Genomic DNA, 141970 nt, shown 5'->3' on the forward strand with positions numbered 1-141970 from the left:
AGGGTTAGAGAGACGGTTACGGTTGGGATTGGACCTAGGGTTAGGGTTATGTTGAGGGCTAGGGTTAGAGAGACGGTTAGGGTTGGGATTGGACCTAGGGTTAGGGTTATGTTGAGGGCTAGGGTTAGAGAGACGGTTAGGGTTGGGATTGGACCTAGGGTTAGGGTTATGTTGAGGGCTAGGGTTAGAGAGACGGTTAGGGTTGGAATTGGACCTAGGGTTAGGGTTATGTTGAGCGCTAGGGTTAGAGAGACGGTTAGGGTTGCGATTGGACCTAGGGTTAGGGTTATGTTGAGGGCTAGGGTTAGAGAGACGGTTAGGGTTGGGATTGGACCTAGGGTTAGGGTTATGTTGAGGGCTAGGGTTAGAGGGACGGTTAGGGTTGGGATTGGACCTAGGGTTAGGGTTATGGTGAGGGCTAGGGTTAGAGAGACGGTTTGGGTTGGGATTGGACCTAGGGTTAGGGTTATCTTGAGGGTTAGGGTTAGAGGGACAGTTAGCGTTGGGATTGGACCTAGGGTTAGGGTTATGTTGAGGGTTAGCGTTAGAGAGACGGTTAGGGTTGGGATTGGACCTAGCGTTAGGGTTATTTTGAGGGCTATGGTTAGAGAGACGGTTAGGGTTGGGATTGGACCTAGGGTTAGGGTTATGTTGAGGGCTAGGGTTAGAGAGACGGTTTGGGTTGGGATTGGACCTAGGGTTAGGGTTATCTTGAGGGTTAGGGTTAGAGGGACAGTTAGCGTTGGGATTGGACCTAGGGTTAGGGTTATGTTGAGGGTTAGCGTTAGAGAGACGGTTAGGGTTGGGATTGGACCTAGCGTTAGGGTTATTTTGAGGGCTATGGTTAGAGAGACGGTTAGGGTTGGGATTGGACCTAGGGTTAGGGTTATGTTGAGGGCTAGGGTTAGAGAGACGGTTAGGGTTGGGATTGGACCTAGGGTTAGGGTTATGTTGAGGGTTAGGGTTAGAAGGACGGTTCGGGTTGGGATTGGACCTATGGTTAGGGTTATGTTGAGGGCTAGGGTTAGAGAGACGGTTCGGGTTGGTATTGGACCTAGGGTTAGGGTTATGTTGAGGGCTAGGGTTAGAGAGACTGTTCGGGTTGTGATTGGACCTAGGGTTAGGGTTATGTTGAGGGCTAGGGTAAGAGAGACGGTTAGGGTTGGGATTGGACCTAGGGTTAGGGTTATGTTGAGGGCTAGGGTTAGAGAGACGGTTAGGGTTGGGATTGGACCTAGGGTTAGGGTTATGTTGAGGGCTAGGGTTAGAGAGACGGTTAGGGTTGGGATTGGACCTAGGGTTAGGGTTATGTTGAGGGCTAGGGTTAGGGAGACGTTAGGGTTGGGATTGGACCTACGGTTAGGGTTATGTTGAGGGCTAGGGTTAGATAGACGGTTAGGGTTGGGATTGGACCTAGGGTTAGGGTTATGTAGAGGACAAGGGTTAGGGAGACGGTTAGGCTTGGGATTGGACCTAGGGTTAGTGTTATGTTGAGGGCTAGGTTTAGAGAGATGGTTACGGTTGGGTTTGGACCTAGGGTTAGGCTTATGTTGACGGCTAGGGTTAGGGAGACGGTTAGGGTTGGGATTGGACCTAGGGTTAGGGTTATGTTGAGGGCTAGGGGTAGGGAGACGGTTAGGGTTGGGATTGGACCTAGGGTTAGGGTTATGTTGAGGCCTAGGGTTAGAGAGACGATTAGGGTTGGGATTGGAGCTAGGGTTAGGGTTATGTTGAGCACAAGGGTTAGGGAGACGGTTAGGGTTGGGATTGGACCTAGGGTTAGAGTTATGTTGAGGGCTAGGCTAAGAGAGACGGTTAGGGTTGGAATTGGACCTAGGGTTAGGGTTGTGTTGAGGGCTAGGGTTAGGGAGACGTTTAGGGTTGGGATTGGACCTAGGGTTAGGGTTATGTTGAGGGCTAGGGTTAGGGAGATGGTTAGGGTTGGGATCGGACCTAGGGTTAGGGTTATGTTGAGGGCTAGGGTTAGGGAGACGGTTAGGGTTGGGATTGGACCTAGGGTTAGGGTTATGTTGAGGGCTAGGGTTAGGGAGACTGTTAGGGTTGGGATTGGACCTAGGGTTAGGGTTATGTTGAAGGCTAGGGTTAGAGAGACGTTTAGGGTTGGGATTGGACCTAGGGTTAGGGTTTTGTTGAGGACTAGGGTTAGAGAGACGGTTAGGGTTGGGATTGGACCTAGGTTTAGGGTTATGTTGAGGGCTAGGGTTAGGAAGACGGTTACGGTTGGGACCTAGGGTTAGGGTTATGTTGAGGGCTAGGGTTAGAGAGACGGTTACGGTTGGGACCTAGGGTTAGGGTTATGTTGAGGACTAGGGTTAGACAGACGGTTACGGTTGGGTTTGGACCTAGGGTTTGGGTTATGTTGAGGGCTAGCGTTAGAGAGACGGTTAGGGTTGGGATTGGACCTAGGGTTAGGGTTATGTTGAGGGCTAGGGTTAGAGAGACGGTTAGGGTTGGGATTGACCCAGGGTTATGGTTATGTTGAGGGCTAGGGTTAGAGAGGCGGTTAGGGTTGGGATTGGACCTAGGGTTAGGGTTATGTTGAGGACAAGGGTTAGGGAGACGGTTACGGTTGGGATTGGACCTAGGGTTAGGGTTATGTTGAGGGCTAGGGTTAGAGAGACGGTTAGGGTTGCGATTGGACCTAGGGTTAGGGTTATGTTGAGGGCTACGGTTAGAGAGACGGTTAGGGTTGGGATTGGACCTAGGGTTAGGGTTATGTTGAGGGCTAGGTTTAGAATGACGGTTAGGGTTGGGATTAGACCTAGGGTTAGGGTTATGATGAGGGCTAGGGTTAGTTAGACCGTTACCGTTGGGTTTGGACCTAGAGTTATGGTTATGTTGAAGGCTAGGGTTAGAGAGACGGTTACGGTTGGGTTTGGACCTAGGTTTAGGTTTATGTTGAGGGCTAGGGTTAGAGAGACGGTTAGGGTTATGATTGGTCCAAGGGTTAGGGTTATGTTCAGGGCTAGGGTTAGGGAGACGGTTTTGGGTTGCGATTGGACCTAGGGTTAGGGTTATGTTGAGGGATAGGGTTAGAGAGACGGTTAGGGTTGGGATTGGACCTAGGGTTAGGATTATGTTGAGGGCTAGGGTTAGAGAGACTGTTAGGCTTGGGATTGGACCTAAGGTTAGGGTTATGTTGAGATCAAGGGTTAGGGAGACGGTTAGGGTTGGGATTGGACCTAGGGTTAGTGTTATGTTGAGGGCTAGGGTTAGAGAGACGGTTAGGGTTGGGATTGGACCGAGGGTTAGGGTTATGTTGAGGGCTAGGGTTAGACAGAGGGTTAGGTTTGGGATTGTACCTAGGGTTAGGGTTATGTAGAGAGCTAGGGTTAGAGAGACGGTTAGGTTTGGGATTGGACCTAGGGTTAGGGTTATGTTGAGGGCTAGGGTTAGAGAGACTGTTAGGGTTGGGATTGGACCTAGGGTTGGGGTTCTGTTGAGGGCTAGGGTTAGACAGACGGTTAGGTTTGGGATTGGACCTAGGGTTAGGGTTATGTTGAGGGCTAGGGTTAAAGAGACGGTTAGGGTTGGGATTGGACCTAGGGTTAGGGTTATGTTGAGGGTTAGGGTTAGAGAGACGGTTCGGGTTGGGATTGGACCTATGGTTAGGGTTATGTTGAGGGCTAGGGTTAGAGAGACGGTTCGGGTTGGTATTGGACCTAGGGTTAGGGTTATGTTGAGGGCTAGGGTAAGAGAGACGGTTAGGGTTGGGATTGGACCTAGGGTTAGGGTTATGTTGAGGGCTAGGGTTAGAGAGACGGTTAGGGTTGGGATTGGACCTAGGGTTAGGGTTATGTTGAGGGCTAGGGTTAGAGAGACGGTTAGGGTTGGGATTGGACCTAGGGTTAGGGTTATGTTGAGGGCTAGGGTTAGGGAGACGTTAGGGTTGGGATTGGACCTACGGTTAGGGTTATGTTGAGGGCTAGGGTTAGATAGACGGTTAGGGTTGGGATTGGACCTAGGGTTAGGGTTATGTTGAGGACAAGGGTTAGGGAGACGGTTAGGGTTGGGATTGGACCTAGGGTTAGTGTTATGTTGAGGGCTAGGGTTAGAGAGACGGTTACGGTTGGGTTTGGACCTAGGGTTAGGCTTATGTTGACGGCTAGGGTTAGGGAGACGGTTAGGGTTGGGATTGGACCTAGGGTTAGGGTTATGTTGAGGGCTAGGGTTAGGGAGACGGTTAGGGTTGGGATTGGACCTAGGGTTAGGGTTATGTTGTGGCCTAGGGTTAGAGAGACGATTAGGTTTGGGATTGGAGCTAGGGTTAGGGTTATGTTGAGGACAAGGGTTAGGGAGACGGTTAGGGTTGGGATTGGACCTAGGGTTAGAGTTATGTTGAGGGCTAGGCTAAGAGAGACGGTTAGGGTTGGAATTGGACCTAGGGTTAGGGTTGTGTTGAGGGCTAGGGTTAGGGAGACGTTTAGGGTTGGGATTGGACCTAGGGTTAGGGTTATGTTGAGGGCTAGGGTTAGGGAGATGGTTAGGGTTGGGATCGGACCTAGGGTTAGGGTTATGTTGAGGGCTAGGGTTAGGGAGACGGTTAGGGTTGGGATTGGACCTAGGGTTAGGGTTATGTTGAGGGCTAGGGTTAGGGAGACCGTTAGGGTTGGGATTGGACCTAGGGTTAGGGTTATGTTGAGGGCTAGGGTTAGGGAGACGGTTACGGTTGGGTTTGGACCTAGGGTTAGGGTTATGTTGAGGGCTAGGGTTAGAGAGACGGTTACGGTTGGGTTTGGACCTAGGGTTTGGGTTATGTTGAGGGCTAGGGTTAGAGAGACGGTTAGGGTTGGGATTGGACCTAGGGTTAGGGTTATGTTGAGGGCTAGGGTTAGAGAGACGGTTAGGGTTGGGATTGACCCAGGGTTAGGGTTATGTTGAGGGCTAGGGTTAGAGAGACGGTTAGGGTTGGGATTGGACCTAGGGTTAGGGTTATGTTGAGGACAAGGGTTAGGGAGACGGTTACGGTTGGGATTGGACCTAGGGTTAGGGTTATGTTGAGGGCTAGGGTTAGAGAGACGGTTAGGGTTGCGATTGGACCTAGGGTTAGGGTTATGTTGAGGGCTACGGTTAGAGAGACGGTTAGGGTTGGGATTGGACCTAGGGTTAGGGTTATGTTGAGGGCTAGGTTTAGAATGACGGTTAGGGTTGGGATTAGACCTAGGGTTAGGGTTATGATGAGGGCTAGGGTTAGTTAGACCGTTACCGTTGGGTTTGGACCTAGAGTTATGGTTATGTTGAAGGCTAGGGTTAGAGAGACGGTTACGGTTGGGTTTGGACCTAGGTTTAGGTTTATGTTGAGGGCTAGGGTTAGAGAGACGGTTAGGGTTATGATTGGTCCAAGGGTTAGGGTTATGTTCAGGGCTAGGGTTAGGGAGACGGTTTTGGGTTGCGATTGGACCTAGGGTTAGGGTTATGTTGAGGGATAGGGTTAGAGAGACGGTTAGGGTTGGGATTGGACCTAGGGTTAGGATTATGTTGAGGGCTAGGGTTAGAGAGACTGTTAGGCTTGGGATTGGACCTAAGGTTAGGGTTATGTTGAGGACAAGGGTTAGGGAGCCGGTTAGGGTTGGGATTGGACCTAGGGTTAGTGTTATGTTGAGGGCTAGGGTTAGAGAGACGGTTAGGGTTGGGATTGGACCGAGGGTTAGGGTTATGTTGAGGGCTAGGGTTAGACAGAGGGTTAGGTTTGGGATTGGACCTAGGGTTAGGGTTATGTAGAGAGCTAGGGTTAGAGAGACGGTTAGGGTTGGGATTGGACCTAGGGTTAGGGTTATGTTGAGGGCTAGGGTTAGAGAGACTGTTAGGGTTGGGATTGGACCTAGGGTTGGGGTTCTGTTGAGGGCTAGGGTTAGACAGACGGTTAGGTTTGGGATTGGACCTAGGGTTAGGGTTATGTAGAGAGCTAGGGTTAGAGAGACGGTTAGTTTTGGGATTGGACCTAGGGTTAGGGTTATGTTGAGGCCTAGGGTTAGAGAGACGGTTACGGTTGGGTTGGACCTAGGGTTAGGGTTATGTTGAGGGCTAGGGTTAGAGAGAGGGTTACGGTTGGGATTGGACCTAGGGTTAGGGCTATGTTGAGGGCTAGGGTTAGAGAGACGGTTAGTGTTGGGATTGGACCTAGGGTTAGGGTTATATTGAGGGCTAGGGTTAGAGAGACAGTTATGGTTGGGATTGGACCTAGGGTTAGGGTTATGTTGAGGGCTAGGGTTAGAGAGACGGTTAGCGTTGATATTGGACCTAGGGTTAGGGTTATGTTGAGGGCAAGGTTTACAGAGACGGTTAGGGTTGGGATTGGATCTAGGGTTAGGGTTACGTTGATGGCTACGGTTAGAGTACGGTTACGGTTGGGATCGGACCTAGGGTTAGTGTCATGTTGAGGGCTAGGGTTAGAGAGACGGTTAGGGTTGGGATTGGACCTAGGGTTAGGGTTATGTTGAGGGCTAGGGTTAGAGAGATGGTTATGTTTGGGATTGGACTTAGGGTTAGGGTTATGTTGAGGGCTACAATTGGGGTTATCCTTAGGGATACAGTTAGGTCTAGTGTTAAGCCTAGGGTAATTGTTACGGCTAGTGTTAAGGTTACATTTATTGTTAGTGTTCGAGCGAGGGTTACTACTATGGTTAGGGCTCGTCCTAGGGTTAGGGTTAGTGTTAGGCCTAGGGTGAGGGTTAGGGTTAGGGTTAAGACTAGGGTTAAGGATAGCGTTTAGGTTAGGTTTGGGTCTAGGGTTTGGTTTAGGGTTAGGGTTAGGTTTAGAGTTAGGTTTAGGGTTCGAGTTAGGGTTAGGGTTAGAGTTAGGGTTAGGGTATTTGCTAGGTTTAGTTTTAGTTTTAGGGTTAAGGTTAGGGTTATGGCTAAGGTTAGGTTTATTACTTGGTTTTTGACTAGGGTTACGTTTATCTTTTGGGTTAAGTTTATGTTTATTGCTAAGGTTAGTATTCGGGTTAGGGCTATGGTTAGTGGCAGGTTTATGGCTAAGCATAAGTTTAAGTTTAGGGCTAGTATTGACCCTAGGGTTAGGGTTACTCTTAGGGTGATAATTTGGGTTAGCTTTTGTGTTTGGGGTCTGTGTCGGAGTTAGTTAGCAGCTGATCCTTTTGTAGTCACTGCCTGTTTTGGTTTGTTTCCATTCATTAGGTTAGCCTGCTCAGACAAGCTGTTCTTTTGGAGGTTCTCTAGTGAAATCCAATGCCAGACACTATTTTTTAGTGGCCCTGAGTACCCTGTTTCGAGCTATCAAGAACCCCCAGCTTGAGGTCCCCTCTGCTGGGGCTGAGTGTGTTTGGACAGGACCAAGATGCACACCAATGTCTGCTTTTGCAGGGCCTGGGGCCAAATCAGACCAGGCAGAGACTCAAAGCACTCTGAGGTCTGCCTCTGCCTGCAGGCTGATTAATCTGATTCTCTTAATGAGCCTCGGGCTGTAGAAATTCCACAGGATGGAGCAGCTGATTGACATTCATCTCTAATAGGCCTCAGTCTGTAGACTCTCTAGGGGCTTAGGGCAAGAGGTTTTCTTGCAGGTCAGGCAATTGCTTCCTCCTCAGGCAAAAGCTGCTTGGAAGGTAAATGTCTTCCTCTGCAGTCTGGGTGAATGACTCAGCCCAGGAATCCAGAGGGGTGCCCTCTGAGCTCTATGTCCAGAGCCGGCAGCCATAGATTCTCCTCACACAGCTCCCGTCCACTCTGCCCTCCCTCTGCTGGAGCCCAAGGTGAGTGGCTGCACTCGAAACTGCCCTGGCTCTTTAAGAGGGCGCCTGCTTTTCCAGCCGTCTCTCCCTGGCAGACAGAACCCCGGCTGCTTTCACAGCCAGATGTTCTGTGGGGCCATCTCAGGTCTGGTGCTCTGGGCTGGGGAGCCCCGCCAGGGGTTTAGGCCCGAGTCCTCTGTGGGAACCCCCCACAGCTGAGATCTCCCTCGGGACCTTCAGCTGCTGCCTGTGGGAGCCCGGCCAGCCCTCTCGTGCCTCTGCACTTCCTTCCCCTCTCTATGCGGTCTCCCCTTTTCCTCCTTGGTTATGGGGTGCTGTCCAGCTAGTCTTCAGTTGCAGTTGGTTCTTCAGGATGGTTTTTCTATAGTTTAGTTGTCATTCCAGTTTGGTCCCGGGAGAGTGGCAGGAAGCTTCCACTCATTCCGCCACCATCTTTAATCCACCCAGGTTATCATTCTCATGTGTTTTATTTGTCAAAATAAAATATGCACATGAAACAAAACAGGACAGTGAGGAAAGAGCAGGAAATGAAAGGAAGCTGCTGCCAGCCCCGCACTCCCCACTGCAGTGCCCCTGAAGACCTGCGAGCACCTGCCCCTGCAGCAGAGGGTGGATTTTCTGAGACCTGCCTCTCTCCACTCTCACCCCACAGTAGAAATATCATTATCTTGGTTTATTTCTTAGTGATCATTGTCATTATAAATCCCTTTAAAGAATGTTCACTTTGATAGCTATATCTATATTTTGTCCTGCAGTACAATAGCATCCTGGGACCTCCTGTCTCCTAAGGAAGGTGCCTGGGCTATGAATTCAGCCCGTCCCCCACATTTCTGAATCTTCTGTGGTTACAGACATGTTCTCTTGGATTTTCTAATTGTCTTCCTTTTGTTCTTCCATCATCTGCTTTGTTTTCACATCCTTAAGTCTTTCTAGTGTTTGAAGTGTCCCCCCTGAAGACTTGCTGCTTGCAGCCCTCCTCCCTGTCCCCATTCCAGGGATATGTCCCGAGCCAGGGGTGTGGCCATCCTCCCCAGAGCCCTGCAGTTGCTTCCCTGGGTCTGCCCTGAGTTACAAGTCTCACCCTCTCTCTCTGCTGTCACCTCTCTTATGTTCGAGACTGTCTTCAGTTTACAGTAAAGGGTGAGTGAAAAATACATTTCCTGATAAATTTTTCTCAGGTTGTCTTTAATATGCCCTCACATTTGACTAACGATTTGACAGGGACAGAATTCAGAGTTTAAAATACTTTTCCCACTAGAAACCTGAAGGCCTCGTATCACTGCGGCAGCCAGTGTCCTTGATAAGTCACAAGTCGCTCGGACATTTACCTCTCTGCAGGTCACTTGCAATTCCTTTATTGGAGATTTTTAAACGATTAAAGTTACGGAGGTAACTTTGGTTCCTAATATCAGGTAATTGCCAGGTAGTTTTCATCATAATTTGGTATCTGTATACTCAATTGTGTGCTTAACCTTCTTTGACTGTATATTTATATTTTTTTAATATGTTTTTATTGATTAGAGAGAGAGGGAGGGAGAGGGAGGGAGGGAGGGAAACATCAATGATGAGAGAGAGTCATTGATGGGCTGCCTCCTGCACACCTCCTACTGGGGATCAAGCCCAAATCCCAGGCATGTGCCCTTACTGGACATCAAACCATGACCTCCTGGTTCCTAGGCTGACGCTCAACCCCTGAGCCATGCTGCCTGGCCTGTCACTGTATATTTTGAGCCCTTTACCCAATTCTTTCTCCCCCACCCCCGTTTCCCCGTAACCACCATTCTGGCATCTGGATCTATGAGTTGGATTGTTTTTGTCAGTTCATTGGTTACTCTTTTTGTTTTACATTCCATCCACTGTGAATGGCTAAAGCTGAAAAGGAGGGTTTTGTTTTGATTTTTAAGTCCTAGGTAAGAGACCTTTTAATTCACCTTGGTGCTGAGCCTTTGAGTTAAAGTAAGACATCAAGGTCTCCTTTAAGCTCTGGGCATTTTTTGGTCATCTTACTCCATAGTCTCTTTGATAACTTCTTCCCTCCATGTTCTCAGGTCTCTCTCTTGAGCACAGATGTTATGTGGATGTTGGAAATCCTGGACCAATCTTCCAAAATGGTTACCTTGTTTCTTAGGTCTTCTTTCCTTTGTTATTTTACATGCTTTTGAGGGCGTTTCTTAAACTCTGTCTTCCAATATTTTATTTAGACAGTTATATATTTTAAGAGAATTCCAAGCTCTGCCTTGGTTGTGCTGCATGTGAGCCAGGCCCCATCCCCCCACATTGGGCTGTGGTCTTTCCTTCTGTGCAGGATTCGTGGACCCACCCAGCAGCAACCGCTAGAGCACATACTGGGAGGAGGGTCCGGGCACTGGTGTTTGCCAAGGAGGCAGACAGGTGGGCAGCTTCCTGGTGACACTGCCCCCACCGCAGGCTCTGGAATTTGTCCCCCGTCAGACGTAAGGCAGCAAAACCTTGTGGCTCAGACGACACTATCCACAGGCTATGTGGAGAGTCTCACCTGGTTTACAGACGCCCACCAAGACGGTGCCCATAAAGCCTCTCGGGCAATGGAAGAATTTGCTCAGTTGAGTGCTGATGGACTGACACAATTAATTAGCCCCTCAGAAAGGATAAGACCCCATCTCTCCCACAGGAATTTTCTTCTCCCACTGTACTTTCCAGAATTTATACCCCCGAGCTTTAGTAGTTTTGATATAAGCAATAGCAACTCCCAAAACAAATCAGCAATCAGGTCCTCAGAGTTCAGCCCCATCTTTGGACTTGGAGTGAGAACACTCCTCTGGAACACTTTGTTCCAAAGAGCTGAAACTAGGGGACTCCCACTTGTTCTGTGGATAACTCATCCATCCTTCAGAAGACAGTGTGCAGCAGGGAAGCGTGGGTTAGAGTGTCAGAGGAATAGCTCCTGGAAGGCCAAATTAGCCCAGGGATATGGTGAGTCGGAAAGGAAGAGGCTGTTGCTAGGCCACCAGCACAGACCACCCCCCTCCTCTTCTCAGGGTATACTGCCTGCTAGAGAAAAGCTGAGGACTTCTTCAGGGAATGCTATGCTCCCCAAAGCAGGCCCAGGAGTGGCAAGTTAAGAGCAAGGACCTTAAGCACTTAGCATAGTGTCTAGCACATAAAGGGCACACAGTAATCACTGGCTGTTGTTCATTCAGTACATTCACTGAGCACCTACATCCCAGTACTATTCTAGGTGCCAGTAATAAGGCAGTGAACAAGAGAAGTCTGCCCTCGAGGAGCGTTAACTTTCTAGCTGGGGATAAGTATGTATGCTGTGTTAGACAGTGGGAAGTAACTGGGAGAAAGATACATCAGGGTAGAAAGTAGAGAATGTCAGGAGGTCCAGAAGAGCCTCGATGCTTGGGGGAAGAACATTCAGGCTGAGGACAGGGCCACTGCAGCGGCCCTGTGGTAGGACTGCCTACTGTGTTTAGGGAACATCCAAACGGTGAGAATGAAGTTAGTGGTTCAGAGGAGCAGCAGCAGGAGAGGAGGCTGGGGAAGTAGTGAGAGGGGCCAGATCCTGCAGGGCTTATGCATATGGCAAGGACTTGGCATTTACCCTAGTGATATGGGGCCCCTGGAGAATTTTGAGCAGCAGAGTGACATGGTCCAACTTTCATTTTAATAGGCCCCCTCTGGCTGGAAAAATTAGACTGGAGGGGCAAGGGTGGACACAGGGAGCCCAGGTGAGAAGTGATGATGGTATAAGAATTATTAGTTTGGGCCACTGTGCGTAGGGCAGCCAATGCAGCGTGTGCCCAGTGCGTCAGCCTCATTTTCAGCACGATTTCATGTCATTTCTGCAGCTCTGCTCTGTGGAGGACACATACTGACCCCTCATGTCCATTATCTCACTTAGTTCTCCTGACTTCGTGGGGATATTTTCAGTCTCCAAATGAGGAAACCAGTTGTTAGAGAGGTCAAGCTGCTGGCCCAAGATGTTCCTTGCCGTGGTAGGGAGGTTGTTGATAAAACAGCTTCAGGCGGAGAAGTAACAGAAATAAGCCTGCACTCTTGATTTCTCGTGGAAATCAGCTTTGGCCTGGGGCCTTCCGAGGGCCCACTTCAAGGAGCAAAGTGTGGGTCCCATCTCCTTGAGCACCCTAATAGGCAGTCAAAAGGAGGCTGAGGCCCTTGTCTGGATAAAGATCTCTTGGCCGGCAAACCTGACCCAGGGCTGGGATCAGAAGAGGAAACCCCAGTTCACATTTCTCTCCCAGGGTGAAGCACCTTGAAAGGAAACTGCCAGGGAAGTCCCAGAAGGTTCAGGACAGAGTGAGGACAAATCTCGCTTATCTCAGTTCCAGTCTATAGGAGGAGCTGGGGGGACAGATCTTACCTGCAGGCCTGGAGCTGCTGCACATCCTGCTCCAGCCACTGCTGAGGGAGTCTGTTTCCCTCCCTGGAAGGTGGTGGCCCTTCCATTTGCCTTCCAGATCCTGGAAGGGTGGTGCCCGCCCCCTGGTCAGCTGACTTTGACTGGGACAGGCCCAGGTAATCTCTGTGGCAGGGTAAACAAAGATCAGCAGGTCCAGAGGAGGGCTTTGGCCTTAGTCTAGATGTGGAGGCAGGGTTAGGGGCACACACAGCTGCTACTTATTGAGAGGGGTTTGAACCAAGACTTCTTGGCCTTGAAGAATCAGATTTGGATTAGACACCAGTCCTGCTGAACATGAGGGCAGTTCAGTGGGTATCTGGGGTCTTAAAAAATTGTGACCCAGCATTTCCTCTTCTAGGAATTTGTTACCAAAGACAAAACCAACAAGTAGGCATTGAGGTCCCAGGGCCCATCACCATGTTGCTTATAATAGGGAAATCTAGAAATCCCAAATGCCCATCATTGGGGTCTGGTTAAATAAGTCAGTATCTATGAAAGATCACATAGCTATCGAAGTCGTTTAGGTAAGAAGTCATGAGAAAATGTTCCTGAGACACTGGCAAGATACTGAAAATCAATATTATGATACTCTTCTTGTGACTTTTTATTTTTTGAAAAGTGAATATGCCCTGAAGGCGGTCTGGGAGGACATATACTAAAATGCTAAAACTCTGGATGGTGGGTGGGGTTTTGGTTTGTACTTTTGTGTATATTGTAAGTTGGTGAGGTTTTGTTTTGTTTTGAAGTTAGTTTTTGTTTTGAATGCTTATGATTTTTTTGCAAGGAGGAAGCAAATTAAATTAGTTTAAAAAGGAATTTAGATTGGTTGTCTCCAGGAAGGGGAACTAAGGGGCTGTGTGCTGGGGAAGGTGGGGATTTTTTTTAGAGCACATTTTTTGGTGCCTTTTAAGTTTTGAAACATTTGAATGCATTACATATCCCAAAGAAATAATCATATAAAATTAAACAGAAAAGGGGGACGAATTTTGTTTAGTTCCTGGTGGATTCAGTTGTACAGAGGTGCCTGTCACACTTGGTGCCTGGGAAGGGACTGGGGACCTGTGTGCAGGGCAGTCCCCTGTGAATGATGCAGGACACCCACACAGGGTGGGGTGAGTATCAGGGCTGCTCATCAAGCCAGGCAGGTCCAAGTCACAGTCCCCGTGACAAGCCTGGGTGGAGCTGCACTAGCTTTAGGTGTCAGATCCTGGGCAGGGGCCCAGCTGGTGTTTGGCCGCATGGAGGAGATAACTGCTCCCCTCTGAGGAGCTCACAGCCAAGAGTCCCACATAGGAAACATAACAGAACAATAGCAAGAAAAGCAGTTGTTAACTGAATACTGTGGACGAAAAAGAGGCCATATACTATAAACCTGACAAGCTGAGGAGCCTGCATGGGCGCCTTACAAAGTCAGAGACTAAAAGTAACCACATACGATGGTTTGAACATTAAAATTCCTAACTAGCCTGGCTGGCATGGCTCAGTGGTTGAGCATTGACCTATGAACCAGGAGGACACGATTCAACTCCTGGTCAGGGCACATACCCAAGGCTGCGTGCTCAGTTCCCAGTAAGGGGGTGTACAGAAGGCAACCGATCAATGACTCTATCATTGATATTTCTGTCTCTCTCCCTCTCCCGTCCTCTCTCTGAAATCAATTAAAAATATATATATTTTTAAATTCCTAACTAAAAGTGGATCATGGGGGGGTAGTCACATCCTAGGCCTGTAGCTTCATTGACAAAGGTGGATCTTTACCTTAAATGTCTGTTGTCTTTTCGCACTAAGATAACACACCTTTGAAATGTCAGAGTGGTTCTTTTCCAGACCCGCTGAGGCACAGCTGCCTGCCCCAGAGCAGATCACAGAACCCCTCATTGTTATGTTGTTCCCCAGATACCACCTCTAGGTGCTATAAATGTTAGTTAACCAGCCTGTACCACCAGTGTAAAAGAAGTATGTGTTTCTCTATTTTGCCTCTTTATCCAGTCCCAGAGATTTCCCTACTTTGCTTTGTCCTGCCTACTTAACCTACCACTAGTGGATTTTGTTTAACCCTGCTTATGTCTTCTTTTATTCCAATGTATAAAATAAGCTGCCATTTTTCAGGGCATTAGAAAATCCATTGATATTTTGCTTCTCAGCAGTTGTCATCAGTTTGGCTCAAATAAACTCTCAGATTCTCTACTGGTTTGACATTCCTTGTGTCCTGCCTCCGGGACAAAAGATACTGCCCCAGGTGCCTGAAAGGCTCCTTTCATCCCTGTAAGCAGGTGTGAGAGGCACAGCCTCTTTCCAAGTCACACAGCTGGAAAGTGGCTCCAAGGTTATGTTTTCTCTTCTGTGAGACAAATGCCACTTGAAGCTGAAGTGTTAGACACATCCCAGGCATGCACCATGTGGTCCTGAAGCATGAAGTAAACCATGGGTGATGGGCCCACCTTAGCCAGTTCTTTAAGGCCAAAGAAAAATAGGAAATAGAGATCTTGACTAAACCAAATGACACCTTCACCTGCCCCCCTCTTTAATTCATTTAGTCATGGTCTGAAAGGATCTTTAAGAGAAGATAGAGGAAAACCAGCCCAGAAGGGTAAGAGACTTGCCTGTGGTCACACAGCACCTTGGCATAGATCTAGGAGTAGGACCAGGTCCCCTAACCCCCAATTACACGCTTGGGCTTTCTTTTCATTCCATGGTGTTCTAGCCACCTCCCATCTCTAACTTATCTCTATTCCAGCCACCAAGAAGTATCTTTCATTGGGCATGACCTTGTTCAAAGTCTTTAGTGGCCCCCTACTGAAGGGTCAAATGAGGCTAGGTTAGGATCAGCACTAAGTTCCGGGACCTGACATTGAGGCCACATGGTCCACCCCCACCCTCATTTATTACCTTTCAACCTTGTTCCCCCAACACCTCTACCCAGCCAGGCTGGAATCCTCTCCACTCCCATCCCCACTTCAGACCTCCATATCTTTGCCTGTGCTACTGCTTCTGGAATGCCTTCCCCCTGCCCGCACTCCACCCAGCCAAATCCTCCGAGCTCCTCTTCCAGGAAGCTTTCTTGATCATTCCCATCATGTGGCCGGTCCCACCCCTGAGGACTGGATCAGACCTTCCAGTTCGTTCTTTGCTAGTAATCATCCTGTGCATGTATACTGTAGGCTACCAACTAGGCCCTAAGTTCCTTGAAGGCAGGGCCTAGTTATTAGATTTATAGTGGCTATTTTCAAAATAAAAATTGTAACTTGTGCTCTACCAGGATATATTTCTGCTTTCTTAAACACTTTTATGAACAACCTTCAGAAGTCTAAACCGGGTGTCTAATATGCAGCATGCACTCAAACTCCCTAACAGCGAGCGCCCTTGGCAGACCTGAGTAATCAGCCACTATACTCCCTGCTGAGCCCAGAGGTGGCTCAGAATCCTCTCACAATAATGTCACAGGAAGCTGCTGCCACCTGGATTTGGCCCCTGAGGTGAAACCTCTGTGCCATCTGGTGGGTGCTCCATGAAGATAGAGGCTTGTCTGTGAGATCTTATCCCTAGGACCTAGCACCCTGCCAGGTACACAGTGGGCACTGAGTAAATATTTATTGAATGAATAAATACCCCTCCTAGAAAAGTCAATCACAGTAATAAACATAATGGCTCACTTTTTAAAAAGATGGGCTGGGCAGGGCTGCAGCATCAAATCTGAGCCCCAGATCTATGACGCTGCACAAGTTACTAAACCTCTCAGAGCTACAGTTTCCACATCTACAGGTGGGAATATTGGGACCTGCTTTACAGGCTTATCTTGAGGATTAAATGTATTAGTCATATACAGTGCCTAGGACACAACTGGCATTCGATAAATGTTGGTTTCCGACTTCCTCATGGAATCAGTCCAGCTATAAGCTACAGAAATACAAGTTATCTGGTTCAAGTGAAAATGCTCTTACCTGAAGCAGGATTCTGGGCAGAGAGAAGCACCAGCTGTGCACTCCTGCCCTCTGCGTAGAATCTTGATGGTTATGTCACCATGGCTACATCCTTACCATGGAATGATAACAGGAAGAGGTCTGTTTGTTAGGCTCCTCCTGCATGTTGGGTGCTCCGCTGGGCCTGGGGCATAACCCAGTTTCCTCTATTGCTTACAGCAGCCCCAGTTTCAGAGAGTGAAGCACCTTGTCCAAGGCCACACAGCCTGAGTGGAAAGGCCAGGCCTTGACTGTGAACCACATGGAGTTGCCTGAGCTCCAGGAGTCTCCTATCTCTGCACAGCTGGGTCACAGATGTCCCAGGTGGTAGCTGGAGGTCCTAGAGGGTCAGAAGACCAGTGGGCTAATGTCCTACAGTCCCTTACACTTGTACCCCACTTAGTACCCCACCCAGCACCTCAGCCCCTTGCCTGGAAGCACAGGCACTGGCTAGAGACCCTGACCTATAATGCCCTCACAGTACCCCAACGTGATATCCGGAAGGGCGCACAGCTTAGGCTCCAATCCCTACTGTTAGGCCACGTGACCTTGGGAAAATGACCTCTCTGGGGCTCAGTTTCCTCATCTGTGAGAGGAGGAAAATGATTTCACTTTGTATTTATTAGCACAAATAAAGCACTCGCTTAATGCCTGCCTCAGAGGAAGTGCTAACTAAATTTGAACTATAATATTTCCATCCACGTAACTGGATGATTGCATTGTCCAAGTGAGAAAATTAGCCATTACTGTTCCAAATGGGATAGAAGGTCAGATATACAGAAATTACCTGCACCCTTTCTGGACCATAAGTTTAGACTGGACTCTCTCTGAGATGGTTACTCTAGAAGTTTCCAGCGAGAGAGAAGCCAACATCCTGAGAGGCCCGTGTTGAGGTGGGCTGGCCATCTGGGCCTCACCATTTTTCCCCTTGGATCCTGTATTTCTCTAAGTGCAGTGGCCCAGCCACTGCAGCGGAGACCACGTGGCCTTGAGTGGCATGCATGCCTCCTGTCTCTAGGACCTGAGAGTGTAAAAAACTTTGTTTTCCTGAGCCTCTCCTTTATGGCTGCACCTGACTGGCCATCTTATAAAAGAATACAAAACAGGTCTCCAGACACAGAAGGTCCTCCATGCCATCCCTCAGCTCCCACCTTGGTTTTGCCTCCTGGTGATTTGGACTAGTCAAGGTAGGCTGGGTCATGCTGCAGAACCACCAAAAATATTAGTGGCTCCTAACATGAATTTATTTGTTACACATACCACATATCTATGGGGGGCTGGCAGGGCTCTTCATGGCTCCTCTCTCTGGGACCCAGTGTGCTGTAGCAGCCACCATCTATCAGTAGCCTCTGCCTAGCAATAACATGCTCCAGGCTGAAGGGGCAAATGTCACTTCTCATATTTCCTTGGCCAGGACTAGTCACATGACCCCAACTCAATCAAGGGCACAAGGAAATGCCATCCCACCACAGGCCTGAGGGAAGAGCTTGGGAAATAATATGGAGAATGACATTGATGACGACCTCAGGCCTCTGATCAGGGTGTCTGCCAGCCAGCTGTGATCACCTGTGCAGGAGCAGGGGGAGCAGCTGTCTCCTGTGGTGGGGGTGGAGCTGCATGGAGCCTGTTAGGACTTACCTGGGGCATGAGAGTGCTGAAGAAAAGAAAGGACAGCTGACGTTCCAGAGCCTGGGGCTGTGATGCCCAGCAGTCCTACCTTCCAATCTGGCCAGAAGCCTAGGTTCCACTGCTATAAAATTGGGACCATATTTCCTGACCTGCAGAATTTTAGTGAAGATTAATTGAAATAGATAAGTAATATGGGGAAACGTGCCTTTATACTCCAAGCAGCCTTCCGTAGAAGGCAATACTTTTCAGTGGAAAAGCCTTTATCCTACTGAGCCCATTGATGATTTTGGATGGACAAATTTGAAAGCAGGAGCTTAATGAAGAGGGGCTTGGAGGACACAGGCTGACAGGCTAGAGGGGTCTTATTCCAAGATGGTGTGTGCTTATAGAGGCACAACACAGTCCTAAGATGTCTTTGGGGGTGACTTTATTTAGGATGGCTCTGAGAAAGTTGGAGACTATGGGAGCATCTAAGTCCCCCACACCTTTCCCTATCAAAACTGGAAGCAGATTAATTGTTCTGTGTAACAGAAGATATGGGGGCTCCTGCGGCAGTCCGTAAGACTGGGGTGCAAAAAAGAGGGAAACGGGAAGGCAGGCAGCATGGTGGAGAAAGGCCGAAAGGTAGGGTAACCTCTAGGGAAAGTCTCTTTGGAGGTGCTCTGAGAACAGCGTTAGCTTTGAAGCTGTGATGTGAGGTATAAGCCCCAGTTCCTTCTCCTGAAATCTTGAGTGAATTCCCTGTTGACAGGAGGTTCGCTCCTGAACCATGGACACTTGACATGTTGCCCTGTGTCGTCCATGTCATATCAAAGCCGGCCTGTGGACACAGAAGCCCTCTCTGCTTCCTGGGATTGGTGTGGGGAGAAACGCCTGGTCCTGGTCGTGCCCAGCACAGGAAGATATGCTGCTACAGCTCAGTTCTACTCTCCGGAAGCCTCAAATAGCCTGGCCCAGTTGGGTGGCACAGTTCCTCTTCTGAACAGAGAAATGGGGGAGAGGGTGACAGAAAGACCAAAGAAACATCCGGAGATCAGGAGTAATCTCATTAATCTACTTGGGCATCCTATTTTTCAGATAAAACAGACTGAACCCTGGAGGGGTCAGCTTTCCCATAGTAGCCCAACCAGCCAGTGGTACAGCCAGCGGGAGGAGCCACACCTGCCTTCCCCAGCCAGTGGAGGAAGGAAACTGGGGCACAGAGGGGGAAGGCCTTGCACAAGGTCACACAGCAATTCAGTAGCAGAGCCAGGATGCAAGGACTCCAGATCCTGTCTCTCCTGGCTGCCAGCCTGGGAAAGCTGCCCAACCCTTTCACCCGCTTTTTGCCTGGTGCTTGGGGAAGGGGAATTGCAGGGCGAGGCAGCATGATCTTCTGAGAAATCCATTCAGCCCAGGCAGCAGGGGCTGACCCAGTGCCCCTGGCACTCCAGCTGGGAGCCGCATTCTGAAAGCTGACCTGAGGGAAACAATGCCTCTGTGGACAGAGGTGCTCATGGTGGGAAGCCAGGCTGGCGCTCAGCCTCCTGCACGTGCGGTCTCCTTGAACCCTGTGTGGCCCTGTGAAGTGGGCATCTCCTCTGTTTTTCCAGAGAGGAAACTGAGGCCCCAGGACTGACTCAGGCCAGGGCCCACACTCCCCAGGCGGGGCTGGAGGCGGGGGAGGGGGGCACTCAGGCCGGATGCTGTCCCCGCCCCGGCCGGCGCAGCGGGGCAGGAAGGCAGGGACAATGGGCGGCGGCGGGGGGTGCTGGGTTCCGGAGCAGGGTGGAGCCGGCTGCAGGGGGCTGTGGGAGAGGGCCCCGCACAGGACACTGACGAGATTAACCCCTAATATTGTTTGAGCACTTACAGGGTGCTAAGGACACTGTTGTAACTAAGCCGGCTACTAATTAACAGAGAAGGCGCCAAGGGAAGGCATGCCCAGGGCGGTCTGCAGGAGGCAGGAAAGGCCGGGCTCCCGCCGGTCACACCTGGCAGCAGGTCACCCGCAGAGGGGGCGTGGCCACTGTAGGGCGTGAAACCTGAGACGACAGCTCCAGAGCGGGGAGCTGCCCCTCCCGGCCCCCTGCCCCGCTCTCGCCGCTCGCGCCCCGCTCCTGGCCCGCGGGCTCCGGCTCGGCGCTCGCCCCCGCGGCCCACGGTCACGTGGAGCCCACGCAGTGGACTGAAGGGCTGTGAGCAGCCTGACGCTCTGCCCGACTTTAACCACCTCGGAAGGGAAACTGGGCACTGGCTTTGCTTTTAGCTCTGCTGCATCCCCAGCTGCACCTTTTTCAGGACTGGTTTCAGGGAAATGGGACTTTTGAAATGGAGGGATATAACTCCGAGTGAATAAAAATCATTCCTTTTCCCACGCGAGTCTTAGAAAATTCTTTTCCTCAAGATAGTTTAAGAACCAGACCCCCAGCACCCAGTGGGGAAAGAGACCCCCCACTTCCACCCATGAATACCCCACTTACACTGATAACACCAGGACCCGAGTTAAACACATTAGATGGATTATCTCATGAAATCCTCACCTTACGCCTATTTTAGCCCTATTTACAGATGAAGAAATTGAGGCATAGGGAGTTTAAGTAAAATGTCCAAGATACGTAAGAGGTGAAAGCAAGATGTGAATCTAAGTAACCTGGCTCCAGATCCTATGCTCTTAACCACTGTAAATTTCACACACACACACACACACACACACACACACTCATGCTATATATACTTTCTCATGGTTTCCTTTTTCACTTGTATCACTGACAGCTTTCTATGTCATAAATATTGTCCTCTATTAGCATCCTTGTTTAAAGTCCTACCAGGCTGGGAAGATCTTGTCCATGTGCAACCAGAAGGGGACAGGGCCAGGAGCAGATCTGCCTAGGGCAGGCCAGTAGTGTGTGGGTTCCTGACTTTGTGCGGGGAAGGTTTCACAACAGGAGTCCAGGTGATTTTGAGAGTACATTTATTAAAGCTGGGGACACTGAAACAAAGGAAGGGCTTAGGGTAGAAGCAGCAACCTTGTTGCGCTTCAGGCAATGCTTGGCAAAGTTAGCCTGTGGCAAGTCACACAGAACAAGTCCTCCCCATTAGGGAAGGAGCTTCCAGTCCCAATGACTTGCTCAGTCTGTGTGCCAGGAGGTCCCTTGTACTGTACTCCACATTCTGATTTCCTGCCACAGTGGGTTTGAAGCAGCCTTTGCACTCGGGGAAGTACTCTCACAAGGTGCATTTTTGCACAGGATCTTGCTGTCCTTGGCCACAAAGGTCTCATTGGCCAACGGGTGACGGCATCGGGCACAGTGGAGGCAGGTGTGTCAGTGGTGGTTCTTACTTAGACAGGGAACGTTCCACACAGATGTTGGCCCACAACCTGTCAAAGCACTTCAGGCAGGAGTGGTGGCCATCCTCACACACGCCTTCCTCTGCAGGGGGTCCCTGCAGCAGAGGCAGTCAAACTTCTCAGCCATGGGGCCCACCTTGTATCTGGAGAGCCCTCACACAGTGTACGCAGAATGGGGTGTATTCTGCAAGGGCTGGATATAGTTGTCAACAGTGCTGCCTGGAGGTGCCGGGTAGTGCAGCTGTCCCTGTGGCAGCTGAGCTCCCTAGGCCCAGAGCCATCCTCCTCTAATTTAAATTGGTGATGACAAGGATAGCACCAAGGGGTGAGCTGGTGGGTGCTTAACCCCTCCGAATCTCCATCAAAAGCCCTTCCATCACCCAAAAAAAGACGAACCATCTAAATAAGGTGCTTATTATGTTAACGAAGCATTAAGATAAGCCCCTTCCGCCGCCAATCTGATTGCTGCACCCAAGCCCCTCCCACAGAAAACTTCCAGAGATAGCCCAGCTGGTGGTTCTTGCTCGCTTGGTTCCATCGGACCTGGGAGGGTTGGGGTGGGAGTTGCTGGCAGCCTTGGGAATGGGGCTGTTGGAGAGACACTGAGCTGAGCTAGGGGCGGAGAGATCAGGACCTGCTGAGGTAGCCCTATCCCCCTATCCAGCTGTTTCTGAAGCCAACTGCCTACCCTCAGGCTTTTCAGGTTCAGGAGCCAATGAAAGGCCTTTTTCACTTAAGCCAGTTTGAAGTCCATTTTCTGTGGCTCACAACCAGGAGAATCTTGACTGTTTTGCTGGATTTACTTGATTCTATGGCATCATCAATTATAAGATGATTTTTAGAAGGAAAATATTATATCTATTTAATAACAACTTTTGGATGAAAAAAGCAGCATATCAGGGCTGCCCTTTTTAAAAACTGACACTGGCATGTTTTTATTTATAAAGTTGTACATCACAGTCTCCTTTGGTGATTTGATCAAAATTCTTTACATTCAGTCTAAACTTCCTTTGGCTGAATTTGGCAATTTCACTTCTAATTGCATTGCCTGGCCAGTGATAGCCTTCTGTACAGTCAATAACCTTTTATTTTCACGTGGCGTCATTTTAAGTGAAACTTGGGATCTGGTAAAATTCCGTCAGCCTTGATCACAGCTATCCAGGCAATGGGACAGCAGACGATGACTAAGTCACCCTCCGCCTGCTGGCTGGCCTGTCCCTTCCAAACCAATCATGGGGCACATCCTCATTCCAGAAACGTGAAGATGTGTGTGGGGCCAGTGTCAGAACTAGTTATGATCATAGTCCCCTCTTCCTGTGAGCCAAGCATTGAGCTAAGCAGAAGGAGGCATGGCATGGGGCAAGTGACATCATCACTCTGGGTCTCAACTGTCACATCTATAAATGACAATAATAGCTTCAAAGAGTTGCTGGGAAGATTTAATGAGAACTTTTAGAATAGTGTTGGCATATAAGAATTATCCAATAAATATCAGGTATTTAGTATTTTAATTCTCACAACTGCCCTTGGAGGTCAATATGACGACCCTACTTTGTGGTTTAGGATACTGAGATTAAGGACAATAAGTGGCATGTCCAAGGTCACTCATTTGGGAAGGAGGTGGTGGATCTAGGACTCCAAGCCAGGTTTATGTTTTTAACCATAAGCCATCTGGACTTCCAGCCAGTGGCTGGGCTTCTTACCTGAGGTGCAGGGTGGGGTGAGTCAGGGAACTTGGGGGTCCAGTTCTTAGACATGGGGCCAGCTCATTGCCAAGACCATTTATCTGGGGAATCTTACGCCTTTGAAAACTCCAGAGAGGGAAGTCCATGGCCATATAGCCGGGAAGTGACAGAGCTCAAGCTGGAACCCCCTTCCCTCACTTCTCACACGGTCCTCATGCTTCACTCCCCCCCGGGGACATCCCTCCCAGCTCCTGGAGAGGAGCAAGGATTGGAAAAAGATCGTCCTCACTTGTCCTCTCCCCAGTCCTCTGATGCAAGGAGCAGGCTTCCCTTGGACTTTGTGCCTGGTGGTCGTTTGGGGTCGTGGCTTTCTCTAGTGCTCAGGCTGGGACGTAGGAGGAAGTGATGCTCCTGAAGGCTCCCAGCTGGGTCACCCCCTGAGAACCAAGTTGCCTCGCCAGTCTAGCTTCTTTTCTCCACTATCAGAGTATCCTGGCAGCTGCTTCATGCAGTTTATCAAATGTTTAGTTGTAACAAATAGAAGGAACAGGGAGAAACCCACTTATCCCATCTTGTCTGAGAACAGAATCCCCATATACATGTATTTTAAGAAATTAACTTTTTAAGGCACAATTCATGCAATAAAATGTGTCCATTTACATGGTACATTTTCATGAGGTTTGACAAATATATGCACCCATGAAACCACAGCCAAGGTAAAGAACATTTCCGTCACCCCAAAGGGCTGCCTTGTGCTCTTTCCCAACTTCTATCACAGGCTTCAGATAAGCACTGATCTGATTTCTGTCACTATGGTTAGACTTGTCTTTTCTAGTTTCAGATAAAGAAAATCACACAGAATGTGCTCTTTGGTAAAAGTCTGCCTTTTTTTTACTCCGAGTATCTGTGAGATTCCTCGATCACTGGGTGTACTGGCAGTTTGTCCCTTTACACTGCTGAACAGTATTCATTACATTTCTGTCTGTGCTTTCATTTGGATTGTCACTATCCTCTGCTCTTGCCTGACAGACACCAAGCGCCAATGGACCACAGCTGCTCCTGCCATGACCCTTACTATGGTTCCGCTCTAAAATTTCCTGCATTTTGATCTAAGGGAGGAAAATTTTGCTGCATTACTTAGTACTTATTTTAAGTCATGGGTAGAAAAATATTTCAGAGTGAAAGGATGGTTTCTTCTGGATTCCTGGATCGACATGCTCCAACACATACTAATCGCCTGCTCAGACAGAAGGACATAAAAATCATTCTCTTGCCAGAAAATGTTAGGGGTTTGTAACCTAGGTCTTATATTGCTGTGTTCTATGAGTTGGTAACCGGAATATTGACACTTTTTCATCACATGCAACTACCACCATCCTTCCATGTTGAACACCTGGCGGCTCGTGACGAGCTGAGCACCTCCCTGAACAGTCTTATCCACATTCCCGGGGTCTCTATTTGTCTTCTGTCAAACCCCTGATGGAAGAAGGTTGTTACTCTGGGCAGCTTTATAATGGCAACCGTCACTTTATGATGGCAACTGTCAGACCAGCGAGGGGGTTATCTGACCTTGTAGATTCTCTCTTGGCTAGTTATATTTACCTAGTGGATACGTGATTTCTCTGACAGCTCTCTTCACAAAATTATACGTTCAGACTTCCAAATGAAGTGCTAAGCGGTGTTTATACAGGGAGACAAAGTCAGCTTTATTTTCTACCAATACAAGGTTGGATATGTCCTTTTCAAAAAGATGACTGAATATTTCCTATTTAGCCAAGTCCTAAGATAAATAGGTGGTTGCCAGGTTTCTAGTTATATTGGTTTCTGTACTATCTGTTCAGACACAAGCTCCTTTTTAAATGTGCCTAGTTGGAATTTCTTCATATACTTCAACCAAAACAACACATTGCAACAGATGGTATGCAGAAGTAGATGTGAGAATTGTCCAAGCATTAAAGAGATTTGCAAAAATGTAAAATAACACCATTCTTCTCCTATATTTTGTGAGAAAATATGGTTGTGGAAAATATAGCTATTAAATAAATAAGAAAAACTTCCAAACTGAAGGACACATTTCCAGATTAAAATGACTTTCCAAATGCCCAGAATGAGAAACAGGAAAAAAAAGACCCACACAAGGCCATATTATGAAATGTCATCAAACCATAGATAAGCAGGTCCTGACAGACTTCAGAGAGGAATACAGGAGATCTCATATAAAGGAACAGAAATAAAAATGGCATCACACTTCCCAACACTGGAAACTACAAAACAATGTAGCAATGACTTCATTCTTAGGGAAAATAATAACCAATCAAGAATAATAATCCCAGCCAAACTATCAATCATTTGTGAGGGTAGAAGACCGTTTTAGACATTGTGTGCTTGTTATAATGCCCCTCAATGCATCACTCCTCCCTGTGGCCATACCACCTTGCAGTGTAAGTTTGTTGGGCCTCCCAGTGAGAGAGCTTATTTCTCCACTCCCTTGAATCTGGGCTGGCCTTATGATTTGTTTTGACCAATAGAGAGTGGCAGAAGCAACACTGTGAATTCTGCAGCCAAGGCTTTAAAGAGGCCTTGGAGCATCTCCTCTCACCTTCATGGAGGTGAGACCACCATGCTGTGAAGAAGTCAAACATCGCTCCTGGAGGATGAGAGGCCACATGGGAAGATGTTGAAAAGTGATACATCAAGATGCAGAAACATAATGTAAAATTTTTAGAGCAGCTTAATGCTATTTTCCATTAAATCATCTTTTGATTTAGGATTGTATATCTATTTAGGATATAAGGATTTTGTTATATTTTGCAAATGTTTTTTCTCCATTATGGCTCATCTTTTAACTTTATGGTATCTTTTATGATAGGGTGGTGTTGTTTTTTGTTTCACTTTTCAGTGGCCACATCTATGAATAATTTTCTTTACGTCTTTGAAGTTTTGTTTTTTTGGTTTTTTTAATCCTCACCTGAGTATATTTTTCCATCGCTTTTCAGAGAGAGTGGAAGGGGGGGGTGAGAGGGGGAAACATCCATGTGGGAGACACATCAAGTGGTTGACTCCTGCACGCACCCTGACCAGGGACAGCTATTGAACCTGCAACTGACGTACAAGCCCTTGGCAGGAATCAAACCCCGGGTCCTTTAGTCTGCAGGCTGATGCTCCAACCACTGAGCCAAACCTGCTAGGGCTGAGGTTTTGTTTCTTAAGATAAAGGCTTTTTCCACACAAAAGCTTACTTTAATCTTATTTTGTTTCTTAAAAAACAATACACAACAGTAACAGAAAATAACCAGTATAAGCAATTGGTGCTATATGGTGGTGACTGTAAGAGAGAGCTAAGAGTTTAAGTCGTTCTCTCTACAGAGTGGCCAGGCGAGGAACTGCTGCTTTTCTACTATGACTCTTTCCCTCAGTCCAGCCTGAAAGTTACATTAATAAAGTGTGTCCTGGATCTGCCCACTCGCTACCCTCACTTCTACGAGTTTGGTCAAAGCCTCCATCACTTCTTGCCTAAAGACCCCAATGGCCGGTTCACTGGTGTCCTGCTTCCTCCCCTGCCTCAGTTTAACCATTGCTATGAAATAAACCACTTCGAAACCAATTTATTAACTCTCATAATTCTGTGGTTTTCTTGAACTGCGGTTATCTATTTGTGTAATGTTGCTGGGGCTGTGGACATCTGTGTGAAATATCCAGGTGGCTCACTCAACCTGGCTGGTAGTTGGTGCTGGCAGTTGGCTGGGTCCTCAGCTGGGGCTGTGGGCTATGGGTCTCAATTCTCCTCTGTGTAGCTTAGATCAAGAGCTAGGGTTCCAAGAGGAAGGAAGTGGAAGCTGGCAGTCCTCTTAAGATCTGGGCTTGAAAATCCGAGGACATCCCTTCCACTGCCTGCTAATGGTCAAAGCAGTCATGAGGCTAGCCAAGGCTCAAGGGGAGTAGAGGAATCACTGGGGGGCATCTCTGGAGACTAGCTATCATGATCCCCTTCAGACAATTTTCAAGTCTCCAGAGACATCTTTTAAAAACAAATAGGCTTCACTCCCCTGCTGAAATCCACCAATAGCATCATTATGCTCACTATATCTGTAATGTAATGCCTGGCCTTACCTGGCCCCTGCCCAAGTCTGTTCTTCACACCTACCTATGCTCTCCCCACTTCTGCTCTTGGTGTTTTCCCAGCTGCTCCATAGCCTAAAACAATTTTCTCCCAAGCTTTCACTTGGCTACTTCACTCTCCTCACTGCTTTCATACTCTGGATAGCTGACATTATTTATTTCTTCATTTTGGGTTTCCACTAGAATGTAAGGTCGTTGTGTTATCAGAGAAATGTGTGGAGGTCTTTCTCCATTGCTAGTGAGAGTGGGGTTCTTAGGGTATAGCCGGGATAAGCATTTCCAAGGGCCCCAGGGGAGTATGAGTGGTAGAAAGCTTTATTTTCGTGTAATCACATCCCTCAGTTCCAAAGTCCCATCTCCCTTAATCCAGTCCTGGAAGATGTGCAGCTGGGGATTCAGTAGAGCTAGAAGCAAAGCCAGAGTCCAAAGTTTCGGTTCCATGGTGGAATCAGGTCCCATACAGCATCAGGATAGCAGCAGTCCATTAGTTCATTGTGTGTGGGGTCCACACGGCCGTGGGTCATGTGGGTGGATGCAGGAGCATGACAGGCTGAGAAACCAGGAGCACTAGAGGGCAAGAGAACCAGGATGGAGGACTCCTTTGTACAGGAGATTAAATATCTCAAACTTCGTGCCCTTGCTGTGGCCACACCTATCGTGGCCAATAACCTGCTCCCAGGTGTGACTGACAGGCAAGTACCTTCCTTATTTCACCCAGACTTCACTGGGCATGCATCTATTCCTCCCGTCCAGTCCCTTCCCTCAGCAACCTGCGGGGAACATACCTGCGGAGTGTTAAACTGCAGCTTCCTGGCAAAGCCTATACTATTTGGCCTTCCCTTTGCTCCTTTCCAGTTACTCATAACTAGGTTAAATTAAAACAGTATCACTTGCAGGCAGCGCCTTTCTCTGTCCTACCCTAGATTCACTCCTAGCACCTCGGACAGCACTGATCGCAGGGGTGGCATACCATAAATATATTCTACGGCTAACTGAATTTATTTCCCTAAATCTTAGGCATGTACTGCTTTGAGAAATATATGAATATCAAAACAGGAAAAACGACATTGATAATTAGCAGACAGATCCAATAATATACCAGTCCTACATTCCCGCTGGCAAATATTTCTACCTTCCTAATAAAAGCTGACAGCTGTTTTCCTGCGTGCCCTACGGGGGCAGCTGCTGCAGCAGGCCCAGCCTCTGACGGTCCGTAACCAATCTGCCCTGTGCATGCATGGAACTCGGGGAACTTGGAGTAACTCACGAGACACGCACTGAGCAGAAGCCAGGGGAGTGCTGCCCTTGACATTTTAATTTTAATCCATTTTCTGTGTCAGCTGTCCCTCATTAACTCACTGAACTTAATTAGAGGGCCAACGAGAATCCCTAAACTATGCTTTCTCAGTGGTACCTAAGGAGCCAGTGCAGTCCAAGGTTGTCAACCAAAGTGAACGCAAACCCACATTTATCCAGGAAGCAGGTGCATGTTAAGGGCGGAATTCTTAAGACACACATCCCACGTGTCAAGGATAAATCCAAGCCCAAGACAAAATTAATAAAGCCTCCTCATAAACTGCAGCAAGAAAACCCTTCTGTCGACACCTTTGTTTCATCAGGAGTTCAAAGGTGTCAGGGAGTATGTTTTACTATGAAGAATGGAAACACACTGCCTCAGTGGGAAAAGTCCTATCAGGGTAGGATTTGTGGACTCGGAGAGCCCAGCTGGTATTCAAGGACATTTGGCCATCGCAGTTAGCTGCAAGGGGCAAGCAGGCAGTTTGGGACATATCAACAGAGGAAGGGGTGGTGGGTCTTCTGTGGCAGCCATTTCCTGGAACAACAGGGGGGTCGATGGGATGCCTTTCTGTCGTCAAATTGTTGTCATGGTTATAAGGGGGAGGGCGTGTATGGCTGTCATGGCAGGAAGTTTCTCATGCCTTCGCCAAACTTAAAAATAGTTACAATTTTTGAGTTGGGAGTTATCTTAAGTTCATCTGGTCACTCTGACTCACCATCCACCCTTCAGCCCCCACCCCGAGTCCATTCAACAAATGGGAAAACTCAGAAACAGGACTTTGGTGTCTAAGCCTCAGAAGTCGTCAGAAGCAGAACTGGAAAGTTTTCCTGGATCCTAGGACTGACTATAACCATCGTACCTCTCAGAAATAAAAAAAGGAAAAGAGTCAGTAGTAACAGCAGCCAGTTCTAGCCGGGCCCACTGATGCCCACGCTTCATTAACAAGTCTCATTTGGGGGCCCAGGGCTTCGGGGAGCCTGAGTCCTTCCCCATCGCCAGTGTATGTGGGGGCCCTTAGTTGGTCGAGACGGAGTCAGCTCTTCAGATTTAACTGTGGCCAATGAAAGTGAGGAAAACGTGGGTGTCAGGAAACACTGTGAGACTGAAATAAATTCTGCCCCCACCCGATTACTGGGTCTTCCATCTGGTCCATCCTTGTGTCTCCACCTTTCGCTCTCTTTAAGTTACTTTAAAATAATGTAAACAGAGGGAAACTGTTAATACAGGTAATTCCTGTCCACAGAAATGTGTCCAGTGGAATGTTAGCAATTCATGCTCTGTGGGTAACGATAAAAAGGCCAGTCCCAGCCAGGACCACCGTCTGTGTGGAGTGTGCACACTCTCCCCATGTCTGCGTGTTTTTTCAGACTCCAATTTTCTTTCACATCCCACAGATGTGCACGTTAGGTGAACTGGTGTCTAAACTGTCCCAGTCTGAGTGTGGGAGTGTGTGTGAGCGTGCCCTCCATTGAAGAGTGTCCTGTCCCGGGTGAGTGTCCACTTTGTGCCCTGAGCTGCGAAGAGAGGCTCTGGCCACCCTTGACCCTGAAATGGAGTAAGTGGGTTATGAAATAATTACCTTCTTTTACTTAACCTTTCTTAAATATAGTATACCTCACATTTATTTCAATATTTAATATTAGAAGTGTTTTTGGTCTTTATTAGAAGTTTGGTGATATTTTTGTGACCAGAAATTTGCCGTAGAAATTTAACTCGTTTATGTCAATTAGGCTGGTTTCGTTATAAGTGGTTTTGCTTCAAGTCAGTTTCCCAGAATCAATGGATGACATGAAGTGAGGACTTACTATGTATTTGCTCTTTAGATTCTCCTTTGAACTAAATAAAACATCTTGCTGCTTCTCTCATTCACGAGTTAAATAAGATCTTCAGCATGTTCATTTTGTATTTGAATCATTTTACTTTCTAAAAAAATGTTATCCTTTAACATTTGTTGGTTAAATAAACTTAGTACATTTATTTGATTTTTATTACGGTCCTCTCATAATAGTTATGAAGACCATAAAGCAACATGGACATATACTCTTGATAAATCATTAAGTGAGAAAAAAAAGCAGAATACAGTATTTGTACAAGGCTGTGATTAAAACTAAAAACTTCAAGTGTCTAAGGCAAGAATTGGCAGGGAAGGAGGAAAAAAACTGAAGTCTGATTTATTATGTGGTAGGATCCTGGAGAATTTTTTAAAATTCTTAATTGTTATTACTCTGTTACATATTAAAACTAAAAGGAACAAAGGCTCTATATTAGTTTCCTATTGTTACTGTAACAAATTACCAGAAACTTAGTGGCTTAAAACAACACATATTTATCATCTTATAATTCTGAAGGTCAGAAATCCAAAATGAGTCTCACTGGGCTAAAACCAAAGTGTGGGTAGGGCTGGTTTCTTCTGGAGGCTGTAGAATTCATTTCCTTGCCTTTACTAGCTTCTAGGGGCCATCAGTATTCCCTGGCCCGTAGTCCCTTCCTCCACCTTCAAAGCCAGCAGCATGGCATCTTCAGATGTCTTTCTGTACTTATATATTTCTGATTCATTTAATGAATCCACCCACATAATCCATGATAATCTGGCCGCCCCAGGGTCCTTAACATAATCACGTCTACAAATTCCCTTTTGCCATATAAGGTAACATTCACAGGTCATAAAAATTAGGATGTGGGCATCTTTGAGGGCCATGGTTTTGCCCATCACAGACCCTGTTCCTGATCCAGAGGGTTTCTCTGAACTTTAAATTCAATGAGAACTAACAACTTCTCTGTGTCTAAGCGAAGGTACCACACTGAGTGCAGAGTGTAAGAAGGCAGAGTGTAGGATCTCATTTAAATTAAATTTTTTAACAGGCAACGCTATGGTAGGAAAAAAATTAAAACAATTGTTGCCTCTGGGGGTGGGTGGGTACTGACTGGGAAAGGGCATAAGGAAACTTTGAGATGGTGATATTCTATCTTTGTAGGGTTTTAGGGTACAAAATTATAAACAAATACTGAATCCTAAAGATATATATTTAGGGGGAACTGTACTGACGTCTGCCATTTATCCTGAAATGTGATATAAAAAGATGGATTGATAGAGGGATGGATAAATATATGATAGATACAATGTTTATAGTAAAAGCTATGTGGCAGGTGTATTTTTGTTCACTGTAAAAATCATGTTGTTTGACAATTTTTATAAAAGAATTTTGGGGAAAGTAAGATATGACCCTGAAATATCACTCTGGTGACTTAGGTTAATAAAGGAATGGATTTGGAAAATCATTAAGCAAGTCCTTGAACAAACCTATTTAAAATCAAAGCTCTTCACTAGAGCAATTTTAGAAAATGCCTATACAGATGTGGGAGCATTTCTGGTGGTCTTGGTAATGAGGGAGGAGGGGAGTACATACAGGGTAGGGGCCAGAAAAGTACTGCAACCACCCAGCTTGTCCATGACAAAACCTCTGCACCAAATATCACTGAGGAACAAACACCAATTTAAAACCCAATCTTGCCTTTGTAGTTCTTCATCAATTTGCTGGTAGAGCATCTCCAACTTCTTGGTAACCCCAGATAACCTAGCATAGTGCTCTACCCAGACCGTGCATTTAATAAACATCTGATGATGGGTGAAGGGGTTCTCCCTGATCACCCCAGCCTGACCTCCAGGTAGTTCCCTTCACTAGTGACGAGGCAAACTTACCCCATCCCCCATTCCCCCACTCACCCCATCACCCGGAGAGACCAATGGGGAAGGATGTCCCTGCTGCAGTTCTGCCAGGACACAACCTCCCATACTACATACCCTCTGTAACACCTCTAACCCCATCCCACTGCACCAAATGGCAGGGGGAGGCACCTGAAAGTAACCAACATCACACCAAGCTGAGAAAAGCCAGCATAAAGCACTTTTATTGCAATAATAAAACTTGAAACTCATATGTAGTGCAGGGGGAGGAGGGTGGGGGGTAGGCAGCAATTTTTCTCACCAAATCACTACACAGGACAGCAAAGGAGTGAGAGGAGGGAAGGAAAAGCCAGGAAACTTTGAGCTCAGCAGGGGGAGGTGAGCATCAAAAGACAGGAGATGCTGAAGCTGTGATGACCAGCATCATTTTCTTAAGACAACACTCAAGGATTTGTCATGATGGCTGGGCTTTCATTGGGTTTTAAGTGTCTACAAACAGCACCTTCAATTTAAACTTTCAATTAAAGTTCTTAAAATTTAGGGAGTGGAGTCCTGGATAGCTATGACATTATAAAAGTCCTGAATATCTATTAGAAAAAAAACCCACAGGATGGGAGGGGGAAGCCAGGCCACGAAGAAGGCTTCAGAGGTCCCTGCTGGCCTGGGGACAGATACCTGTAGTGTCCAACATCGCAGTGAAAACTATTTGCTTTTAAAAGGCAGAGGGTTTAAGGGGAGAGTGGGATGGGGCAGTGGAGGCAAGGGCTCTCCCCCTCCCCACTTCAGTTTTGGGTAGGGCTCTTAATTCAACCCAAAGACATCTCTCAACTTGGAGATAATTCGGCCCTCAACAGCGCCTCAAATCTGCTATGGCTTTGCAGCGCAGCAGCAAGAATGTTTAATATATAATAGATAAAAATTTCATCCAAAAAATAAAATAAAATAAAGATTCTTGCATTCCCCCCCCCACACCAATTCCTAGTCTAAAGTTAACCCATTACTTGTGCTGTTAATACTTGACTAATACTTAAATGGAAACCTAGATCCAAAAGACTGAAACTGAATCTTCACCCCAAAACAAAAACAAAATAAAAAGAATAACTTGAGGTTTATGGCATGTAATTTAGGTCAACACACATACGAGGAGAAAGGGGAAGAGCAAAGCTGGGTGACAGAACACATTCAGTCGGGGCAGATGTTTACACAAAGTGTAGTGGAACATCAGGAAAAGCTCCATACGGTTTCGCGTGTGCACGCTGGGGGCGCCAGATCCCTCCATGGCACATCTGTTGGGGACAGAAAATATGTGAGTTCCAGCCACTCAGTGTTCTTCGTGTGCAGTGGGGACAACTACAGGGCTGGCTCCCATACCAAATCCCTTCCCCAACAGCTGTGAAGTCTTACTAGGACCAAGCCACTTCTGCTCGAGCTGGGGAGAGCCAGCTGGGCTCAGGCTGGATTTCCAGATGAACATCTTCCTTCCTGCTTAAATAGGTTGTGCTTTTTATTTTTTTAAAACCTAAGGTTAAGTTTACTTGCTGAGGACAGTAGGAGGGGCAGTCCGCCAAGGCCACTAGTACAGGTCCCTATCACCACTGGCTGCAGACAGGAACTTCCTGGGGAGCTTAAAAACATCTTTGATGCCTGGATCTCATTCCCAGTGACTGGAGCCATCTGGGGCCTGGGCATCAGAAGTCTTAAAAGCCTCCCAGGGACCTTTAATGTGCAAAACCTTAAGCTGATATTCCCCATGTTGAACATACTTAGAAAATGTCTGCAGTCTTCATTCATTCCAACCTTTAACTTTCTGGGTTTGCTCTTGGGCATTCACCCTTGCAAGAAAATCTGAGATGCTCTTTGGCAGTGCATGGGGAGGCTTAGACCAGGGTAACTCTTAGCCATGCATCTCCCTCTCCTTTCCTTCTCCACCCACCATCCTATCAGATTTACAGAAATCCTGTTCCCAGATCAGAATAACTCCAAGGCTCCCTCAACTACATTTATGTTCAAAGGACTTAGCCCTTAAAGAACAGGAAAGAGGGCTGGACTAAGTGAAGACCTTTGGGCAGAGGCGGGTCTCTAAAGTATCAGGAGTTCCCCTGGTAGGAACGACCAACAGAGAAGCCAGAGTCATCAAACCTGGCCAGAACTGTATGACCCAGGTGTGTAAGGCTCAAACCACTAAGAGAGAAAATAGCTATTAATAAAAAAAGCCCCTCTACTTAATGATGTCCACAATAGAACAAGGTTACACCATAACAGACAGCTGGCAGCCACTTATTATAGCTTTCAAACAAAAGCATTCTTCCCAGCCACTGGCTGTGGTCCTCTGGATCCAGAGGCAGGAGGGGAACAAACATAGAGGTCTGGGGCCAGCTGAAAAGAAGATGACAACATTCATGTGTTTTGTGATTCTAATACCCATGTGAGAAATTATGTGTCATTAGGATATGGAGTTTGGTTTCCTAGAAATGAAGGTAATGGGAAGAAAAAAAGTCCAGGATAGGAAATCATGAAAGGAGTTCTGGTCCTAGTTTGTCAGTGACTAAATGCGACCTTGTAAGGCCTTTTTCTCTGGGCCTCAGTTTCCTCACCTGTTGCGTAGGGAGGCTGACTCCCTAAGATTCCTTCCTAGGACTGTCTGAGAACACCCTTTATACTTCAATAACATCCTCTGGCCTCAACTGTCCTGGGATTGCTCCCCAAGGCAGGTAGCCACAAACGAAGACTGAGAGAAGTGTACAAACCAGGCAGGATAAGCAAAGTCACCAACAACCTTCCTTCTAAAGAACTAAAATATTGGCACTAAAAATAGGCCTATATTTCCAGTTCCCAACTGAGGTTCAGTTTATAAGCTACATATAAAAATACTTTTAACATTTAAAACAGCTACCATCAGCTGCCCGATCCCCATGAGTATTCAAGAACATATGCCATCCCTTTCCACAGGGTGACCAACCTTTACATTCAAGGTGTACACTGATAACTAAAACTGAAAGGATACCCGAGAAAGGAAGAATGCACAGGGGGAAAAGCCCTTGGCATTTTTGGTTCTCTCTACTACCTATCAAATACTGAACATAACACAGGAGGAGCAAAGGTAGTTAAAGGTCCTTCAGTATTAAGTTCCTTTCTTACCCAAGCACAGGGAGCTCAGGGAGTAGGCCATTCCTGTCATTCCAGTTTTAGAAGTTCCACGTCAAAGACAAGAGTGGCATTTGCTGGGATGATGCCTGGGTGCCCAGTGGCACCATAGGCATAGTCTGGGGAAATAGTCAGCTTGGCTCTCTGACCCACACTCATCTGTGAAAAGAACAAGGGAAAAAGAATCAGCTGGACGCACCCCTCAACTGTCTCCAGAAGAAGCTTGGGTGTCCTGTGCCCAGGACAGTATGAGGACATTCCAGTGACTGAGCAGCTGCCTGGGCACCATGCATCTCCCATGCAGGACATGGAGGTTGGCAGTCAGGTGGGATGATCCTTGCATCTGGCTCCAGGGGCCCAATGGCAGATAAAAACCTCTGATTCCCAAAATGGTGAGGCCTTCAACCTTTCTGCCCAGGTATTACTGATCTGACTGACTCTAGGCAGCCAACACTCTGGAAGTGTCAACACCTAGTCCTTCAGTGGTCTGTCAGCGGCCTGTTAAGTGGTATCTATGCTCTTGAAAAAGGAGTACTTTGATCAAAACTTTGCTTTAAAAAACACACACAGAGAAAGTAATATCTGGGGGTTAGTCTACTTTTCTGTACTTCCTATACTTAGACTCATACTTCAGAAATATAGAAAAAAAGTTTTAAAAACACAGTGATTTTCTGGAGTACAAAGTAGCATGGTACAATATCTACCACTGTGTGAAAAAGAGAAAAATATTTATGTATCTGTACGTGCCTATATAAACCAGCACTTTCCTATGGGGATAACAGAGTATAGTGACCAAGGCAGGATGCAACTGATTGATGAGACACATCGATGTTTGTCTCTCTCTATAAAAAAAGACAAAAAACAAAAAACAATGGAAAAAATATCCTGGTGTGAGGATTAACAAAAAAAGAAAAAGAAAATAAAATGTTCACTTTAAAAAATATATTTGTATTGTGCTGGTTGGCATGGCTCAGTTGGGTGGAGCTTTGTACCATGCACCAGAAGGTTGGGGGTTCGATTCCCAGTAGTCAGGGCATATATTTAGGTTGTGGGTTTGATCCCACGGCAACCAATAGATGCATCTCTCTCACATATGTTTCTCTCTCTCTCTCCCTCCCTCTCTAAAATCAAGAAAAAAATTTATATGCAATTCTACTTCCAGAATCTTCTGCTAACAACCCAAATGCCCATTACAAGGGGAGTCATATCAAAAACACATCTATACCATGAATTAGCCACTAGAAAGAATATAGTGGCTTTAAATGTACTAACATGGAAAGATGCCCAAGATATATGGTTAAATGGAAAAAGCAAGCTGCCAAAATAGTACTTGTGGTAGGATTGCGTACCTATGAATACTTAAAACCAAAATATCAAAAGAAGGGGAAAGGGGTACAAAACAATCCCCCAGCTTTCTGTGCTTTTAACTCACTTGCTAAAGAAGTATCTGTGAAGGAGTTTTAAAAAAGATGCCCTGCAGAAGTCTCAGAGCACTCAGACTTCTCACAAGTGAGAGCTGTGATTGACCCCAAAGCACACTGGGTCCAGGAGGAGACTGGGCATCTCCCCAACGCCGCATCATGCCTTGCCAAGCCTGGAATGTGAAACAGGCTGATAACACTATCTCGGTGGCAGTTACAGCTCTTGGAACACATAACACAATTATTGTTCCAGTGCTGGAATAGCCACAGAAGATGAGCTGTGGTGTGGACAATGGTTGGCATGGGAGGTGGGGGAGGGGGAAGAGCTGGCCAGACATGGAGGATGTGGGACAGGATGAGACAGAAAGGTACAGCTGGAGAGGTTTCCAAGGGGAAGTAAACGACAAAGATCCTTCCCTTCTTATACTGCCAACACTCTGCTCTACTGGAACAGAAATCCAGACACCGAGGAGTGGGATGGTTTAAAGTTCCTGAAAGTTAAGCAATTTATTTGGAGATAAATCAGTGATATTTTATAGAGGAAGTGGAGGAATGTCTATTCTAGAAAAGAGAAAGAGTGCAATCTCTCTCCACTTTGGTTAAATCTCCAGTTCTCTTTGGTGAGAAGGAAACAGACTGATTATCATCACATAGGGCCTAATTATAAAGCCCACTGGGTCTGAGGCCACTGTAAACACCCCTTACCTGGTAGGGCCAAGAAAAAAAATTCCCAGACTCCATGGAAGGATAGAAACCAACTGAAATCTGGCAACCCTGGGTCCCCTATTGTCTACTGGGAATTTTGTAGTGTTGGCAGGAAAAAGCTGTTTACACAATGGGGAGGGGAGAGGTGAAGAAACAGACTCGGGACAAACAAAACGACTTTACCCACGGAGTATGACCTTTTGGAGTGGTTCTGACACAGCATGGTCCATAATAAGACACACACAAATTAAAACTACCCCAAGATAATATTTGTCACTCAATATATTGCCTGGGAGCCAAAAGTCTAACAACACACTGTTGGCGGGGCTAAGAGGAGATAGGCAGCTTTAGAGGCCGCTGGTGGCAGTTCGCAGTGTGATCCCCACAGATGGCAGCTTGGCAGTATGTCAAAGGCAGTGCACACAGCCATGAGCCACTCACCCCACTACTGAGAATTTGCCTATGGCAACAATTAACAAATGTAAAATAAAGCCCATACAAGATTAGTCACTGCAGCACCGTTTACAATAGTAAAACACTGGAAACAACCCAAATGGCCATCAATAAGGTATTGGTCAAATAAATTAGAGTGCACTCACCTAAGGAAACACTATGTAGCTGTAAGAAAGCTTGTTGTTGGTTTTTTGTTCCGGTATATAAAGTGTTTTAAAGATTGATTAACAAGAGTTACTTGGGGGGGACTGGAAAGATAGGGTGGGAGTAAAATTTTTCACTTGTACCCATTTAATTTTTGAACCATATGAATGTCCTATCCATAAATATAGTAGACACTCAGAAACAAAACAAAACAAATGAGAGCATACCTGGGCAACCCCTTCTTCCCAGCCTCGGATCACCTCCTGCTTGCCTAGCATAAACTTAAAGGGCTTGTTTCTGTCCCGAGAGGAATCAAATTTCTTTCCATCTTCAAGCATCCCTGTGAAAAAGGGCAGTTGTAACATGAGCAACAAGGAGTAATGACATGAGGCAAGTCAGAAGCCATCAGCAGAGTGCAAATCCCAGGTGCCAGCAACTGAAGGGCCTGGCAGGGTGTCTAGGCCTGAGAAGGGTCTGCAGTGTCCAGGAAGGATTTCCTGTGTCCTCAGTGGGTTTCTAAGGAGTTGGGATAGTCCTTCTATCCCAGACTTGTGAATGCTCTTCCTGGACTCAAAGTAGTAAGTTAATCACCAGAGGCAGGCAGCAGTCTACCTTGGTCTGGAGAACAGGGAAGTGTACATACTCCTTAAATGAATTTCCAGTACCCTGTGTATTTCCTCCCAGACTAACTGTGGGCCCTTTAGACACATGCAGTGTAAGAAGCAATACTCCTTCCTTAATTCACCTGTCATCTTTTACAGAAATGTAGGTAGTGTCAGAACTGAGCTGAGTTGTAGGATACCAGCTTGTGTCAGAGAATCAGAGGAGTGGTGTTGGAAAAGACACAGAAAACCTCTCACTAGTCAACTGCTAATGACTCCAGCTGAATTGTGGGCCGTGCTTCCACCCCAACCAGGGACTGAGCTAGGCACTTTCCACATAAATCCGTACTCAATCCCCCCCACGGCACTGTCTCTACTTCCCACTTGAAGGGACTGAGGCAGAGAGAAGTGAAGTAACTTGCTGAAGTAGTAAAGCTAGACTATAAATCCAAAAACCATGTTCATTTTACTATTCCAGTTTCCCAGAAGCCAGACAAACCACAATGGCACCTTCCACTAAAAGGGGGAATTCCACAGCTGGAGACGCCAAGGGCGAGTGCCCTGAGAAAAGAGGAACAGACGTCTGCAATTCCTTCTTCAAAAAAGACTGTCAGCCAATTCTGATAACTGTCACCAAGATCCTGAAAACTCTTGTACCAGGATCCCAGACTGGAAGGGGTCAGCCAGCTGTTGTCACATAATTAACACAAAGCTAATTACATTGGAGGCTGAGGGTAGGGACCCACCATGGTTCTAAGTATCACTCAGAAGACCCAGTAAAATACAGAATTTTATTGTTTTTATTTTTGAGAAGGAGAGGGAAATCCCAACAAAATCCCAACCTAAAAATGTCAACACTTGTAAGTGGGATAGGGAAGCAGAGATCAAGTGAGAGCTTTATCATAGACACCAGACTATCTGTAGTCTGACAAAATAGGAAATGGGGAGGAAGGGGGACAGGAACTGCTGTCCTTATAGAGCAGGAGGGGAAATAGATGTCCTGGGGGCAGAGTGCATGCTGAGACTGCCTGAAGCCTGGAGCTGGAAGCTAAAGACTGAGAGGAGGCAGGAAGACAAGGATCCACCCCTGCCAAGTCAGTGCAGAGCCAGGAACTGGCACCCCAGAACTAGCAAGTTGGGTTGTATGTGCAGCTCATCTCTTTGCTAGAACACAATCACTATCCAGTAAAAGAAATGACAAATGGCAGGACTTAAACAGTTTTCTATAAATGAGAAGCTAGGAGAACAGGTCTCCACTCTCCGCAATACTCACTATAGACATACACCCCCTTTCTACACTTTGGGCTCTGCTTCATACACTGAACCGAACCCAACTTAACTCAGCATTAAGGGTGAGAGTAGGCAATGAACAGCTAGGATTCTCAGATACTCTCTCTGGCCAGGCAGGGAGCCTTTCCATTTACCCTCCTGAGACTGCTTATAACAGAAATAAGGGAACCCCAACTCCCAGGCTCAGTAACCTGCTCATGGTCAGAGCCAGTGAGCAGTGGGGTCTGGCTCAAGACCAGAAATAACCTCTTCCTCGCCTGCATGTTACAGAGCAGAACTTGGGTAGAGCCCTGGGGCTTCCTAAGCAGCCACAGGGGATAAGTCACTAGGTGAGGAAGCCCTCTGTGAAAAAGCCACGATGGAAGGAAGGGTGATTCCTGACCCTTGTCTGCAATGGCTAGCTGGACAAAACCTAAAGAGAAACACCTGCCCAGAGAGGCACCTAGAACCCAGGCTGTGGCACATTCCAGACTTTGAAAAATCCAGACTCAGAACTCCTCCCCTCCTTTTTAACGGAATATCAACTTTCCAGGAGCAGAAACAGCCTGGTCCAGTAGATTAACTGGAATCAATCTAAGCCTTTCTCTTATACCAGGGTGGGGGTGGGGGGGCATATGGGTCAGTTTGGGCAATCAGACCAACTGTGAAGTCTGGAATCTTCCAGGAAAAGACCTATCTCACTGGTAAAAAAAGAAAAAAAAAAAGAAAAACACACTCAGGAAGGAAGTTCCTGCCCTCCCTTCCTGTTGAATGCTATTGTATGAGGATGTGATGTCTGGAACCATGGCAGCCACCTTGTAACCATGAAAAGGTCAGGAGCATACAGAGTACCCATCCCATTGATCTGAACCAGACCCAAACACCTCCCTCAAGACTTGTGTTCTAAGGCGTTTAAAAGTCTTAAGTCAGGTTTTTAGTTACTTGCAGCTGAAAGTAACCTAATTAACATGAGGTACATCTTTACTTGACATTTACTTAGCACACCCCACTATAGTGCTGCCAAGAGAGGAGTTAACAGAGAAATGGAACTCAACAACCCACAGCACAAAGAGCTATCACTGACTGTGACATTATTTAAATGTATTAGTTACTGCACGGGACACACTTATTATTAAAGAGAATGTTGATTGTGACCCCTAAATTTATTTCACGATACACGAATGGGTCACAACTCATAATTTAAAAAATGCAGTACACCTATGAAAGAATTATCCTATTTCCTGTCAAATATGAAAATGTCCCGAACCACGACAAGATTGCATTTAATTACAGTGAAAAAAATCACAGGGTCCTGAATCAGACTCCCCATACTTTCCATTATTCCTGATTAAATGCATTGCCAAACATTCTCCAGATGTTACCCGCATCCATCCCATTTTGCCTAAAAGTGAGATGCTTCAATGACTGACTGATACCAAGTTGGGAGCACAAGGTGGGACCCAGCCTCTACTTGCTACTGAGCCAGCCTGGAAAACCAGATGCTCTTCAGCAAAGAGACTACAGGTCTGGGAGAATGTCTTGTCTAACCCTAGCTTTCTAAAACTCTTCGGGGACATTGAGGGGCAAAGCCTCTTCCTATTATTTTAAGAAACCATAAATGCCAAGAAGTAGGACTTCCGAGTAGAGGGGCTTTAAGCAGGAGCTTTGCCTATGATCTTATCCTCCTACCCTATTTCAGATGAGCTCTTGTCCCTGGGAAGAGGACATGAGCCTTGTTCCAGAACTTCAGACCACAGTCACCAACTGTCAATCTCACTTCCTTTCTTGGAGGAGAAATCTCCACAGGGAAGGGCTGAGCGATGGTGTTGGTAAATGGTGGGGGTGTCCCTTTGGCTAAAGGAGGGCATTTCCTAAAATCAAAGTCTAAAAGATAAACAATATCCCCAGAGCTGAAAAGGATGTCACACAATTAGCAGAGGCTATAGGGAAGGGGCAAGGAGGTGCTATAAGGAAGGCTTCCCCACAACAGGGAGGAACCACCACTTTATATATGGCTGTAAGTTGTCAGACGGAGGAGAAGCTGGTGCAGGAGAGGAAGCAGTGTCCATTAAGCAGCAGGAATGGATGTGCATACAGTATTTTCTGAAGTGGAAATTAGGCTGGTCAGTGCTGAATGAAGAACGTTAAGAGAAGCTATGACATCAAAACAGGTCACAGTCTTGGCCAAGATGGGAGGAACAGGGATCAGATTTACCCTCCTATCTAAACCAAAAACAGAACAAAAACAAAAAACCCAACAAATAAAAAAACAAACCCCCCCCCCCACACACACATACACAAAAGGACCTTAAACAATGTTTTTTGAATCCTCACCTGAGGATATTTTTTTCCATTGCTTTTTCAGAGACTGTGGAAGGGAGAGAGACACATTGATTGGTTGCCTCCTGCACGCGCCCCGACCTGGGGCCAGGGCTTGAGCCTGCAACCGAGGTTTGTGCCCTTGGCTGGAATCAAACCTGGGACCCTTAAGTCTAAGGGCCAATGCTCTAACCACTGAGACAATCTGGCTAGGGCTTAAACAATGTTTTTCAAAACACTGAACATCACAATGAAGAACAGGGATTCCTGAGGGATGGGAAACTAACAAGGTGAGCCCTATGACTGGCCCAGCTTACATCCCTGGGAGTTTCCAGGGAGAGAGAACTAGGATGGAGCTCAAAGCAGCTCAAGTCCACAGGACACATACCAGGGAGGCAAGAACTATAGAGAGATCCCCAGGGATTTGAAGAGGGTCCCCCTTAAGTATTCAGAGAGTACTAATCAATGCATGTGTTTGAGGAAACTACTCAAGGCCAGGAAAAGAACTATCCAAAACGTTTAGAAGGATCAGTGCGTGCTCCCACTAGCTAGACAGGAGAAAGTCACAGTTCTTGAGGCACTGGGTAGGATACACAGATCTGAGGCAAGATCTTGGAAATTGTTTACAAGTAACTTAAGTGCTTCCCAGTACAAAGCTCAGGATGATTTACAGGAATGAAAATAGCCAGTACCCAAAAAGGTAAAATTCATAATGTCTATTACCCAAAATTACCAAGCATGCAAAGAGGCAGAAAAACATGACCCACAATGTGAAGATTAGTCAATGAATTGAAACCAACCCAGAACTAACATACGTTAGAATTAGTAAAGAATGAGAGTAAGATTCAGATCAAACTTGCATTGATGAAAACTACAATGCCTGAGATGAAAAATATACTGGGCTAAAACAATGGGACACCCACAGGCAAAAAGTAAAAATCTCAATCTGCACTTCACATCATAATTGATATCAACTCAAAATGGGTAACAGACCTAAATATAAATAAGAAACCTATAAAACTTCTAAAAGAAAATAGGGAAATAATCATTGTGATTGTGGCTTAGGCAAATATTTCTTAGATATAAAGCCAAAAAGCATAATTCATAAAAGAAATGAACTTCATTAAAATTAAAAACTTCTGCACTTTAAAAGATCCTTTTAAGAGAATGCAAAGGAAAGTCACAGACTGGGAGAAAAATCTTTGCAAAGCATACAGCATATATCTCCTAAAGGACTGTCCAGAATACATAAAGAATTCTCAAAACTCAACCATAAAACAATTAAAAAAAGAGCAAAAAATTTGAACAGATATACTGAAAAAGACACACAGATGGTAAATGTATGAAAAGATGCTCGATATTATTAGTCATTACAAAAATGCAAATTAATACCACTAGGAGGCATGACTGCTGATTAAAATTAGTACAACTAAAAAGACGATCATATCAGGTATTGGTAAAGATGTGGAGGAAGTAGAATTCTCTTTCACTGATAGTGGGTATAGATAATGGAATAACCACTGAGGAAAAGAACTTGGTAGTTTAAGTAAAACATACACCTTGCATATGACCCAGCCATTCTACCTACTCCTGGATATTTATAGAGGAGAAATGACAGCTTATATCCACACAAAAAGACTTATATACAAACATTCATAGCAGACTTACTTGTAATAGCCCAAAACTGGAACAACCCAATTATATGCCAACTGGTGAATGGATAAGCAAGTATATCCATACAATAAAAAACTATTCAGTAATAAAAAGGAATGAACTATTATTAATACATGGAATAACACAATAATCTCAAAATAATTGTGCCAAATGAAAGAAGACAGACAAAAAGAGTTCATATTGACACCTGAGACTAATATTGAATGTCAACTGTAATTAAAAAATTCAAGGGTACATACAGTATGATTCCATTTATATAAAGCTTTAGAAAAAGCAAACTAATCTATGGTGACAGAAAAGTGTGTGCTTGCTGGAGACGGGAAGGGTGAGGTTCCAAAGGGTAACAAAAAAACACATCAAAACTTGTGAAATTGCACACGTTAAATATGATCAGTTTATTGGATGTCAAGTATGCCTCTATAAAACTTTTTTTTTTAAAAAAAGGAAAAAGAAAAGTGAGATTTATTAAAATCCTACATATGTTTACCTACTACACCCAACCTGGCAGTAGACAGTAAGGTGCTTCCTCTGTTTGGGGAAGGAGCAGGTAAAGCAGGCAGCAAGTCAAGTCTCAGCAGCTGCTCCCATTTTAACTCTGGTCTGGATATCTCCGTGCCAGGACCTGGAGCCCTTCAACAGTGAAACCACCTGCCAAGTTAGTGCCATAATTTCCTAGACAAAACACTCTCTGCTGCGCAAAGGCAACCGAAGTTACATTTCAGACATGACAGCTGACATTCTTTAAGCCCCAAAGGTCACTCTTAGCAAAATCATCACCAGCATGACCAATTTTATTTCTGACCACACACAAACCTATATACCTCATGACCCAGAATCTGCCTGGGATAGCTCCATATTCTTGATTTGAATAACTGTCGAGGTCACAGACCTGGACTCAGAGTTCTATGTCCTTGTGGCACTCAGCTCAACCCCTGGCACTCACAACACTGGCGCTCATAAGCACTTTCGGATTTGCTTCACTTGCATGATTTTTAAGAAGTAGCAAGACAAGCATGAGGCCTCTATATTTAGACTTCTTCCCTACATGGTAGAAAGAAATCTGAGGGGTAATCCCAGAATGGCAGATTTAAGTTACTGATCAGTGAGAAAAATGTGAAAATGTGGAGGTCTCCAGTTAAATCATAAGACCATGAAAGGAGTGAAAGCTATGGCTGCATGAGGGACAGTTAATGCAGCCTCTGGCTGCAAAGCAGCTGATGTCACCTTCATCTGGGTCTCTTCCCAAACTGTTTTGCTGTTCTTTTGAGGAAGAACCAGACTCCAAATCCTTGGAGAGGGAGCAGGCAGGCTTTAACAAGAACAAAGGGCGTGGGGAGGAGTCTTGAGTTCACCTCCCTCTCAGCAGGCTGCTCTTTTCTGCTGCTCATGTGTCCGAGACTGTTCTTGCTCAGAAGGAACCAACAGAGGCAGACTTGGCCAGCAGCTCCTGAGCAAAGTGCCCCAGGGCTGTGTTCCTGGTGCTTGGCCCAAGTCACGAAGCAATGGTTAAGACTCAAGGCCAGGATTTGGACATTCAAAAGGACCACTGGGTTATTATTTTGCTAATAATCCAACAGAAATGGAGGAACTTCCAGTGTATTCTGCTTTGTGGAAGGCAGTCACCATATACCTTCAACTGGATAAGCGAAGAGACTGAAGAAGGCATCTGTAGAGTTATGGCTTTAGCATTTGTCATTACAGCTCATGATTTACAATGTTGTTTTCAGTTGTTGATGAATCTTTTCATAGGCAGCATTTTACAGGGGCCAAAATACAGAAAGTTTTAAGATTTAAAAACAAAAAACTCAAACCTAAATCAAACAATGGCAACAACAAAAGAGAACATCCCAAACATTAAACTTTCAAAACAAAATAAAGTTCTCATCATTTACAGCTGGGAAAGTGAAAAAGGTTTTCTATTTTCAACTCAACAGGTAGTTCTTAAGTACAAAAAGTACAATGGTTGAACAGCGGTGGAACCAAATTCAAACTTGCCAATTTTTCTGCAGATATGAATTTGAAGCCACCTGGAACATTTCTCATATAAATGGCTGCACTGACCCCGGTACAAATGGGTATACCAACTTAGACTTAGCTGTTTCTCTTCCTTATTATATACAGACGCTCTCTCAAACACCTTTTACTTAACTGACTCTTGTAGGAACCACAGCCTGCACAGCCCAAGTCTGATGGAAGCTCCTTTCTGCCCGTCTCCAGCTCATCCTCGCTCCTTCTTTCCCATGTGAGTTCTACGCTTACCAAGTGTTCGTTAGCTATGTTTATTCCCAAATCCATTTATGGCAGTTTTACTTACTGAGTATTAATAAAATAATAGTATGTAGATAAATGACATATGAGTATGAATAGTAAAAGAGTGGCCTAGGTCACTGTTTGGAAGACTCAATAAACACAAGCTACTAAAAAAATATTGCTGGTACCCTGGCTAAGTGGTTCAGTTGGAGTGTCGTCCTATGCACCAAAAGGTTGTGGCTTCGATTCCCAGACAGGGTGTATAAGGGAGGAAACCAGTCAATGTTTCTCTCTCACACTGATGTCTCTCTCTCTCTCCCCCTTCCACTCTCTAAACACATCCTCAGGTGAAGATTAAAAAAATATATATATGGCCTGGCCAGACGTGGCTCAGTGGTTGAGCGTCGACCTAGGATCCAGGAGATTGCGGTTTGATTCCCAGTCAGGGCACATGCAGGAGGCAGGTGATCAATGACTCTCATCATTGATGTTTCTCTCTTCTCCTCTCCCTTCCTCTCTCTGAAATCAATAAAAATATATTAAAAAAATATATGTGTATGTGTGTGTGTGTGTGTTGCCTGGCCAGTGTTGCTCAGTGGTTGAGCGTCAACCTATAAACCAGGAGGTAAGGGTTCGATTCCCGAACAGGGCACATGCCCAGATTGCAGGCTGATTCCCAAAAGGGGGCATGCAGGAGGCAGCCAATCAATGACTCTCTCATCATTGATGTTTCTATCGCTCTCCCTTCCTCTCTGAAATCAATAAAAATATATTTAAATATGTATATTTTGCTGGTGAATAATTGTGTGTGGGTGAAACTAACGTATGTTTTGAGAAAGAAATCTTAAAAATCTAGAAAAGTTTGGCATTTAAGTGATACAACAGTCCTTGTTCTACTTTAAATGAAGCGAGAATTAGATTTTGCAAGAACCTGGATTGTAAACTCCACCAGAAGAGCCATCCTAAAAGAAAGACATGACCATTTAGCCAATGATTTTATATTTGGATTTAAAATGTTTACAGAAGCCATGTCACTTTTGTGATTAATGTATCAACTATCCACTTGTCCCAACCCTGATTGGTAGACAGAGATTCTACACACTGAGGGAGCTAAGAGGTACTAATTCAAAATTCATGTCTTTGTCCTGTTTTTAGGTCTCCTCCTTCACAGGTCAACCCTCTTGAATTAAAGTTCTCAGAACCCACTTGTGGTATGGTCAGTGGTCGAATGCCTACCCCAAGACAGAACCCGCTTTGTTCTCTCCATCACACAAACTGAGTGCAAGAATATTTCCCATCTGGAAATGCTTCTAACCTTTGGCTAAATTCCTCTAGACTCTCTAACTGAAAGTGTATTTTCAAAGAAGGGCCCATGAGGGGAAGAACACAAACCAGAATGCATGTCCTTGTGGGCATGCCTTTCTATTTTCTACTTCATCACAAAATAAATAAGAAGACTGCCACATTATGTCTCATGGGGGAACGGAAAGAAATACACTGGAAATGGCAGAAATAGGCATGACCTTTAGCTTTCTTTTCTGTTTTCAGTTTTCCAGAAAACACAGAGGCAGACATATGAAAAAATGCTCAACGTTACTAATCATCAGAAAAATGCAAATTTAAACCACGGTGAGGTATCACCTCACACTTGTCAGAATGGCTACCATCAACAAATCAACAAACAAGTGCTGGTGAGGATATGGAGAGAAGGGAACCCTAGTGCAATGTTGGTGGGAATGTAGATTGGTGCAGCCATTATGGAAAACAGTATGGAGTTGGTTCCTCAAAAAATTAAAAATGGAACTGCCTTTTGACCCAGAGATCCCACTTCTGGGGAATATATCCTAAGAATCCCAAAACACCAATTTGAAAGAATATATACACCCTCATGTTCATAGCAGCATTATTTACAATAACCAAGATCTGGAAACAGCCCAAGTGCCCATTAGTAGATGAGTGGATGCAAAAGCTGTGGTACATTTACACAATGGAATACTATGTGGCTATAAAAAAAAGAAGAAAATCTTATCTTTTGCAACTGCATGGATGGATCTGGAGATTATAATGCTAAATGAAATAAGCCAGTCAGAGAAAGACAAATACCATATGATCTTACTTATATGTGCAATCTAATGAACAAAATAAACTGACAAACTAAATAGAAAAAGAGGCATGGATACATGGAAGAGACTGACAGCTGTTAGAGGGGAGGGGGGCGAGAGGGACTGGATGAAAGAAAGTGAAGGGATCAGCCAAAGAACATATATGCATAACCCATAGACACAACAGTGTGGTGATGGCCAGAGGGAAAGGGGCAGGGGGCAAGGGCTGGGTAGATGGGGGCAAAGGGAGGGAAAATGGGGACATCTGTAATGTCAACAGTAAAATTACTATTTTTAATCCTCACCTGAACATATGTTCACTGATTTCTAGAGGAGGAGGAGAGGGAGAGGGGAGAGAGAGAGAAACATTGATGTGAGACCAAAACATTGATTGGTTGCCTCCTGTAAGCACCCTGATGGGGCCTGGGGATCGAACCCACAACCTAGGTATGTGCCCTGACCAGGAATCAAACTTGTGACCTTTTGGTGCACAGGACGATGTTCCAACCAACTGAGCTACACCAGCCAGGGCAACAATAAAATTATTTTTAATTAAAAAAAAGATGCCCAGCCAGGCGTGGCTCAGAGGTTGAGCATCGACCTGGATCCAGGAGATTATGGTTTGATTCCCGGTCAGGGCACATACCTGGGTTGTGGGCTTGATCCCTAGTCGAGGGCATGCAGGAGGCAGCCGATCAATGCCTCTCTCATCATTGATGTTTCTATCTCTCGCCCTCCCTTCTCCCTTCCTCTCTGAAATCAATAAAGACATATTAAAAAAAAAAAAAAAAAAAGAAACCACTCAGACATTTCAACTTCCAATGTATAGAAAATCAAGGTGGTGAAAGGAATTAGACAACAACAGGAGAAAATAATGAGATAGGTGTGAGATACTCAATAAGATAATGAACCTGCTTGCTGTCTTTGAAACACCAGGACAAAATCAATGTGAGAACTCTTCTAGATTCACACTACAGATATAATATCCAACTGCAATGAGTAAACCTCAACTGAATTTTATTTTTTTTAAACCTTTTAAAAACACTTTGAAGACAACTGGGGCAGTTTCAACATGAATTTGGTTTTAGATAATACTGAATCATTTTCATTTTTCTTAGATGTGACCAGTAGGAGGATATGGAGATTATTCTCATCCTTAGAGCATGCTCAAGTATTTACAGGTAAAGTATCATGTCTGCAACTTTAATGGCTCAGCAAAACAAAACGAAACCCATAGACTGTATCTATATCTATATGTGTATATATATTCTGTAAATGTGTGTATATATATTCTATAAATAGACAGAAATGGCCAATGTGACAAAATGTCAACCACTGTGGAACCTAGGTGGTGAGCACATGGTTATTTACTGTTCTATTTTGATTTTTCTCTATGTCTGAAAACTTCACAAATAAGAGCTGCACACGTACACAAGAAGGCTGTGGGGCCTTTCGTTCACTTAAGACAAGCAAGCCTTCTGCTCTCATCTGTGGAGGAAAAGAACAGCATCTGCAGGATCCTATATTTTGGTGATCACAATCCCAATGTAAAGAAAATAATGTGTCTGTAGCAAGGTCTGTTTTCAAAAGGTTAAAATCTCATGATGTTAAGGAAACTTGAGAAAAAGGACTGGCATCTTAACTTGCCCACACAGCCAAGCTGGTATAGCCCAACCTTGTCCCTCTCATACCCACAAAAAACAAAAGCAAACACTAAAAACCTCCCTTGGTCCTCAAATTTAAGAAAACTGCTGCAGCTTTCTTAGCCATTATATTCTGCAGCCAACATGGAGACCTGTTTTAAGATGAACCCTAGCTCAAATTCATCTCTTTTTTATAAGTACCTATTTCCCCATCTGTAAAACAAAAGGAGAAGTGAGGTCTCAGTCCATTCATCTCCACTGACCCTAAACTGCATGTACATTTGGGCCACCCCAGGAGCTACAGTGCTAGGACCAGGGCTCTTCCCTTCTCCCACTATAGACGTCACAGGTCATGCTAACTGGATGAAAGGTGCAGGGTGGGGGCAGATACATTGCCTAGTGCCTGGAACACAGGGAGCCTTAATGACAGTATGTGCAATAACACCATCACTGTTTCCACTGCCCCTCCTAGAATGTACTTGCCCCAGCAACTGTCACAGCAGGTGTTGTCACTCCCATTTTACAGATGGCACATGGAAGCTGAAAAAGGTGGGACAATTTTCCCAAACATTCATAATATGTGTCACACACAGCAGAGACAGTATATGAACCCAACAAAGGACCCACATCCTCAAGGGGATCACGTCCACTTGGCATCACCTCTGCTTATCTGCCCTGGCTGGCACACTCTACTCACCCAGGATACAACCAGGGCCCTGTTTCAGCCCTTGCCCCCATCAATTCAGTGTCCACATAGTAACCAGAAGGGAGTGGACCTATTAAAACCCAAATCAGCTCATGACCCTCCAATGACCCCACCTTACTCAGAGAGAAAGCCAATGTTCCTATAACAATCTACCAGGCTTCACTATCACCTCACCTACCACTTTCCCCCTTACACAATGCATTCCAGCCACACCAGTCTCCTTGCAGTTCCCCTAATATAAACCAAGCATACTCCAGCCTCAGGGCCTCTGTACAAGCTCTTCCCTCTGCCTGGAATACTCTTCCCCTAAGCAGACACGCCACTCACTCCCCAACTTCCTTTGGGTAAATATTAAAATATCATTTTGTCAGAGGCCTTTTCTGACCATCCTCACAAAAAGCAGCAAGTCCCCTCCCTATGCCCTCACCCTGCTTTAATCTCTCCACAGTGCTTCTGGGTACCTCATGTTATATCTTCACCCAAGTAACCCCCACCAGATCAGGTCTTTGTCCATTTAGTTCACTGGCCACATTCCTATTGCCTGGCTTATTGCTGCTGCTCGCTAAACATCTGCTGTAGGAAAGAAGGGTCCTGTTGCAGCCCAGCCCAAATAGTTAGAGCCTGTCTACCTGAGGGAGTACAGGGGAAGCCATCTGAGGAGTTTCTGCTGGGGGTATGCCTTCCTCCAGATGTCAGATCATCAGCCAAGGAACACCCAGCAGGAAGTGGACAGAATAAAACAGGAGAGGGGAGACAGAGGCTGAAGAAAAGCAAGGGGCTGGAGAGGGGGCTGCAGGCAAGTGGCCACACCTGCCATGGGAGCTCAGCTGACCTCCTGAGGAGATAGGGCTGAGGGTCCCTTGGTTTTTCTCGGTCAGAAGTCAGGCTACTGACAAACCCGATCCCAAGGACAAGATGTCAACTACTATTTAAGAGGATAAAAAAAAGACTGCCTTCAATCCACTTGAGGTTGCTCTGACAATGGAAGGCACGTGGTCCGCTGACGTGAGTAAACGCCGTAAGCCTAGCTCTGTGTCAGGACAAACTCAACAATCAAGATGACAAAGCTACTTGAGGCAAGGAGGGAGCCATGAGAATCCACTTGATCCTCAAGGCACATATGTGACGGTTATCTTTCACCTCCTCCCTCCCACCTCAGTACCTGTCAGGCTATTAGGAGGTGCTTGGCTGGTGACAGTCAAGTTTTCATTTTCCCTTCTGGCACCACAAAAAGGTGGCAAAGGCCTTTTTTTGAAGCCATGCTGATGCTGTGCTCTGCTAGAGGCCACACAGAAGGCACCAGAGGGAGCCTTGAAAGTGATATCAAGGCTACTACTGACAGCCACCAGAAGTATTTAAAACAGCCCTGTGGTAAAAGTCAGTCTGTGCTATGCATATCTCTAGTGGCCGAGGGGAGATTTTGGAAGTACCTTACTCCCACTGCTACTTCTCTGGACCTGCCCCAAATCAGCAGTAGTGAACACCTGGCCAGAGTAGACTGGATCAAGAATATGCACCTGACCTGAACCTAGGTCAGTCAGATTCCCCCTCCTAGAATTGTAATCATTAGAGTCACACAGCCAAGCAATCTGAGGTAGAAACTCAAAAGAAGACTCAAAAACTGCGTGTAAGATTGGAGTGCAGTGGGGGGCAGGGAGGCAGCACACAGGGGACTTCTACCATCCACCATCTGGGAGCAGAAAAACAGAAATCTGTAACAGGAAACTACTCAGGCAGCTAGGCAGAGAAAAGCAGAGATGAAAACTAGGGCTATCATGAGACATACTTCTCCCTTCTTAAGGCCCAGTGGGCTTCCTGCCTTTGAAGACCCTCAGATTTTTATGATAATCTCACTGCCCCACTCCCCTCCAATCATGTTCCCTGAAGATGGATTCTGTTCCCAGTGGCTTAAAAGCCTTAACTACTACAGATGAAATCTCAAAGCACCTATCCATTCCTCTCACACCCCCACAAATCTTAAACAGGTTCTTCTTGGGAGGCTGGTAGCAAAGACCCACAGAACAAAGCCACATGCCTGAGAACAATCTATTCTGTGAGCATGAGGCAGAGCTGACTTCTCACTAAGGTGTTTTTGTAGGGCTTATCAGAAATGAAATAAAAAAGAAAGCTTTTGTCCTAATGCATGCCAGGGTCCTGCTGCTGTTCTGGGAACGTGTGGGTGGGTGCCACCCTCAAGGCAAAACACAGACTTGGAGAAGAGGCACTGGGAACCCTGATGGTGTTTTGGGTCCCACGACCATCTGTTCTCTTAGAGAAAGGCTACAGCCATGCTGTGTGGAGACAATTCATTAAGAGGCACAGTGAAATGTGGTTCTGCCTACATGCTGGTGTCCAGTCCTGCCATCAGCCCCAGCAGACAGGTAAGCCAGGAACAATGGGCACAAACCTGGAAGTGGGACTGATGTAGTAGCCAATTATCTGACTGTGGCTACTTATAAACTGGGGGGTTAAGGGGGGACACAGAAGTCACCTCATCACCTGAGTTCCAGTCTCTGTGCAGTTGGCTGTGGGAACTGAATGAACTTTTGTCCTAATGTGTGCCAGGGTCCTGCTCACCCCAGCACTGTAAAAGCACTGATCTCACTGATTGAAAATCACCGAATTGACAAACTTTCCTCCACTAGACCCCTCCCTAGGTTCAGGTGCTGACTGCGGCTTACAAAAACAGTCATTTAAAATATCAAAACCACTTTCCAGTTTCACTCACAGGCATGAGACTGTTCCCTACAAAGATGGGTTTCAATACCTTGTCCTTCCGTAGCCTTTTAAAAGGCTCTAGTCCTTAAGTCCCCCCACCCCCTACCTCCATTTCCACCCATAGAGAAGGGCCAGAGAAATAAAATGGCACTGGAGGGGGATGTTAGTTGCCTTTTTTTCCTTCCTAATGAAAGTCATTTCCCTCAACAGAGGGCTCCCCCCATGGTCTGGGAGAGAAAGGTAAAGCTTAGAAGGGGAGACCTGAGCAGCTCAATCAGAACCGCCTACAGTGCACTACCCAGGAGAAAGAAGAAAAGGGAGAGAAAAAACAGGAAGGAGGAGCAACAGAGGAAAGGGTGGGAAGGAAGAAAGGGGAAGGAGGAAGGGGGAGGAAAATTAATCATATCAGCAACTGTAGCTACACCAATCCCACCCCCACCCCCAGCCGGAGCCTCGGCCTGCTCAGTCTCCCGCCGCCCTCCTCAGTACAGCCCAGGAGGACCTGGTAAGGGCACGGAGTAAAAGACGGTTTCAAGGTACCGGGCTCTGGTGTGTGAATTCTGGCTGAGGGTCTACAATTTCCTTTGGCTTACATTACTGTTTGTTACCCTAACTGGACCTGTTTCCTGATCTTTAAAATGGAGATAAGTCTACTCCTAGAAGGGCTGGGGAACTAAATGACATGTTCTGTCACTCTGGGCCGTCACTGCCACTGAAGCTTGGATGTTTAAGTGTCTCAAAGGCAAAAAGAGGTGAAAGAATGTGCAGATTTAGTTTCTCCATGGCCAGGCTGGGCTAAAGAAACGACTTACAAACTCTACCGGCGGCGGAGGGACTGAAGCACGATTTCCCCGGTGAAGAGGCAGCCCCGAAGATTGGGAAGTACCCCGCCCTTCTTATCTCAGAGGAAGAGGGGGCCGGAACCGGGCGGGGGATGGGGCCGGGGGTGGAGGTGGCGGGGGGATGGGACGGGGGGTGGAGGTGGGGAGTAGAGTGTCAACCAGGACACAGAAATGGTACAAATCCTACAGAAATGGTACAAATCCTTTCAGACGGTCCCTGGCCGGGGCTCTGCCAATTCCTGACCGTGACCTTGGGAAAGGGACTTCCCCTCCCCAAGCCTCAGTTTCCTCATCTGTGCAGTGGGCATAAGGGCAGCATCTGAGGCACAAAACTGCTTGTAAAGGTAATACCCGGTCCAAGGTCGGCGCTCACACGCGCCGGCTCAACGGTCGCGGGTTCCGCAGGCCCGAGGCTGCCCCCACCGGGGCGCTGCCACCGCCCAGGCCGCAGCCTTGGGCCACGCGGACCTCTCCGCCGCCGCGCCCCGGGCCTTTGCTCCCGGGCGGGGTTCCCCACCCCGCGGGCCCCACTCACCGGTGTAGTGCACCACGCAGGTCTGGCCGCGCTTCGGGAAGGTGCGCCCTGAGGAGACAGACAGACGGGCGCGGTGAGCGGATGCGCACAGCAGCGGGGCCCCAGGGCCGTCGGGTGAGCCTACTCACCGTCTCCGGGGGAGATGGTCTCCACCTGCACTCCCATGGCGGCGGCGGCGGCGGCGGCGGCGGGCGCGGGGCGGACGCTGGGCGGGCGGGAGGCGCGATGGACGGCGTGGACCACTACCGGACCAGGCGGCTGCGCGGCTGAGCCTCGTCCCTCCGCGCGGAGCCTGCGCACGCGCGCGCCCCCGCACGCCCCGCCCTGCGTGCGCGCCCCACCGCGCGCACGTCCCGGAGCCCGGGCCTCGGGCCCGGAACCGGAAGTCCGGGAGCCCCGAGGGCCGCGGCAGCTGCGGTTTGGGTGGCGGACCTGTCCCCTTCCCGCTGCCCGCTTCCTCTCTCTTAGCTTCCAGCAAGGCCAGCATCTCTGTCACCCAGTTTCCGCACCTGAGAAATGGGAGGACTGTTTGGGGGTCCGCCGGTGACTGAGTGGGCGCCTTTCAGCGCTTCTGAGTACACACCCTTCCTGTAAAAAGGGCGGTTGCGAAGGTCAGCGCGGACGTGCGCTCACGTTAGCGGTCAGTAAGCGGTTCCAGAGAACGAGCCTGCTTCTCTGCTGGAGGAGGAGGCACCCATTCATGGCTCCGACATAGTCTACTGAGCATCTGCCGTATGCCATGCATGGCGCCAGGTGCTGGGGAAGCGGCAGTGAAGGAGGCGGACTCAGCTTCCATTCCGGCGAGAGAGACAACCTGTACCCACATCGATGAGCGCGAAGGTCAAGTCTGTGAGCGCTGAGAGAGCGGTCCCTGCCGTTATGCTCTGGGACGTGGGGCCGGACCTCACGCAGCCTGCAGAGCACGAGGTGCCCCCCTGCGGCCCGGAGGAGCTGACCCGCTGTGCGTGGGGCTGGGAGAGGCAGAAGGGACGCTCGAGGCGCTGTGGCAGGACGGAGCTGTGGCGCAGGCTAGGGCCTGAGGAGGCAAACGTGAACTAACCCTCCTCTGGGTCTCCCTGCATGCGCTCCTCAGCTGTTTTAACCATGACTTCCCCTCCCCTGCGTTCCCTTCCCTAGACTCTCAGGGACCTTGTGACTGAAGCTGCCGGCTCTCCTAACAGTCCAAAGGCAGGCAGGGCAGCTTGGCTTCACAGGCTCTCCAGAGACTCGTGTTGCTTCTCCTTGCGCCCCTCCGCCCTCAGGATCCTACTCTCCTCTGCATGGGCCAAGCTGGCTCCAGCCTACTTGCGTTCCAAGCAGTGGAAAGGGGCAACATGAAAGCGTCTCCTCGTCCCTCTAAGTGCATGACCTGCAAGTTGCATCCATCCCCTCTTCATGCCTCATTGGATACAACCCATTTGTATGGCCAAATTCAGCTGCTTGGGAGGCTGGGAAATAGGACCTTCATTCAGGGTGGCCATGTGCCCAATGAAAAATAGGAGTTCTGTGCCTATAGAAGAACTGAAGAACAAATTAAGAGCCAAAAAGGGGGGGGGCAGTGGGGGAGAGCCCAGCAGTTGCCAGGACACGGCCCCCACCCCCACCCCATACACATACACCCCTGCCACCACCAACTAGAGAAAGTCACACGGCGGAGGGTTCCTGGGTCCAGTCTTCGCTGAAGCCCAGCATCATTTGCTCCCCTCACTTTCACTCTCTGACCTGGTGGCTCCTTGGTGGCTCTCCAGCACAATCCACAGATACAAGACTCTGGTTCCTTTTTCCCACGGGGATTCGCCAAGAAGCCCATGTTTGCACTACAGTTTCTTCACTGCTTTGAGGGAAGAAAACGTGACTATCATTTCAGCTACCAGTGATGACGTAGCACAGGCCTAAGATGAACTGGACCCGGTACTGATGTGTGCTGTGCAATACAAGGGACACTCATTAGACACTTTTTAGATTTTTAAAGTAACTGAGAGAGTTCCTTTCCAAGTTGGTTTTGATTCTGTGTTCCTATACGGCTTAGTTAATAATGTTTAAAAAAATGATGATTTATTTTCTTATCAGATTTAATTGATTTTAAGCCTAGATATTAATTAATTAAAATGTTAAGTGTTCAAATCTTTTAAAATTACCATTTAGAAGCCAAAAGAACTTAAAACAAAAATAGTGAGTGACCCTAAGAGGTGTGACTGAGAGAAAAGGCAGGAGATTAGACTTTTCACGTAATATTCTGAACTGACTTAAATTATTTTTACTCTCTCTGTGTATTACTTTTATGGTTTATAAAGGAGACAGACAGTATTTGTGTCTCAATGTGTAAACATTCCTGATGACAGGGGAAGTGATTCTTTCCTTGCAGCTCTGAAATTTCAAAAATGGAACTTAGATTTCAAACAGGTTTTATACTGTTTGTGGTTCATTCAGCTACCTGAACATATAGGTTTATAACTTTCACCAAATGCGGAAAGTATTCACCCATTACTTCTTCATAGATTTTTTTTCTGTGTTACTCTATTTCTCCTCTTCTTCTCCTCAGATTCTGATGACACAAACGTTAGCTCAGGGAGTTCTGGTCATTACTCCCCATTTTTTTCTCTCTGTTGTTCAGATTTGGTAATTTCTATTTTTCTCTCTTCAAGATAACTAACTTGTTTCTCTGCCATCTCCAGACTTTGCACTTATCCAAAGAGTTTTTAAATTTTTTGTTACTTTATTTTTCAGTTCTAAGAGTTCCATTTTGTTCTTTATATATTCTATTAATTTGCTTAAGCTTTCTATCTTCCCATTTGTTTCTGGATAGTTTTCCCCTTACTTGCTGGACCATTTTATAGCAGTTGCTTTAAAGACTGTCAGATAATTCCAACAGCTGTGTACTCTCAGCATCTATTGATTGTCTTTTCCTTTGTGAGTTGAGATTTTCATGTTTCTTCACATGTCAAGTAATATTGGAATATATCCTGAACATTTTGAATGTCATGATACAATACTGAGTCTTTTTAAAATCCTATGGAGAATGGTGATTTTTTTTTTTTAGTAGGCAATTGAGCAGATTGGGCTTAGGCTACATGTGGTAGTCTGAAAATGCTCCTTGGTCCAGGCTTCTGAATAACTGAGGATCCCAGTGGCTGGATCCTGAGGAGGGGTGGTGGAACAACCCAAGATGAGGTATACTTGACAGATGCTCCTGAGAGGGGACAATCATGCTGACATGAAAGTAATATTGTCAGGCTAACAGATTCGAAGTATCAGAAGCTGCTTGGTTAGAGTGCCATTCTGTCATAGATTTAGCAGGTGGGAACACATCAAGCCCAAATGGATTGAGATGGTTTATTATTTACATAGATAGCAAAAACAAGATCAGCGATGGTGTTAGTGTCCCTTGTCCACAAGATGACACTGAAACAAAAGGGGCTAGGTGACATGAGAGGGAAGTGATGGGGTCCCAGTTCCATGCTGCAGTTAAGCTGTTTGACAGCCTAAAGCTGGAAGGAGGGCAAGGTGGGATGGGGATGGAAGTCCCACGTCATCAGAACCAGGGAGGCAGATGAGAAACAGCCTATGGCTGCAGCCTCACTGGAGACAGAAATGGCCTTGTGGCAGCTCCTCTCACGATGACCTGACTTCTCATGTTCGAGAAGGATCCTAGGCTTTTCCACCAAGGCGTAGGTCAGCTGTGGTTAAGCCTTGCCTTCATGGCCTAGGTGGACACGTGCAGGGTCGTCAGGGCACCAGCAGGGACCAGTTCCCCTACAGAGAGATGAGCCATTTACAGAGAAGAAGGAATCTAAGGGACCCTATGAAAGTTTCCAGTATCATACAGTAGGAAGAGCTGTGGCAGGGAGTCAGGACTCTGCAGTGTACTGCATTGTCCTAGGCTCTGGGATGGCACAATGATCGAAGAAAACATGATTCCTACCTCCATGGAGCTTCTTGAAAGAGAATGAAAAGAAACACACACACACACACACACACACATTAAGTGATAAGTCTAGGAAGAAAATAAGGCAGGGTAAAGGAGAGTGAGGAGTGAAGGGTATTAATTCAGCTGAGGTGGTCAAGGAAGGTCTCTTTGAGGAGATGACATTTGAGCAGCCACTTGAGTGAAGTCAAGGGAGGCTGTCATGCAGTCGTCTTGTGGAAAACCATTTGTGGCAGAGGGAACAGCAGATGCAAATGCCCTGAGGTTGAGCTTGCTGGGTTAGTCCCTGGGGCATCTGGAAGACCAATGTGGCTGGAGAGTGTGTGCAGGGGAGGGAGAGGTGGTTGGGGTACTGCAGTGAGGCCTTGATTTTATTTATTTTTTACTCAAAAATTTTTAAAATTGCTGTTTATATCCAATATTATTTTTATGAGTTTCAGGTATGCAGCATAGTGGTTAGCCAAACATATACTCTACAACGTGTTCCCCCTGATATTTCCTGTACCCCCCGGCACCATGCATAGTTATTACAATATTATTGACTATGTTCCCTATGCTGTATTTCCCTGTGACTACTGTGTTAACTGCCAATCTGTACTTCTCAGTCCCTTCTCCTTTTTCACCCAGTCCTCCGACTCCCCTCCCCTCTGGCAGCCATCAGTCTGTTCTCTATATCTATGAGTCTGTTTCTATTTTGTTTCTTCATTTATATTGTTTAGATTTCACATGTAAGAGAAATAGAGAAAGACAAATATCACGAGGCTTTGGCTTTAGTTCAAATGTGATGGGAACTACAGGAGGCTTTTAAGCCAGAGAGCACCGAGATTTTATTTTTCTTCCTAAAGCTTCCTGGGAGTTTCTCACAATTTAGCAGAGCTTATAGTCCATCCAGCTTATTAACAACATGGGTTCTCTGAGGAACAGGAATGATTGCTTCCATTCCCAGGGAAGGAAGTTAAAGCACAAAGGGGCAGTGGTTTCCCCAGTGGGATCAGCTTAGCCTGAACTGGGTCTCCAGGTGGCAATAATCAGCAGTGACAGGCAGGCGTCCCCACAGCTGAGGACCCTGAATCCACACTTGTAGTGCTCCCAGTGTCCTGGAGCCTGAAGTGTTTGAACACAGAGGGCTGGAAGGGGCAGGAGTGGGGGCTCTGAGCAGAAAATCTTGTCAGGGCCAGGACATGATGTTGGGTTCAAGGATGTCCCCTCTGGACTGGTTCTTCACTCTCAGACCTGGGCCTTCTTCCACTTCCATTCCCCACTGAGCTTGAACTCCTGAGCCTGCTCTCCTTACCAGGCTGTGAGCTTCCTGGGGTGCTGGCGAGTGGTGCTGAGCATTGTGGCAGCCAGTGGGGATGTAGGGAAAGAACACAGGATTTGTGCAGGACTTCCCACTGCCATGTGCTCCCGTGTGACACTGGGCAGGTGATCGTATACTGTAGAACGAGAACAGGCACTCATACATCCTTTGAGGGAATACATTTTAGAATGGCCTTTCAAAAAAGCAGTTTGGCAACACAAATCCATAGTGTTAAAAATGTGCTTACTGGACTTCTGGTTGGACAAGATGACATAGACCCATTTCTCCTGCTCCTCCCTCGTTAGGCACAACAATAAACCAAGAGGCAACCTAAGGAGCCCTGACAGTTAGTAAAGGAAAGTGAACTGGTTTGGAAGCTCAGGATTAGAAAAGCAACCCACAGGCAGGGCCTGTTATATCTTCCCACCCCACAGAAAAAGGAACCTGGACCTGGTACTTCCTTACTGCAACCTAGCAACAGAAGGCAGCCCAGGTAGGCAGCCCTGGGTTGAATGCGAGCCCCTCTGCCAGTGTCAGGTGCACCCAACACTGCTGGCAAGGGGGATTGATGGGGAGCCTCGCTAACAATAAGCATGTGGGGGAAGCACTCTCCCTCTCACAGGGAGACGGGGGTGGGATTGGCAGGAGGGCACCCTGCCACAACAAGCAACCACAGCCAGCAGCTCTGACACTCCCCTTCCCACCAAGAGATACCCAGTGGCCAGGCCTGGGGAAACCCCTTCCATTCTCTTGGCAGCGTAAGCAGAGGCCAGTGGAAGACCCAGTGACACCAGATAAACCAAGCAGACCAAAATAATACTAAACCTCTAAAAACTAAACTGTCATGGGAACCACAGCCCACAAAAGAGGTCCAGGACCTGTGTGCTGAACCTAGAGTGATTGCCTGCTAAAGTGAAGGATTTAAATAGAACCCAGAGTGCCCGGCCGGGTGTGGCTCAGCGGTTGAGCATCGACCTAGGATCCAGGCGATCGGGGTTCGATTCCTGGTCAGGGCACATGCCCGGGTTGCGGGCTCGATCAATGACTCTCTCCTCATTGATGTTTCTACCTCTCTCTCTCCCTCGCCTTTCCTCTCTCTGAAATCAATAAAGATATATTAAAAAACAAACAAACCGAGAGTGAAAATCACCCACTGAAATAAGAACCAAGAAAATGAGAAAACAACTGACTCCAACATTGAGATGAATTAGATGTTAAGATCCGGCCTGGTAGCTCAGTTGGTTGGAGCATCATCCCGATGCGCCAGGGCTGTGGTTTGATCCCCGGTCAGGGCACATACAAGAATCAACCAATGAATGCATGAATAAGTGGAACAACAAATCAATGTCTCTCTCAATTAAAAAATAAAAACAGAATTATATGACAAGGCTTTGAAAACAGCCATCATAAAAATGCTTCAACAAATCAATTACAAATTTCTTGAAACAAGGAAAAAATAGAAAATCTCAGCAATTAAATACACATTATAAAAAAGAGCCTCTGGTAAGAACTTGTTAATTGAATATAGATACAAATGTTTACATATAGAAATATTTATGGATATGTGTATATTATGAGTTAGTATACAGGCATGTACTTCTTTGCTGTTAGCTAAGATGGCCTAAAAGAAAGACACCCAAAGATGAGCTTGCCTAGTGCCCAGATCTTGGTTTCTCATACAATTCTCCAATAAAAGAACCCAGGGCACCTCGGAAAAATGGCTGATTCTAGGACTGGGGTAGGAAACACACAAGATGAGCCTGGAGCATCTTGTGATAGAAAGTACCAAGTGCTCAAAACAAACAAACAAAAAAGCCCCAACCAAACAGACAAAACCGAGGATTTGACAAAGGAAGCTGGGAGGGGGCAGGTGAATGAGCCTGGAGTGTCCCAGAAGATGATGGAGGAGATTGTGGAGATGGTGGTGGTGGCCATGGAGGTGGAGGTCCTGGTCATTGTGGGGATGGCGGTAAAGGTGATGGTGGCAGAGAGGAAGTGGTAGGAGATGGTAGCGATGGTGCAGGAGCAGGTAGTTTTGCACGCAGTCAGGTGCATTTCATCTTGTGACCATTTGGAAATAAACACATTGTTATGGGATCCCGTCTCTAAGAAAAGGGCATAGGGACATATTTGAGGTTTTGTAGTGAGACTATATTGAGCTTCTTTGTGAACCATTTATTTCCTTGTGTCCACCCCCTTGACTGTGGTACAGACAGGCCCCAATGGCCCTCACTGAAACCACCTGACAGGTTACTATAACTTGGCCTTTGACCTAACTCTTCCTAAAGCCAAGGGCTCAGGCAGTCGGGGATTCAAATGTTGGTGCTGCCTTTTACTTGGTGTGTGACTTCAGTTAAGTCCCTTCACCACACTAAGCCTGCGTCTTCCTCCATAAAATGAGCTAACCATGGTACCTTTGGGTTGTTGTCAAACTTCACGAGGCAAGGTACATACAGGGCCTAGCACAAAGTTGTGCTCAAATATGGCAGCTGCTGTTATCACTGGTAGTAGCTGAAGACCTGGTCCTGGCATCAAGGGTCTCAGGTGCTCAAGATGGACGGTGATTGGCCTTTAGTAAACTTCTGAGTCCAGTCCTGGGAGGGTGGGAAAGTGCTGGGGGCATCCCCTGCTTCCCCTCCCCCCACCACCTGCTTTTAGCTCCACCTCCTCTTAGTGTCTTGCCCTTTAGAGCAATGCCTCCCTGTGGCTGAATGAGAACCTGCTTTGGGAGGAAGGGAGAAACTGCAGTTACCTAAGCACCCCCTTTAGATAGGCAGGTCTTATCTCCATGTCACAGGTTCATCCAACCAGTCATTTGTTGAGGACCTACTATGTGTCAGGCACTGAGCCAAGTGTGCAGAGTACAACAGTGAAGAATACACACACACACACCCCCTCTGCCTTCATGGAGCTTATAACCCAGGGGATGGTGGTAAAGGTGATGGCGGTGGAGAGCAAGTGGTAGGACAGAGGAAACAAAGACATAGAGAGTATATAATGCATCAGATGGAGATAGAGTAAGAAGGAAAAAAAGCAGGACAAATGGATGGCCAGTGGTGGGCAGGGGCCAGGTCTTGCAGGGTTCTTTAGGGACCAACTAGGTCACTGCGGTTGATGTGAGAAGACAGAGGCTGGGCCTGGGAGACTGCAGGGGAGGGATGACGAGTGGCTGGATTTGGGATGCATTTGCAGCAGAACCTGGAGAACTTGCTGATGGAGTGGACAGGGGGTAAGAAGAGACGTAGTCACACAGCACAGGAGCTTGCTCAGCCTGGGCCAGATTAGACACTAGAAGTCAACAGTGTGCTTCCTTGCCCTGGCCTGAGTGGACCTAGAAGAGTGTGGGAGGGGGGGCGGGGGGGGGAAAGGGAGGCCATAGCTACAGCCCATGACACAGGAGCAAACCCATTTTAAAGAAAAAAGACCTTTTATTTGGCCCTGGTAGGGAGAAGTCGTGACAGCAGTTCCTCTGAAAATCCTAGTGGTTGGGCTACAGAGAGCAGGGAACCCACACTTCTGTACCAGTTCCTTCCATGGAGTGAGCTCAGTCAGCTTGAAGTTCCTGGTGGGGACTGGCACATTTTGTACCACTGGTGGGCACCCAAAAAGGCGCTGCTGCTTTGGAGGGCACTCTGGTAATGCCATCCAAAGCCACGGAGACATGCTCTGCTCACTGCACATGCCTGCTTCCCATTGGCCATCTTCTGAGGAGGCAACCAGATGTGCCCCGAACTGTACCTACAGGGTTTGGCACAGTGTGGTCTACAAGACCAAACAGAAACACCACATATTCCCTACAGTAGAGACTAGTTTAAGCTGAACTTGTTAGGAAGGGCATCATCAGGACAACTAATTTGCCCTTTTCGCTGTGCATTTTGGATGTCATTCCATTAGGACATGTTCCATGCACTGCAATATATTCTTGGCTTGGCCCATTTAACTCCAGGAGGTTCTCTTACTTGCCAACCAATTTTTGGGATGATCCAAAATGCCCCTACTGATTAACAAAATGCCTCAGTTGAGAATGAATGCCCTGAATTCAAAAGCCCCAGAACCAGTGGCTGTCGAGTACCCTGTTTTTTAAAAACCTGTGAAAGCCTGTCTGGGTGGATGAACCTTTCCCTCTGGACCACCCAGAGAGGACCAGGGTTGAAAACGTCCTTAGCCAGCCTGGATCCAGACCAGTGTGATCCCTTGCTCTGTGGCTGGCAAGCCCTCTGACCTTGGGCTGGTGTGAACTGTGGTGGCTGTGTTAGATAACATCCCAGGGCTGGGTAGGAATCCCAACAGGCCTTTGTGCTTTTCTAGATGATGCAGGTCGTAAGTGGTGTTTTTGTGGTCTCTTCTAGTGTGTACTAATGAACATAAGCAGAAACTCTGATAAAAAAAATCTTTAAAAAAAAGCAGCAAGCTCTGGCTGGTATGGCTCAGTTGGGCATCTGCCAGTGCACTGAAAGGTGGCCAGTTTGATTCCCAATCAGGGCACATGCCCAAGTTACAGGCTTTATCCCCAGTAGAGGGTATGCCAGAGGCAGCTGACTGATGTTTTGCTCTCACAGTGATGTTTCTCTCTCCCTCTTTCTCCCTTCCCCTCTAAAAAAATCAATAAAAAATCTTTGGGGAAAAATCACAAAAAACTCTGAAGCAGGGTGGGAGGGAGTCAACTGTATGTGTATAGGGCCAGGGTTGGAGACGGAGTGTATGTACATGGGGTATGGAGATTAAGAGCATGACCTTTGGAAGCAAGCAAACCTTACCACTTACCAGCTGGGCTTTAGGTTTTGCACTGTAAAATGGAACCGTTGTGGCACTGAAGTACTTACAATGGCTGCTGTTACTACACTTCTTCAAAGCAACCCATTAGAAAGTATCAAACTCCAATGTCCTCATTCTGGTGTTTAATGGTCAAGGTGACAATAATTTACAAAGCTTTTCCAGACCTGCAGTTTTCACAGTTGCCGCCACCTGCTGGAGGACACACTGTGGCTGATGCTGCAGCCCTGGCAGGCCCCTGACAGTTTGGGATCAGAAGCACCAAGCTGTGTCCCTTTCTCAGGATGGGTCCTGGCTGAAATCCAAGCTGTTCCCCAGCTCTGGGTGTAAGTAGTGTTGGTTCTTGGCTTGTTGCAAGGTGTGAAGCAGGACTGGTGGTGACTGCTTGGAAAGAGGACTGAGGCACATTATGATTCAAAACCAGGAGATTCTGAGTCAGTGTTGATTCTAAGTCTGTGATTCACTCAAGTGGGAGGCAGAAAGGCTTCTAAAACCCCACTGGCCCTCTTTTCCAAAACTCAAAGAAAAAAAGCACTTATTTATGGGGGAGGTCTTTACCAGACTGCCTAAGTTGCTGTAAGTCTGAAGTCAGCAGGGCAGAGAACTCTGAGGAGGAACCTGCACACCAAAGCCACTGATGTTACTCTTACTCTCAAAATCTACTCAGCACAGGCCTCCTGCAAATGCCAACACAGTAAAAGGTGCTGGTAAGCAGGGACTCCCTCCCCCTTCATCATTTGACTTGCCACGCACATCATTATTGAATAGCTCACTGGTATTTTGGTCGTTTCTCACCAAGATACCCTGACTCTGAACTCAGGTTGGCATGAGCTGTTTCCCAATGAAGAGATACCCTATCTACTCCCTAGATACACATTTCTGCACATGGAGTAAAGCAATGACAGAGTAGCTGAGAATCACCAGGGTGACAGTGGCCAGATGATGAGGGAGGAGAGGGCTGGGGCAGGCAGATGTAACTGGAATCTCAACTGGCTTGACTTTCCCAGGGTTTGAGCAAAGAGAGCACAAGGAAGTATTTATTTTCATCTGAAGGAGCCGTGTGCACCTAGATCTGACCTCACACTTCAGGGGACTCTTGCTGCTACTTTGTTTCATCTAGGTAAGAGATGTGTTCTGGTGGGAACAGGTAGCTGCAAAGCCTCTTTCTACAAGTCCCCTATTTCCTTCCTTATAAAGGGGGAAATCCTCCACCACTCATCGTGGGGGTGGCAGGTGGACACACAAGTAGATGGGTATTGTGTGCCACAAGCAATTTTTATGCAGGAAGGAAGGTTCTTTTCACATGCCCTGGAGAGAAATGACTATAAAGCAATCAAAGCCTACTTCAGTGGGAGAGGTTCCGTATAACATGCTGGTGATATTCCTTCAATTTTTTTGGTTGTTTTTATTTTTTTCTTTAAAGTCCATTGATCGTCACAAAAACCCAGGAAATGCAACTAAGGAGAAAACAAATGTCCAACCAAGGTCTAAGAACCCAGAGCTACGGAGGAGACGTGGCACTGGACTGCTGGGTGTTCAGGAGGGGGCAGGAGGGGCGGTCCTCACAGGCAGCTGGCCATGGGAAACACAGGAGGAAGGTGAGGCCGCCGGCAGGGCGGGATGGTTATGTTAACCGCTGCACAATGACGGCGTTGAGCAGGTTGGCTTCCTTAAGGGTCTGGTTCTCATCAGCCAGCTCTTTGTTCGGGAAGGTGGTCATGAGGACAAAGCTGGTGGCAGCCATGGCTGGCCGGGCATCCACGATGAAGAGTCGGATGTCACTGATCCTGGTGGAGGAGGGGTGAGTGAGGAGGTGGGTGAGCAGTGCCCTTCTCTGCAGCCCACAAACCCCACCCTGCAGAAGGCTGCACCACATCCCCCCAGTCCCCATCCTTCTCCAGAGTGGCCAAGGCTCTCCTTTGGAAGCCCATCGGATCAGGTCACTCCCTTGCCTAAAACCCTTCAGCGTTGCTCCCATTTTCTTTGGGAGAAACACCTACCTCCTTACTGTGGTCCCAAGGCCTGACCAATTTACACCACCCTCCTTCCCCTTGCTCTCCTTTCACTTCTTCATCACACCACGCTCCCTGCCTACATTTGGGTCCCTCTTTCTCGAGGCTCCTCTGCCTGATCCTTTTCCTGTAACCCTAATCAAGCCTCAAGCCCCAGCTCAAATGCTGCCTCCTTAGGGCAGCTGTCCCTCCAAGCCCCACCCCCTGATCTTGCTTTCATGGTACTGATCAAGTTTATAATCAAACAATTTTGGGATATGCTTAAGGTCTGTCTCTTCCTGTAGGCCATGAATTCCACAAGGGCAGCAAGTATTATGTCTTTTTTGTAAACCACTAAAAGTATTAGTGAGAAGAATTATAGAAGGTCAGCAACGCTTGAGTACCAGGAATCCCTACTCTAGACACTGCTTGTCCTGAACCTGGTGACCCGGAGAATGGAGTCACCTGAAACAGCTAGCCTTCTCCCCTAGAGCACTTAAACAGAAATTTCTTTCTACCTTCAACACTTAAAACGTATGCAATTCACAATTTGGCACATTCGAGGGCCTGGACACCCGTGACACAGTCTGAGACTTTCAGCAAACAGAGTCCTTTCACCCACCAGCTGGTAAGCACTTGGGATGGGCTGTCGACCTTGGGAAATGAGCAACACTCATACCGAAAGGCTGGAGTTACTGAATGAAATGAAACTGAGGCAAAGAACTCAGATCAGTGACATGAATTAATTCCCTTGAACGCAAAGCACCTGACAGTGCAGTGAACAGTTCCTACTGAACAAGAAATGTTTGAACAAAGATTCCAGGTGCTCCTGGGGCCTGTTTCACAACTTACCCGACATGTGAACCTTGTCAACACTCAAGGATTGTCAAGCCATTCATTGTGTCCCACATGTGGGTTTTGGTTCATCTGGCCTATGATTTATGAAATTTAGATACTGCTATTCTAGAAAAAGGAGCTGCCAAATATCTTTACTCAATCCTCCGCTGCTAATCAATCCATCACTCTGTTCCTCAGTTTCCCTATCTTTAAAAGGAGAGAGGCACATTTTGCTTTGACCCAGGCCTGATGGTCTGAGATAGTAGAGTAGGTATTTTAGAATGCTCAAATGCCAGATCTGGAAGAGGCCTTAACAGCCTCGTTGTTTTCAGAGGCCCCTTGTGAGAGAGAGGAGGAAGCTATGGGTGGGATGCTGGTACTGTGTGTCTCCTCTCCCCTCTATCAAACACAGCTGTTCAAATTTTATCTGTTCTATACTTGGGTTTTAGCATGAGATTTCCTTTGAACTAACAGTTTGATGGCTCAAAAATCCCTAAGGAATCCAATCCCTAATTTTAGAGGTGAGGAATGAGACCCACAGTAGGGAAGTGAGCAGTCAGTGGCCACATTTAATGGAAGTAGGGACCAAAGGCTTCAGACTTGAAAGCCTTCCCATCCCATTGCCTCCTTTGCGAAAAGCATGGCGTGCCTGCTGAGGTTAGAAGAAACAACAGCTCCCTGCTTCCTCCCATTTGTGGGAATCTCTGGGACCCTCCTAGAATAAGGCAGGCCAGACAACGTAAGGTACCTGTGGCTGTGATTAAATTTCTGCACCAGTCTCCCACCGTCGGCAAGCCGTATTTGGATGTTTGTGGTAGGCTGTGACTCGTCGATTGAGATGGAAGAGCTGGCTTTGGCTTCGTTTTCTGCTTGCTGGGCTGGAGAGCTGGTACTCAATACCTGAGGTGCAGTGCTGAGGAGAGAGGATCATGTCAGGACACTAACAGAAACACGGCCCCTAGCAGGAGGGAAATCTTGTCTCGGATTTTTACTATGCATTTGCTGCACCTGGCATTGTTTGGTGTTGCTGAAACCGGAGTAACTAAGACAGAATGCCTGCCCTCATGGAACTTACAGGTCCAGCAGAATTTGCCTCAAAATCAGAGTTGCTGCTAGCTCCCCTTCACTCCGAGTAATCTTGGGCAAGTTATTCAATGCCCTCTTCTTTGGTGTACTCATCTGAACAAGGGCTTAAAGGGAGAAAAGCTGCATACATGACAGCCTGGGGTGGGAGTGACCGGGACCTGAAGCTGGAGGGCCCAATAGACCAGGATGAGTTTTAGCCTCAATGAGAGAGGCTGAGGGGGAGGGGGCACTCCAAGTTTGCAGTGGAGGCAGGCTTGACACAGTCTGGCAGTGGCTGATGAGTCTAGATTCTTTGTGATGAAATTTTTCAGGCCTGCATTCCCTACTGCAACCTTACTCATGTGTGTATTTCATACTCGTGTGTCAACTATGAGAAAAGGGGGATGAGGTGGGATTTCCCGCAGGCCAACTAAGTGCCCGGCACCACAGGGATTGATTATACATTATGAACAAGACATGGTGTCTACTGCAGTGTTTAGAGCTTATAGATGGACTGAGGCTGGAATTCACCCACTAGCTCTGTGGTGTTGAGCAAGTTACTTAAGCTCCCTTAGTTCCAACAAGGGTAGTAACAAGCATCTTTAACAAAGGTTAAGGCTACCAGTCTTGCTCAGTTTTTGTGGGGATTTAAGGGGAGAATCAAATAAAGCACTCAGGGAGTTATATGTCCACAAAATGTACATATAACTCCCAATTCTCCACAACCATTTAGAAACTTTGTCTCTCTCCTGTAAACCACCATATACCTCATTCTCAGCCTTTCTCTCAGCAGATGCCCTGGCCTAGGCCTTTGCAGAGGAGGGGCATACCAAGATTTAATTAGAGATGCTCGCTGTAATGTTGTTCATAACACTGGCAGCTGCCTAAATGTTTAACAGCAGGGACTGGTTCAATTATAGCATATACACAGGACAGAAAATTATATTAGCATTAGAAGTAATATTATAGAAATACATCTACTGATATGGAACAACAGCTATACCATATGGATTAGGCAAAACAGGTTTACACACACGCTATACATATAAAACTAGAAGGATAACTCCAAGATACTAACTGGATATACCTGGGAGTTAGGGTTAGGAACAGTTTTTATTCTTTATCTGCATTTTCTATTTTTTTTTTAAAGGTAAACATTTTATTTTAGTGTTCTACAAAGCTCACCATAGCTGACAGGGAAGCTACAGATAGACCACCCTGAGAACAGCTGTCCTGGACTAACACAGGGACCCTAAGGTGGTAGGTGAAACGATGAGAACTATGTGGGTTCTGGTAAATTACAATCTGTTGGTGTCTAATGTCTTGAGCTATTACCCTTGCCCCTGATGAGGCATGATGGCCGACAAGGGAGGTAGGGAATTTTAGGAGAGGGCCAGTTGGCAGCTCAAAGAGCATAGCTGCTGACAGACCACACTCTGATCCCTACTGAAGAGGGTGAGATGAGCAAGGGCAGTGGAAGAGCTGCCAGATCTAGGTTACAGAAGGGATCTTGTTATGCAGAAGGAGTGTGGGAAGGAATGCCAATCAGAAGGCCTGGGTTCCAGTCCCGGCTCCAACATATACCAGTCATGTACCCAAAGGTAACCCTTAAAGTCCAAGAGCCGCAGCTTTCCTTTTGTAAAATAAGGACTATACTATGCTCTGAGTGACTCCCATGTGCACTCAGTTCCCGCTGAAGAATATTGGTCATGTGACCTCATGATCATGGTCAAAAGTGAGTGGGCCCCTGAGAGAAGGCAGTCTGCCTACAGGCTGGTCAAGGGTCTGGTGGGGAAACTGCCTATCAGAGGCAACAGTGACTACCAATTAACCAGATCCCATCAGGGGTCTGAATGCAAGATGGAGGCCATGGCAGAGGACACAAAGCAGAAAAAGTCACAGGAAGGGACAGAGTTTGAGTAACAAGAAGGACCACAGAAGAGATAAGAGCTACCATAATGGTGGATCAGCAACCTGCACTGGGCAACAGTATCTTTGAGCTTCTTTGGATCCTGAACAATGCTGCTGCAGGGCTTGCTGGGAGGAGAGTCCAGGATTCCTTATTCTCTCTGAATTCCCATTTCTGGTGACCTGAATAGGTGTGTCTGTTTTAGCTTGAAGCTATCAAGGTTGGCCCTGCCCTGAACACCTTAAATTACTGTGTCAAAGCAGCAATGTGTTACCCTTACCTCTCACACTGACTGCTCACTGTGAGGCTGTGCTCTATGTACTCCTTGTAACAATAATCAAGGAGGTAAGGCCTCTCATTAGTCCCATTTTATAACTGGGCAAACTGGACATACAGTCCAAGGTCATGTGGCTAGAAAGGGAAGATTTAAACCGAGGTCTATCAACATTAAAGCCCACGTTCTCCATAATCCTTCTCCCATAAAAATAAAGTGTGAAGTACTTTGTAAAGAGTAAATATTTATACAAAGTGAGCAATACACAGGGTTTGCTGAGCCTGACAGGCAGTTCCACTCCCACCTGTGCAGCTCCTTACCTGCCCAGTTTCTGACCCTCGCCAGTGAAGGCTTTGAAGGCTCCTTTGGGCTTCACAAAGTCCTCATCTCGATGGTCCTCCATGTCCAAATTCACCTGCCCACCATGAGCTAACCTCCGTAGCTCTGCTGGCACCTCCCTGTGGGAGAAAAGGCAATGCTGGGGCCCACACAGAGCAGGATGGGAATGACAGTGATGGGTAAATGAATAAACTTTTCAGTTCCAACTGTGAGAATTGCTGGGTCTCCACGGAAAGCTGGCTACTCTAGTGGCTACCTGTTTGCCTCCCCTTCTCTCTTGTCTGCTCAAAGGCACAGGAGGGACCTGTATTTATTTGGTCACTTGGCTTTGCTCAAGATCCAAAGGGAAAAAACAGACACAGAAGGTTTTTGGTACAGATCTGTGAATCTGTACCTCAACTGTGCTAAATCTGCTTATAAATGTTTATTTCTTAAATAGTAAACATTTGGATCAGCCTCTTCTTTCCCATCTACCATCTTACTCACTAACAAGGAACCTAGAGGAGGGTTTTTCTGCTCACCCTCTACGGATGGACTCCAGAAACTGGGCATTAGATGGGTCTTGGTAGCTTCTGAGTTCGCCATTGTCCAGGCTGAATCCACTCTTCCAGAGCTTCAACACTATATGAACCTGTGAAAACAGGAGGTAAGCAGTCCACCCACTGTTAGGAACCTCACAAGCACATCATTGTAAACCTGCAAGTTAGCAGCTTTTACTATTTTACTGTGCCATTATTAAAACACAGACAAATACAAACACATGCATGAGGAAATCGACCAATCGACCAAGTAAGTATTAAACTAAAATAAGATAGTATGGGACAGGTTAAGAGATTGGGCGTTGATTTAAGCAGACCTGGGTCTGTGCCTTACTTTTGCCAATCGCTAGCTCAGTGGCTCTGAGCAGGTAACTCAGAAGCTGTGGCTTTCCTCATCAGTAGGGATGCCAGTGTGCGTGGCATGTAGCTTGTGCTCTACTAAATTACCTACGGACTGTTTTGCAGTCATTAACAATATCTACGACTCCATGTACGTATTCACAGAAAAGGGTCTAGAAGGCTAAAAACCAACACGTTAGTAGCTGCTGCCTCAGGTGGATAGGGATTTCTATTTTCTTCTTCCTTAGCTTTTATTTTGGGATAAATCCCAAAATGATTAAAAAACAAATACATTATGGAAACTAATGGTGACAAGGCTATATGAAAAAGTTTATGGCATTAGTATTAAATTAAAACCACCTCAAAATTGTTTATATAGTATGATTACTCTTACTGGAGGGGGGACCCTTACATATAGGGACTGGATAATTAATAGTAAGGAAATTTTCATAAAAAGTTGCATTTCGCCCAGCAGGGCGTGGCTCAGCGGTTGAGCATCGACCTAGGATCCAGGCGATCAGGGTTCGATTCCCAGTCAGGGCACATGCCCAGAGTGCGGGCCTGATCCCTAGTCGGGGGCGTGCAGGAGGCAGCCGATCAATGACTCTCTCATCATTGATGTTTCTATCTCTCCCTCTCTCCCTCTCCTTTCCTCTCTCTGAAATCAATAAAGATATATTAAAAAAAAAGAAAAAAAAAGTTGCATTTCAGGTCTCTTTGGGTGGTCTGGAGAACAAATTATTTAGCTGTGCTTATCCCACCAGACAACTCTGGATATACTGCCCCTTTGCCTGAGATCCATGGAGTGCTAGTAAACTCCTTTATTTGTCCATCCCCTCTGCCTACCCCTTCTTATGAGCCCCCTTCCCAGCTAGATGAGAGCTACCTTTGATTCTCAGGTAAGCCTCTCTGTTCATGGGCCACAGCAAGGGCACTGGCTCTTCCCTTTCAGAGGCTGCTGGTTCATGCATACCATGTGACCAATCCCTTCCGAAAAATGGCAGAACAGTTCACAAGCTTCCTAAAGAAGGAAGATGAACACTCACATCTTGACCCGAATGCCGCCTCCTTTCTCCTGCCACATAGGCAGACTCTTCTTCTGGTGCTGCCCCAAGGCGGTAGCCACCCCCAGCAAATGGCTATAAAAGACAAAATCACACACACTTGAGGAGTGGGTCAGTGGGGGTGGGGTTACTCAGGTACAATGATTATTAAAAGCTCCTTAAGTACTAGATTCACTCTCTCTGGGTATCAACCTCAGAATTAAAGGCCCAGGCAGAGTTGCAGGGCCATCTACCTGCATGGCCATTAAGTGGCCAGGAATAGGGTGAGAACTGGAAGAAGGGAATGTTGCTTGGCTAAAGGGAACAGTTGCTCCTACTTCTAATCATGGCCACCCAGAAATTTGTGAAAAGGACAACACTGAAGAATTTTTTATTTCCCCGAAGAGACGGAAACCCTGACTTTATATAAAACAGGTGGCTATTAATTCAATTAAAACAAAATAAAGCAAAACACTGAGTAAGTCAAACTGAATAGGCCACATAAAATGTGTTGAAACCCAACCCGGATCACAGGTCACAGGCTTGAAAACACTGCTGCAAGTCTTGATTTCATGTTAAAGGGTGGAGAAGCTGTGCTGCTCTTCTGCGTATGAGAGTAAGTGAGCAAATGAAAAACCTAACAAAAATTCAGTCACCATTGGGGTGAGGAGAGCCTCCTTCTCCTGCTATGGGACCTGAGTTCTTTGGACAGAGACAACAACCTTCTATGCTCACTCTTTGTTTACTGGTCTCTCCAGGGCTCTTGGTCACTCGCTCCACAGCTACAGCTCCATGTTCCTTGGCACCTTTAAATAGATCATCCACCAGCTCGTTGGGACTTTTCTTCCTGGGAGGGCCAACAATCTGTTGTCCACTTCTCTCTGAGCCTCCAGCATAAAACCTGTGCAGAAAATACACATCTAACACCAAACACACTTAGAAAACACAAATAGAGCATGTGCCAGGCTCTGGGATAGGTGCTGGGCACACTGAAGCAAAGGGTACTATGTCCATCTTTAAGGAACTTACTGTCTAACTGGGGACATGTGTAAGGAGGCAGGCAGGCATAATGCAGTGTGAGCAGCAACAGAGGTCAGTATAAGGGGTGCTCTGGGAACACTGAGCTGGGAAGGACAGTCAAGGCTTCCTAAGAAGGACGTCTTCTAGCTGAGTCTTGAGGATGAGGGTGAGTTGATCAGGTGAAGAAATCAGGGAAGGGCATTCCAGGCATGCATGGCAGCACGTCGGCTCCAGAGTCCCAACTGGCAATTATCATCTGGTGGCCAGCACCTCTCCAGAGCATAGCAACTATGGTCATGGTCAGAAGCAGCTACCACTAGCAGCTCTGGGTTAATGGTGACAATGGCATGGTTAGTACAGGCAGCGAGGCTCCAGTGTTGGCTCTGCTGCTGAGTAACCCTGGGTAAGCCAGCACACTGCTGTGTATCTTACTTTCTTTGTCTCTGAAATGGGAGGGAAGAACCACATGCCCTACCTACCTGCTCCTTAAGTCAGGGCCATGAGGTTCAAATCAGCAGATGTATGCAAAAGAACAAGCACAGAGTAATGCACACATGTAAGGTGGTGTGATATAGCACCAAGAGCTCACCCAAGCCTTACCTCATCCTGCTATTCTTGTGACCTATACCGGGGGCACTGAGGCGAGGGTACTGGAAAAGGCCAGGGATGCTCAAAAACAAGCCTCAAGACACCCACGTTGAGTTTTGCAATGGGGCCAAGCATGGCTTGAGATTAAGTTAGCACTTTTTTACCTGGGTCTGAAAACCAGGAGTCAGGTAGTTTGCCTAGCTGCCTCCTTATTATTTCTATTCACAGCTAAGTCAATAGCATGTCCATGGGTAGGGGGAATTAAGAACCTATGAAAATTAGTCTCAGCCTTTCATTTCCTGATGTTCCCTAGGGAATGCAAGGCAAAGCCATAGGCTTTCGAAAGAATACTACCACCAGTGTCATCAGGTCTGAAATGTTGAGGGGCAGAGGAAGTAATCAGGATGTCAAATAAAGAAAAGTCAATGCCTGGCAGATGTGACAGGATGGGAGGAGGAGTAGAAGGAGGTCATTTAGGAGCTGGACATTCACATACTTGATGACACTGCCTGTCACTCAAGGAGTGTAAAACCCTGAAATTAACATTTATTTCTGAACCTTGAGTATATTTAAGAAGGCTCAGAGGCAATGTAAAGTGTATACAGATGAAATCAGAAAATAGAACACATGTGATTTCTCAGCCCACTTCCCAAAGAGTGACCATGATGAGTTAATTGTATTTCCATAATGGTTATTACACAGTGTTCCTTAGGAATGTCTGACAGACCAAGGCAGAGTCCACAAAGAAGCAAAACCCATGAAACGAGGCTGCAGCCAGTACATTCTTGCTCATTCCAGGTAGATGAATTTCTGCTCAATGGACTATCAGGTCTTTTTTAAGGCATCTCCAAGCCTTGCCTTATTTGCTAGGGCCTGTGATCAAGTGCCTTAAAAACATTAATGTCCATGACCTGGTATTTTTATTTCTAGACATGATTCTAAGAAAATAATATGAAACATAGTCAAAGATTAACAGACAGATATGTTCACAGCACTGATATTTACAGTGGTAAAAAATGAAACAATCTAAATGTCAGACATCCCGTATGATGGATTATTATAGTCATTGAAAACACATATGAAGAATTTTAATGACATGAAGAAGTGTTTAAGATGTAGCAGTAACCCAACAAAAGCAAAAAACAAAATTATCTGACTGTTACAGTGTAAATTACAATATAAAACAAAGTATATTTATACACAGAACCAAAACTAAGTGGAAATACACCAAAATACTAATGTAGTTACCAAATGGTAGATGAGTGTTATATATTTTTCATTACACTATTCTGTATTTTCTACAACGTATACTAATTTCATTATAACATTCCTAAAAGTTAAAAACAAACAGTATGTATGTGTGTATAGTGGGGGAACATACATTCAGAAGCCTTTTATTCTGTTTATTATGTGATATATTGCCTTTTTAAAAATAATTTTTATTGATTTTTTAGAGGGAGAGGGAAGGAAAGGGAGAGAGACAAACATCGATGTGAGAATGGAACATTAATCAGCTGCCTCCTGCACATCCCCTACCAGGGATGGAGCCTGCTACCTGGGCATGTACCCTGAAGGGGAACTGAACCAGCAATCTTTGGTGCATGGAACGATGCCCAACTGAGTCACACCAGCCAGGGTTGTGTTGTATTGCTTTTTTAATTAAAAAGAAAACGCTGGAAATACACCAAAAATATTGATACCTGGTTATCTCTGGGTTGTGATATAAAGGACTTTTTTTCTTTTTTATTGATGTTTCCCTTCCCATAACCTTCTTCAATAAATACATACTATTTTAACAATTAAAAACAAAAATAAACCCAGAATACACCAAAATAAAAGCAGTAGTAACAAGGGACAGGGATTACTTCAAAGCTATCTCTCGGAGGAGGGGGGGAAGCTATTTCTACTATGTGTGTGACTAGTCGCCAGTAGTAATAGCTAATGATAACCAAACACGTTTATCCTTCTAGATGATTTACACATTACCATGATTTACACATTATCAAGGACTTTCCTGTGGACTGTGCTCCCCCATGAAGACTCACCTCTGGCCCTCCTCCTCCTCCTCCTCTTCATCTTGGTCATGAATGAGGTCTTTGAAGGATGTTACCCTGTTATCGCTGGAGATGCAGAAAAGAGCAAAGTGATCTCAGGGGAGTTCAAGAAAGGTATCCCCCATCACCAGCTGCTAAGGAGTTGAGGACACTGGGGTTAGATTTTTTTGGTGGGGCAGGAAGAGGATCTTTGTGGAAGAGGGTTAACCTCTCTAAGTTTGTAAGTAAAATAATGTGGCATTTATTTCTTCAAGGTCACACAGGGCTGAGAATAAGTTAGAAAGGGGGGGAATGAGATGGGGCCTGTACTATTTTAAAAACTTACTAATGAATTGCTATTTTCATCATTTACTTTTTTTTTTTAAAATATATATTTTTATTGATTTCAGAGAGAGGAAAGGAGAGGGAGAGAGAGAGAGATAGAAACATCAATGATGACAGAGTCATTGATCGGCTGCAGCCCGCAACCTGGGCATGTGCCCTGACCGGGAATCGAACCCTGATCCCCTGGATCCTAGGTCGACGCTTAACCACTGAGCCACGCCCGGCCAGGCATCATTTACTTTTTAAATACTGAGGGAATGCCTGTGCTAGGCACTCAACTAGGTGGTAGATCTATAAAAATGAACACACACAGTTCTTACCCTTGAGTTGCTTACAGCCTAGTGGCACTTTGGCCAGGAAACCATCATTAAATATTACGTAACAGGGGCTATGACAGAGGAAAACACATGGGACATGTGAGCGCAGAACCATGTTCTGAGGGGGGATGGGGGACATCAGGAAAGGTTTCCCAGAAAAATGCAACATTTGGACTGAGTGCTGAAGAACTGATGGACTGTCAGTCAGTTGGATAAAGGGTGGTGGGGCTGGCGGGGCAAAGGAACCAGCAGGGCACTAAAGGAAAAAAGTATATGCACAGACATGAGCAAGAGTAACACATTAGAGGAAGGAAAAGCTGTCAAGATGTAGAAATGACATGAAGAGGCAAGGAGGCCTCTGCCTGCTTCTCATGTAGGTTAGTCAAGAAGTATTTGTTAGTGTTTAGGAAAAAAAAGAGTTGTCTGGGGTGTGGTAGAGAGGCACACTAAAAATGGGTGTGAGAAGGGTTAACTCCCTCCTCTGACATTGTCTTACACTGCCACTTTTTTTCTGGTTTAGATTTGTCATTAAGGGACAGTCTTAGTTTTACAAGGATCGTAAGACACACATCTTATAAAAACATTTTCTGTATTTCTAAGGAGAAAATAGTAGCGTTCCTATGATATGGGGACAAGAGGATAATACAGACTTAGTGAGGCTGGACAGAGAAGGAACAGTTGTTTTCTAGGAAGAAAGCTCCAGTTTGGTCTTAAAGATTTATTTCAAGGATACGAGTAGGGTACAGAACAGGCTTTGAGGTTCCATCAACTAGAAGTGGGAGGACAAAGACCACTTGATGAGGCAAATACATTCCCTGTCTGAGTTAGCTGAAGGCAACCTCCTGGGCATTCCTTGATGCTCTATGACATGGTTAAAAAGAAATAAATACGAATAAAAAATCCTGTCTCTCTGTTGTTAAACACCTTCAAATACACAGGTGTACACTTGCTTTAGCAAACCACTTGCTCCGGCTATGGGTTTGATTTTCCCCCCAAAAGTTCTTATACCTAGACTCTGACAGTACCTAACACAGACTCTGGTGTCCACATACCTGGGCCTGATCCCAGCTCAGTCTCCTACCGTAGGATCTTGGGCATACTAATAAAGTTTCTAAGCCTTCATTTTCTCATGTGAAAATTGAGACAATCACAGTACCAACCTCATAGGCTTTCTGTGAACAGCCGGGGTACTGATGCATAATGTAGCACATTTCAAGTACTAGTCTTGAGCAGTGGTTCTCAAAGTGTTGGTCCTTGGACTGGAGTATCCGCATTACCTGTGAAACTGTGAGAAACGCAAATCCTCAGGCCCCACCTCAGACCTCTTCAAACAGAAACTATGGAGGAGTGTCTAGCAATCTGCTTTTAAGAAGCCCTCCAAGTAATTCACATGCATGCTCAAGTTTGAGAACCACTGCTCTGAGTTACCTTATTGGTATGGATGTCTTGGGGACACTGCCAATTTCAGAATATTTTGTCTATGTCTTCCACAAAGTGGCAAAATGTCTCAGAAATCTCAATTTTTCAGCACCAAAACTATCTCCCAGGCTGCCGGGGCACCCTGAAGTGGCACAAAAGTCCTCTGTCAGATCACATTTTCTGCCAATATGGAAACCACTAGTCACACGTGGCTACTGAACATGTGAAATGTAGTTAAGTACAAATATTTAATAATTTAAACAGCCACAGGAGGCTAGTGGCTACCATATTGGACAGTATAGTTTTAGATCAGACAACAGTAGTCCCTGAAATTCTCAAAAAGTACAGTTTTGTTAGAAGAAGAAAAAAAAAAAGGAACTAACTGCTACCTGTTGGCTGACCCTGTGCTATAGGTACAGGGCTGGGAGGTGCTGAACACAGAAGTAGAAGTAGCTCTGGATTTAGACAGACTTGGGCTTGACTCTGGCATAACAGCAAATGTGAGTTACTCAACCTTTCTAAGACTCAGCATCTTGACCTGTGAAATGGTGAGCACCCTAACTACTTCCACAGCTATTCAGATAAGAAGAGAGCATAGGTGAGACTATCTGGTAGAGTTAGACAGATGTGGGCGCTCCTGAAATACTAACCCGACCACTTCTTAGAACTTATAATTTACTTAGTGAGAAAAAATTAAGTTAAATATGAGGAGAAGAGTTCATGACAACACAGTAGAGATGTCACCAAGAGAACAAGGAGGATATGGGTCAAAGAAGTGACTGAATTAGAGTTGTGACTGGAGTTCTGAGGAATAGAACTATGGCATGCTGCCTATGGGTTGGGGATAACATGCTCAACAGGGAAGGTGGGGATGGAGCTAACCCAGAGGAAGCGTGAGATCTGGACAGGAAGAAAGCAAGAGCAGGCATGCCCAGGCCAGTGAGAGGCTCAAACAAAGGCAGAACAAAAATAAGGCAAAACTGAGACCCAAAGAAATCAGTCTGGTAAATGAGAAAAAGGGGTTAAGGTTAGGATGGCAGGTTCATGGCAAACTCTGGAGAAGCCTCCATGTCAACAAGGAGAGGCAGTACATCATTCTGGCTGAAAGCTGAATGCTGTAATCAGAAACAGATCTGCATTTAAATCCTTGTTTTATTAGCTGTGTGGTCTTGGGAGGGTGCCCTGCTTCAGTGTAATTCCCATTTGACAAGTGAGAAAAACAGAGGGACTGAGATGTTAAGTAACCTGCCCAAGGTCACAAATCTCCAGCGACAGAGCTGAGATCTGAACTTAAGCAGTGTCTAAAGTGGGAACAACAAAGTACCCACCTCAGAGGGCTGCAGTGAGGACTAAAGAAAGATATATGTAAAGATTTAACCCAGTGCCCGACACTTAGCAAGTGCTCAATAAACGACAACTGTTACTATGGAGGGATTTAGACTTTCTCCTATAGCAATGACTAACTTTTTTATGCCCTGCAGACCTCTGAGAAACTGACAAATGCTACGGATTTCCTCGAGAGAAAAGATAAAACATACAAACAAATTTTTGCCTACAATTTCAGGTCATTCATGAACCATCTCGCATTCATTCCATAGATTTATCCGAAGGATTCAGAGCCTCCCCACTAAGAACGCTTCTTCTAGAGTCAAAGAAGTAACTTACTAATTGTTCATGAAACATGCAGTGACAACATGAAAGGTATCTGAGAAGATGATAGTGGGGCATGGGCAAAGCCCAGAGGAAGGCTAAGTGTCCTACAACAGTCAGGCAAACAGGACTGGGGATGGGGAGAAGCAGGCTCCACACAGAATTCCTTTGAGGTGCCAGCATAAACTTGGCTTCCGAGGATGTAGTCAGCATTTTCCTTCTGGACAAGAACAATGCAACAAACTGTGCCCTCCCTCTCCCTCAGTGACAAGTCTGAGGCTTAACCAAAGCAACAAAGCAAGGCCTTTAGATCTGCATGTGTCAGTCTTTTACTCTCCTAAATCCTCGATTCTTTTACTTTTATGTCTATGTTTAAAATATGTGTACTTGTTGTGAAATGACAGGGAACACACACAAAAAAATGGGGAACATGAGAATGGATGCTAATGATAATAAAATGGCAATAATAGCAGCTAACATTTATTGTGTTCAAAATGCTTTGTAAGTATTAACTAATTTAATCTCCTGTTTGGTAGGCACTACTACCATTCCCATTTGACAAGTGAGAAAAACAGAGGGACTGAGATGTTAAGTAACCTGCCCAAGGTCACAAATCTCCAGGGACAGAGCTGGGATTTGGACCTAAGCAGTCAGACTCTTGACCTATGCTCTATTAAACCACCCTCTTAATAGGACTTTGGGACTACTAGAGAAGACAGATGTGAATATGTGGCTGACATTATAGGCTAACTTTCAACTTTTCCCACTCTGTATTACTGACACGCCAACCCCCACCAGTAACCTGAAAGAGTCACACCCCAGGAAATCAGCTGTCTCTACCAGCAGCTGTAAGAAGAGCCCTCATCCTAATAACCCGGTAGTAACATCCAGATGTGCCATTAAGGACATCTCACAGGTTAGTCCCTATGAATAATTAAAGATCAGTTGCCTACAACCTTTTTCCTCTGGAAATGGGAGGTAGGGAAAGAAGTTAAGGAAGCAATGAGATTTGGGGTTAGTGTTCCTTTAAACGGAGGAAATGTGCCCTGGCCGGTGTGGCTCAGTGGTTAGTGCCGGCCCACACACTGATGAGATGTGGGTCTGATACCCAGTCTGGGCACGTACCTGGGTTGGTTACAGGTTCAGCCCTGGCCCTGGTCGGGGTGCATGTGGGAGGCAACCAATGGATGTCTCCCCCCCCCCCCCCCCAACAGATCAATGGAAAAAAAATCCTTAGGTGAGGATCAGCAAAATATAACTAACTAACTAACTAACTAAATAGGGGAGGAAATGTGATTAAAGGCTCAGAAACACAATTAGCAACTTCACTGGCAAAGAAACATTGTATCTATACTCTGGGATTGAAGTCAAACCCAAGTAAGTTTTTCTGGTAAACACACGCCAGAGAATAGAGGCAAATCAAGCTAGAGCAGAGAGAGAAGCTGCAGGTCAGACACTTCTGTAGGAAGAAGTCTCGCCTGTCTCCTAGAAGATCAGCACTGTCTCACTGCAGATCACAGCAGAGATCTGCCCTAGGAACCTTGGAGTCAAGGTGGCTGGGGCAGGGGATGCAAACAGGATTATAAAGATTAATAACAGTTCACCTAATAAGATAAGGTCTCTGTAATCTACTTGGGAAAGGATGGGTTATGCAGGTTTATTTTCTCTAAGACTTCTTAATAGGGTAATGGGCACCCTAAAATGTCAAAAAACAAACCCTCCCCCCCAAAAAAACCACAAAACAACAAAACCCCTTCTAACGTCTGATCTTTTATATCTACAGCACTCCTGGAAGGAAGTCCTTCAGTTTCTACTGAAAACCTCCAGAGATGGAGAGGCCACTCCTCAGTTTTCATAAATAAAAGACCTTCAAACTCTTAAAAGTAGGTTCTGTGGTTTCTCCCAGGATTAGACCATAAACCACACTCACGTAAGATTCCCCACCTGAGAGCCTTATACATATCTCTACAGGAAAGGAAGTCAGATCAAACAGGTTGGACTGGGGGAAGGCAGGCTCCACAAGAAATTACCTTAAGGTGCTAGCATAAACTTGGCTTCTAATAATGCCACCAGAGTTTTCCTCTGGACAAAGAACTATGACCCACCAGTCAGTCTAACTTTCTCACTCAAACCCACTGGTCTGTATCCCCAGGCCTGAACCCTCTGTCAAGTTAGGAAACAGCTCCTCATCACTGCTGGAAGCACACCCATATAGCAATAATTGAAATTGACCCTTACCTGGGGGCTGTGCCTCTGGACACTGAACTGGGGGTTGCCTGTGAAATGGTCACAATGTCTTCGTCCCCTCCATCCTCATAAAAGCTTGCTAAGGCGATCTGAAACAGAGATAGTAACCTGGGATCCTTAAACAGGCTTTCATCTAACACGTATCTCCTTTGAGTAAAAAGGAGCAAAGACACAAAGACATGGCCCACACTTACAAATAGGTCTGTATCTGGAGGCCTAGAAAATTAAACCAACTATTAGTCTTCACATTACCTCAAACAAATTCCACCTACTGTGGGGGGGGAATAAAAGCCCAGAAGGAAGGCTGGGATGGAGAAACTCCTCATTCTCATCTTACTAAAAAATATCATTTAGCAAAAGCAGTGTACATTTATTGAACATTTATTTATGTGCCATATTGAGAGTAACTGTACATGTGTTAACTCATTTCATTCTCAATGAACCCTGTGTAATTATAACTATTATCCTCTCATTTTACAGTTGATATAGAAGTACTGAGAAATTAAGAAAACTGCCTACAGTTGCCTGAGTTCCATCCCGGGCAGTGTGCTCAGGCCCTTATTCTCAGCTCTTATGTGATAACCAGGAGTCAGGAACTGTGAGGCCAGTCCAGATTACTACTTCTACTTTCTCTCTAAGGCCCAGTTTCCTAATCTGTGCAATGGGGACACCTGTCCCACCAAACCTGCACAATGGATGAGAAGATCCTTTAATATTTATGCATAGTCATGTCTTAACTTTATATTCAAGGAATATGGAAGTCTTCTGGCCATTCATGATTGTTTCTCTCATCCGCTCAATGGGCAGGCATTTACTAATCACTTACTTGCACAAAGAAATAAAAGCACCGAGATCTACAGAGATGAAAAAGACGTGGCTCCTGTTCTCAGTGTCACCAGCCTTATAAGAGGCAGTGAGCTGTTCTGGGACATATCAGCCTATTAGGAATACTGTGCTTTCATGGGATATAACATAACCTGCCTGCTGCAGGCAGTATGCCTTTGCAGGTAGTATGCCAGGAGAAAGTGTGCTGCCAGGGGATTTGCATTAGGTTGGCACTGAGGGGTGGCTATATTCAAGTCCTGGCCTGGCAGGGCAAGTCATGCCACAAGCATGAGCCTGTTTCCCCACCTATAGCGGGAGGAGACTGGGATTGATGACGTGCCAGTTGTATCACTGTGAGCCTCTAAGTCTTTCAGGCAGAAGCTGCATTCTGTGTTTCTGCCCTGCTCAATGGCTTCATTCACACTGTGTGTCTGCAGAAGTGTGATGCTTTATCTCTGGAAGCAATTTAAATGGTGGAGTCAGCAGATCCAATTCAAATCTCAACTTCACTACTTACTGGCTGTGTAGCCTTGGGCATGTCACATACCCTCTGACCTTCCAATTCCTCATCGATACAACGACGCTGGTCTCCTTTACCTCAGTGTTGCCAGAATTAAACAAATCATCATATGTAAAGTGCCAGGTATATGGTGGTTAAGAGTTTGGGCTTTGTAATCAGACATCACTGAGTTCTAATGTTCTCTCTTCCACCTGGTAGTTAGCGAGGCCTTGAACAAGTAAGTAACTTAACCTCCCTACACCTTAGCTGCAAAATGCAAAATTTAAATGACTTAAGACAAGTAAAGCAGTTAAAACAGCATCTGGCTCATGGTAGGTGCTCAATAAACACTAATCCTCCTCTACCTAAGATGTATGCTGGCCAGGAACATTTACACAATTCTTTCTACAATTTCTGAATACCTATTACGTGCCCGGCGTTGTTCCAGGCACGGGTGATTATACAGCTTACAAAAGTCCCTGCCTCGCGTGGCTCGTCTTAATGTCTTAATAAGTATTTATGACTATTTAATACGTGCCAGTGAACTAGACAATCTCCACGAGACTCCCATTTTAGAGACAAGGTAACTAATAAAGATAAACACACTCCAACCTTGCGCCACCTCCCCAGATGTAGTTTCTCCCAGCAGTGAGGTAGGAGGGGGCGTGGACCAAATCCTTGGCCCGGCTTCTCCCTCCACCTGCGGTCGGGCTAAGGAAATGGAAGTAAACGACCACCTCGTCCCCGGGGCGGGTCGTTCGGGCCGGGCCCCGTTCGAGGCTCGGCGCGGCCGCCACGCCCCCAGGCTCCCCGTCCCCACGAGGGTTGCTGCAGTGCCCAAAGCTCGCCGGCCCAGCGAACCCGAGAGGCAGGAGGGGAAACGGAGGCCGGGCAGAGCACGGCGGGGCTGGGGCTGGCCCGCGTTTTCCCACGACCGAGGCGAGCTGGCAACGCTTGGCGAGCGGCCACAGGCCCCTGAGGCCTGCGTCGGGCCGCGGCCCGGCGGGATGACGGTGCGCTTCGGCCACCGCCGGCCTGACGTGCGAGGCGCCCGCGCCCCGCCGCCCCCGGCCTGCCCGACGCAGCATGCCTCGCGGCGCTACCTGCAGATCCCAGCCGGCCGACTCCAGGAAGAAGCGAGCCCGGTCCTCCTCGGTACCCGTCACCGCCACGAACTCCCTCAGCGACTCCTGCCTGTCCGCCATCTTCGCCCAGTGTGCCGCCCAAACCGCTCCGGCCGTCGCTGCACGGCCTCAGCCTCGCCGCTGCGTTCCGCCCGGGGGTGGACCCTGCCCGGCCGAGCGGCACCCGCCCGCAGGCCCCGCCCCACGCGGTGCTTCACGCAAAGCCCTCCGTGCGGGAAACGCCGCAGCTCTGCGCCCTCTGGCGGCCGCAGCGCAGGGCCGCAGCCGAACGGCGGGAGTTGGAGAGGCGCCGGGATGAGAGGCAGGGCGGGACTTCAAACCCAAGGGCAGGCCGAATGCGGGTTGCTGAAGTCAGAATCCCAGCTATTAGTGGACTCGTCTCGTCCTTTCGTTAGTTTATTCACTCGTTCATTCGCTCGTTTAAATATTTACTGAGTGTTATCAAGGTCCCGGTGCTCTTCCAGGGCTGGGGATCAGCAGCGAGCAAAGCAGAGCCCCTGCCCTCTGGTTGCTCATCCTCTAGGGAGCTAAAGCAGACCTTGAACGACGGGTCACTCCTTTCTTCCAACCCTTGCTTGGCTCCCCATGTTACTCCGCATGAGTCTCGGGGCCTGCAAGACTCAGGTGACATGCGCCAGCCCCTCTACCTGCCCTCGTGGGTTTCTCACCGGCTTCCTCTGCTGCAGGCCCTTCTGGATGACCCTCAGCGTGCCAGCCATGCGTTCGCATGAGTCTTTGCATCTGCTGCTCTTGTGGGGAACACCTTCCCCTCGCTCGTGGGCAAGGTGCTCCCTCACTTTCTTCAGGCTTCTGCTCCAAGGGCGCCTTCTCAGACACAACCCTGTCTTCTAGGTCCTGAGCTGCTTTGCCCTCTTGCCACCTGCCTGGATGCGCTTCTCTTTCTCTTCCCTTTGCCAGGTCCAGCTCATCCTTCTGATCTCAGTTTAGGTATCCCCACCTCAAGGTAACAGTCACAGATTCCAGGAATTAGGGAGTGGAGTATCTTTGGGGGTGGGGTGGGGGGGTGAGACATCATTCAGCCCACCGTATCTGCTTTCTGATGTCTGCTAATTCAGTGATTCTTAGATTAAATTAATATCCCCATTGTCTTAGGCTTGTTCAACCTGTTTTTCTGTTGTTATAAGATGAAAAACATCTAGACTAATCCACTTCCCACACAGTAGGTGCTAATAAATGTTTGCATGGAAAGTGGGAAGGGGGTTCACATGTCCCGAGTGTACACAGTGCGCACAGCACACAGTAAGTCCTCAGCAAATGCTGAATTAAATTGGCTCTTCTACAATGCAGACAAATCCAGGTTATTCCCCCACGGTTCCAAGAGGTGAAGTGACTGATTAGTCACTAAAGGTGCACAGGGAGGGTGGGAGGGCTTCAGGATTAGAAGTCCCCTGTGTCTGACTCCAGGAAATGCATGCTTTCCCTTACATCAGGGCTTTACAACCTGGACACTGCTGATATTGTGGGCCAGACAACTCTTTGTTGCGGGGGCTGCCCTGTGCATTATAGGTTACACAGCAGCATCTCTGACCTCTAACCACTAGATGGTGATAGCACCCCCCAACTCATGACAACCAAAAATGTCTTTAGACATTGCCAAATGCCCCTGGGTGGCAAAATCTCCTCGTCTTGAGAATGACTGTCTTCCATTATGCTGTCCTACTGCGGGTAGTGACCAAAGAGGGGCTGTTTCAGCTGGGAATTGAACTCAGGTGTCGCACAGGGCAAGGGAGAGGCTGAGTCCATGCCCTCGAAGTATTGAGGTGGAAATTACTCTTACAGTATCTATTGATATTTACCCTCTGTTTTTCTAGTGAAAATTTTCAGCTGGGGTTATTGCTTCCAGAATAAAGACTACATTTCCCAGTCTTCCTTGCAGCTAGCCATGACCACATGAAACATTCTAGCCAATTAGAGATGATGTGGGCAAATTCCTAGCTGTGTCCTAAAAGGGGAGTGTCACACTCCCCTTCATTGCCTTTTCCCTGGTCTTGCTGCCTGGGATGTCGACCTGGTAGCAACGCAATCAAGGAATCCTTGGTCTCAATATCAGGGAGCAGCTGTTTTGCCTGGTCTGCTTATGCTCAGATGTTACTAGAGAAACGAATTTTGTTCTGGTTTAAATCACTGTTATTTATGAGTTTTGTTAAACTTGCCAAACTTGTATTCCAACTTTTACAGACACCCAAGCTAGCCACAGTGTGGAAGGAAAAAAGGCAGGAAAGGGGAGAGGAGGCTATACATGGAGGCGGTGTGGCTGGGTGAGCTCAGAAATGCTCTGGGATACCTTCTGGGAAGTCTCTGAGTTAGATTTTGAAGATTGTGAAAATGTGGAGCGAGGGGGGGGAGGGGGAGGGCACTTCAGAAGGGACTGCAGCAGAAGCAAGAGCCTTGAGGAGAAACTTCGGCAAGGCCTTGAAGGACAAGGAGGGTCTCAATAGGCTGAGAAGAGAGAGGAAGATTCGTCAGAGGGGAACCCAGTGTCAGGTGGGGTATTTCACCAGGTGAACTGAAACCAGGTGCAGGGATCCTGGAGTTTGTAATGAGCCCTGGGGGACATCTGGAGGCTGGGATTGGAGACAGAGAAATAGTTGGGGAGCCCTGGCCCCTCTCTGACTCAGGGTACCTCTCTGGAGTTGACCCCTCACCCATGCCCCATGCTGCATGCTAAAATGAGCACAGCTTTGCTGGGCCTGGGGTTTTGATGTTTTCTTGCCCAGCTCTTCTCCAGCGGGCAGCCAGGGCCACCAGGAGTGCAGCCAAGGTCACTGCCTTCAGTCCCAGGACCACAATCGTGAGCACAGACAGGAGGCCTGGGGGATACAAAGGAGAGTTCAGGAAGGACCTCAGGTGAGCCCTTAACAGCCCACACTTAGTGCTCCCTGTGGGCGAGGTTGGGCTCAGCTGCCCATAACCTCTGGGGCCACATTCTTTCTATACTGGCAGAGGAGATCCAAGTCCTCCCCTCCCTTTGTCCCAGGCCTGAAAAGGCCTTGCTCAATATCTTACCTGTACCTTTAATCATCCTGATGACCTCCCTGACCTCTGACAATACAGTAAGTTTTCATTTAACATAATCGATTGGTTCTGTGACTAAGTAAAACATATGTGTAATGAAACCAACTTTAGCATAAGCTAGTTCATATAAACAAGAGTGAACTTTCCTACGGCATCTTATTAACATTATAACGAAATGATGGAAATGGCGTCATCCAAGGACCTGCTATAATAGAAAACTACTTTCATTTATTGGCTGCTTGGCTTCTCTGCCTCAGGTCCCAAGCTAAGCACTTCCTAATTGCCTAATATAATCCTCAAACTAATCTTGCAAGGCAGGAGAGCAATGCGATTTGTATAGATGAGGAAGCAGACGCAGAGTGGGGAAGTGATTTGCTCAAGGCTACACGTGTTGAAGAAGTGATGGGCTCCCAAGAATGGGAGGAACAGGGTTGAGCATCAGGGAGGGCAACCTGGCAACCTCTATTCCCAGTTCTCCCAGTCATCAAGTGCCCCTGAGTGCTAACAGGTGCTGTGACAGACACAGTTCTGGGCACTCAGCACATGTGACTCATTGGATCCACACACAACCCTGTGAGGTAGGCTCTCTGATTTCCCGAAGCCCTCAGTTCAGAGAGCAGGACATCAGAGATTCAAGGAGTGAGGCACCCTGCCCACAATCTCACAGAGAGATAGGGGCTCAATCCAGGAAGCCTAGCTATAGAGCCATGTGCTATTTAGCACTGTTATGTACAGTTTTACGGTGTAATCTTACAAGGAATCATGGGCAGTCCACTACCTCTCAAACAAGACTGCCCATTGAACATTTAGAACTGGCTGTGTCTCTGATTGAGCTTTAGCAAGGTTCTCTGGGTTCCCGGTTCTGCAGTTGAGATGGAGTTCTAGGAACTTTCTTGGTGGCAGATGGGCCCTAGAAGGGACCGGTCCCTTCCCATGGCTAAGCCATCTTTGCCCCACCTTTGCCTGTGGGGTATTGGTTAACTCCTTTGGAGGTAAGAACACTCACCTGACAGAAATCTCCTGGCTACATGTTGATTGATGACTTCTCTCTCTTGGGGAGAAGAGGAATTTGCTGCAAGGGAGAGAGGTGGTCTTAAATTCCACTTTTCTTTCTGTCCCACCACTTTCTGAGCCCTGTGCTTGGAGCTGGGGTCACCAAAATGAGTCTGCCAGTGTCTATCTGGGATGAGGGCTAGAAGTCATACCTAGTAGCAGGGACTGGTTAGTCCTGTTGAGCATCTCTGGGGTTGAAACAACGTCTAATTCATTGCAGTATCCATAGCACCGAGTACAGTGAAGAACAGTCAACAGGCATGCACTAGATGTTTGTTGAATTGTTAACTATACATAGTTCCATGGGACCCAGAAAGGGGAGAAATTAACTCTGCCTGGTAAAAGGAGAAGGCTTCACAGAGGAGGGGCTATTTATGCTGAGCTTTGAGGGATGAGCAGGAGTTTGACATAGAAAATGAGAAAACATTCCAGGCAGAGGCAACAGCTTATGTAAAGGCATGGAGGCTGAGAAAAGCTGGCTTGTTTGGGACATGGTGAAGAGTTCCTGCGGATAACCTCCCCTTTCCCCTAACATCTCCTAGACCACCTGTCTTACCTTGCACTCTCAGCCTGGTGCCCTGTCCAGACAGGTATTGCCTGTTAATTTTCCTGTGAAACTTTACACAGTAGTAGGTGCCTGTGTACTCAGTAGAGACACCTTGCAAAAGAATGCTGAAATCACTGCTGGAGGCGTGGACTGCAGTCACGTTGGGCTGGGAGATGCCTTCGAAGTTGTAAATGGCTTCCCGGCTCAAACCAGCCCCCCGAAACCACCTCACGGGTCCAGGAGGACCATATCCAAGTACTGTGCAGTTCAGCAAGACAGTGTCTCCAGTGGTTGCCAACACCAACTCCTGGGGCTGGATGATCCAGAGGTGTGGCTGTAGGCTCTCAGCTCCTGAATTCAAAGAGAGGTCCTTGTTTCATTCTTTCTTTTTCCATCGTCCACTCATCTCTTCCCTCCCTCCTCTTCCTTGCTTTCTTCAATCAGCCACTCCCTCCTGTGTCCCCTCATTACTCAGCAGTTGACGAGAGGAGAGGGAGAGAGAGAGAGAGAAATCCATGTGAGAGTGAAACATTGATCAGTTGCCTCCCACATAAGCCCTGACTGGGGATGGAGCTGGTAACCTTTCAGTGTCTGGGATGGTGTTCCAACTACCTGAGCCACTCTGGCCAGGGCAATACAGAAGTCCTCAGTACTGACTTTGTGCTGATGCTAAGACTGGGGAAAATAAAGCTCAGAAAGACACACAAACGTCCTGCCCTGAAAAAGTTCTCAGTCTGGTGGTGGAGATGGTCCAGAAAATCCCTCTGAGTTTGGATATCCAGACGACTGCAGGACCAAGAGCAGGCACCAGCCACAGCTTGGAAGGAGTCAGAGAAGTCTTCCTGAAATGCTTGCATCAAGCTAAAATGAATCTCTCCCCACCCCCCACCTCCACCACACCCACAGATACTCTCCATGTCAGCAGTTTACAGAGTGGTTTCACAAACATCGGTTCTTCTGTTTCATTACCCAAATGACTCTTGAAGCAGGAATTGTGTTGCCTATTTTTCAAGTTAGGCACTTGAAGTACACAGATCTGAAGTGACTGATTTAAGAACACACTTCTATTGAATGACACATCCAGGATTTGGGTGTCCAGGCCATCACTGGTGAACTTACAGATAACATGACTGATTCCTTGGGGAGTGAGGTAAATTAAATGATCAGCCCCAGTTCTTGACTCCCCTGTGGTACATCCATATTCCTGCCATGGCCTCACGACGGCAGGTACACTTTCTTGTCTATTGAGTTTGAGCTGAGTCATGTGAGTTGCTCTAACCAACGGGCTGTTAGCAGACATTGTGCCAGTAGAAGCTTGAAATGTACTGGGAGTGCTGGGACTTGTCCCTTGTTCTGCTGCGCTCTCCATGAGAAAACGCACCCTGCCAGTCTGGGCCCTGGGATGAGACGTGTGGAACAGAAGCACCCCAGCTGCCTGTAATGTGTGAGTGAGATATACTAATTGCTACGTGCCATTGAGATTTTGTGTGTATAGCATGATTGTGGGTAAAAGTGACTGATGTAGAGAAACAGAGCGGAGCAGAATGTTATAACCCGCAGGGCCTAATACTCACCCTTCACAAGCACCGAGGTGCCCTCATCCAGCTGCATTTCCGAGTGTCCACTCAAGCCGTCAAACCTCACGCAGTGGTAGGTTCCTTCCTGCTCCCTGGTGACATTATGGATATAGATAGAATGGTCGCAATCAAGTGGCTCCAATGTCTGCTGGATCAAGGGTGTCACCCCAGGGAAGAAGCCGTGTCTGAAGTTGTAAATTTCCTGCTGGCCCCGATTGCTCACCTTGACCCATTTTATCATGGCATCAATGCAGGAGCCCATCACTGTACACCTCAGTAGGAGTGTCTCACCTTCTGCCACCAGCATGGGACCATCGGGTTGCAGCACCTGCCACTCATTCCCGTTGCTCTGCTCAGAGGCTCCTACAATAGAGGAAGAAAGACCTTGAGCTGGACAGGAAAGTCTTGGAGACCTAAGAGGCAAGCTTAACAGAAATTAGTCATTAGCTGACCAAGAACAATTGTTCAGTACACTCCAGGGGTGTTGTTGGAGATGGAAGTAAAAGAGGAGATGAGGCAACTGGCTGGAGAGAACAGAGCCACTGAATGGAGAACTTACAAATAATGGATGGCACTTGAGTGCTCACCATGTGCCAGGAACTGCTTGTATTTGTCCCTTCCAACGCTCCCATGAGGTGGGCAGCATCATTCCCATTTTATTTTTATTTTATTTTTTAATATATTTTATTGATTTTAGTGAGAGGAAGGGAGAGGGGGATAGAAACATCAATGATGAGAGTCATTGATCGGCTGCCTCCTGCACGCCCCTCATTGGGGATGGAGCCTGCAACCCGGGCATGTGCCCTGACTGGGAATCGAACTTCGATCTCCTGGCTCCTATGTGGATGCTCAACTGCTGAGCCACGCCCGGAGGAGCCATCATCCCCATTTTAGAACAGAAGACAATGAGTGCCCAGAAAGATTAGGTAATTTTCCCAGGGTCACCTTTTATGGGCTGAATGGTGCCCCCTACCCCCACAATTCATATGTTGAAGTCCTCACCCATGTACCTCAGAATGTGACTGCATTTAGAGATAGTCTATAAATAGGTAATTAAGTTAAAATAAGGTCACATGGGAGGGTCTTAGTCCAATATGACGGCTGTCCTTATAAGGCAGATTAGGACACACACACACACACACACACACAGACACGGAAGACCACATGAAGACATGGAGAGAAGACAGCCATCTACAAGCCATGGAGACAGGCCTCAGGAGAAATCAACCCTGTAGACACCTTCATCTTAGATTTCTAGTCTGTAGAATTGTGAAAAAATAAATTTTTGTTGTTTAAGACAGCAGCCTGTGGTACTTTGTTACCACATCCCTAGCAGACTAATTCATCCCCCGACCCCCAAATCTGACAGAGCCTCAATCCAAACACTTAAAGCCTGTTTCTGGAGCCCCTGGTCTTAATCCTCAAATATAGCAGAGAGAGTTTATGTGCTGTGGTGCTCATTGTAAGTGCTCTCCCGACTCCTGTGACTCCTTCAACAATGCTTGTTGATGTGCTGTGAAGCGGGTCTATTTGGGGGATAGGTCGAACTTTGAATTTGGCCTCAGACTAAGCTCAGAAAAAGAGGGTGGAAGCCACCTCTGGAAGTTCTTCTACACCCAGGTTATGAACATCATAAGCACCAGGACTCTATGAGGAGGGTCTATTTTACTGTCTCTATTTATGAGATGAGAAAACGAATGCTCAGAGAGATTTGAAGAAACTGGAGGTGAACCGTACACTCAGAACAGTCATGGCCAGGATTTGAATGCAGATCAGGTGACTTAGGAGTTTGCTCAACACAAGGTCATCAGCTTTTTGTTCTGAATTTCCCTTGGTTTGTGTTCCCATCAGGCCCTGGGAATAACTCGGTTTCACTCTAAGACATAAGCTTGCGGTACAGTATATCATGGTGTTTCTCAGTTGCGAGTGAGATGAGGTAGGGAAGTGAAACAAACATTCTCTTCTCTTCTAAGAGGATATGGGGAAGGGTTGTGAAACTCTAAATTCTTTTTCTGCTTATCTGCAGCTAGACGTGTACTATTAGCCTCTAAGAACTACCTCACAGTAGTGACCAAGTGACACACCATATTTAATCCTAGGGATGCCTTTTGTCCTCGGTGTCTTTAGTTCCAAGAAGTTCAGCAACACCCACCCCCAAAACCATTATCTGAATGAGTCAGATCTGTTCTCTCTAATCCTTTCTGGTGGGTCTTGCCCTGGCCTCAGGTAGTTTCCTCAAGTGTATGCACAAAACAGTGTCCAACCCTCAGCACAGGGTTGAGAATAGTGCCTGTGCCCACCAGCCAGACTGGAAGACCTCATGATCGACAGGGCAATGGGTAGACAACACAAGACAGGGTACTCTACCCAGAGAGATGGGCTCTGGTCTCACTGAACAAATCTGAAAAGCAAGGCCCCAAAATTATAAAAAGTAATAACATTCTATTGTGAGGTTTATAGAACTTGTATAAATAAAGTTAAGACAATAATAGAGTAAAGGCAGAGATGGGGGAAATGTTAGTATACTATCGCAAGGTTCTAATATTACAGTCATGCATCACATAATGATGTTTTGGTCAACAATGAACCTCATGTACTACAGTGGTCCCACAAAATTATAGAGGAGCAGAAAAGTTCCTATTGCCTAATGATATTGTAGCCATGGTAAGGTTATAGAGCAACATATTCCTCATGTGTTCATGGTGACGCCGTTGTAAACAAACCTGCACTGCCAGCTATATGAAAGTATAGTATATATCAGTATGTACAACTCATAATACTTGATGATGATAATAAATGACTGTGTTTCTGGTTTATATACTTACTATACTATACTTTTTATTATTACTTTATTTTTAATTAATTTTATTTTTTAGAATATATAATATTTTATATCTTTATTGATTTCAGAGAGAGGAACGGAGAGGAAGAGAGAGAGAAACATCAATGATGAGAGTCATTGATCGGCTGCCTCCTGCACACCCCCTACTGGGGATCGAGCCCACAACTGGTAATCGAACCATGACCTCCTGGATCATACATAGGTCGATACTCAACTGCTGAGCCACGCTGGCCAGGCTTTTTTATCATTATTTCTGAGTGTACTTTTTCTACTTATAAAATAGAAGTTTGCTCTGAAACAGTATGCCATGTTATGCCGGCAGCAGCCTCACGCATCTCATCTTTATTGCGTCTCTTGATGGCATCATTTTCTATTGTGTGTGATTTAATCTCATGTTGCTTTGTTCATCATGACCCCTAAATGTTCATACGACGACAAATTCACCTAATGATGTGTTTCTCAGTCCCTTTCCTGAATGATGCATGACTGTATATGTGAAATGGTATGATCAAAGGTAGATGGTGATAAATTAAAGATGTATAATTAAGTCCTAAAGCAACCACTAAACTACAAAATCAAGAGTTATAGCTAACAGCCAATAAAAGAGATAAAATAGCATTATAAAAATATTTAATTACCAAAAATAGACAGAAGGAAAAGGGAACAAAGAACAGAGAGGAGAGTAATAGATTTAAATCTGGTCATATAAATAGCACTTTAAATGTAAATGGTCTAAATATCTTAAGTACAAGTTAGAGATTGTCATATTAGATAAAAAAGTAAGACCCAACTATCTGTTGCTGATAAGAAATGCACTTTAAATATTAAAGGTGCAAATAGGTTAAAAAGAAAATGACAGAAAAACATATAGCATACTAGTACTAATCAAAAGAAGGCTGGAGTGGCTATTTTAGTATCAGATAAAGTAGACTTCAGAGCAAAAATTATCTCCAGGAATAATGAATGTCATTTCATAATGATAAAGGAGTAATCAAGAAGAAATACAAATCACAAACATTTATGCACCTAATAACAGAACTTCAAAGTATATAAAGCAAACCCAATAGAACTGCAGGGAGAAATAGACAAATGCACAGTTATACTCTGAGATTTCAATATCCCTCTTTCAATAGTTGATGGAGGACTCAGCACAATGTAAATGCTAAATATATTAGCTATCATTATTCAAGAAAACCAGCTTGGAGAAGTGAAGAGGTGCCTCAAGTTATAGCCATTGAACAAGGGACTATCTAGGTTTGGCCCCACAGCTGGGTCCCAACAAGGTCCCTTCTGGGGGTGACCATCCTGGAGGACCCAAGGTGTGATGAACAGAATCTAGATCTCAATAGGGCATGGGGCAAAGGGCCAGATGGGCAAGAGATGGAATGAGCCTGCTGAGAGCCAAGCATCTTGTGTGGTGGACCACAGTGTTCTGGACCCAGAGGCTGAGCAATACCCAGGAGCTCCAAGACTTTAGAGCTAAATGAGACTGATCTTAGAGGAGATATGCATATGCTAATAAGAGCCAACAGTTATTAAATCTTTACATTGTGCCAGGTATAGTTGACCCTCAAAGAACAAGGGTTTGAACTGTGTGGGTCCACTTATACGTAGATTTTTTTCAGCAAATACATACAGCACTATAAATGTATTTTCTTTTCTTTATGATTTTCTTAATAACATTTTCTTTTCTTTAGCTTACTTTATTGTAAGTATACAGTATATAGTACATATAACACAAACTATGTGTTAGTGGACTGTTTATAAGGAAGGCTTCTGGTCAACAGCAGACTATTACTAGTTAAGTTTTTAGAGAATCGAAAGTTATACATGGATTTTAATTGCATGGGGAGTCAGAACCCCTAACTCCTGCATTGTTCAAGGGTCAATTGTACTTATAGGTATTATGTCGTTGAAACCTCCTAACAAAGTCATGAAGTACCTCCTATGATTAGCCCTATTTTACAGAGAGGGAAACCTGAGGCTCAGAGAGAAGTTACTTAAAACAATTGGTGGTGCGATTTGAGCCTAGGTTTCCCTCGGGCTGGGCCAGTGCTGGCTCCTGGCTGCTCCACATGAATAGTTACATGGGCCCCATGCTTGAGCTGTTGCTGCCTTAAAATTTTTTTTTTTTTTTTTAAATATCTTTATTGATTTCAGAGAGAGAAAGGGAGATCGGCTGCTTACTGTATGCTCCCTACTGGGGACTGAGCCCGTAGCCTGGGCATGTGCCCTGACCCGGAATCAAACCGTGAGTTCCTTAACCACAGGTCGATGAATAATTGAACAAAGGACTTGCGTTTTCTTTTTGCACTGGGCCCTGCAAATTACATCAATGGCCCTGGGCTGTGCCTCACCATTTTTATGTTTAATTCTTCCAACATTTCTAGAGAAAGGTCCCATTAGCTGTCCTGCTTTGTAGAAGAGCCGTGGCATCTGACGTGGGCACACGAGTGTCCGAGCCAGAACCCACCTGGCATGAGCCCAGAGCCTGGAAGCTTAACTTCACTATGCTTTCCAAGAAGCTCTGCTTCTTCGGATACTAGGCCTGTGCTCTGCTGGGGTCAGGAAAGTTCTCAGCGCCTTCTTCCTACTCCACCTTGGTGGGTTCGAGCCCCATCAAGCACGCCAGAGCAGCTGGTGCCCCTCTCTGGGACCAGCCAGGGGTAAATTCTGTTCTGTCCCAGATCCCACTCACCTGACAGGACAAGGAGCAGCACCAGCAGCTGAGAGGGAGGTGAGTGGGCCAGGTGGGGAGGGGTGGGCATCACGGGGCACACCGTGCCTCCAGTGGAACCTGAGACTGGCGGTCTCTTTGCTTTCTGATGAGTGTCCGAGTCTGAAGTGGGGCCCGTGGGCAAGGCTGTGTCTGCTTCTTGAGGAGAAGGCTTCTTAGGGAAGTGTTTTGAACACGGCAAAATAAGACTGCTGATGCAAGAGGAAGGAGCCTGGTGGAAGGGGCTTCCTGCTTTTGTGTCTGGGCAGTGGTTCCTGTAATTACTCTGTCAAAACTTTAATGATTCTTTGCTACAGCCTCTGACCTCAGCACTTTGGGAGGGAGATGACAATGGCTGCCATAGTGTGTGCTCAAGTCAGCCAGACTTTGGATCAAGTATTGGGTTTGCCTCTTCCTGGCTGTGTGACCCTTCACACTCATTTGCCATCTCTGAGCCTTTGTTTCTGAGCCAAGAGTGGAAATGCCAGGTTATTGGGTATGTGAATGTTCAATGCAAAATTTTCCAAAGTAATGGTGCCAATTTATATGCCCACCAGTAGTGTAGGAAAGAGCCATTGTTTCTTTATTATTATTATTATTATTTACGTCTTTATTGATTTCAGAGAGAGGAAGAGAGAGGGAGAGAGAGAGATAGAAGCATCAATGATGAGAGAGTCATTGATGAGCTGCCTCCTGCACGCCCCTGACTGGGGATTGAGCTGCAGCCCCGGCATGTGCCTTGACTGGGAATCTAACCTTGATCTTCTGGATGCTAGATCGATGCTCAACTGCTGAGCCACACCTGGCTGGGCCAGACATAGAATTTTAGATTGGAAATAATTTTCCTTTAGAATGTGCAGGCATTATTCCTTGTCTTCTACTGTCCAATGTTGCCCTTAGACATCTCATGCTGATCTCATTACAATGCTACACATACAACTTGCCTTTTATTTTCAGTTATTAAAAATCATACGGCAGTCTCTTTGTCCCCAAAGCCTGCCTACCATTCTCTTGGTTTATTCATGGCCTTGTGGTAATAAAATTTTAAAGATCAAGAATTCTGTTGATGTATGTTCCTATGGTTCTGTCAAAGTAAATTATCATGCTCCTTTTTTACAGAGAAAACATTATAATCATTAATTCATCAATACAAACAGGCCTGAATTAACTACTGTTTCCCATGTCCCACTTGAAATAGTTGAGGAATTCTCAACTTATTTGAAATTACTGTTCCTCAGCTACATAATATCCTTAAAGAACAACCAAAAAAATTTTTTAAAAGGAATATACATTATTGAACCAATGCCAAAATTAATGTGTCTAGCTCACTGTATCAAACTGTACAACTTGGTCATAGTGTTGCTTTCTCTTTGATTGGTAAAGGTCTAATTGCACTTAACATCACTGTCCCTTCTATGCCGTCTACTCCCAGCAGCCCATTTTTCCCCTCCTATCATATTTATGTCATGAATATTGGATAACAGAGAAGCTGATAATTTGGGTTTCTGTGTCTGTTTCTAAGTGACCCATGTCTGGGGGCATCAAGAACTGTAAGAAGGAGCAGCAGGAACCTGTGGGCAGCAGGAAATGAGCTCCCAGCCTCCCAGACCACCATAGGCCCAGAGGGAGACAGCCCTTCCTACAGCATCTCCAGCACAGCCAGGGTGGTGCTGGCCCAGGGGGATGTTCGCTCCCAGGTCATCTGCCAGGTGGAACACGTCACCCTTCAGGCAGGCCCTCCTCTTCGTGGGACTGTCAACTTGTCTGAGACTATCCGAGGTAGATGCCCCTCACACCTGGCCCAAGCCCACACCTGGTCACTAACCTCCAAGCCTGCTCCTCCCCCTGCTCTCTGCTCCAGGCCTGGAATTGCCTGGAATCTAATTCCTGACAGTCCTTCCCATTGCCAGGCACATGGACTTGCCCATCACTCACCAGTGTTTAATGGCAGCTGCCAGGTAGATTCTACAACATGCCAAGCATGTTAGTTTCATCTACTTTACCTATAGCAACTCCACTTACTGAGCACCTGCTAAAAGCCAAGCTCTTATGTACTTGAGGACTTTCCATGTAGATATTCAGTTGTTCCAACTATTCATTATTATTATTATTTAAAAAAAAAATTTTTTTTTAAATATATCTTTATTGATTTCAGAGAGAGGAAAGGAGAGGGAGAGAGAGAGAGAGAAACATCAATGATGAAAGAGTCATTGATCAAGCCCACAACCCAGGCATGTGCCCTGACCGGGAATCGAACCCTGATCGCCTGGATCCTAGGTCGACACTTAACCTCTGAGCCACGCCTGGCCGGGCCAACTATTTATTATTTTTAAGCATCCAATTTTAAAATATAATAAAAACGACAATTTCTTTAAGGTGAAAAATTAGAGAACGAATGGACCATGGAACCAATACAGACATGCTGCTTGCGATTTTTACATTTTGAAAACATAGAAATAGTATTCTGAGGGGTTGTAACAATCTGTATTTTGTCAGGAAAACATACAGGCAGTTATTTGAGAGGCAGGACCTTGAGCAGTGAATTTTATGGAAGGCTGGGAAACTGCCTCCTGCAGCAGAGGTGGATGGAGAAGCCAAATATCATGGACGTGTCTGAGAACTTCTGGCTACTTTCAATGTTACAGAACGATTGAGTGGGTTTGCAAAGTCTTTATCTGGTCACCGGTCCTCCTGAAAATGACATTTCTGCTTCCGTTTTGCCCTTTGAATTCAAAACGGGCTCTTCTCTTTGGCAACATTTCAGCGAACATCATACAGAATTTAAAAGCAAAAATATTGGCCACAGCGAACTAGGACAAGAGATAATGAGACTAGTGATAGAAAGATGGAAAGCACCGGGAGACACTGAGGGAAAATGCGTGTGAGGAGCAAAGGCCTTAGGAATAGCCCACCTACCCTGGGGCATAGATGTGCGTGGGTAAAGACATAACCTAGCTCCTCTTACTCTGCACAGGTGAAGGTGGGACTGTGGAGGACGGCATGGCTGAGCACTGGTCGCCGTCGCGGCTCAGAGCCAACCTGCAAACACTGGGAGAGGAACTTATCTCCTTTTCCGCTTCCCTCCCTCTCTTGGCTCCAGGCACTTAGCGAAATCTCTGTGAATCCACAATGTGACTACCAAGCTGATGGAAGAGAGACTGCACCGGCCACGCGTGACAATAAAGACTGTCTTTACAAAAGTGACTTGAAAAAGCGCTACACAAATCCCAACCCACGACAAGCAGCAACAACAAACCTGAGCGAAGGAGGAGATTCTGATTTCTAGGTTTCCACGTTACATTATTTAAAACACCAGTTTTCAACAAGAGTTAGAAGGAATGGAAAACACAGAAAAGCATGGCTAAGTTCACAAGGAAAAGGAAATTAAGAGACTGTTTTGAGGGTGTCTGGACATGGGATTTCAAGCGGAAATAAAAAAATGTAACAAGAGAATGTAAAGAAAGCACTTGTAAAATTAAGTGTATAGTCAAACTCAGCAAAACACTGTAATGTGGTTTGTTAGTCCAGGTTCCCAGACCCCAGGGCTGGCGTTCAGCTGGCTTCTCTGCCAAGCAGGCGAGTCCACCGCTTCCCAGTAGCAGTTTTGAATACATTTGTTTCCAGCCTGTTAAAGATATTTTAGCTTTCAACGTATGTGGCCCGCAGAACTCTACACTTTAAACTGTTTGAAACATCAGCTTAAAACGGGCAGGAAGGAGCCCTGCCTCACAGCGCGCAGAAGAAACTGAACAGGTTCAGAAATCAGAAAAGACAAACGCAGAGCCGGGGGGCGGGAGCCCGGGCCCAGACACGGCGCCCCGCGGCGCTGAACCTGGCCACCCCCCGGGCGCCCCGCCGCACCCGCCCGGCTCAGAGCTGCCCCGAGGCTCAGGGCTCCCACGGCCTTCTGCACCCCGCGCGGCGGCCTCGGCGATCGGTCGGACCCCGCCCCCGGGGCCCCGCCCCCGGCCCGCGCCCGCCCCGGAGCCCCGCCCCCGGCCCCGCCCCTCCGCCGCAGCGCTCCGCCCAAGACCCCCCCCGCGCAGGCGCAGTTCCTACCAGACCCGGAAGCGGCTGGCGCAGGGGGAAGGTCACTCTGGCGCCTGCGGCTTCGGTCTTTCTCCGTGAAATCTAAGCATCTGTGCCCCCAGTCCTACACCTACGGAGCCTGGGGGGCGCGACGGACCTTGAAAGCCCCAAGCGCGTGTCTCCAACGGCGGTAAGTCTCCCGTCCTGAACCCTGAGGGCTTCTCTTCCGGGTCGAGAGCCCGCTGTAGTTTTGGTTCAAGTCTGGTCGGCCGTGCCTGTGGTCCTTCTGTCTCCCGACCGTGGAGCACAGCCGGCGCGTAGCTTTCCTGCCGGAAGCCTTGCACTGGCCGGCCACCCCTCCCCAGGCCATTCAGGTCCTGGGAGATGGATTCCAACTCCTTGCGCCCTTCCCCCAGCCTCGCAGTTCTCGCCGGGAGAGGCCCGGATCCCCCCAGGCCTGGGGTTCTGCAGACCCCCCACTTCCCTCTGCAGACACCCCCTCCCCCACCCTCCACTTAATAAGTAAGAGGCCGGATGCCAAAAAAGTGCATTTTTCAGTGCGGTGGGATTCAGGACAGAACACGGGGTGTCCCGAGAAGAGGTCACCTCCCCCCACGTGGGGAGTGGCTTTGTGAAAGCCGTGCTGGCGAAGGGGAGGCCAGGAAAGGGGCGCAGCGCTGGGCCTAGGGGGGATCGCGAGAAAGATGAGAAGGAAATAGAGGAGTGAGAGGGCGGAAAGGTCAGTGAGGGGCCCGTAAGAGGGCAGACAATGTGGGAGGACCTTGTAAAGCGCCGGGAAGGAAGAAAGGGTGGCTCGCGCGTAGCAGATGGAGAAAGGAGAGAGAGCCGTGGAGGGTGGGAGGGGCCGGGAGACGGGAAGGGGAGCAGGAGGGGAGAGGAGCGCCGGGCTAGCAGAGGGGAGGCCGCGAGGGGCGAGGCGCTTCCGACGCGGGGAGTGCAGGAGCGGGAGCGGTAGGATGACGGCGCTCAGAAGCAGCGCTGTGAGCTTAGCCGGTGGCGGTGCCGGGGAGTCTGGCAGAGGGGGTGTAACCTGAAAGGCAAGGTAGCTGGCAGGGAGGGGACACAGGGATGTGGAGAGAGAGTCGCGTTCTGGAGGTGGGGAGCAATCAGAGAGTATGGAGAAAGTGGTACTGAGGTATAGCGAAAGGAATAGAGAAAAGGGTGAGAAAAAGGGGGGGGGCGGTGAGGGGGACAGAGGGGACGCAGGAAGGGACAACAGTGGAAAGAAACGGGAGAGACCTAAACAGATTGATAAACAAATACATTGTAGTGGAGGAAGAAGGGGAACCCAGATCTGGATGAGTGGAGAATTGATGGGATGTGGATGATTAAGTTGTGGTGTTGACATGTGGCTTTATAACCTGTTTAATTTAAAATTTGCATAATTATTTCAGTTATGGAGATGAGCATGAGAATTGCAAAACTCCAGTTTATAAGGCTTGTGCATTTTATAATTATTTGCATCACTGAATACTTCCATTTGCAACCCTTATTCAGCCAGAGGGGAGAGACTTGCCTTGGGTCTCTTGTCATTTCCTGGGATGGGATTAGGTAGGTGAAATGGGACAAGAAATGACCAAGTCTGTCACTCCGTGGTGCTTTTTCAAGGAATATTGAAAGTGTTGGTCTTTTACTTTTTTGAAATGAATTTACATTTTTCTTTCTACCTCTCTTACATTTACTTCATTATGTTTTTAAAAGCATATTGAAACACATCTTTGTTTATTGAATTTCTGTTTTTTTTCTAAATGGTCATTAACTTCTGAAATAAGTATTGATGACATCACATAACCAGCTTTTATCATTCTTTTTTAAATATGAGGTAGCTTAAATTAAAAACACACACCTAGAAATCATTATATATTTTTAAAATACCAAATTTTTTTTGCTTTTAAATATATTGTGTTTAGTTTAGATGATGAGCCCTGCATTCTTTCTACTCTATATCATATGTGGAAACATCCATTGCAACACAGTAAATAAGATTAGGCCATTTCATTGTACACTTGGTAAGGATGTCTGTGTTCTGAACAGTCAGAACCTAGCTTTAGTGAGTTAGTCTAATATTCAGCAGCTCTTTTATTCCTTTTATATGATTTGTTAAGTTAGTGAGCTGTGATCTACAGCAGTGTTTCCTCAAGTCCCTTTCCTCCATTTTCTGAGAATGTTGAAGGACGGACTGTGTGGTCTTGATGCTCTGTTCCAACAGAACTCATCTATTCATGGTGAAGTAATTTGACCAACATATGTCCGTAGCTAACATTTTTTTCAAAGTATTTAGTGCCAAAATCTGTTCATCAATTATATCCCTCTGTGCTTATCAGGAACCCACTGGGGCTTCCTACCCCCACCCCCTTCAATCCACCTGCCTCCTGCCCTCACTCCCATTCCCAGATTCTTTCTTCCATCACAGGTGTCCCATGTTGCTGCTGCTCTGGGCAGGAAGTCCCAACACCCTTGCCTGGTGTTTGAGGCCTTGGTTTTCGTGTGGCATTTTTCAAAGCGTCACCCACACCCATCCCAGTCTTACTCAAGTTATTGGAAAACCCTGAGTATTTTCGCTCTTGGAGGGCTTTGCAAAGAGTCCCCTTTCACCCTCCATGCTCCATGAGACCACTCTCCTGGCTTGTAGACTGTTGCATCTAAATATCGTTATTGGGACCTTTTGCACCCACAGGTCCCCACTGAGCTCACTGTCTTCCCCTAATTTTCCTCCTTACTCAGGTTCCCTGCTGTCTACTCAGTCATTGGACAAGACCCAAGGTTCTCTGTGCCAACACATGCCCCTATCCCCAAGCTTCCCAGTCTCCCATCCTCTCTACTGTTTCCTGACCTTTGAATCTACCCATCCTGTCCTCTCCATCCCCATGGTCTCCGCTGGCTCAGCTTCTGTCCTCAGTCCTTGGGCCCTCATTGAGCCTCCACTTTGGCCTCCAGTCTCTCTTTTCCAGTCTGTCCCCCCCTTATGGCCCCAGAGGGGTCATCTTGTATCCAGAGCTGACCCACCCCTCCCCTGCATACAGTCCTCTAATGCCACCTATTTGCTCAACAAATTCCACGGCCCTTAGTTTTATGAAGACCTCATCAAGATGAGTCAGTGCTTCACAAGCCACAGGCCCGGCAAATCCTAGGGACTAGAGGTAAGGGACATTGTGTAAGGCAGGGTTGGGTGCCTGTGGCTCCTTCACCTCCTCCTTCCCCCTGCAGGTACCAGCAGCAGAGAGGCCTGAGGGGTTGTAAGAGCTGTTTTCCCCAGACCTTGAGATTCTTTGGGGGTTGTAGGGTGAAGGAGTTTGAGGGGAGAGAGGAGGGTGTTGATTAGAAAGTAGTACTGGGACAGGGAAGGAAAGAAAGACCTGTCTGGTCCTGGTTGTGATCTTGGGAGTGCTGCTGGCCCTCATCTGTAAAATGGGAACAATATTATATCTACCTGGTAATATTGTGATAATAATTAAATTAATGAATATGCAGGAAGAGCTTGGAACAGTGTCTGGCACATTGGAAGTGTGCATTTTATTTTGTAATTGGACAGATTTGTTTCTGTTGCTTTTCTATCAAATTGCTTATTTCTCTTTTTTCTCTAATAGTCTATGAGATCCATATGGGTGACAGGACCCTTATCTGATTCATTGCGAGAACCTACTACTTCGTGCTCATTAAGTAATATATAATAGTTTAATTTAAATAAATGAAATATTCTAGTGAATGACTGGATAGATAATAAAACAATAAAACGTAGTCTGTGAAGCTAAGATGGCCCATGGGGCCCCACAACTCACCCATTTGCTCCTTCCATTTAGTTGCCTATTCACCCACTCCCTGGATCAGCTGCAGGCATAGGGGCCTCCTCACTGTTCCTGAAACACATATGCGAGTTTCTGCCTTAGGCCTTTGTAGTGGCTGTTCCCTTGTTCCCAACTTTCAGCATTTTTTTTCCCAGCCGACCACTTCAGGCTGTAATTCCGTTATGCTGTTTTAACAGGTCTGCATCGGGCTTCTCTGGACTCAGATAGTTTTCTGTTTATTTATTTGTTTACATGTGTATTGTCTTTCTTCTGATTAGGGTGTCGGCCCCACATGTGCACAGCCTTGGTCTTGTTCTGTTTTGTGTCTTTAATACCAGGCACCAAGGAGATAGTAAAACTTGCATGAGTAAATGAGTAGTCATAAATATAAGTCCAAATGACAAACGAAGCTAAAGATGAATGATATAATGCTAGGAAATGTGGGGAGAAATTGAGAAACATATACCTAGAGTGAGAGTTTTTAAAAATTTTCCTCTCAGAACTTGACATATGTTTAGACAAATACAACAAGGACCAAAAGATTCTGAATAACACCATGTTGTAAGGTTGAGAGTGTATATACATACGAATTCAACTGTGATCCTACCAAAAAAAAAATAACCTATTCTTTTCCTAAGACCGTATCTGCAGTTTAAAGCATAAATCTCTCCCTGAAGATTCAGGGCTGATTTAAGGTTTTATTATAGTGAATCTGCTGTGTTTCAGGAATTTGTTTTCTGTTTCATAATAATTATGTTTGTTAGACTCTGTCAAGTTTGGGGGCTTATCTGTATGCATTCAATCATATTTCCTTTAATAACATGACTATTAAATTTATACATTTTAAACTTACGTTTCATAGTAAGTAATTTTAGTGTATAAACCCTGTGTAAATCCAGGTTGAGATTTCCCACAATACAGTGAAACTCACAGGAACAAAGATTAGTGTTGCCAGAGGTCGAGGAGACTGGAAATGGGAGTTGCTATTCAGAGATACAAATTTTGATTTATTGAAGATTAATTTGTTTCAGAGATCCACTGTACAACATTGTGCCTGTTGTTAACACTATTGTATTGTGCAGTTAAAATTTTAATGAAAGGGTAGATCTCATGTGAAGTGTTCTTACTGTAGTAAAACAGTAGCAAGAACGACAAGAAAATATATTTGGGGGTCAGTTGGAGAAGGTGAAGATGGATGGGGTATGAACAATCACATCTCTTGACAGGCTTCTAGGGTATGCTTCTTGGGTTCATTTTCAAATAAAGCTGTGATGTAAACACTTTTCTGTTCCTTGTTTCTTAAGGATTGAGGCTCCACTTACCTTTGGACAGAGAATCAGGCAGTGGATTGTCCTGCTGTACCATAGGCCCATGGGAGGTGAAGGGGTGAAGACCTGGGGACTCAAGGTAGTTTGGGAAGGAATCAGGGCAGGCCTCTCACACAACTCTGATGCCACCACGTGATTTCCCCCTTCCCCCCTTGCACCTACACAGTACCTAAGGACCTGGCCACACCCATTCCAGGACCACCTCACCTTTGGGAATTCACCCTGGGAGCCTGCCCTTCTAGAAGTTCCTACCCCAACCCCTCACGCTACACTCAGGTCTCAGGTGTTTTGAGTCTAGTATCTGTAGCCCATTGCTACTGAAAGCAGGTCAGCTCCACCAGGGAACTTGGTAAAGATGCTATTCCATGGGCCTCACTGCAGACCTGCAGAATAATAACTTTGCAGATCGGGACCCTGGTTCCCAAGGGTTCTGCATGCACATTAAAGCTTCAGGAGAAATGCTTAGCTAAAAGGTCCTCTTCCATTACATCATTTGATGAGTTGTAAGAAATAACATTACCTGTGCCGACCTCCCCAGAGTTGGACAGCTGGTGTGGGTGGAACATCATTGTTTTACTGTGGCGCTCCAGGCGACTCAGAAGCGAGGCCAGCATTTAGCAGAAGGCCCCTCTGCCCCCGTGCGTTTGCGGGAGCTGAGGTGGCCTTGGTGCAGGGGAGGTAACGGTGCTCTGCTTAGAGCCCAGGACAAAAGTAGAGGAAAAACTCACAGTTCAGTCTCAGGTAGGATCTCATTGTTTCTGAATCTCTCCTGTGACAAAGGACAGGGCAGTGTGACGTTTTTCAGCGTTTCAAGATCCTTCTGCCTGTGAGTGTGGTGGAAACAGAGGATGACGCTGTGCTTAGGCCTTTGAGAGCATGTCCTCAAGATGCAGATGTGATTCCTCTACGTAAAGTCGCCTGAGAAGAACCCGGGGCAGGAGGAGGAGGACAGGATGGCTGCGTCTCAGGTAATTGCTCATCGCAGGTCAGTTCCGTGTTTGCATCTCTTTCGAAAGTTCATGGATTTAGAAGCTGCAAACCTTTACTTCTTTACTTTGATGATCCTTCCTAATGAGGTTTTTTAACTACTTACTTTTTTTTTTTTTACTTTTTTTTTTCTTATGGTAGTCCAAATTAGGCTTATGCTTGAGCATAAGGGAGACAGCACAGGAGAAAGGAAGGTCCTCGGAACTGACCCTGGGGCTGGCTCTGCTTGGCTGCTTTAATAAGCTTGGGAAAAAATGGGCCTTTTGAAAAAGGTCTGCTGGTGGAAATTTTCATTTCGGGGTGGGGTGACTTCCTTTTCCAACTGGGTTACCTGGTTATTAGCGCCTGTGCTGTGGGGAAAAGGTTTTGATGTAGTTCACTAGAGCCACCCCAGGAGGGTCATACAGCAGACAAACCTGGATCAACTACTCATGTGAGTTAGTAGTTTCAGCATCTGCAAGGAAGCAGGCATGTAGGAGGGAGGTAACAGGGTGCTCTGTAACTACCTCTGGGTTTTTGAGTAGGGAGTTGAGGGGTGGTGACATCCCTGTACTGTCTCTAGAATACCTTTTCCTTTTGTCCCAGTCTTCTGGCCATTGTCTCCATCCATGTTCCCTGTAAGGCATGATGAAGTCTTGCCATAAATTAATTACCTTTGTGGAAGAGGAAGATACTTTCTTCTACCTTCAAGATTCTTTCAGCTGGTCTAATCAGATAGACATGAGACAGATTAGCAAGGGAAAATATCCAAATTTAACACATACAGTATGTTTGGGGGCTCCACATACATGAGAGAGTTAGAGACCCCACCTGCGTGAGACGTTCAAGACTGAAAGGGAAAATTGGTAGGTGAGACGTTCTGAGCCTGAGCCTGGGATGAGGTAATGCAACTGGGGACTTCACAAGATCGTTACTGGGAGATCACATGTTCAGGAATTATTAGTTTATCTACCATCTAGATAGGTAAAAAGTCATTTTTGGTTTTAACACTTATCACGGGCCAGACTCCTAATTTAAATTCTCCTAGATAGTTAAAGGGGAGAGCAGAAGTTTCTCCTGAGCCCACAGGATCTTGGTGCTTTTAGCTCAAAATAATCTGCATACCATTGAAGCACATTTTAGGGTACCTTGTTCTAAATCTCTACACCTTCAATTTTTGAAATTATTTTCTTTGTGACAGATCAACATGGGAAGGCATTGATATCCAGGAAATTTAGGTTTTAGACTTCGTATGCCTGCAGCATCAGCTCTGTAGGACAGGATTGAGAAAATGCACATTTAACCAGGATAGTCATAATGGCTCAGAGTAGATCAGAAAGTTGTGAAAAAGAAAAATAATTAGAAGGTACTTGCTTACTACATTGGCAAGAAAGACTTGTTTTTAAATGCACTATTAAATTTATAGAATATGGAAGGTATGTGTGGATTGAAATTTTTGTAAAACTGATGTTAGTGATGATGTGTCCTTCCATGCTTTAGTCACATGATATCACTTCCTTTACACCTGATTTTCACTTGGTGCAGATATTCTCTGCCAGGTTCCTGAACTATAGAGTTAATATTTTTTCTTTATCCTTAATAAGGGCCTCACAGAAATATTTTGAAAGATGTTTATAAACAATCACATTTCATCTGGAAACACTTTTTTCTTTTTTAGTCTCTCTTTGCTTGTAAGTGCTTTGCAAAATAAATGCTCTCATTTTTGTTTACTGGTGATAGAAGCTTCGTAATTGGAGACTTTTATCAGCCAGGCCTCGTACTGTAAACTTTTATTGTATTCCGTAGACATCACAGACACACACTAGATAAAGTCTGGAGTAATACCCAGCCTCTGCCATTTGCTGGATGTTTTACAAAATAGTCTCATAAAAAAGGAAGAATAGTAATATCATTGTTCTCTGATTACTTATAAGTTTTATTAATTAATATATAGAAAACTGTTAGAACAATATCTAATACATAGTAAACTTTAAAGAAGGACTGTGGTTGGTTGGCTTACTAATTTATGAGACCTGTTAATTTCATAAAACTCTTCAGTCAAAATCCTGTACACAAATTTTTTTCCTGTGTTTTCTTACTCAGTACGATTCATGGATCAGACACATCGGCGGCCGTATTTCAAAAATGAGCTAGTTAAACATATGGGAACTCAGGCCTCACCCAGAACTCCTGAATCAGAATCACTATTTTTTCAATCTCCAGTTTATTGTTGTCCATATTAAAATTTTGGAAGTACTGTACAGTTTTCACTCAGAATGAGTTCATCTAAGAAATATATATACTTGGTCCTCTAAGGTTCAAATATAGCACTCAAAAGTGGATATGCCTGTGTTGATGCATTTATTTTTAAAATTTATCTTCCAGAAAAGTAGAGCTTCTACAGTGGTTTTGTGGATCATGTGTCATCTTCCTTTCTCAAAATACTTTAGAGAATATTAGTCTCAAAATGATCTTACTGGATAATTCAGGATACTCTATTAGGTTAAAACCAGTTCCATTAACTCTGTTTTCATATTGGGTCACATGATGAGCTCTCCCCATGGTCACTTGAGTAACTCCCCCCCCCCCATTTCAGGGACTGTTGACATTCAGTGATGTGGCCATAGAATTCTCTCAGGAGGAGTGGGCATGCCTGGACCCAGCTCAGAGGAAACTGTACATGGATGTGATGTTGCAGAACTACAGGAACCTGGTATTCCTGGGTGAGGACCACTTCCTTTCAGCATTTTTACTTTACCCACAGGGTTTTGTTTTCTTCATTAGTACAGTGTGTCCTAGGGGCTTCTGCTTTGTTTGGTAGGGTTTCAGATCTGCGTTCTTAAGGAAAGTAATAGGGTGTGTGCTGGTCCGAAAAGGAAAGCTTTACGATGTACGGATGGTGGAACCCAGGATCTGGAAACTTTAGATGTTATGTCTAGTGTAGTAAAGGTGCTATCAGAAAAGAATATTTTGGGAAGTAATTTTCTAGAATATTCTACTATTCTACAATGTCCTATCTTCTCGAGCACAGGGACCAGATTGGAAATTGGAGAATCTGTATTAAGTCTCATACTCATTTTTTCTAATAAACAGGTCTTGCTGTGTCTAAGCCAGACCTTACTTTTTTGGAGCAAATTGTGGAGCCCTGGGAGTTGCAGAGAGAAAAGACAATATTCATCAACCCAGGTAGGTGAGAATGAAGGAAGCAGCTGACCCAGGTGGGAGGCCAAAGGTCACAGAGGAAGCCAGACCTTAAAATATGGTTTGGAAAGATATGTTTTAATAGAAATGATTTTTTTAGAGGATGAGGTTTATTTCTGTTTTTGTCTCAGAGGGACAGATCCTCCAATATCATCTAAGAATTCTCCTGCTCCTTTATCTTCCATCACATTTGCAGTGAGAGCCAAAGTCCTCTTCTAACAGTGCAAGGGTGGTACTACCTGGTTATTTTTGTGTTTCTTTGGGGTACCTGGGAGAGTCTGCGCATGTTGCTGTGAATTCTATGTGAAACCAATTTTTAAGTCTGTTTCCTGCCTCATAGACGTAGTTTGTGAGGGGAGTGGGGGAGGCGTCCAGGCCATCTTGTTCTTCCTTCCTGATCAAGTCCGTTGCCGATGTTTCTATCACATATTTAAACTCAGGTACTGTGTTCTTCAGCCCCCAATATCTGTTTGGTTCTCTCTTTTTTTTAAATCCTCACCTGAGGATATTTTTCCATTGCTTTCCAGAGAGAGTGGAAGGGGGGGAGAGAGAGAGAGAGAGAGAGAGAAACATTGATGTGAGAGAGACACACCGATTGGTTGCCTCCTGCAGGGGGCCGAGCCTGTATCTGAGGTATTTGCCCTTAGCTGGAATCAAACATGGGACCCTTCAGTCTGCAGGCTGACACTCTAACCACTGAGCCAAACTGGCTAGAGCTGTTTGGTTCTCTTTTATATTTTTGGCCTCTGCGTTTTTAATTTTGTCATACAGTTTTCATGGTAATATTTACTTTTCTATGTTTTTTCTCTATTTTCCAATTGAGCCCTTTTAAGATGGTTATTTTGAATTCCTTGTCAGGTAAGTAATAGATCTTCATTAACATAGGGCCAAGTTATGGAGATTTATTTTGTTCCTCTGGTTGGACTATGTTTTTCTGTTTCTTTGTATGCCTTGTGATCTTTTGTTGCTATTTAAGGTCATGAGAAGCAGATGCCATCTCTTTCCTTATAAACTTGCTTTGTACAGGAGAACACAAATAACAATGAGTTTTGGTAGATTTTTAATGGCCTGTCAAACCTATTCTGGAAAGTGTAATCAGTGTGTGTATGTGCTTAAATCGTTTTTTTTTTCAATTACAGGTGACATACAATATTATATAAGTTTTAGCTATACACCCCAGTGATTAGACATTATATAACTGTGATGATGTCATACCCATCTGATGACACACAGTTAATAGAATTTATTGACTATATTCACTGTGCTGCACCTTTTTGTTGTTGTTAATCCTTTCCCAGGACATTTCTCCACTGATTTTTTTAGAAAAAAGTATATTTTTATTGATTTCTGAGAGAGACAAAGGGAGAGGGAGAGAGAGATAGAAGCATCAATGATCAGAGAGTCATGGATCAGCTGCCTCCTGCATGCTCCCTGCTAGGGATCGAGCCTGCAACCTGGGCATGTGCCCTGACTGAGAATCAAATTGCAATCTCCTGGATCATAGGTCAATGCTCAACTGCTGAGCCACACCACCTGAGCTCTCCATTGATTTTTTTTTTTTTTTTTTTAGAAAGAGTGGAAGGAAGGGGGAGAGAGAGAGGGAGAAGCATTGATATGAGAGAGAATCATTGATGTGAGAGAGACACATCGATTGGTTGCCTCCCACATGCACCCTGACCAGGGCCGTGGGTTGAGCCTACAACCGAGGTATGTGCCCTTGACCCTTTAGTCCTCCGGCCAACGCTCTAACCACTGAGTCAAACCAGCTAGGGCTCCCTGTGCTGCATTTTATATCCTTATGTCTATTATATTACCAGTTTGTACTTCTTCCATCATTTTTGTCATCCAACCCCCAAACCAACTCCCCTACTTACAACCATCAAAATGTTCTCTGTGTATATGGATCTTTTTCTGTTCTGCTTGCTTGTTTATTTTGGTGTCCACATGACATGAATGTTGGTATGCTTGAAGTTGTCCCAGAGGTTCCTTACAATATTGTAATTTTTTTGGGTGATTTTTTGTTTATGCTGTTTTGATTGGGTGTTTTGTGCTTCCTTATATTCCAAATTGCTGTTTTGATTATTGGCTTCATCTACTGTACTGCTAATTTCCTTGTAAATTATTATTCATTTCAATTAATGTATCCTTCATTTCTGACTGGTTCTTTTTTCTGGTTTCTATGTTCTTTTGTAAGCTTTGGAAGTTCTCTCTGTGTTCATTTACTCTTTCCCTAAGTTCACTGAGCATCCTTATAACCAGTGTTTTGAACTCTGCATCGAGTAGATTGCTTGTTTCTGTTTTGTTTTTTTCCTTCAGTTTTGTTCTGTTCTTTCATTTCAGACATGTTTGTCTCTTTATTTTGGAAAGATCTCTGTTTGTTTCCATGTATTAGGTAGAGCTACTACATCTCCTGGGCTTGGAAGAGTGGCCTAATGTAGTAGATGTCTTGCAGCATCCAGTGGCACAGCCTCCCCATTCACCTGAGCTGAGCACTCCAGGTGCACACCACTGTATGGGCTATGTATAACCTCCTTTTGTAGTTGTGCCTTGCTTGCTGTTGAAATTTCAGTGGGAGGGATTTACACCAAGGCTCATCAGCTGGAAAATCTGTGACCCTTGTGGAGGATTGGCTGTGCAGGACTCACCTTATGGAACAGGACTTATTTCAGCGTGGTTCTGGTGCCTGCTGAGTCTGCCCCTTGAGTTTGTTGCTTATGGAGGTGGTTTGGATGGTGCTTCAGTGTGGTCTGAAGGCGTCCACTGGATGTGCTGACCTGGGGCCTCCATGAAAGTGCAGACAAGGTCAGTCACTGCTGTGTTCTTCCTGGGATCACCTGGCATGATTTACAAAGGGATCTCCATATGGCTGCTACTTGTGCTGAGGTTGGAGGTTCTGAGGAGAGGCCAAGCTGTGAACCAAGGCCAGCTGCCACTAATGCTGGGCCTGGGGACACTTAGTGAGAGGTATGGCACACACTGAAGCTACGTGCTGCTTGTTTGAGACACTGTAGTAAAGTCTGAAGCATGAGCTATGACAATCTGTTTATATCAAAGAGCCACTGAAAATAGCTGGGGTGGGCCCACAAGTTGATGGTGCAGAGTCTCAGGAAATCTCCAGGTTGGGTAAGTAGTGTGAACCAGGCAGATGGAGTTTTAGATATGGTGCCTGCCTGCCTGCTGTGTGGGGTAAGGGCTCAGAAAGGAACAGTGGCTTCTACCAAAATTTCTGTCTGGAAGAAATCTCCTCCAGCTCTCATCTTAATGCCAGATACTTTAGTTCCTCCCTATATGTCCTTGGTGGCTTTCGAGCTGCTGCCCCAGCACTGGAACTCAGAGTGAGTCTGAGTATATCTATTCGTGGGCCCTGTAGGAGGATCTGCCTGGTACTCCAGCAGCTCTCCATCACACTCGGCCACAATCCCCATTGGTTTTTACAGCCAGAAGTAATGGGGACATCTATTCTGGACACTGGAACCCTGGGTTGGTTGGCCTAGTGTGTGACTGGGACCCCTCACTCCTCAGAATTGACCTGTATAGCTGAAAGGTCCCTCATGATTTTTATCCACCACCTGGGACCAGTCCATTCCACATCTTTGCACTCCCTACATGTCTGAATGAAGCTTTTTCTCTACAATCTTAGTTGTAGAATTTCTGTTCAACTAGATTTCAGGCGGTTCTGAATGATGATTTTTCTGAAGTTTGGTTGTATTTTTGATGTGGTTGTGGGAGAATACCAGTACTGCATTTATTTGCACCCGCTATCTTGACCTGAAGGTTGCATGTGTGTTTTGTGTAGTTTCCCATTTTAAAATGTGTGTGTGCGTGCGTGTGCATGTGCGTGTGCGTGTGTGTATACATATTTTAGAGCTCATGATACCTTCTCATTCCTGATGTATGTTGTCAGCACTGCAGTCTCTCAGGTGCTTGAACAATTACTTTTTTTCTTCACAGCTACCACAATGCATACACAGCATATTGCCATTTCCTTAGCAAGCTGTATCATTCAAAACAGAAACAAGTCCCTCAGGCACCTGCAGGAAATCAAGACCATCAGACACACAATACACTCATTTTTCTTCTGAGAAGAAACTGAGAATGGGGAGTTATCCCAAAGTCATTTTGTAGTGTGCCAGGGAGGGTGAGCAGCTATTTTGAGCAAATGTAAGCCACTTTTTCCCCCCCTTTGATATGACTTTTTTATTTTGTGCTTTCTGGGGGCTGTGGTGGTCTTTGAGCTGGCTTCTAAAGTATTCTAGAAGGTAATTGTTTCAGTAATTATTGGTAAGTTAACATTTCCAAGGAGGAAGAGTGTTTTGGTGCTTCCTATTCTGCCATCTGAAGTCTTTTTACAGGTATTAATTTTGTACATTGGAATTTAAAAAATACTCACCTGAGTGTAGTGTTTGATAATCAATTTGGTATATTTCAGCTATATCTTCTCAAGTTACCCAGGGCTTGTTGCCAAAGTCAGGCGAAGATGACTCATTCTACAAGATGTTACAGGTAAGATACTGAATTGTGGCATTGAGAATATACACTTAATGAAAGTTTTGTAATGTGCGGGGGGATATGAAGAGGAAATAGGGTGTTGTGAGGGATATTAGCAAACTGGGGCAACTAGCCATATAAAAATCTTGTTGGTAAAAGAGGTTAAGGACATAAAACATGTTGAAAATTTCTACTGTAAGTTACATTGGCAGAACAATGTGTTTCTGAACATAAAGTCCAAAGAAATTTAAAAAACAAACAGTTTTCTGAAATAAAATTTGTTTTATCAGAGAAGTCACCTAGTCCATTGTGTAAATAATTCTTTGAATGATTTAACGTAGAATTTGATTAAGTCAAATATTTCTTAAAAATCAGATATTAAAAAATGAAGATAAAAATTATAACTGTGAATTTGTAAATCCCTTAACCAAATGCACATTATTCCTTCACAGAGAAATACTCTTTCTTGCTCCAGAATCTATAATTTTCATAAACACATAGAGTTTTTTATTCATCATGGTTCAGGAGGTATCAGAGTAGGTAATTAGGAACAACTGTACATGTGCAGTGGTATTAGAGCCCTCACTAAAGGCCTTTCTTTCTTCAATGATTACCAGAGTGCACATAATGAAGAGGGAAGTCACCAGTGCAGTGAATCCTGGAAAAACATTAAACAAGAGTCAACGTCTGATAACCATCAGAGAACTCAGCTTCCAGAGAGAAATTATAAGTGTCTGGAAGTCCTTGATAAAAGCTCCAACACTACTGTACCTCAGAATACTCCCAGTGTAGAGAAGACAGAAGAATGTAGTGAATATGCCAGACCTTTAAGCCAGTCATTAAATCTCACTGAACTTAAAAATGCTCACACTGGGGAGGAGCCTTTCAGGTGCAATCAGTGTGTGAGAGTCTTGAGTCAGTTATCCAATGTATATACACGTAAGAAAATCCACAGTGAGGAGAAGCCTTACAAATGTAAAGAATGTGATAAAGTTTTTAAGTTACATACCCATGTTATTCTACACGAGACACTTCATACTGGAGAGAAACTTTATAAATGTAGAGATTGTGGCATAACCTTTAACAAGTGCTTAAGACTTACTGAATATCAGAGACTTCATCCTGGAGAGAAGCCCTATAAATGTAGAGAATGTGGAAAAGCCTATAAGTGGTATTCAAGCCTTACCAGTCATCAGAGAATTCACACTGGAGAGAAACCTTCTAAGTGTAGAGTATGTGGCAGAGCCTTTAAGCTGCTTTCAAGCCTGATTCGACATCAGAGAATTCATACTGGAGAGAAGCCTTATATGTGTAGAGAATGTGGCAAAGCCTTTAACTGGTATTCAAGTCTTACTCGACATCAGAAAATTCATACTGGAGAGAAGCCTTATAAATGTAGAGAATGTGACAAAGCCTTTAACCGGTGTTCAGACCTCACTACTCATCAGAGAATTCATACTGGAGAGAAGCCTTATAAATGTAGCGAATGTGACAAAGCCTTTATCCGGAGTTCAAGCCTTATTCTTCATCAGAGAATTCATACTGGCGAGAAGCCTTATAAATGTAGAGAATGTGGAAAAGCCTTTACCCAGAGCTCCAAACTTACTGAACATCAGAGAATTCATTCTGTAGGGAAGCCTTATAAGTGTAGAGAATGTGGCAAAACCTTTAATGAGTGTTCAGGCCTTATGAAACATGAGAGAAACCACACTAGAGAGAAGCCTTATAAATGTAGAGAATGTGGCAAATCCTTTAACTGGTATTCAAGCCTGACTCGACACCAGAGACTTCATACTGGAGAGAAGCCTTATAAATGTAGAGAATGTGGCAAAGCCTTTTACCGTTGTTCAGACCTAACCAGTCATCAGAGAATTCATACTGGAGAGAAGCCTTATAAATGTGGAGATTGTGGCAAAGCTTTTAACTGGTATTCAAGCTTTACTCATCATCAGAGAATTCATCTGGAGAGGAGTTTTATAAATGTAGAAAATATGGCAAAGCCTTTGCCCAGTGCTCAGAACTTACTGAACTTCGAAGAATTCAAACTGGAAAAAGACCTTATAAATGTAGAGAATGTGACAAAACCTTTGACCGCTGTTCAGATCTTACCAGATATCAGAGGACTATTAGAGAGAAACCTTATAAATGTTGAGAATGTGGCAAATCCTTTACCCACTGCTTTAACCTTACCAAACACATGAGAGCACACACCTGAGAGGAGCTTTACAAGTGTAAAGACTTTAACCTCTGCTATAGCTTTACTCAGTATTGGGGAATTCATACTGGATAGAAGCAATACAAATGTAAATAGTATGGGAAAACCTCTAGCTATTACCCAAACCCCACTAAATATCAGAGAATCCATACAAGAAGGAAGCCTTACAAGTGTAGAGAATCGAAAAGCCTTTCACCCAGTGTTGGAACCTTAGTTCATATCACATAATTCACGCTGGACTGAAACAATACTAATATAAAGAGTGTGACAAAACTTTTAACCACTCAGCGAATCTCACTGAACTTTAGTGATTTCATACTGGAGTGAAACCATGCAAATGTAAAATATGCGGTAAAGCCTATATTCAGCATTTACATCTTAACTGATACATGAGAATTTATACTGGAGAGAAACCTTAAAACTTTAAAGAATATGGTAAACCCTTTAGCGGGACCTACAGCTTTTCCCAATATCAGAACGTATACCAGGAAGAAATTCTACACTTGTAATAAATGAAGAAAGACCTTTGTCCAAAATAGACACTTCAGAAAATCCCACAGAATTTACGCTTGAAAGTGACTAAAGATGTAGAAAACGTGGGAAAGTAGCTAATCAAAATTAAATCTAAAATATTAGGAAATTCATAATAGAAAGTATAAGTTAGTAACACTTTTCAAATAGGACTATATCAGAATACTTATTTTAGAGAATCCAATAAAGAAAGTTACATGACCTTTTAGTATGATACAAAATACAAAGCGGGTGGATGACTGGATAAATGTGATTACCTCCATGGTATCCTCTTTTATTATGACAACATTTGTGATTTTTTGAAACAAAATATTAATGTGATTTAAATCTTAATTCATTTCATGATTCTATGAATGCTTGTAATGTGTATTTTGACCAGTGATACAGTGGGTTTGTAATGCTTTGTGTGGACTTAATATATTCTCACTGATAAAAATGAATGCATATAAGTGTATTAACAGTGATGCCTAGTGAATGCTGTGTTAACATGCTATGAATGTTAATGCTTCTCACCTTATTCATGGTAACAATTGAACCCACTGTGTGGGAGAACATATTCTTCAATGGCACATCTGATAAGGGGTTAATTTCCAAAGTATATAAAGAACTTACACAACTGAACACCAGGAAGACAGTCCAAATAAAAATTGAGCAATGGTCCTGAATAGACACTTCTTCAAAGAGGACACACAGATGGCCAGTGGACATATGGAAAAATGGTCAACGTCAGTAATCATCAGAGAGATGTAAATTAAAATGACAATGAGGTATCACCTCACACCTGTCAGAATGGCTGCCATCAACAAATCAACAACCAACCAATGCTGGTGAGGATGTGGCGAAAGGGGAACTCCCGTGCACTGCTGGTGGGAATGCAGACTGGTGCAGCCACTGTGGAAAACAGTGTGGAGTTTCACCAAAAAATTAAAAATGGAACTGCGTTATGTCCCAGCCATCGCACTTCTGGGAATATATCCTAAGATTCCCAAAACACCATCAGCCCTTTGTTCATAGCAGCGTTATTTACAATAGCTAAGATCTGGAAACAGACCAAGTGCCCATCAGTAGATGAGTGGGTAAAAACCCTGTGGTACATTTACACCATGGAATACTATGTGGCTGTAAAAAAGACAGATCTCGTACCCTTTGCAACAGCATGGATGGAGCTGGAGATTATTATGCTAAGCGAAATAAGCCATCAGAGAAAGACAAATATCACATGATCTCACATATATGTGTAATCTGTTGAACAAAATAAACTGATGAACAAAATAAGTCCAGAGGTGTGGATACATGGGGTAGACTGATGGATGGCATATGGGAAGGGGGTGGAGGGATGAGATTAACTAAAGAACATATATGCATAACCCATAGACACAGAAAATAATGTGTTCAAGGCCTGGGCTTGGATGGGGGTTGGGTTGAGAGGAGCAAAGGGGGAAAATGGGGAATACCCGAAATGCTGGCAACAATAAAAAAATACATGAAGAACATTAATAATTGAGCATCTACTGTGTGCTCATAGGCATGTGAGGCTGCTTTGTCAAGGACAGTAATCTGAAAATTGCCATGGCAGAGCAGTTCTTAGCCTGAGAGTCATTTTTGAAGGGAGCTGAACTAAAAATTCTTCTGTTCAGCTTTGCTAACCTCATTAGGCAGAGGAACCATAATCTGGATTAAAATTCTGAGGACAATGAGCTCTGAACCCACCATGTTAGGGTTGAAGTATAAAATCAGATTCAGGGGACATCACAGGGAGCACTCCAGGAAAGGAACTGATGGGTGCCTCGTGTATTTGTATTATGCATGGTGATTCTGGGTGGCCAGTCCCTGGTCCTCTGTCTGTTGGGTTGTGTGCATTGTTGGAAGTGCTGGACTTGGTCCTTGAGAGGTTCTTCCTATGAGCGTGTGCGAAGGTTCTGGCGAAAGGAAAAGGTATAAATGGCTGAGGATATTAAACAGCCTGGAAATCACGGTGTTGGTAAGAGGGCGGGCTGACCCATGCTGCATATGCTGCGTATCCTGCTCCCAGCTCTCCTGAACTCCGACCTTCGGTGCATGCGCTTGCTTGAGGTGAGAGTCAGAGCTGGTGAAGGGAGGAGCATGTGACAGCAGGATTTGGATTTGGCCCTGGGCGCGGACATTGTGCATCAGAAGTGCTCATGTCCAGCCTTGGTAGGGATCCCTAATTGCAGGCACTGTGGTGGGTTACGAGAAAGAGTGAAGTCTGGCTATGCTGGTGTATTGTGGTTGTGGACGAATGAAGGGATAAACGAGGAGTGAAGTCTCTGAGTTCTTAGGCCGCTCTGTCCTTGGAAACACCAAGGCGACAGATGAGAAAAGTACCCTAAAATTAAATGTGGGGATGTGGGGAACATGATGGAATTTTAGGCTTTAAATGCACTTGCAAGAACCATTTTGTAGTTACCTACCCATAGTAAGATGGGTGGCACACAACCTCATATCCTAGAAGCACCCAGGTAACCACGTGTGACAGATAATCCACATTCCATGATGTGTGTGATAGCAGGAGACACACCTTCAACTCTGTCAGTGTATAAACAGGCAGTGTTTCAATAGGGCGTTTTATTCATAATCACCATCAAAGCTGTTGATATGCATGCAGTACATCTGTTTCTAGTGGTATGAAAACAACCTTTATTGCCATTCATTAAGAAGGCAATTTCATTGATAGTAAGTCTGATACGATGATACTTGTGAGACTATTGAACCAAGTACAGACTATTTTTTAAAAGATTTTTCATTGATTTTTAGAGAGAAAGAAACATTGATGTGAGCAAAACATTGGCTGCCTCCTGCACACCCTTGACAGGATTCAAGCCCAGAACTCAGGCATGTGCCCTGACCAGGAATTGAACCTGCAACCTTTCAGTGCAGGGCACAATGCCCAGCCAACTGACACCAGCCATGGCAAGTACAGACACTTTTAAGGTATATATATATCTTTATTGGTTTCAGAGAGAGGAAGGGAGAGGGAGAGAGACATAGAAACATCAATGATGAGAGAGTCATTGATCAGCTGCCTCCTGCACTCCCCCTACTGGGGATGGAGCCTGAACCCAGTTAGTCATGTGCCCTGATGGGGACTCAAACCGTGATCTGGATCCTAGGTTGATGCTCAACAGCTGAGCCACACCCGGCCGGGCAAGTAGAGACAATTTTAATGTTTGTGTCAGGAAAAGAAAATTCTCTACTGCTCTCGGATCTCTGGCTTTGCCTAAGAACTAAATGGACTTGAGACAGATTAACAGGAGAAAAGAATACACATTTTGTTAAATTTTTACCTCTACATAGACATCTTACCAAGAGAATGAAGGTCCGAGGAAGTGACCATAACAGGTACATTTTATACTGTTTGACAAACAGTACATCTGTGAAGCACTGACAGGATAACAGAGCTTGGGGTAGGGGTAGCTGGGTCTCCCCTGAGATCACGTTAGTTCAACAGGTTTGTTTGCAGCTTCCTTTGTTGCCCTGTCTAGCGCCAGAAGAATCTGTCCTCACAAGGAGATTTTATTTTCTGCCTTCAGGCAGAAAAGAGGAATTTTTCCTGTCTTTACTGCTTCTTAATTGCCTTCAGCTCAAAACAGTTTTGATGTTAAGGAGTCATATTTTGTGATGATATATTCTGAATTTCTTTATGAGTGTGTGTGTTTATATAAAACAAAATTTCAATAGCAATATTAAGTACACTCTGAAATTGCATAAGAAGGAATATATACCTCGAGCTGATGAAAGTTTTTATTTCTGGAGATTAAACTCTTACTGATGGTACTATAATTAAGCAATCTTTTGTGTTACTTTATTTTTTTAATATTTTATACTTTCATATTTTATAATTTTTTGTATCATCAAACTTTTTTCTCTGTATAGCTGTTTTCTATCACTGCCATAAAATAACATTTAACAGCTTAAAATGAAATTCTTCAGTTTATCAGTCAGAAGTCCAGTAGGCTTTGTGGGATCTCTAAATTTTTAGTGTCTCACAAGGTCAAAATCAAGGTTGCAGCACACATGGGCTCTTATCCTCAGCCTGTAGGTAAAAATTCACTTCCAGGACCGTTCAGGTTATTGGTAGAATTTATTTTCTCACTAGTTTCCTGTAACCCACCATGGTCACACTTTGGAACTGATATCCTCCTAGAAGTGACAACATTGATAGCTCACTGTTCACTAAATTTTACCTGGTCTCTGTATGTCTAAATGAAGGGCCTGCAAGGGGTAATTTATATAAGGTTATTGTCTGATGGGCTGATATTAAAAACTCACCATTCAAGTGCAAATCAAATGCAAATCAGAACTAATAAATGGAAAAACCAATTTGTAACCTTCAATCTCCCTTTCTCAGTCTCCATTTCCCCACCACCATCTCCACCCCTCATCTCTATCCCCCACTGTGACCCGTCTCTGTACCCCAGTGAGCTTTGTCCATCCACTAGACCTCGCCCTTGCCCCCAAAGGTGGTTTAGACGTCTGTTCCTCTCCTGTGCCCATCCTGTGCACCTCAGACCTCCATTCTTCTGAAGCCCCAGGCCCCCTGATGTCAGAGCTCTCACCCAACCCATCTTACCTCCCTCACCCCCACACCCTTCATTATCCACACCCTCCTTTTTTCTTGACTTTTCCCCCCCTTCACTCCAGAGACTTCAGTCTCTTTCTTGCGTCTTTTATGTGCAGCTACCCTCAAATGCACTCCTTAGGGCGTCAGTTGTCCACAGCTTCCCCGTATCTGAAGCCCTTACCCAGTGCCTGCAGTCTCTGCCTTTTTCTCCTGGGCTGTTAGGCCAGGTGCTCACTGCCCTCCCAAGCTCCCTCCATCGTTCTCCACACGCTTCGTCGCTGTGCCCATTGTGACCCACTCGTCGCCTCTGGAACAGCAAGTGCCCAGGCCTCCACTTACAACCTGGTATCCCCTCCAACCTCTGGTTCTCCAAACCTTCATAGGCATTACGTTTTCTGAATGTTTTACCCAAACTTGCCATGTGTTCTCTTTTTTCCATACACCCTAAGCTCCATTAATTCTCTTATTTCTGTGACTTCTTCAGTCCTCACCCCCCCCCCCACGGGGTAATTCCCTCGTAGTGCTCATTTCCTTGTGCACTTCTTTGCGCACTTATACCCTGCGGAGTACTTTCAGCCCTGACTTGAATGGTCTTGTGCCTTGCAGTCCTTTTGAAAGTTGAATTGTGTGACTCGGAGGCACAGGTTCAAAGCCTAACGTTCGCTACCTGCACGCGTCGTGTTATTTGGAAATAGGGCTCTTTGCAGATGTCATGAGGCTAAAATGAGGTCAGACTGGACTAGAATGGGCCTGACACAATGACTGGGTTTCCTCCAAGGAAAGGGAGACGTCACACAGAGAACACCTTTGATGATGAGGGCAGGCGGAGTGTGAATGTACAGCTGCAGAAAGCCGAGGGTGCTGGCACCCATGGGGAATGACGGAGGAGCAAGACGGAGCCCTGGAGACCTGTAGATAAGACAGAGCACGACCCTGCCTGCAACGTGACTTTAGACCTTTTCAAGGACTGTCAAAAACCGTATTTCCGCTTTAACACACTCAGTTTGTGGCACCCTTTCCAGCAGCCCTGGGAAGTTGCCACGGCTCCTTGCCCTCTCTCTGTTCCTGCCTTCGTAGCCCTGGGACCCAGACTCTGCAGCTCCAGTTTATCCGTAGGCCCTTTTCCCATATCCCCTTTCACTGTGCCGCATCGCTCAGCCACCCACTGGCACTGCTCCGCACACAGCAGGGTGCCCACCACGTTCTCCGACCTAAAGTGGCAATGCTCTCTCCCCCTTTTAAGTTCCGAGCGTTGGAAATGATTTCCAAGTGCCTTGTTGCAGTGCGGGAGGGATGATGAATGACTAAGGGCTCACCACTACGTGTCCTTACCTGAACGTGTTACCGAGATACGCTCACTCGTGAGGCCTGTTGGCGTGTCATTTTCATAAACCTGAGGAGACCTATGTGAGCTTAGGTCATGGTGTGTTTCTTTATGAGTGTGTGTGAGTGTGAGCATTAGTATGTGTATGTGTTTGCGCAGGAGTGTGTGTGACTGACAGTATGATTGCGTGTATGCATTTATGCATTTGAGTGTGTGTCCACACGTGGGTGTTTGCATCTTTGTACAAGTGTGTGGATGTGTATTTGTTTATGTACAGAGTGTGAGCTGTCTAAGACATTTGCTTCATGTAATCTTTCTTACTGATAAAAAGTCTTTCCAAACCTCAGGCTTGGATACCGTTTGGAACTTTTGCTTTGTCAGGTAGAAAGCTGCACAGTCGAATACTCCATATTCTTTAGATTGTTGCAGAACATACTTTCTTATGTCACAAAGACTGAGCTTCTCTAAGTATTAAGAAAATTTAAGGTATATAAATATTTGCATAATAAATTCATAACATTTAATTCACAGTCATTGTAACATTTTTTTTATTACTGGGGCAAAAGTTTATTCTTTCTTGGCCTTGCCACTGAGCTATGATGTGACTGCTTTAAAATAGTGCTTAGGTTTCCGAGGGTTAGGTGAATAAAGTACTGGATGTTGTGAAAATATACAGTTTACATTTTTCTGATAATTGCAGGGGGTTTTGTATCTTTAGCTTTGCAAACCAGGACCGGACAAGGCCCAGCAGCTGGGAAACAGCCTGTGATTACGATAGAGGTGTTCCTTAGTCACAACCTGGGATTACTGAAAACGACCAAGCCAACGTGAAAGAGGAGAGAGGGCGTAAGAATACACAGGGCAAGGATGCTGGGGGTAGCTCCTGTCTCAGGGAGGGTCTGTGGGAAGAATTAACCTGATGAGTGTGTTGGACCCGCTTCTTGTGCCTGAACCACGTGAAAATCATGAAGCTGCTGGCCCAGAGCATGGGCCCGAAAAAGAAAATCTCAGGGAATCATTGAAATGCTGTAAAAGGTGAGATTGTGATTTTGTCCAGAAAGGCAGCAGGGCAGAACCCAAAGTCTTTTTGTGATGTGTTTGCTATTGCATTCGCCAGTTCCATGAAGAGGAGAACATCAGTTTATTACAGTGCATATAGCAAATGCAGTACCGCACATTGGGAAGCTGATGTGCCTGGGAGGGTTTACTCTAATCTCTGCCCACCTGGAATACCTGCGGCTGACTGTGATCAACTGCAAAGTGCTCAAGAGTCGGGTGGTGTCCCTGGACACGCCCTTTCCCACACTGTGCACACGGAGAACAGATTTGCACACACTGTCACTGAGGAAATGTGTCCACACAAAACCTGCCATGGCATTGGTGACTTTTGTCAAGAGAATAGCCAAGGACTTGGCTCAGGTCAGGTGTTTGGAGAGTGAAAGCTGTGGACCTGAACTTGCATCCCGTGAAGTACAGGAAGGTCAAATGGTAGAGGAGAGAGAAGGTCCCCAGGAGTCCAGCTTTAGTCCCTAATGAGAAGCTCATTCCTATCGCCACATTCCTGGAGGCCCTTCTGCCTGTCTCAAGGGACTGTCGCCCGTCTTCATGGCCAGAGGGTCCTACGTGGGAGCGTGAGGCATGCGCTACACGTGTCGTGTCAACTGTAATTCAATATTCTACCTTTACTACTACTTCCTATTGTTGGTTCACATACAATGTTGTTGTTTTATGTGGACAGTGGAAACCTAGTTTAACCATGTAGTTTAATTTTCAACAGGTTCTTTCCCCTTATTTTTCTATTAAATTAGTGGACTGTGAACTTGAACCGTACCAGCCTCCAGCACACTCTGTGTTCCCCTCAAGTTCCCTTTGTCCTTCAAATGTTGAATGTTGGGCTGGATGAATGTGGAACTTTGCTCCAACTGAGCCGTCTGCTCTTGATGTTCAGACTGCGCAGAGCCGTTTCTATAGCTCACCATCTCTCGTTTCCCAGGCCAGTGATGAAGTCTCCTCAGCGTTATATTTGTGAGTTTAATGCGAATTTCTAAGAAAAAAGGAATTACATTTTTAAAATCATTGCGATGAAAACCATGACGATACATCTCTTTTGGTCAGGCGTACAGAAGATCATCTGAAACATTTTGGGGAAGGAGTGGACAGGAAAACGCTGCTGCCCCGTCCAGGCTCTGCCCTTCCCCCTGGCCTTGCCCACTCGCCCTCTTGCCCACTCGCCCAGTACACACAGCCACAGGCAGCGATGAGAGGGGGGTCGAGCACTTTACAGCTGCGACTGAAAGCATCTCTCCAATCAGGAGAGGATACTTGGCTCTAGAAAGGGAGGCCAGAAAAGGCAGGGTTGGCAGTTTGAGGATCGAGGCTCCAGGAATGGGAAAGAGAATCACTGGACACTCAGAGACTGGAGAAAGGAAAACACTGGCCGCCGTGACCTGGTTTCCTCGTGGCCAGCAGTACTGGAGAGGACAGGCAGAGGCGTACTTCAAGGGCAAGGTCGGCCTGGCCCGCATGTCCCATGGCTGCCTCGTAGTGGGAGACTCCCTAGGGTGGAAGGACATTCTGAAGAGCGGAGGAAACCCACTGGAGTCCCCTCCTAGGTGCTGTGTGGGGCACCCTCGGTACAGCGAAGAGCGGAGGACGACTTTCCCACGCGCTGAGCCCTTTCCCGTGTGTCTCGTTGGGCACAGAAAGTGTGCGTGGTTCTTTGAAGCCCTAAAACAGGCGCCCTCTTAACTCTCAGGAACTGTCAGGAGTGATCCTACCTGAGAGAGAGGAAAGAGTCCTGTATGGGGAAGAGGGAGGAACCGGTGGGCGGGCTGGCGATTCCCAGTTAAGTCATGTTCTTCGTTTGTTTCTCCCTTTTTTTTACCTCTGTACATTTTTATCAGTTTAATGAAATAAAGGGCAGGCTTCTTTTTCTTCCTTAAAAGAGTTTACGTTACAAAGAAGTATAAATGGCTTGACATGTTTAAAGAACTCATCCAAATCAATTTTAGAAGAAGACGGTTTCATTTGTTGGCTTTTTGGACCTGCCTGTGCCTTCGGTCCCAGGCTGACACCGCTTGGCTTGGCCTCGTGTCCCTGGAGCTCTGTGAGGAGGCCTGCTGTTATGTCTTGAAAGGAAAAAAACCAAATGATTGGGGTCTAGTTTCAGCATTAGAGCCTGGCTTCAATTACTTTAGGGTTCGTTCCAGTTTCCCCTGATGCTAGCAAGCATGTCCCAACTTCAAAGCGAATGTTGATCTTGCTGTCTTTAGGGAGACTCTTGGATCCAGGCACCAGCCTGCAAGTGGGGACATTTTCCCCAGAAAAGTTTGACAACATCTTCAGGCAGCCAGGCCACTGGAAAAACTTTCAACGTCATTACTTCACAGTGCTGGCGAAACACAGATGGTATAAGTTCTTCAATAAGCCAAGGAAGAAAAGGGACCATATCATACACAACCTTGTTCCAGACCCTGTGTGCTTCATACACCGCTCTCTCCTCAAAGCCCCCACAATTTTTTGAGGTAGCTGGATTCCCATTTTACAGATGAAGTTGGCTCAGAGAGGGTTAGCGAGTTGCCCAAGGTCACAGAGGTGGCATGTGTTTTCCAGTATCTGAACCCAGGTCTCTCTGCCTAAAAGACCTCAGAGGGGGACTTTTCTGCTTTGATTTCTCTACAGAACTTTGAAACATCCCTACTCAGGGCCTGATGGATCACAGGATTGTGTGGTCTTTAATGGATCAGCTGGTCCAGAGGTTCTCCACTTAGTCACTGTAGGTTAACAAATGTCATTTTATGCAAGAAATGACATTTTAATACCAGGAAAATACAAAGAAAATAATTCATTTCTTCATTCATTTAAGACATATTAATTGATTATGTTTAAAAAGCACTTAAAATCTCTAGAAATAATCCTAAAAGTATACATTAAGGGAAAAACACATATTTAAGAAAATCTAATAAAACTAGGCAAGAAATGTGTGAGTCTGTGGTGTCTGAATCAAGATCCTTTTGCCTCACCCCCTTCCAGCCCATTTTCCCTCCTGTCACGTGTATGGATAACAGAGCAGCTGTAATTCGGGATTCTGTGTGTGTTTCCGAGGAGCTTGTGTGCAGACCCAGCTCCGGGGGCATCAAGAGCTGTGAGGAGGAGCAGCAGGAGGAGCTGTGGGCCGCAGGTCTGGCTGGGGGAGGCATTTGAAGCAGAGTCTGTGAAAGCTTCCAGTCTGTTTCCTTAGACTGAGTCCCTCGGGGAAGGAAGGAGAGCGCAGAGGTTGAGGGTGGCATGTAGCAAGAGAGGAGGAATGAGCTGTGGGAAATGTGTCCACATTTAGCTCCCTGCTCCTCATCAGGAAATGTTTACGGCATGTCCCCTATGTCCTGGACTGTCCTCCTGCCATTCCTCTCAGGAGAGGACAGGTAGCCCCTGGCACAGGACTCTGCCACCTCAGCATTTCTCCCCAGTCCTGGTGCTCTTTCCCCATCCCTTCCGCTCTGCCACACGGAGGATCAGAGCACGGACAGCCCTCAGAGCAGCGGATTCAGGATCTCTCATCAGTACTCTAAAATGTGGATTCTCTTTGTGGCAAGGAGCGTCAGCAATCAAATAATCGAGTCATGGTCTCCAAGGCAACTAGCCACTCAGCTGCCCTTCATTCAGTTCCCTCTGCCCGCTTCCTCCCCAGAAACCCTAAAACATTGCGGACACCCTTTGAAACCCTTGATACGGCCCCTTTTACAGGACCCCACGCACTTCCTAGGAAGTAGGAATCTCTCGGGGGGATCCTTAAAACTCCTGAGGTTATCGATGGAGGTGTGTCACCCTCTTCTAACTCCACTTGGACCCTGACCCTGTGGACTGACCGCTCCTCTTGACCTTGTCCCTTCTGGGACAGACTTTGCCTTGCCCTCCCTGGCCCACAACTTACAGTCAGGCCGTCCGCTTCCTGTGGACGTAGATGGCAGAGGCACCAACCGCCAGCAGCACCTTGAAGCTTAGGAGGACAGCTGCGAGGAGTTGAGTAGACTGTACCTGGCCTGCAAATCAAGGGGCAGGAGGGGCCATTAGAGGAGACCCTTCCCAGGGTCCTCCGCCTTATCTGATGGTGCCTGCACCCATCAATGCTCTGAAATAGCATTTGAATACTGAACTGGTCTCAGGCTCAAGGCAGAAATCAGAGTAAAGAGGTTCGTCCTCAATCAGTGTCTGCTTGGCTTGCCAGGGTTGTCTTCCTTGGGGGAAGGGGTGCAGAGAATGGCTACTCAAGAACAGGAAAGTGCGGCACCTGATTGACTGATTTGGTCTCACACCCTGTGGGGCAGGCAGCATTACCATTACTCTGATGAGAAAACTGAGGCTCAGAGTTTATGGCGAGTCACAGATTAATGGGATTCGAGCCTGGAAAATCACATCACTGTTGACTCAAATGATGACCCTAAGACCTTGTCTTTTGAATGAAGACAAGTCCAACCTCTCAGTATTACAGGAACAAATGTCAACAGGGCATTTGAGGGGAGTGAGGACAGATCACAGTGAGAGTTCCAGGGCTGCTCTGTGTGGCACCATGGACAGGGCTGGGTGACCCCAAGTTCTCAGGAGCTGAGGGAGAGCTCATAGGCCTGACTTCATGAAACCTGGAAAACACCCTGTGATTCAAGGAAATGGGGTCACATGCTTGGGAGGAGCTCAAACACCATTCAGCCCACTTTAACCCCAGTGTCAGCTGAATCTTTCTATTGGACACAGAAAGGTGGACCTGGGAAAGCACACTTTTAGATTCTTGGCAGATTTACAATGAGCAGTTTTTGTTTAAATAAAAATAAAGATATTAAATGATTTATTATAACGAAAATAATCCTTAAGGTAGGACTGAAGATCTCACCATTTTTCTTCTGTGATGTTGGACAATGGCAATTCTCACCTGAGAGGCTTATGGGGACCTTGCCTCAGTCGAAGAGAGCTTAACTGCAAAGTTTGCACCCGGTTCTGGAGGGCACCCAGATCAGAAGACTGTCTGGACTGGGAGTACAAAGGCACGGCCTACTTCCCTCCATTTAAACAGCTCTCAGAAGCTGTTATCGGTCCAGCTTCTCCGTAGAGCAGCCAAGTCTGGTGCCTGCATTGCAGTTCAGCAAACAGCTCCCTCTGCAGGTCCTGCTCCTTCACTCCCTCAGGCATGTGGATCCTGACAGCTCCCCACAATAAGCTTCCCACATTCTTAGAGCCATTTAGAGTCAGCTTCCCAGGGAAACTGACCTAAGGAGTTCAACTGGGAGTCCTCTGAAGAGCAAACTGTAAAATGCAATTTAGAAATTAGATCACTCATCAGCTGGCTGGTCAAGAAGTCCCAGCACTGGCTGGAGGTGGAGCAGAAATCGGCCCTGCTGGCCCTATTGGTGCAATTGTTAAAATTGTCACTGGTGGTGCACTGGGATGCTGTGACCAAAGAAAGGGAATTCCTAGGCATCAGGCATTTGGAAAAGAGTTGGGAAATGGTAACTATATGGACTATGGGATTGGATGGCTGTTACTGGGGCATCAATCTTTTGGAGAAAGACAATGAAAAGCTAAGACTGATTAACTACAAGTAAATATTAAGTGTGAGCCAGAAGATATTTTGATAGCAAGAAAGCTGAGATTTGGGCCAAGGACATAATTCTAGAGTAACAGAGCCTCAGAGGAGGTTGAATTCTCCACTTCAATGGGCCTGCTCAGCCAGAATAGGGCCCTGATGGAGAAATAGGGGACCCTGAGGTAGGGGCCTATGGGCCAAAGCACTCAACAGTCTTCAGCCCCCTTCTGGGCTGCTGAGGACAGTAGCAGCAGCACAGCAACTTGCCTCTAAATATGGCCTCTCCAAATCAGAGAAAAAACATAAAAGAGAAAATAAACCCTGCACACAACTGGCTCTCAGTGTTACTTGAAGAGAAAATGAGAAAAAGTCAAAATAGCTGAGAATCAAAGCAGAAAAATCACCAAATCCTAGTGCACAATCTGCCAGGAGGCTGCTGTCCCACAGCCACAAGGAGAGGGGCAGCTGGCAAGGGGCCCGAGAGCTGTTTGGGAATTCCACCACCACCAATAGTAAACCCACCGCCACCTGGCGAAATGAAAAGTGTCCACAGATCAGAGCACAGATCACAGGGAGAGGTTTAAATTACGCCTGTTCGAAAGGTCGGCACAGAATCCCCATAGTCTGTGACTATGTTACCTTACCTGGCAAAAGGAACTAGTCGTAACTAAGTTAAGAATTCAAACGAGAACTTTATCTTGGATCTTCCTAGTGGAGCCAAGCTACTCACAAAGATCCCACTCAGTGAAAGAGGGAGGCGGGAGAGGCAGAGAAGGAGATGTGATGACAGAAGCAGAGCTGAGAGCGATGTGGGGCCCTTAGCCAAGGGGTGTGGGCAGCCTCTAGGGGCTGGAAAAGCAAGGGCAGGGATTCTCCCCTAAAGCCTCCAGGGGAAACCCAGTCCTGCCGACCCAGACCTCTGACCTCTACAGCTGCAAGATAATAAACTGTGTTGTTTTAAGGCACTAACTCTGTGGTCACTTGTTTCAGGACCTTAGGAAAGTAACACAAGGAGGCAGGAACATTTTAAAAGGACAGGTGAGATCAAAGGGACAGGCACAATTTCAAGTGCACAGCTTCTGTGGGGAAAGGGGAAAAAGAAAAGGTGCTGTTTGGCAACTGAGTGCTAATGGGAAAAGGAAATCATGTGGAGGTGGGAGATTTAAAGCTCTGAAAGACAAAAAGAATGAAAAATTTGAGGACTCAGAATTTCTTTCTCACTATTGAAACCAGCCATTCAGCATAAATCTGCATCAACATGAGTGGATTGGATTATGCTACACTGACAGAGGTGAGGTTCATTCACCTATAAACACTGTAAAACACCCCAATACCATAAATGTGACCAAAAAGATGTTCATTCTTATGCCACACCGATTGGACCAGGTCTGCAGAGGCCTGAACCCTCAGACCCTGGGGTTGGCTGTGGCTTCCCGGTGCAGAGGGTCACACAGGCATCTTGCACTTGGCTTCTCCCAGACAACCCGAAAACCCTTCCCAGCCTTGGGACTGCAGGCGTGCTGGTCAGGCACGCTGAGAGCACCAGCGAGCAACACCTGGTCTGAGCCCCGTGGGACATGGGGACTCAAAAGAAACCCAAGGTGGTCCAGGCAAGGTGGCAGAGACTCTTCCTTGTTCGGTACAACTCTGACCCCTAGGATAACACCAGGCACAAGCATAGGAGGACTCTGAGGTGGAAGGAAAGGCACATGAGCTCGGACTTGGGGACTGGAGGGGAAACACCACATCCAGGCACGGCTTGCACTGTCCTGACTCCCTAGGCACAGAATGCAACCCAGATGTGGCATTTAAAAAGTCTAATATCAATAATCTATGTTCCCACGTCAGGAAACAAGAAAAGGGGGAGCAAAATCAGCCCAAAACAAGCAGGAGGAAGGAAATAATAAAGGAAAGGGGAGAAAAATTAATGAAATTGAAAACAGAGAAACTCACTGAAACGAAAAGTGGGTTCTTTGAAAAGAGCAATAACATTGAAAACCTTCCATCAAGGCCAATGAAGGAAAAAGGAACATTTCCAATACAATGGGGCACCGCTTCCGACCCGCAGGCATCAGCAGCAGCAGGCGATATTACAGACAACCCTAAGGCAGGCGGTTGTGATTGTTGCTGGTCCATAGTCACAAATTTGCGGGGGGAGGAAAGCCTGTGTTGTGACCACTCATGAGCACTGGGGTGCCCTGTTTAGACTCAAAGTCCGTGTCCTCAGGGCTCCCCTTCTGAAATGTCACAGAGCAGGAGGTCCAGGCATTTGCTGGAGTGACCTTACTGATGCAGATGGAAAAGTCCAGAATGGAACAGAGGCCAGGAGGAGGTTAGAAAGAGCCAGGAGGAGGCAGGGGCGGCAGGGATGGTGGACACATGACTGTTAGGTGAAGAAAGCAAGCGCAGGACACAGAGCAGGGTGGCCTCCTCCCTCCCTGTCAAAATACCTATAAAGATACGTGCCAAACTCTGAGCAGTGGTGACTATAGAGTGTGGGCTTTGGGGGAGGGGAGCTCACTTCAAAATTCTACTTTTTATCAATAGATTTCTAGATTATTCTATAATGAGAATTACCATTTATAACATTAAAAGTAAAGATAAAATCTAAATGGCGTTGGATTAGGTGGAGTGAAGGCCTCTCCCTGGGTTTTACCTTTGTCCCTGTTGTCCTGGTGAGCAGAGGCCCCCAGGGTGAGGCTTTTGGTGACCGCAGGCTGCCCATCGTGCTCCGCCCGGCAGGTGAGCGCCACAGCATTTTTGTGGACAGATAAATTCATGAGGAGCCAGCTTGTCAAGTTATAGGTCCCATCCTGGTTCTCTATGAGGGTCGAGGCCGTTTCTGTTTGGGACACGTTTCCATTCTCCAACCAGGTCAGCTGTAGGCGCTGGGGGTAGAAGTTCTTCACCTGGCAGGTGACGTTCACCTGGTTCTTTGACACTGTGTGTTGTTGGGTAACCTCCACGGTGGGCGGCACTGAAACAGCACAGGGCAGAAGCTCTGACCTCATGGAACAGACAGATCACAGGGGAGCGCTCCCTAACTTAGCTCCCCCACCTGCAAGGGTATCAGAGGACAGGTGCTCAGACACCGACGGTACTCTTTCACATGAACGAAATCACTAAGCACTGTAACCAGCACACAGTAGGTGCTCAAGAACTGGTAGCTGCTATTAGGGTGATATGATTTAAATCAACCACCACAGCCACTGGCATGCAGCTAGAACATAATAACTTTAGCCAAACAAATGAGATCCCCAAGCACATAAGAGCTTGGCTTATAGCAGGTGCTCAGTATGTGGAGTTGCTATTGGTAAAGTAGATGAAACTATCGAGCACACTGCTTGGCATGTGGTAGATTCCACCTGCCAGCTGCCATTAAACAGTGGCCAGTGATGGGCAAATCCATGTGCCTGGTGATGGGAAGGACTGTCAGGAATTAGATTCCAGGCAATTCCAGGCCTGGAGCAAAGAGCAGGGGGAGGAGCAGGCCTGGAGGGCAGGGGCCAGGTGTGGGCTGGCGCTGGGTGTGAGGGGCATCTACCTCGGATGATCTCAGACAAGTTGGCAGTCCCACGAAGAGGAGTGTCTCCCTTTAGGGTGTCGTGGGCCACCTGGCAGATGACCTGGGAGCGAACATCCCCCGGGGCCAGCACCACCGTGGCTGTGCTGGAGATGCTGTAGGAAGGGCTGTCTCCCTCTGGGTCCACGGTGGTCTGGGAGGCTCGGAGCTCATTCCCATCTTTGAACCATTTCAGGATGATGTTTCTGGGGGAGAAGCCGTGGGACTTGCAGGTGAAGTTCATCGTCTGCCCAGGTGTGGACCTCCCCGCGGGGCCCAATACCTCAGGGGGAGAGGGTTTGGCTGTAACAGGAGCATAATAAACAATGAACATGGTTGTGATTATCACCACTAATGACAAGCATGTGACACTGTCAAGGACCTTCTCATATATTGTTTTTCATGCTTCCAATAATGCGGGGAGGGCGTGTCATCGTCCTCATCTTACAGAGGGGGACACTCATGTCCCCAGAAGTGAACTCTGAGCGGGGAGCAGGTCTGACAAGCAATTGCAGGCCTGAGTTCAAAGTCCACCTTCTTTCCTTGCCTGGTGATTTCCCACCAGTCTGCGCACAGGAACAGAATTACTGATGAGTCTCATTTTTGTACTAACTGTTCATAGCTGGCCTCCAGTCCTTAAAGACCCCTGAATGGGAGCCATGATGATCACACTTCATCAAGCGGGAGAACTGAGGACTTGGGGGAAACAGACTTGCCTAAGAGCACACAGCTGTGGGTTATAATACCATGGCCAGTGAGGGGCTCTTCTCTCACCAGGCTCACCTGAAAGTATCCTGTAAATGTTGATTTTATTATATTATCAATATCTGATTAATCAAGAATTTGATTAATGTTATATTATTAACCTATTATACAAACTTTTTGCAGGTGAGGAGCTGAGTCCCAGCAAAGTTTACTGGGTCTTGACATTAACATAACACCTTGATTTGGGGGTGCTACTCTGCTGGGTGATTCAGACAGAGCACCTCCAGTCCTTTCCACTCTCCTAAAAGAAGTCCATGATTATCACCATTTTATAGATGAGAAAACAGGCTGAGAGAAATGAAGGGCCTGTCCCCTTGCTCACTACTGTGTCCCTGAGGTATTTCCTATGGCCTCCCAAATATTCATGTCCATCAACAGAGCAAATGCCCACCTTCAGGATCCTGACACTGACTGCCACCCTTTCCAGGGAGGAGTGGCCTCAAGTGCCTAGGTCTGGGGACCCTGTAGCAATAAATGGAAGAATGGACTCCTGACAAGTGAGTCTAGAATATGAACTTTTGCTCACTTAGCGCCCCAGTGCCCTGCAGGAAATGCCCCACCCCTCCTCATCCTCAGTCTGCAGAGACAGGAATGGTGCAGTGTCCCTCTCTGCTCTCTCCAGGCTCTGCGCCCAGGCTGCTCCTGCAGGCTTCTCAGTGAAGGGGAAACAGCACAGCAAAGGGAAAAGCCTCTTGAATGCTTCTATACGCAGTCATGTCATTTAGGAATAGTTTCAGGACATATCATAGGACATTTGAGTATCTATCTCATCTCTGTTGTAAAGCTAGATCTGCCTCCTTCACAGGACCTTTTAAAAAATGTTTCATGCTTGAGAACATAAAATGACATGATTTTAAGAAATGGGTTGGAGCTTTCTTTACACTTTGACAAGCACAGTGAGGTGTTGCAGAGAGTAGGGGCTGTGAGTTATGCTGCTTGGGGTTCAAATCTCAGTTCCCCTTCCTGCTCAGTTCAGGTCCCCTCTCTGAACATCAATGCCCTCATCTAGCAAAGGGGCAACAGGTGACCCCTCCCTCACAGCACTGGTTATAAGAGTAAATGCCAAGAGGAAGACCTGGCCCTTGACCTCTCCTACCTCCCTGCTTTCTCAGCCAGGGCATCAGCTGGGCAAATAGCTTAGGGAAGGGCAACGAGCACTCTACCAGGAGGCAGCAGATCTGAGTGGTGATGGAGCCACTTACTCCCTGTGATTGCCTAGGCAAGGGGCACACCACCCGGGAACTTTTGTAATATCCTCCAAATCCAAATAAAGCTACCTTCCCTGCCTGTGTGCAGGGGCTATCATTTCTAGAAGGAAAATTTGGCAATATTTACACAAATTAAAATGCACACACCCTGTGACCTAGTCATGCCACTTCCAGTGGGCACAACCCTTTTGATTAAGGTGGCACATGGAGAAGGGTATCCTGTGCATCACTGTTTTAATAGCCCAAGGTTGGGAACAACTCTTACCCATCAACAGAAGTCAGTCAATGAATGGTGCTCTCTCCACACGCTGGGGGGTGAGGCAGCTGTGGCACAAGGGGCAGCCCTAGGCGCTGACATGGATGCTTGATTTGGGGCGATGTGGCTGAAGGTGGAAGAAGTTCCCAACCACCTTGGGCTTCAGGGTCTGAATGGGAGGGGCTTCTGAAGCTTCGGGGTACCAGTGAAAATAAGAAATGCTAGCTCTCTGTTCAGTGGTGCGCTTTAATGAGCTTTAATTCAGTGCTTACATGCACCAGATTCTTTGACGGAAAGAGTGTCTATCTCTGGGAAAGGAAAAAGCTTGGCACACATCAGATTGGGTTCTGGAACAATCTCCCCACTCATTGGACATGTGACCTTGGGCAAAACCCTTGTCACCTGTTGATCTCAGGCTCCCATCTGTACATGAGGGGTTGGGCTGGGTGGTCTAAAGGTCCTTGTGTGCTCATATTACAGGATTCAGAATCCTGGGCCTCTGGCAGGTAACAGCAAATGAAAACTGTGTTGCCTCAAAGGGGTGACCCTTAAGTCACCCACATGGGGATCCTCTTTCTTGGGTGAGGGACATTCTGAGATGACCCAACTCTGCTCGGAGCCTCAGTGACAGTGTGACTAGATTTCTGAAATAAAGGGTTTTTTTCAGACAGGCCCACAGTGACTGCCCACTTCTGGGCACCTCCTCCCACCAGGCTCTCAGAGGAAACAGTGAGTCTGCGCCTCTCAGGATTTCCTTCTCGTGTGATGTTTCCAGAGATGAAATAAAGAAGCATGTTCTCCCCCGTCCCATCCTGGATGGATCTGTCCCTGTTGGAGGGGAAAGAATGAAGCTTCGTGGGAGAAGAGCCTTTTCCTGCTTTGTTCTGCAGCCGCCACAGCACCCAGAGCAGAGCCTGGCTCACAGCAGGTGCTCAGGCAGGTCACTAGGGAGGAGCCTCGGCCACTTGAGGGGAGCACTCCCTGGAGGCAGGGGTGAGGCCTGGCCTTGTGATGGGCAAGTCACTCAGACCTTCAGTTCCCTCATCCCTGGACGGGATTGAAAGGCCAGAGCTGGGGGTTCCAGACTTTCCCCACCATTGATCAGCCATGGGGCCTGAGCAAACAGCATATCTCCAGGCCTCAACTTCCCTGATCTGCAGAAGGGGTGACGTCTGCCCATGAATCAGATCAAGACTACAAGCACCCACCACCGCACTGATTCCTAGCTGCTGCTCACAGAACTGAGGGCATCTTTATTGACTGTCGTAACATGCCAGGGACACGGAATCCCACACTGTACTCACCACTCACGGTGAGCTGGGTGCCGCCTCCAGACTTGAGTTCCGTGTCATTATTGGCTCCTCTCCGGAACCTCACACAGTAGTAGGTCCCCGCATCTGCTGGGGTGATGTTACTGATGCGGATGGAAAAGTCCACGTTGTCTCTCTTCCTGGCATCTGCAACACTTGTTATTCGGGGGAAGCGGCTGCTCTCTCTGAAATTGTAGATTAACTCCCGGCCTGGCCCTGTCCCCCTGAACCACTGGAAAGGCCCCACGGGGTGTATGGAGGTCGTGGTGCAGCTCAGAGTGGCCGTCTCTCCGGCTGCGACGGACACTGGCTCCTGAGGCTGAATCACCTGCACCTCCTCCTCACCTGCCCCTCCTGGAGGGAAGCACAGAGCAGTTAATGATGCATCGCATGTGATCCCGTGGGCTCTGCCAAGTGTTTATCAACAACCGCTTTCATCGGCGAGTGCGCACCCTGAGCGGGCCTGAGCTCAGCACATTGCATGTGTCATACATGTAACCCTCACAACGAGCCTGTAATGTGACTATTACAAATGAGGAAACCGAGGCACAGAGAGGTTAAGTGAAGTGGCAGAGAGGGGGGTTGAGACCAGAGCCCTCTCTGGAAGTGCCACGGTTTCCCAAATATTTCCGCTGTCCACTCTTTGGCCTCATGGAGTGTCCCACTTCTCAACCACTGCTGGGTGGAATGATGAAACTTCTTTAGAGCACAGAGTTGTGAGCAGAGGTGACAAGTGTATTTTGTGGGATATGCATTTAACTGCAAGAACCTTTGTCATCAAGTTCCTTCCACAGAGATCCACAGTCATGATGGAGTCTGCTCCATCAGCCCGAGTCCTAGAGTGACAGTGACACTCAGAGATCCCAACACACAATGAACATGTCATTTACATAAGAAGTAAAACAATATTTCAAGTTCCTGAGATATTTTCCCATAGCATGATCATGTTATATTTGTTTCCTCAGACTGCCTTAAGAAAATATCAGAATCTTAGTGACTTAAAAAAATAGATATTTATCCTGCAGAGGAAATCAACAAAACCAAAAGTGGCTCCTCAAAAACGTCAACATAGTGAACAAAACCTCTAGTTATACTAAGAAAACAGTAGTGAAGATGCAAATAGTAAAATCAGAACGGAAAGAACCTTCCTAAAAACTTTACAGAAATGGAACTCAGTTCCGTTTCCTTACCGTGTGATGAGCAATCCAAAAACGCAGCAAACAGTTCTATTTTAAGAAGCAACTGCTGTAAAATACTTAGGAGTCTATTTAGCCACGGAAATGAAAGACTTGTACACTGAAAAGAGCAAAACAGTGCTGAAAGAAATTTATACAGACTTAAATGGAAAAACATCTGCGCTCATGGACTGGAAGACTTAATGCTGTTAAGGTGCTTAAAGTACCTAAAGCAATCTACAGATTCAATACAATTCCCACCGAAATCCCAGTGGTATTTTTTGAAGAAATACAAAGCCTATTCTGAAGTTCACGTAAAATCTCAAGGGACCCCAAATAATGAAATAATCTTGAAAAAGAAACATAATTGAAAGACTCACAGTTCCTGATTTAAAACTTAGTACAAAACTATAGTAATCAAACTAGCGTTGTTCTGTCATTAGAATAGAGAGGTAGACCAATGGAATATGATAGAAAACCTAGAAGTAAACCCTCACCTATATGGTCAAATGACTTTCCACAAGGATGCCAAAACCATTTAATGAAGAAAGGACAGTGTATCAACACACGGTGCTGGGAAACGATATCCACAATCAAAAGAATGAGGCTGGACCCTTATCTTACATCATAAACAAAAATAAACTCAACATAAATAAAAAATCTAAATATAGGAGCTAAAACTTTAAAATTCTTAGAAAAAAGTCATAGATGAAACTCTTCATGACTTTATATGTGATAATAATTTCTTGGCTATGACACCAAAAGCACAGGCTACAAAGAAAACACAATGTCACTCAGAAGAGGAGGCAGCTGTGGCACCACACCGAGGTCCAGGGTTCTTTTCCATTTCTTAGCTTCTCCTCAGGGGGAAAATCTGTGGGTCGCTTTTGCAGAGTGTGAGCTGGTGAGGCCCACCCACTGAGCACATGCCTCTGAGGAGGCCACATGATGTCATAGGGCAGGTCCTTTGGTGCCAGGAACATCAGGGGTTTGGTTTTTTAAGTCCGGAGAAGAAGACTAGGGTGGGGAAGCTAAACAGCTGAGGTGAAAATGGGAAACTAGAAATGAGTCTTGGAGGGAGAAGTTTAGGGAATAGAGGAAGGAAGAGAAAAGAGGGATCAGAGTGTGGAGAGGAACAGGGAACAGCAAAAACTCTGCCATCTGTGCATCTGTAATTCTCATGTTTACATCTGTGACCACGGCCTTTCCTCTGAACTCTGGGCTTGTATGTCCAACTGCCCACTCACATTTTTCTTTAGATGGAAAGAAACATGTCACAGTTAACATGTCCAAAGTGAACTCCTGAGTCCCCCACAGCTCTCTCTGTCTCACCTGAGGCACCTTTATTCTTCAGTGCTCAGGTCCCAAACGTGTGGGGTCTTTCTCTCCTACCCTGAATCTAATGCCTCAGAAATCCTGCAGCTCCCCTTCAGCATGCACCCAGTTTCTCCATCTTTCCCGTCTCCACTGGCTGCTGTCCTGGTACAAGTCACTTCTTCCTGACTGCACGAATGCTCTTCTCTCTGCGTCCAGTTGTAGTCTGTCCTCAAGAAAATATTATGATAACGGAAAACTTATATCAGATTATGTCACTTCTTTCTTCAAAACCTTACAATGGTAACCTTTCTCTCAGAGCAGAAGCTCAAGTACCTGAACACAGCAGGAAGATTCCACTCTCAGGGCCTTTGCACATGCTGTTCCCATAGGAAAGCTCATCCCCCAGATGACCACATGGCTCGCCCACAGCCTGCTGTTAACCTTGGCTCAGGCTCCTCCTTCTCCGTGATGCCCACCCAGACTACACTGTTTAAAACACATCCCACCTTACAGATTCCCTCAACTCTCTTGTCCAGCAACATTTAATTTTTGCTTTAGCACTTATCACTTTCTAATATTCTATATTATTTACTTATTTATTATGCCCCTTGTTTACTGTCATTTCCCCACTGGGATATAAGCCCCATGAAAACAGCTACTTTATCTTTTTTATTCACCACCACAGCCCAAGTTCCCATAATGGTTCCTGCACATAGTAGGTATCCAAAAAACATGTGTATTATATGTGTGAATTGCCCAGTCAGACTGCTCCCTGAAAAACTGAAGCCTTATTTCCAGTGGACAAATTTGTGGAAATTATGTCAGAAACTGAGTTTTCCAACCGGATGACTTGGAAAAAACAAAACAAAAACAACAAAAAACCCCAGGAGCATCTTGTGCATAAGCAAGAAGCAGACAACCACAAACCCTCCCCACCGCACCCACCCTTCCCCACACCCCTGGTCACTAGTGGCAGAAATCTCATGGGCAGGACACGGGAAGAAGGTGAAACCAGTGAGCTCCAGCGTCAGGCTGTTTGAGTTCCAGTAATGGCTCTACCATTTACCCCTGAGCGCCTTGGAACTCTGTGCTCTGCTCTCTCTCCTGCAGGAAGGGTGACAAGAGGACCTTCCTTGGAAATGATGGCGACATGAGATAACGACGCAAGAATTTCCAACGGTGTCCCCAGTGGGGAGCGGTCAAGGAACTGAAAAGTCACCGCTCATTATACTTCCTGGGGCCTCGATGCCTCAACAGACATCAGGGGATGTAGAGAAGGAAATGGATATAGACACAGATGCAGGTGCAGGTGCAGGTGCAGGTGCAGGTGCAGGTGTCCGTGTCGGTGTAGTTATAGAAACAGACATGGATATAGATGTTGACATGGATATAATTACAGAGATAGGTCACAGGGGCAGGAGTCTCTGTATCTTTTATCCCATTTTTCCTCCTCACTGCATCCATCACGGAAGAGGGATGCCATGATTATAAGGCACAAAATTCTACTCACTTTACCAAGAGAGAAGCTTGCTTGTCTTGACGGTTTGGGGAGGGTAAGTGGTAAGTTTAGAAAAGGAGAGAGGAGGGAGAGTGCCTGAGAGGCAGAGGGAACTAACGCTCTGTTCCCGTGCATTTCATGTGGACTGGAAAGGATTTGAAGAGAACAGAAGGAAAAGCTTTTCACAAGTCCCGTGCGCATGTGTGTGAGTGTGTGTGTGCACTCCCTCACACCCACTCACACACACACACAAACACGCACAGATACATGCATCACAAATATATAGAGAGAGTGGCCTTGCCTGCTGGAACACAGGGTGCTTTCAGGGTTAAGTAAAATTATAATACACATTAAAAGCTCAGTAACACACTTGGCACACAGGAACCTGTAGCACATTAACAAACGTTCCTGAGCAAACAGCAGAATCTGAACTTCGGGTCTCGGAGCGGCCCGATGGGTGATGAGGATTCTTCGGTTTATTTCTCTGTGTTTTCTGGCTTTTCCACAATCAGCCTCCACTGCGAAGCTGCGTAACATGGTTAAAAGAATGAGCTCTGGGGCTGCTCGGCCTGGGCTTGAATCCCTGCTGAACCACTGCCTCACAAAGGTGACACTGGACAAGTCAATCTCTCTGCCTCAGGTTCCCCATCTGCAAATAGGGGGTAGTAGTCATAGTCCTCACACAGGGACGTTGTGAAGATTAGAGTTTAATACACACAAAGTTGTCACTGTTGTGGTCTGAAGCATCATCTGTTTTGACCAGGTGCAGGCTCTGGACCCACAGAGAAAATGCTCAGATCCCTGATTTCATGCTCTCAGGTATGGCTCTGTCTTTGGCCTTCTGTGCAGCCCTGGATCATACACCCTGTTTTCCTGGAGACTCTAAAATTTCAGGAGCAGAAAGAGGTCGAGGGGGAGTGAGAGGGGCGTGTACCCTAAGGGGTGCTCACCTGTGAGGCCCAGCAGTAGAGTCAGCAGCAGGCAAGGAGGAGGGTGGGGCCAGGAGGCAGGGACAGGCATCCTGGAGGCCTGGGGAGCCTGCTGTGTCCAAATGTGTGCTGGGAGAACCCGGACTCCCTGCTCTGTGAGAGGAATGAAGCCCCACCTCCTGTGATATAAGAGGAAGCGCCTAGGATGGGGTGATAAGGCTTTGGCACAGCAGCTGCTTCTAGATTCTAAACAGTTCCTGCTTCTAGGTTGTGAAATAAAGTCAGGCAGAGTAGGCAAATACAGGGTGAGAATTACTCATCTTAGTTTTCAGAGAGA

General features: G+C 46.1%; 5 protein-coding genes across 12 annotated transcripts; 1 reads left to right on the forward strand and 4 right to left on the reverse strand.

Annotated features, from left to right (window-relative positions):
• Nucleotides 1-27161: 27161 nt before the first annotated feature.
• Nucleotides 27162-54727, reverse strand: FKBP1A (FKBP prolyl isomerase 1A). 4 transcript variants are annotated; one of them, XM_081148424.1, is made up of 5 exons: nucleotides 54505-54704; nucleotides 54377-54424; nucleotides 37944-38056; nucleotides 34988-35152; nucleotides 27162-27431 (listed from the first exon to the last, which is right to left on the reverse strand). In XM_081148424.1, the coding sequence occupies exons 1-4, from the start codon at nucleotides 54539-54541 to the stop codon at nucleotides 35024-35026; spliced, it is 327 nt and encodes a 108-aa protein (XP_081004550.1). In that variant the 5' UTR covers nucleotides 54542-54704; the 3' UTR covers nucleotides 27162-27431; nucleotides 34988-35023. The 4 variants fall into 4 exon arrangements, with proteins under 4 accessions (XP_081004550.1, XP_081004552.1, XP_081004549.1 ...); XM_081148423.1 differs by lacking the exon at nucleotides 27162-27431 and adding an exon at nucleotides 32048-33135 and having other exon boundaries at nucleotides 54505-54727; XM_081148426.1 differs by lacking the exon at nucleotides 34988-35152.
• Nucleotides 54728-65759: 11032 nt separating this feature from the next.
• NSFL1C (NSFL1 cofactor) lies at nucleotides 65760-84976 on the reverse strand. Its single transcript, XM_081149707.1, has 9 exons — nucleotides 84757-84976; nucleotides 82321-82418; nucleotides 76364-76438; nucleotides 73446-73611; nucleotides 72714-72806; nucleotides 71311-71420; nucleotides 70771-70908; nucleotides 67951-68115; nucleotides 65760-66161 (listed from the first exon to the last, which is right to left on the reverse strand). Exons 1-9 carry the CDS (start codon nucleotides 84856-84858, stop codon nucleotides 65999-66001), a joined length of 1110 nt encoding a protein of 369 aa, XP_081005833.1. The 5' UTR covers nucleotides 84859-84976; the 3' UTR covers nucleotides 65760-65998.
• Nucleotides 84977-85175: 199 nt separating this feature from the next.
• SIRPB2 (signal regulatory protein beta 2) lies at nucleotides 85176-96774 on the reverse strand. 2 transcript variants are annotated; one of them, XM_081148253.1, is made up of 5 exons: nucleotides 96552-96774; nucleotides 91009-91374; nucleotides 89444-89785; nucleotides 88841-88906; nucleotides 85176-87629 (listed from the first exon to the last, which is right to left on the reverse strand). In XM_081148253.1, the coding sequence occupies exons 1-5, from the start codon at nucleotides 96619-96621 to the stop codon at nucleotides 87484-87486; spliced, it is 990 nt and encodes a 329-aa protein (XP_081004379.1). In that variant the 5' UTR covers nucleotides 96622-96774; the 3' UTR covers nucleotides 85176-87483. The 2 variants fall into 2 exon arrangements, with proteins under 2 accessions (XP_081004379.1, XP_081004380.1); XM_081148254.1 differs by lacking the exon at nucleotides 89444-89785 and having other exon boundaries at nucleotides 96552-96732.
• Nucleotides 96775-100629: 3855 nt separating this feature from the next.
• On the forward strand, nucleotides 100630-118408 carry LOC308562274 (uncharacterized protein). Of its 4 annotated transcripts, XM_081148250.1 has the most exons (7): nucleotides 100631-100788; nucleotides 105709-105811; nucleotides 106513-106700; nucleotides 109295-109421; nucleotides 109792-109884; nucleotides 114329-114402; nucleotides 115005-118408. In XM_081148250.1, exons 3-7 carry the CDS (start codon nucleotides 106686-106688, stop codon nucleotides 116586-116588), a joined length of 1893 nt encoding a protein of 630 aa, XP_081004376.1. In that variant the 5' UTR covers nucleotides 100631-100788; nucleotides 105709-105811; nucleotides 106513-106685; the 3' UTR covers nucleotides 116589-118408. The 4 variants fall into 4 exon arrangements, with proteins under 4 accessions (XP_081004375.1, XP_081004376.1, XP_081004377.1 ...); XM_081148249.1 differs by lacking the exon at nucleotides 105709-105811 and having other exon boundaries at nucleotides 100630-100788; XM_081148251.1 differs by lacking the exons at nucleotides 105709-105811; nucleotides 109295-109421; nucleotides 109792-109884 and having other exon boundaries at nucleotides 100640-100788.
• A 6603-nt stretch (nucleotides 118409-125011) lies between these two features.
• LOC308562553 (signal-regulatory protein beta-1-like) lies at nucleotides 125012-141787 on the reverse strand. The gene is made up of 6 exons (XM_081148767.1): nucleotides 141655-141787; nucleotides 136709-137068; nucleotides 133158-133478; nucleotides 132270-132590; nucleotides 127970-128078; nucleotides 125012-125083 (listed from the first exon to the last, which is right to left on the reverse strand). Exons 1-5 carry the CDS (start codon nucleotides 141722-141724, stop codon nucleotides 127972-127974), a joined length of 1179 nt encoding a protein of 392 aa, XP_081004893.1. The 5' UTR covers nucleotides 141725-141787; the 3' UTR covers nucleotides 125012-125083; nucleotides 127970-127971.
• Nucleotides 141788-141970: the final 183 nt, after the last annotated feature.

This window comes from Miniopterus schreibersii, assembly GCF_964146895.1.
Source record: "Miniopterus schreibersii genome assembly, chromosome: 10".
NCBI classification, from domain to species: Eukaryota; Metazoa; Chordata; class Mammalia; order Chiroptera; family Miniopteridae; genus Miniopterus; species Miniopterus schreibersii.

Bases quoted from the DNA above. Each gene is read 5' to 3' on its own strand.
- FKBP1A (XM_081148424.1), bottom strand. From the start codon at position 54,541: ATGGGAGTGCAGGTGGAGACCATCTCCCCCGGAGACG. The intron at 54,425-54,504 runs GTGAGTAGGCTC...CTGTCTCCTCAG, and splicing joins GACCATCTCCCCCGGAGACG to GGCGCACCTTCCCGAAGCGC. The intron at 38,057-54,376 runs GTGAGTGGGGCC...CCTTTTTCACAG, and splicing joins CTGCGTGGTGCACTACACCG to GGATGCTTGAAGATGGAAAG.
- NSFL1C (XM_081149707.1), bottom strand. From the start codon at position 84,858: ATGGCGGACAGGCAGGAGTCGCTGAGGGAGTTCGTGGCGGTGACGGGT. The intron at 72,807-73,445 runs GTGAGCATAGAA...TGTCTTTTATAG, and splicing joins GAGAGACCAGTAAACAAAGA to CCATTTGCTGGGGGTGGCTA. The intron at 68,116-70,770 runs GTAAGGAGCTGC...CTCTCTCCTCAG, and splicing joins GAGGGTCAGAAACTGGGCAG to CACTGCACCTCAGGTATTGA.
- SIRPB2 (XM_081148253.1), bottom strand. From the start codon at position 96,621: ATGCCCACCCCTCCCCACCTGGCCCACTCACCTCCCTCTCAGCTGCTG. The intron at 91,375-96,551 runs GTGAGTGGGATC...CCTCTATTGTAG, and splicing joins GCTGCTCCTTGTCCTGTCAG to GAGCCTCTGAGCAGAGCAAC. The intron at 87,630-88,840 runs GTGAGTGTTCTT...TGTATCCCCCAG, and splicing joins AGCCAGGAGATTTCTGTCAG to GCCTCCTGTCTGTGCTCACG.
- LOC308562274 (XM_081148249.1), top strand. The intron at 109,885-114,328 runs GTAGGTGAGAAT...GGTATATTTCAG, and splicing joins GACAATATTCATCAACCCAG to CTATATCTTCTCAAGTTACC. The intron at 114,403-115,004 runs GTAAGATACTGA...AATGATTACCAG, and splicing joins CATTCTACAAGATGTTACAG to AGTGCACATAATGAAGAGGG.
- LOC308562553 (XM_081148767.1), bottom strand. From the start codon at position 141,724: ATGCCTGTCCCTGCCTCCTGGCCCCACCCTCCTCCTTGCCTGCTGCTG. The intron at 133,479-136,708 runs GTGAGTACAGTG...CTCCTGTTACAG, and splicing joins CACCCAGCTCACCGTGAGTG to CCAAACCCTCTCCCCCTGAG. The intron at 132,591-133,157 runs GTAGATGCCCCT...GTGCTGTTTCAG, and splicing joins CTTGTCTGAGATCATCCGAG to TGCCGCCCACCGTGGAGGTT.